Source organism: Hibiscus syriacus, unplaced genomic scaffold (assembly GCF_006381635.1).
Source record: "Hibiscus syriacus cultivar Baekdansim isolate YM2019G1 unplaced genomic scaffold, ASM638163v2 tig00110328_pilon, whole genome shotgun sequence".
In the NCBI taxonomy this organism is placed as follows: Eukaryota; Viridiplantae; Streptophyta; class Magnoliopsida; order Malvales; family Malvaceae; genus Hibiscus; species Hibiscus syriacus.
Genome location: NW_024062685.1, coordinates 3,014,529 through 3,158,707, shown reverse-complemented (window position 1 = coordinate 3,158,707; position 144,179 = coordinate 3,014,529). Strand labels below are relative to the sequence as shown.

At 34.8% G+C, this 144,179-nt stretch overlaps 7 protein-coding genes, 1 non-coding gene and 2 pseudogenes across 9 annotated transcripts in view; 5 read left to right on the top strand and 5 right to left on the bottom strand.

Annotated features, from left to right (window-relative positions):
- The first annotated feature begins 1,795 nt into the window (after positions 1-1,795).
- LOC120118863 lies at positions 1,796-2,757 on the top strand (annotated as a pseudogene).
- A 35,662-nt stretch (positions 2,758-38,419) lies between these two features.
- Positions 38,420-68,867, bottom strand: LOC120118861. The gene is made up of 11 exons (XM_039138805.1): positions 68,739-68,867; positions 63,314-63,376; positions 62,650-62,811; positions 62,491-62,602; positions 61,434-62,307; positions 55,677-55,739; positions 41,188-41,249; positions 40,568-40,736; positions 40,230-40,372; positions 38,739-39,011; positions 38,420-38,520 (listed from the first exon to the last, which is right to left on the bottom strand). Exons 1-11 carry the CDS (start codon positions 68,865-68,867, stop codon positions 38,420-38,422), a joined length of 2,151 nt encoding a protein of 716 aa, XP_038994736.1.
- TRNAS-GCU lies at positions 57,791-57,872 on the top strand. Its single transcript has one exon. It is a non-coding gene; the product is annotated as a tRNA-Ser (tRNA).
- A 5,084-nt stretch (positions 68,868-73,951) lies between the features above and the next one.
- Positions 73,952-75,796, bottom strand: LOC120118752 (endoglucanase 9-like). The gene is made up of 4 exons (XM_039138743.1): positions 75,571-75,796; positions 74,821-75,474; positions 74,621-74,732; positions 73,952-74,542 (listed from the first exon to the last, which is right to left on the bottom strand). Exons 1-4 carry the CDS (start codon positions 75,775-75,777, stop codon positions 74,058-74,060), a joined length of 1,458 nt encoding a protein of 485 aa, XP_038994674.1. The 5' UTR covers positions 75,778-75,796; the 3' UTR covers positions 73,952-74,057.
- Positions 75,797-81,652: 5,856 nt separating this feature from the next.
- Positions 81,653-82,676, top strand: LOC120118279 (glucuronoxylan 4-O-methyltransferase 3-like). The gene has a single exon (XM_039138362.1). It carries the CDS (start codon positions 81,734-81,736, stop codon positions 82,616-82,618), a length of 885 nt encoding a protein of 294 aa, XP_038994293.1. The 5' UTR covers positions 81,653-81,733; the 3' UTR covers positions 82,619-82,676.
- Positions 82,677-92,525: 9,849 nt separating this feature from the next.
- On the bottom strand, positions 92,526-92,882 carry LOC120118860. Its single transcript, XM_039138804.1, has one exon. It carries the CDS (start codon positions 92,880-92,882, stop codon positions 92,526-92,528), a length of 357 nt encoding a protein of 118 aa, XP_038994735.1.
- Positions 92,883-97,284: 4,402 nt separating this feature from the next.
- Positions 97,285-115,896, top strand: LOC120118480 (SH3 domain-containing protein 1-like). 2 transcript variants are annotated; one of them, XM_039138513.1, is made up of 11 exons: positions 97,285-97,406; positions 97,497-97,575; positions 97,935-98,048; positions 98,154-98,223; positions 98,303-98,451; positions 108,625-108,726; positions 109,169-109,369; positions 109,800-109,862; positions 114,998-115,144; positions 115,296-115,370; positions 115,467-115,896. In XM_039138513.1, exons 2-11 carry the CDS (start codon positions 97,516-97,518, stop codon positions 115,629-115,631), a joined length of 1,146 nt encoding a protein of 381 aa, XP_038994444.1. In that variant the 5' UTR covers positions 97,285-97,406; positions 97,497-97,515; the 3' UTR covers positions 115,632-115,896. The 2 variants fall into 2 exon arrangements, with proteins under 2 accessions (XP_038994444.1, XP_038994443.1); XM_039138512.1 differs by having other exon boundaries at positions 97,286-97,406; positions 97,514-97,575.
- Positions 115,897-116,274: 378 nt separating this feature from the next.
- Positions 116,275-119,580, bottom strand: LOC120118481 (peroxisomal nicotinamide adenine dinucleotide carrier-like). Its single transcript, XM_039138514.1, has 11 exons — positions 119,413-119,580; positions 119,237-119,326; positions 119,074-119,148; positions 118,843-118,973; positions 118,688-118,742; positions 118,286-118,438; positions 117,958-118,026; positions 117,769-117,879; positions 117,312-117,380; positions 117,111-117,165; positions 116,275-116,581 (listed from the first exon to the last, which is right to left on the bottom strand). Exons 1-11 carry the CDS (start codon positions 119,497-119,499, stop codon positions 116,394-116,396), a joined length of 1,083 nt encoding a protein of 360 aa, XP_038994445.1. The 5' UTR covers positions 119,500-119,580; the 3' UTR covers positions 116,275-116,393.
- A 10,999-nt stretch (positions 119,581-130,579) lies between these two features.
- On the bottom strand, positions 130,580-134,362 carry LOC120118479 (annotated as a pseudogene).
- A 3,474-nt stretch (positions 134,363-137,836) lies between these two features.
- LOC120118859 overlaps positions 137,837-144,179 on the top strand; it is an 11,950-nt gene continuing 5,607 nt past the window's right edge. The window contains exons 1-2 of the mRNA XM_039138803.1: positions 137,837-138,026; positions 138,111-138,226. Of these exons, the coding sequence (XP_038994734.1) occupies positions 137,837-138,026; positions 138,111-138,226 (306 nt within the window). The remainder of the gene's footprint in view (positions 138,027-138,110; positions 138,227-144,179) is intronic.

Sequence of the window (144,179 nt, the reverse complement as noted above, 5' to 3'; positions counted from 1 at the left end):
TCGAACTATGTAATTCGAAGTTTCGAATATTTAAATTTGTGTGTGTTTTTTTATTTAATAGTTTGAAAAAAAATCCGGGTATCCGGGTACCCGGAACATCCGGGTTGAGACACGGGCCGAGAAATCACTGCCCCGGATGTTCCGAGTACCCGGATTTGCACACCCCTATTGTTGAGCTACCCGTAAGTTTCAGGCTTTGAGATGATGTTTGGTTTTTCTAATAATCCGAGTGATTACAAGTCAGTATATGATAAGATTCTTTCTTAGTTATTAGTAGCAACACAATCATTCGAATTTAAGATCTCTAAGGAGAATAACATAATTTTTTTTTCTTACTGAGATCGTTGAATAAATTTGGTTTGAAACGATGTTATTTTACCATTCTTTGAAATTTTATAATTTGGTTATTTTCTACTAAAACAATGAATCTATTGGCTTCTTTTTTTCCTATCGAAAATAAAAGTTTGACTCATATGCGTATCATTATAATTAGAGAAAGAGGGTCGGTACAAAAGAAGTAAAAGCCTATAGTAGAGAAAATGGAACATCTTACCAAAAATTAGGCCATGCCATCGGTCAAAGCAAGAGTAAACGTAAGTTTGTTGGTAACAAAATACTAAAATAAATTGAAAATTAAATTCTAAGATTAATGTATATAAAAAAGTATTAAATGAGAAAAAAATATTGAAATAAAGAATTAAATGTTGATTATTGCAAAACTAAGTTAAAAGAATTAATCCAATCTAATAGAAGGATTAAACATCATTTGAAAATCACAAAGAGATGGAGACGTGAGGGGGATATTGATAGATATATTTAACATTTTAATTATTCATTCACATTGATTTTGACAAGAATTTTGAATTCCATCCTACAAAAGTTATTAATAAAGAATATATAAAACAAATAGTGAAAAGATTTTAGAGTAAACTATACCAGTGACCACTCAATTATAGCCTCTTCTCAATTCGACCACCATTTTTTAATTCTTATCAATCAGATCACTCAATTATTTAAATGCATCAATCATATCACTAGCCATTAACAGTTAATCAACAAAAGTGATGATGCGACCCGACCCGATAGACAATTTAAAAATCCGACCCGACCCGACCCGATTTAATTTTTTATTTATTAAAAACCGACCCGACCCAACCCAATGTCGTGTTTCTTTTCTCTTACTTTAGCTATCCAACAAAGAATTAACATATAATTTCCTCTTCTTTCTTTTCCTTTAAGAACCTCTCTTTTCCTTTCCTTTCCTTTAACAACTTCAATCCAAAAATAAGATAATGGAAAACAAGGAGTGGGGCAAGTAGTTTATACCTTTGCCCAGTATGAATTATCTTCAAGCCTGCTATCAACGAATACTACCTCCTCAACATTCATTCTTTGAAATGGTTTCTTTGGCTGCAATAATACAAAGCTGAATATTAGAACTCTTATGAACCAAATATTAATAGATTTTACAATTAGGGTAAAGTATAGTAATGGTCACTAAACTTTTCTAAAGCTTTCATTTAGGTCCCCCAACTTTTAAAACTTTTAATACAGTCCATCAACATTTTGTCCATTTGCAATATGGTCCCCCAACAGTTACGTCGGGGACCATATTGCAAATGGACTAAATGTTTAGGGATCATATTGCAAACGGATTAAATGTTATAGGACTGTATTACAAGTTTTAAAAGTTAGGGGACATAAATGAAATATATAGAAAAGTTTAGTGACTATTACTATACTTTACCCTAAATTAATTTAGCTGAAACCCTAATTAAAAACCCAAATCTTTTTGTGGAACGTTCTCCTCATCCTCTGCCTTTTCATCGCTTTCCTCCACCAATCCATCACCTCCTCCGACGCCGACCCCATCGTCAAAGGCCGCTCCCCCGTTTACCGCTTCGTTATCCTCAACTCCGCGGCCGTTTTGTTCCTCTTCTTTCTCGTTTTGATTTCGTTTCTGATCTCCGAGACTACGTCGTTTCTTCCTTTCCCTCCTGATCTCTTCTTCGCCTTTGGGTCGGCTCCTTTCTTCCTCCATTACTCCGTTTCCGAATACGCTTCTTCTGTTCAGACGTCCGATCTAATGCGATTCCATTTCCGCCCGCGTCTCGGCTTTGGCTTCCTTGATGTGTTTGATTCTGGCTTGTCAACCCAAGCTTTTTGTGGCGGAGGTGGGCCTGGGGGCGGCGATTTGCTTGCAGGGGCTTTGGGTTTTGCAAACCGGGCTCTCGCTTTACATCGATGCTTTTATACCCGAAGGTTGTCATAAGTTGCTTGATGTTGTGAGTGGGGTCGAGGGATCCACTAAGTGCGAGCTCGATGAGTGGCGGCTCAGGGCTGTGGCGATTCTGAATCTGGTGTTCGTTGTTCACGTTATGTTTATTGTCATCATTGTGATGGTCACTTACGCTCTTGTTGCCAAGACTGTTGTGACGAGGAAACTGGAATCGTATGAGGCCTTGCCTTCCAGTGCTGCTGATAAAAATCATATTCAGATGAAGGCTTTGACTGGCACCCAGGCTTGATCCGTTTTCTATTTTTCTAACTCTCGGCTCTATCTTTTTTTCTTTCTAATGAATTGTCAGTTTGATTCTTGTTGTCGTGGCATTCGTTTCAAGGATTATTAAGCATGCCAAAGTTTTGAACTATGTAATCTGTGGCCACTTTTTGTGTATACAAGCTATTTCCATCTTTCTATACTTTATGAGCTTGCTGGTAGATATCTTCACTTCATCACTTGATCTCTCTGTCGTTGAATTCTGCGTTCATTGGATGTTAGTCATTGGTGAATGGAAAATTAAAATTAGTCCAATGTTTGATAGAATGAAGAGCGAAAAAGAAGTTGATGACAGTATGAAATCTATAATAAGGGTTTCAAGGTAAAAATTAATTTATGGGTAAAGTATAATAATGATCACTGAATTTTTCTAAAGCTTTCATTTAGGTCTCCAACTTTTAAAATTTGTAATAAAGTCCCCTAACATTTAGTCCGTTTGCAATATGGTTACTCAACATTTAGTATATTTGTAATTTGGTCTTAACTGTCGAAAGACCATATTACAAACGGATTAATTGTTGAGAGATTGTATTGTAAGTTTTAAAAGTTGAGAGACCTAAATGAAAGCTTTAAAAAAGTTCAGTGACAATTACTATACTTTACCCTTACAATTATTATCATTATTACTTAACATAAAACTACTTCCTTAATAAGAGTCATTCAAAGACCCGAAAATTGATTCTCCCTCAATTCTAAACACCATTCATCAGAAAACAACAGTTAAATCGGGGGTTAGAGAACAACTCACATCTACAGATGCTATAAGGTTAAGGAAGAAAATAAATAACATAAACATAAAAACTCTAACGTCCAACCTCAAATTAACCCAAAAAATCCAACACTAAGGTGATGTTTGTTTTTGCAGAGGTAAAATGTCTGCAGTCTACGGACTACATCTACAGGCATCTGCAGCAGAAGAGGTGAACCAAAAGTCTGCAGTATGCAAGAAGAAGACTGTTTGTTTTTTAACGTCTGCAGATTGCTAAAATAAACTGAAATATAAATAAACTGATTTTTTAAACTTAAAAAAGTTTTGCAATACTTAAATTTAAATAATTTTAGTTTTATAATACTGAAATTTAAATAATCTATACAACTACAATAATATATTTTTTAAAATAAATCAATCCATATTTTAAAATAAATAAATCCATATTTTAAAATAAATCAATCTATATTTTAAAATAAAATTTTTTTATATTTTAAAATAAATCAATCTATATTTTAAAATAAATCAATCCATTTTTTAAAATAAATCAATCTATATGTTAAAATAAATCAATCCATATTTTAAAATAAATCAATCCATATTTTAAAATAAATTTTAAAATAGATTTAAACAATTTTAATTTCTTTGAAAAGGTTTGAAAACATAAAACCATGTCTATACCAAGAAGACCTCGCGCAGACGTTAGAAGACATTTTGTCTTCTAAAAAACAAACGGTCTACGAATCCCAATGTCTGCGAGTGGTCTGCGCGACACAGACATAAGAGCTTTGCAGACCTCACACAGTAAAAACAAACACCACCTAAAACTCACGCAGCAAGAAGAAAAAAAGACAACGGGAAACACCGGATTGGAGCATATTCCTTCAAATTTATTGAAGCTTCAGCAAGATAAATTAATATATTCAGCATGTGAAACATATTCTAAAAGAGTCCAGATTTAGTGTGTAAAATTCAAACATGACACAAATAGTCAGATTCAAATTGCCTAGTTAGTAATAAACACAATAAGCAAAGTCTTTCAAGCCAAAAGAAAGCAATGTTTAATCACAGTCTTTCGAATTACCAATTTGACTTCAAGGGCAGGGGTTTAATAAACACGACTAATGGGTTTCATTCGACTAGTATATAGTATCTGTTTTGTTGCTTAGAGAATTTAACAGAGAGAGATACGGAGATATCAGATACCTGAAGGCTGAAGGCTGAAGTAGATAAATCGGAAAGCTAGTCGTTGCGCCTGCGTCGGTGGCTCGATGGCTGAAATAGATAAATCTAACTTCTGTGTTTAAGTGTTTGAAGTTCAAAACGTTGAAGGAGATGCTCAGGTTGGATTAGGGAAAGAAAAAAATAAAAAAAAATAAAAATTATGCATTAACTATTTAGGTCGGGTAGAATTATTTTAGCCCTAAACCCAATTCCGACCCGACTCTGAATATTTTAATATTAAACCCGACCCGACTCGACTCAATTTTTTATTAAAAAAATTCGACCCGATCGGGTCGGGTAAGGTTCGAGTCCATGTCGATCCCTAGGTGAGCACGAGGGACTGTCCCTCCATCATCACTCACGGTAATGCACCTTCCTTCTAATTCACACTATCAAAATTGAAAATATATCCTCACAATATTTGATTCCACTTGTCACTTCCAATATTTATCTAATTCTTTTTTTTCTAATTTGAAATTATTCAATTAGGTTCTTCACATTTTACATTTCACTCAATTAACTCCTTAATCAAATTATTCAATAATAACTTTAAAAGTATGTTTGACTATTTGCTTGTTTATTGATGAATTCCATGTATTACTATATAATGTTTGTATTTTTGTTTTCTTCTTCTTCTCATGGTTACTAATTTTGTGACGGCAAATTTGGATCCTTATATAACTTCTTTACACTATAATAAAATAAACTTTTAGTGGTGCCGTTAAAAATTCTCTCAACGTTTGTAAAAACGCCTCTAAATCAAACTTTGCAATAGCTAACGATATTTATAAATATAAAACGCCGCAAAAGGTTGAGTTATATGGCGGCATTTTGAAAACAAACGTTGCTAATTATCGTGATATATATCGGTGTTTGTTGTCTAACACTACGTATTATATTGTCTTGAGTGACATTTGTTTCCCCAGATGTCGCTATATATTGTGATATGTAGTTGTGTTTTTAACCACTAACACATTATTTACTATGCATATAGTGACGTTCTTGACAAATGCCACAAATGTTTACACTATTAGGGTCGTTTTCATCCCGAAATGCCGCAATAAACGCCACTAAACTTAATTAATTTGGAGATATCATTTTCTGCTTTGTATTACCCAAATTTAATATCTTGTAACATTATCTTATAACAATAAATTTAAAATTTAATTATGACACAAATTAAGTAGAAAAACTTAACAACAAAAATAAATCAAAGTTTATAAATATTAAAATGAAATGTAACTTAGTTCAATATTGTTCACCATAATAAACAAAGCATGAACCTAAAATGGTGGATTATGTGTTTCATTCTGCTTTATCATCTTTATCATAACTTGAAGTTGATTTTGGAAGTCTTCATATTTTGTCTGGTATGCTAGTTTTCCCTGCGATTCCTTTGCTTATGCTTATGCTTTAATTTGAGTAATTTTCATCCATTTGGGCCAATTATTGTTTTAAAAGATTAACTTATGACCGAGATGTTCGGTTCTGTGATGACATACCAGGATTAGCTGGATCCAAAATATTTAGTTAGGGGTAACAAATGATCCTTGAAAGCAAACTTGGCCATGTCTTTTAGGACCAAAAACTTCAATAGTAACTTGATTTTCGATCTCATCCACATTATCAGAACCATGAGTTGAAACTGTACCTTCATACTCCACCCTTTTATCCCTCAATTTCTCTTAATAATCCATTGAGAATTTAGAACAAATTGAAATATTATTTAAAATAAAAATATTATACTATAGATGTAAGTATAACATAATTAAGATTTTATGTCCAGTAAACATACCATAGTTTCTACATAATTCAGATTTTATGTCCAACTCTACTATCAGACGTAACTTTTTATAATGTAGAACAAAAATTAATCCTTACGAAAAAGTAATAAATAATACAAATAATTTTCATTGTTGTGTGCTACCAACTTAAAATTGCTATGTGAATAATCTATAATTAAAAAAGCAATAACTCGTCATCAACTATACGAGCAAAGCTCTTTTACCTAATTGTGTGAGTAAACTTTTGTTGCTATTTGCTAGTAACTCTAGCACTCTCTTGATCCTATAATTTGAAATTTGAATTACTTATAAAGCCAATATTATAATGACATACTATTATTTTTTAAAGTGCATCATATCTCTCTTTTCTTTGAACTACAAAACCTGACTACATCTTCTCATTGATACCTGAGTATTCTACGTGAGACATTTCACAACTTATCTTAAAGGCTGAGATTATTCTTGAAATATTGTATTTTCAAGGAACTCTTGCGCTCTCTCAATTTCTTTCCTGACAGTTGCTTCAAATAATCGTCTGAGAACTCTAAAGAAAAATTTTCCTATAAATCACAAAAGTTTTCAAAGTAAATATAAATTACTATTGAACTGTAATAGATTATATAATACAATGACATTATTACCTTAACATAATCTATAGCCTAATTTTCGCTACTATAGCAAAATTGGTCTATCGCGGTGTTTTTTGTCCTATAGCGAAATTTCAAAACGCATTTAAAAACATTCTCGACGCAAAAAAAGGCCACAAGAAGCACCAGCTAAACAAACGCCACAATATTTTGAATTACCCAAATTTAACCTATAACAATATCTAATAACAACATTGAAATGTAATTATTATTCCACTTAGGTAAAAATATATAAATATATGAATAAATCAAAGTTTACAAACATTCAACTGAAATGTAACATAGTTCAACATTGTTTACTAGAATAAACAAAGCATTAACCTAAGAGATCACCTAAGATGAAGAATTCTTCGCTTGATTCTACTGCATCATTTGCTTCATAGCTTCAAGTTAAGTTTGAAGTTCTTCATATTTTTTCTAATATGATTCTTTTCTCTCTACTTCTCTCGCTTCACTCTCTGTTTCTCGCTTCTCTCTCTGTTTCTCTCTTCAACTTCAGCTTTAATTTGATTAAAATTTTCATCCACCTCAGTCAACTGTTGTTTTAATCGATTAACTTTTGATTGAGAAGATTGGTTGTGTGATGGAATGTACTGAGACGAGCTTGCTCCAAAATATTTGGTCAGGGTAACGAAGGATCACTGACAACGAACTCGACCATATCTTTTAGGGCCAAAAACTTCAGTAATAACTTGATTTTCAATCTCATCCACATTAATAGAAACATGAAATGAAGCCATAACTTCATACTTTACCCTTTTATCATTCAATTTTTCCTAATATTCAATTAAGAATTTAGAACGAATTCAAACATTATTTAAAATAAAAATGTTAATACTATAAATATAAGTATAACATAATTCATATTTTATGTCCAGTAAATATACCATAATTTATACAGCTTCAGGAGCCATCAAAGAGCCATTTATGTGTCATTTTGAAGAGCTTTTTTCGTCCAACTTTATTCCCAAATGTAATTTCCTACAATGTAAATATAAATCAATACTTACAAAAAAATAATCAATAATAGAAAAATATTCGGTACTATGTGCTACCAACTTAAAATCAGTGTGAATAATCAATAATTAAAAAAAGAATACCTCGTCATGAGCTATACGAGCAAAGCTCTTTGATCCAGCTGTGTGAGTAAACATTTTTTGTTGCCTACTGACATTACCAACGCACTCTTGATCCTGCAATTTGAAATTTACATGACTTATAAAGTTATTGTTATAGTAACTTAATATTATTTTTTAAAGTGCATCATACCTCTCCTTTCTTTAAACTTCAAAACCTGACTGCATCTTCCCATTTATACTTGAGCATTCCGGGTGGGACATTTTGCAGCTTTTGTTCTAGACTGAGATTATTCTTAAAATAATTTTAAAAAAAATCTTGTGGACTCTCCATTTCTTTCCTAACGCTTGCTTCAAATAATCATCTGAAACCTCTAGAGAAAATTTATCCTACAAATAACACAAGTGTTAAAAGTAAATAAATTACTATTGAACTGTAATGAATTATCTATTACAATGAAATTATTACCTTAATACAATCCACAACCTGATTTTTCTTACTATTCGTCATCTTACGCCATGACTCAAAATTGATCGGTAGAAGATTAACATTGCGTGCAATCATGCCTAAGTAACCAACCAAAACACGTGCTTCTGTCCCAATAGATTGGCTGACATCGTTACTCAAAACTTTCAGACGATCCCTAATAGGAAGTTTGTATAATTCCTTTATTATCGTGCGACCTCTAGTCATGCGCCTTCAATCATTTTCAGCTACATAAGAAATAATTCAGTGTAAGTTTTCAAAATCATGTCAATAAAAAATCAACCACCATTTAAAAAAAGTATCGAACATTACCTTCAATTTCTACACTTTCTTCAATTATATTCAAAACTTCTGAAGATACACCACCAATCGATTATTCATTATTTGTTTTTTCCTCCTCCTGACACTACATTAAAATAAGTTTTTAGCGGTGTTTTTAAGCGCCGCTAAAAACCCTTGTGGCGCAAAAAACAAGCGTCGCTGAAACAAATGCCGCAAAAGGTTGTGGCGTTTATGAACGACAAATGCTGTTAAAGGTTGTGGGTTTTAGCAGCGTCTTTTTTACAAACGCCGCTAAAGGTTATGATATTTAGCAGTGTTTTTAAAAACACCGCTAATTATCTTTTCTTTGTGGTGTTTGGTCTAAAAAACGCCTCTAAATGTTCTGACATATAGTGGCATTTTTTTGTATAAACGCCGCAAAAGATCTAGAACTTTAGTGGCGCTTTTTTAAAAACGTCGGTATTAAATATGTATTTAGTGGCATTTTTATACAAATACTGCAAATTAAAATTGTTTTTCAAATGATGTTTTCTGCTCTTTTGTTACCTAAATTTAAAATTTTAACATGTAGCGTCATCCAATAAACTTGACATCTATAACAACAAATTTGAAATCCATAACAATAAATCAAAGATGACATAAACGTAAAATATAATGTAGTTTAACATTGTTAACTAGAATAAACATAGCATATATCTAAAATAAATACAATAAACAAAACATATATCTAAAATAACACCTAAGATGGTGGACTATGGGGTTGATTTTGTCTTATCATCTGCATCATAGCTTGAAGTTGATTTTGAAAGTCTTCACATTTTTCTGATATGTTGCTTCTCTCTGTGCTTCCCTCGCTTCAGTTTCAGCTTTCATTTGAGCAATTGTTTTTATCTATTTCAGCCAACTGTTGTTTTAAATGACTAACTTCTAATTGGGAAGACTGACTGTGTGATGACATGTACTGAGATGAAGTGGATCCAAAATATTTGGTTGGGGTAACGAATGATCCTTGACAGCGAACTCGACCATATCTTTCAGGACCCAAAACTTCATTAATAACTTGATTTTCGATCTCATTTGCATTAACAATGCCATGACTTGAAGTCGTAGCTTCATACTCCGCCCTTTTATCCCTCAATTTTCCTAATAATCAATTTAATAATAATTTTAAATAAAAATGACATATTATATATATATAACATAATTCAAATATCGTGTCCAATAAATGTACCATAATTTTTGTAGCTTCATAAGTCATAGGAGTGTGTTGGGATTTTCAGAAGCTCGATTCGACAACCGGAACGGTTTGCAAAGAGGGGTCGGAACGGTTTTTGAGTTTAGGGAGTAAGGAGATTGAAAGATAGAAAATTGCATATTGATTTAGAGTGGTTCGACTTTCTAAACCAAAGTCTACGTCCACTACCTTAGCTCATCACCAAAGATTTTCTAACAAATTCACTAATTTGTTTTTTCTTTTGAGGACAAAGAGATAACCTTACAACTCTCTAGTTTTTCCGGGCTAACCTAGAACCTTTCCTTAGCTTTTACACGGGATAAGCTAGAACCTTTCCCCTTTACAAAAGGATAAAATAAATAAACAAGAAAACCCCTCTAATGTAGGTGTTTACAAGATTGAGCTCACAAGAACAAAATATTTACAAGAGAAAGATGAAATAAGATTGAAAAACTCTTCTCTTGTGTTTGATTGCTTGGATAGTTGTTCTCTTACTTCTTCAAGTGTCCTTAGCTTGTATTTATAGCTTGGAATGTGTTTGATGTCGTATATAACCATTGGGGATGTTTTGGAGCCATTTGGGGATGATTTTTCTACTCAAAAAGGCTGCCCATAACATGGTGCATCGGTGCACTATCAAGGTGCATCGATATCCCTTCATTAAATTCAAATAAACTAGTCGTTACTAGCCGTTGTAGCCTTGGTGCATGGATGCACAACAGGATGCATCGATGCACTAAGTGCATTCAAAATGGAGTGCATGGATGCACTACATGGTGCATCGATGCACTAGTGGCAGGTGCATGGATGCACTGCAGGGGTGCATGGGTGCACTTTGACACCCTTTAGCATTTTGGCTCAAATCCGAATTTAATGGACTTTGAATTATTTTTGAAACCTTTTAAAACTTTGAATAAATTCAATTAAGTCCAAAAACCATTTTGTAAATTCAATTCAAGTCCAAAAACCATTTTGCCTTAAATTGTTATATCAAAACATAGTTCAACAATCTCCCCCTTTTTGATATAACAAAACATTTGAAAAATTGTTTTTGGCAAAACTCCCCCTTAATAAATTGTTTAATGAAAAAGATATCAATTGTTAACAATTGTTGGAAAATATATGAAAATGTTAAGCTCCCCCTTTTTCATTAAGAAATTGAATTTTTCAAACCTAACTTCTCCCCCCTTTTTGTTATATAAAAAATAATTCAATCTTTGAAGTTCAAAATAACTTTGGAGAGTAAGTAGTAAATTTGACATTTAAAAATCATTTGAAAAATCAAAGCTCCCCCTCAATAATAGAATTCCAAACAAAATTTAGCTTTTAAGATCATGACACTTAAACAAAATTGAATTTCAACAAAGAATAACAAACATGTTAGTAGCACATGAAATTCAATACATCCAAGTCTAAAATATTTTATGCAATATCAATTATTGAAATTAAGTTCATATGCATAAAGTTTTCCAAAAATGTTATGCATTTGAAAATTTTGATATCAATTGTTAGAGAGATATCTTTTGCATTTTAAATCACATGCATAAACATTTAAATTTAGGTCAAAATTTAAAATTTATAAAATCAAAGTATTTGAAAAGTTGATATCAATTGTTAGAGAGATATCCTTTGTATTTAAAACTAATTTTGACCAAAATTTTATTATGATGAACTAAAAATTCTGAAAAATCATTTAAAACTTTAAAATGTTCATCATAAAACATCTTTTCAACATACACGAGATTAAAACAGTGCATAATCATTCAAAATCAAAACTCATGCATGCATAAATCCAAATGAGCAACCAAATAACCAAAATCAAAAGCATTAAGTTTAGAGGTTACCCATTCCTATTTCATTTATGGCTAGAGCATCTTGAATATAATCATTTTCATCACCATTGCTGCCACACACCTACAAGAGACATTTAAGTAGATTTTGGTATCCAAATTGCTTTGGATCCTTGAACGTTAATTTCAATGCCCCTTATTCCTTTTGGAACCCATACTTGTCTAATTTTAAAACGTTTTCCTTTCTTAAAAGGACAAGTATGTTCCATATGACCATGATAATGACAATGTGAGCATCTTGCCATATTTAAACATAATAGGTTGTTTTTAGAAATTAATTCTTTTTCTTTTATTAAGCTTTCAAGCTTAACTCCTAACTCAAAATTTTCTTTTTCTATATCATTTATTTTGATTTTTGAAAGCTCTAAATTATTTTTCAAAATTTCATTTTGATTTTCAAAATCAACTTTTGCTTTCAAAATCAAATTATCTTTAATTTTAAGTTTTGAAATTAATTTCGTATATTTGGAATTCATGGTCTCAAATCCCAAATACAACCTATTATAAGCATCTTGTAACTCATCAAAAGAATAAGAATTTAATTCATTTGAGCTAAAAGATACCTCGGGCTCTTCAAGAGTCATTAAAGACACCACCTTTGTTGGTTCTTCTTTCTTGTTTCCATGGATTTCCTCGAGCTCATTCCAAAGCTCCTTTGCATTCGAACAAGAAGAAACTCCTTCATAGATATCTATACCAAATGCACAAAACAACATGTGCATGGCCTTGGCATTTTGTTGAGCTTTCTTCCGTTCTTGGTCAATCCACTTCTTATCCTTCTTCTTTGGAGAAGAGTATCCGCTCTCGATCATCTCCCATGTATCAAGATCATTGGCTTGGATAAATAACTTCATTAATTTCTTCCAATGACTATAGTTTGCTCCATTGAAGTATGGAGGCTTGTCGGTTGGTAGGGAGTCTTCCATGTAGAACGAGCCGGAGGTAGAAATCATCTTCTCGGTTGTGTCAAGAATTAGTAGAGCTTCTTCGAGGATCATCTCAAGGTGGTTAAACCTTCTTAACGAGTTAGGCTCTGATGCCAATTGTTGGGATTTTTGGAGCTCAAATCGATAACCAGAACGGTTTGCAAAGAGGGGTCGGAACGGTTTTTGAGTTTAGGGAGTAAGGGGATTGAAAGATAGAAAATTGCACAGCGATTTAGAGTGGTTCAAATTTCTAAACCAAAGTCTACGTCCACTACCTTAGCTCCTCACCAAGGATTTTCAAACAAATTCACTAATTTGTTCTTTCTTTTGAGAACAAAGAGATAACCTTACAACTCCCTAGTTTTTCCGGGCTAAACTAGAACCTTTCCCTAGCTTTTACACGGGATAAGCTAGAACATTTCCTCTTTGCAAAAGGATAAAATAAGTAAACAATAAAACCTCTCTAAGGTAGGTGTTTACAAGATTGAGCTCACAAGAACAAAATATTTACAAGAGAAATATGAAATAAGATTGAAAAACTCTTCTCTTGTGTTTGATTGCTTGGATAGTTGTTCTCTTACTTCTTCAAGTGTCCTTAGCTTGTATTTATAGCTTGGAATGTGTTTGATGTCGTATATAACCGTTGGGGATGTTTTGGAACCGTTTGGGGATGATTTTTCTACTCAAAAAGGCTGCCCATAACATGGTGCATCGGTGCACTATCAAGGTGCATCGATACCCCTTCATTAAATTCAAATAAACTAGTTGTTACTAGCCGTTGCAGCCTTGGTGCATGGATGCACAGCGGGATGCATCGATGCACTAAGTGCATTCGAAATGGAGTGCATGGATGCACTACATGGTGCATCGATGCACTAATGGCAGGTGCATGGATGCACTGCAGGGGTGCATGGATGCACTGCAGGGGTGCATGGATGCACTTTGACACCCTTTAGCATTTTGGCTCAAATTCGAATTTAATGGACTTTGAATTATTTTTGAAACCTTTTAAAACTTTGAATAAATTCAATTAAGTCCACAAACCATTTTGTAAATTCAATTGAAGTCCAAAAACCATTTTGCCTTAAATTGTTATATCAAAACATAGTTCAACAAAGTGCCATCCTTTTTTGTATGTGTCATGTCGAAGAGCTTTAACCGTCCAACTTTACTACCAGAAGTATTTTCCTAAAATGTAGAATAAAAATTATGTCTTGCAAAAAATTAAATAATAATATAAGTAATTTTCTTTACCGTGTGCTACCAACTGTAAATAACTAGGTGAATAATCAATAATACCTCATCATTAGCTATACAAACAAAGCTCTTCGTTCCAGCTGTGTGAGTAAACTTTTGTTGTTATCTGCTAGTAACACCAATATGCTCTAGGTCCTACAATTTAAAATTTGTCATTGTAAAGTCAATATTATAACGACATTATATTATTTTTGAAAAATATGTCCTACCTGTCCTTTCTTTGAACTCCAAAACCTGACTGCATCTTCCCATTGGTACTTAAGCATTCCAGGTGGGACAATTTGCAACTTTTCTTCAAGGCTGAGATCATTCTTGAAATACATCTTTTTTAAAGAACTCTTGTGGTCTCTTCATTTCTTCCCTAACGCTTGCTTCAAATAATCGTCTAAGACCTCTAAAGAAAATTTCTCCTACAAATAACATACGTGTTCAAAGTAAATATAAATTACTATTGAACTGTAATATGGATTATCTATTATAATGACAATATTACCTTGACAAAATCTACAGTCTGATTTTTGTTACTATTTGGCATCTCACGCCATGACTCATAATTGATCGGTAAAAGATTAGTATTACGTGCAACCATGCCTAAGTAACCGGATAGAAGACGTGCTTTTGAGCTAATAGGTTGACCGACATCATTTCTTGAAACTTTCACACGGTTCCCATGAGGAAGTTCGTATAATTCCTTCAACGTTGTATGTCATCTAGTCTTACGTCTTCCACCATTTTCAACTATATAAGAAATAATTCAATGTAAGTTTTCAAAATCAACCAGCAATTAAAGAAAGTGTCGAACATTACCTTCAATTTGTACAGCTTCTTCAACAGTAATCGGAACTTCTGAAGATCCAACACCACTCGATTCCTTATTATTTGTTTCTTCCTCCTCTTGAGAAGCTCGAACAATCCGCAAATCATTTAATTTTCTCCTAGGCATAATATTTGTAATAAACAAACAAAAATTTGAGTTGAAATATTACTATTAATGAATATATTGAACGACAACATGTTATAAGTTATAATATTATAAATTAATCAATTAAGATATAAAATTTTATCCATTTTGTATTTCTTGAATATCAATTTCTAATGTTACAAGTAGTTAAAGGTTGATTCTACATATACCAAAATAAAAAAAGATGTGAAGCATGAAAGCATAAGTTCCAACCCTAATAACTACTCCATCCTCACCTCCAGATTGTCTAGTAATATATAAATTTGTCAACAAATACTTTAAAATTGGTCGATATATTATATTATATTATATTATATTATATTATATTATATTATATTATATTATATTATATTATATTATATTATATTATATTATATTATATTATATTATATTATATTATATTATATTATATTATTGCAATGGAAATTTGTCTTACTTTCACTCTCTGAAAAGACTAAAGTTGATTTGGTAAATTGAATTTTGGCAATTTTTATTTTATATCAGTAACTAATAATTATTTACCTTTCAACAAATTGGGTAACTTTTTTAAACACTGTACAGCACGTACGCAGCTAATATCTGTGGCACGATAAAAACAAGAATTTTGTTTTGAATAAAATTCATATTTGATATTTTATCAGACCAGATGTGCAGTACAGTAGTTTATTTTCTTTTCGACCGATTTTATTCACAGCAAAATTTACCAGAAACAAATAATGAGAAAACATGATAATGGCTTGAGACCAATGGTTTCATGATCATGAGACAGTCAAAGATTTGAGCCCACATGGTCCAGGGTTTGCTCTAGCTCAAACTTGAGGGGATCGTCTATTTTAAATACACACCATAATTCATCCTCTCACTACTGTTATGTGGCTTGTTACTCTATAGAGCCATAACATTGCATTAATCTGGAAACTAAAAACATCACTGAAACTCCAAACATGCCGGTGCAGGGCAAACCAGATGCAGACCTTCACTCTTTATTCGAGTAAATCAAATCAATAAAAGTTCTCTCAGATACTAAACATCTAGTTTAAATTCTAGAAGATGCTGAAGCATAGAGACACGCACTCTGTTTTTACAATAAATGGGCTCACTATTCATTGTTAAATGGAAGCATGCAGTACCTCTTCCATGCCTATAAGAGAAAGCCCTATGCTAAGTTCCCTGGTTTTGAAGACAAATCTAAACACTATACAAAGTCATAAAATAAGTCCGAGCAATTAATGACCCAGTGTCACGGACTAAACTTTTGGGTCCATGGGCATTGGCGTAAAGGTTCACAGAAGGGGTTCAGTTACGCAGACTTTGGGCTTGTCGGGCATGGTGAGTTGGCCTGGTTCTTGGAGAATGCTTGCGGGTCCGTAAAGGCTCGAGTTCGTGAAGGATCAAGTCCGAGGCGTCTGAGAGAAGCGACGAGGGTGTTCCATGTTCGATGGGGGCAATTTTGTCGAGGCTCGTGGATTCGGACCGAGACATGTGTGAGCAAATTTCTGTAGAAGAATAATACAGAGTGTTGGGCTTGCCCAGAACCATCAGACCTGGCCCGTTCCTTGGAAGATTCCAGAAAGAATATTATTATCCAATAATTAAGGATTTAATTATGGATAATGTTTTATTTGAATTCAAATACCTTAGAGATAGAGTTCTGTTAAGGTAGGATTCAATGTAAGCCGTCGATGTACTTTGATCTAGACCGTTGGATCTTGAGGGCCTCAACTATAAATAGAGAGCTCCTCCCCTCATTTGTAATCATTCACTTCATTCATTATCTTCAGAGTAATAAAACTCAGGCATTTACTCTTACTCTCTGAGTTCTTTCTTCTAGCTCTCTAGCTTGCAGCTTTCTAGCCTTGTCGGCTTGATCTCCTTTGTGCTTAAGCCTTGTGGCTTGTGTTACCGATCGGGAGGGTTGAGATAGCCTCGGGAGTGTTCTTTTCCGAGTTCTTTCAAAGTGCCAAAGTGATTCAAGTCTTGGTGACTTAGAAAGTTCCCACAACGCACGTGCTTCAGAGATCTGCTTCAACCCAAGTGGCTTGGATTAGCCCCGATTAAGTGTTATTTCCGCATTATTGTTTAACCCTTGAGGGTTTGTTCGTCGCTTAGTGAGCCAGAGACTCACAAGGACGTGGATAAGGCTGACTTAGGCGCCATTTCAACCTGGAAATCGTCTAAGTGCCGCACGAATCGTCTAGCAGAAGTCTAGCCCCGTGACAGGTGGTATCAGAGCGTTGCTGTAGCTGTAGCCCCGACACAAGTGGTGTCAGAACGAGTTGTCGGTGTAAGTAGTTTACCCGTCTGACTTAGGGGCAAGCAGTGACAGAGCGAGTCGTTACTGGCAAACAACGATCGTTTTGTACGTGGTTTGGGGAAGCAAGTCAAAGCAAGTCGGAGTGTAGGTGTTGTGGATTCAACAGTGATCCGAGCTTGTCTTGTGACAAGAAGCATTTTAGCGAGGTGATGGAAGCCGTTGTGGATTCAACGAGTGTTCCAGACAGGTTGTGGAAAGGAAACGAGATGGCACAACAAAAAGGAGTTGTTCCCACAGAGGATGGCGCGGAGAGACGTGGTGTTGGGATTGAGCTAGAGAAACAAAGTGTGGGAGTTACCCCAGGATCATTGGAGGTGAGGATCAAGAACCTTGAGAGCTTCACGGAAGAAGCCAAGGAGGTCCAAGGAGTTATGGAGTCCCGTCTTGAACAGTTAGAATCCATGAGGGATGGGTTCAAGGATGTGGCGCAACAGAGTCTCCACGGTTGGACGTTGATAGAGATGAGTAATGCGCTCAGGGTCGAGTTGATGGCCTTGAGGGAAGAGATGGATGGGCTTAAGAGTGAGATACTCATACGCAAAACAGTAATGAGTTATAGTGGTGCGTGCAATACCTTCATCGAAGGATTTAGACCAGGGGTGATGCTTGCCAGTGAGCAAGGTGATACCCAGAGTTATTCGGAAGCCGGAGCTGTAGCCGAGTCAAGGTGCGAGCTTGCAGGAGCCAAGCCAACCAAAGATGAGTCATCCAGACCCATGCCCAAAGATAGTGGTGAAAATGGGGGAGACCATGACAAGGGACAGTGGATAGATGGCAGAGAAAACTCTTCGAGTAGCCAAGAAGTGGCATCGACTGATCGTGGTCGAATAAAGCCATCGGGGAATCATGGCAAGGCCAAGTCCGTGTCAAAGAAGAAGGTGAGTAACAAGCCTCTTAAATGCTACTTCTGCGATGGTCCTCACTTGATAAGAGGATGCCCCGAGAAGAATCGCCTTGCTGCCATTGTCAAAGGAGAAGGCAAGTCAAAAGGGGAAGTAGCCGATGATGGTGCGACTGCGGGAGTCGAAGCAGTCAAACCAGGAGCGAGGCTCGGCGCGAATGCTAGTGGTGCAGGAAAGCCGAGGGTAAACAAGCGAGATCCACTGAAGTGCTTCATATGTCAAGGAGCACATAGGGCCAAGAGTTGCCCAAACAAAGCAAAGCTCGGTGCCAATGCGAGTGGCGAAGCAACTAAGCCGAGGATAAAGAAGCGAGAGCCATTGAAGTGTTTCCGATGTGATGGAGAACACAAGGTGCGAGATTGTACCAATAAAGCAGGGCTCGGTGACAATGCGTGTGGCGAAGCAACTAAGCCGAGGGTAAAGAAGCGAGAGCCGTTGAAGTGTTTCCAATGCGGTGGACAACACAAGGTGCGAGATTGCACCACCGAAGTAAAGCTCGGTGCGAAAGCTAAGGGCCAAGCTGAAGAGCCGAGGGTAAATAAGCGAGAGCAACTGGAGTGTTTCCGGTGCAAAGGTCCACACATAGTGCGGGAATGCCCAAACCGAATCAAGCAGTCCAAGGGAAAGGACAAGGTCGAGAGTAGCGAGCCTGCCAAGCTTGGTTCAATGGTGTTTACTACTGCCAAGGTTAGTCAAAACCAAAAGCAGAACGGGTTGCCCAAACTCAATTTTGCCAAGGAGCTTTCCAAGGATACCGAGGAGGTAGCCGTTGCTGTTGAAGCTGGAGTTGGCAAAGGACCAAAAGAGTCCGAGACCTTTCAAGAGCAATCGAGCTCAGTGCATGCCGAGAGTGAGGCATGGTCTAAGTTGATGAATCTTAGACATGATGGGACGTTGAAGGAGTATGTGAGAGAGTTCGAGGAACTCATGCTCCAAGTCCCAGAGTTGACTGAAGAAGATGCATTCTTCACCTTCACAAATGGATTGAAGCCATGGGCAAAGGCGACGATGGAGAGAAGGGGAATCAAGGAGTTGTCTAAAGCCTTGATAGCCGCCGAGTCCATCATAGAACTTGGATTCAAGAAGACATCCAAGACAAAGTTGAAAGCCGAGGGTAATGGCGAAAATATTCGAGATGAGGGTCAGTCCAACAATGATGAGGAGCAAGGCTCTTCGAGTGAAGCTTGTTCGAGTGAAGTTTGTTCGAATGATGAGCATTTGAGCATTAATCGTTCAAGTGGTGATCACATGTCAAGAAAAGACATGGATGATGTTGGCACAAGTAAAGCGAACAAGTGCCTTACACCGAGGGCAAGAAAGGAGCAGACGAAGGGTCACCGAAGTAAGGGACCACAAGAGTTGCAAGCTTGTCGTGATAAAGCCAAGTGGTCCGAGAGGATGGAAAAGCCCAGGATCGAGTTACCCAAGGACATGGGTAAAGATAAGGTTAGCGAGGCTGCGAGACTTGGCTCAATGAACTTGAGTTCTGCCAAGGCAAGTAGAGGCCGAAAGCAGAATAGGTTGATGTGTGCGAACATCAACGTTGCCGAACCATCGGGAGTTGCCTTAGTAGACACAGGGGCAACTGATCCATTCATGTCAAAGAAGGATGCCGACAATCTTGGTTTAAAAGCCGAACCACCGAAGGGGGCAATCAAGACTGGCAATTCTGAAGAAGTTCCAATGGAGCGGAATGTTGTTTTAAGGACTACCATCGAAGAGACAACTGAGAAGTGGTCGATGGAGTCTAAGCCTTTAAGAGACATGATGGGCGAGAACTTGCCACCCATGTAAGAGGGTGGGAGTCGCACCGGACTTCAAGGGAGGAAGTGCCGATGCGAGTAGAAACACCAGACTTCCGGATAGAAGTGTTGGTAAGTGGAGTGCCAGACTTCATGGAGTAAGAAGGGCTGACACGTAGAGTAAATGTGCTGGGGGAAATCGAGGGACATCTCAAATACATTCCAAGTGTTGAGTTTGATTCACCATCGTTGATGAGCATAGGTCGAGGACCTAACCATCTTTTTACGGAGTTATTAAAGGTTGGAAGGGACATCTGAGACTTTCAGAGTTCTTACGGACAAGCGAGTGTTGCCGATGAATCTGAGTTGTCGTGTTGTATGTTGCCGGAGTATCCAATTCTTTACCGCTGGGAAAAAAAAATATCCTTGTTTGGGTGAATGCAAACGGGTAGGATGGATTTCCTACGTTCGAGATGAATGCCAAGGTGTGCTAGATGGTGATAAGACATGACGGTGTTAACCAAGGCGAGGAAGCCAAGGTGTTTGTTAAAGCGTCCAAGGTGATCAAGACCAAGTGTTCTCACCTAGCGACGAGGGCGTCGCTAGATCAAGTGGGGGAGATTGTCACGGACTAAACTTTTGGGTCCATGGGCATTGGCGTAAAGGTTCACAGAAGGGGTTCAGTTACGCAGACTTTGGGCTTGTCGGGCATGGTGAGTTGGCCTGGTTCTTGGAGAATGCTTGCGGGTCCGTAAAGGCTCGAGTTCGTGAAGGATCAAGTCCGAGGCGTCTGAGAGAAGCGACGAGGGTGTTACATGTTCGATGGGGGCAATTTTGTCGAGGCTCGTGGATTCGGACCGAGACATGTGTGAGCAAATTTCTGTAGAAGAATACAGAGTGTTGGGCTTGCCCAGAACCATCAGACCTGGCCCGTTCCTTGGAAGATTCCAGAAAGAATATTATTATCCAATAATTAAGGATTTAATTATGGATAATGTTTTATTTGAATTCAAATACCTTAGAGATAGAGTTCTGTTAAGGTAGGATTCAATGTAAGCCGTCGATGTACTTTGATCTAGACCGTTGGATCTTGAGGGCCTCAACTATAAATAGAGAGCTCCTCCCCTCATTTGTAATCATTCACTTCATTCATTATCTTCAGAGTAATAAAACTCAGGCATTTACTCTTACTCTCTCTGAGTTCTTTCTTTCTAGCTCTCTAGCTTGCAGCTTTCTAGCCTTGTCGGCTTGATCTCCTTTGTGCTTAAGCCTTGTGGCTTGTGTTACCGATCGGGAGGGTTGAGATAGCCTCGGGAGTGTTCTTTTCCGAGTTCTTTCAAAGTGCCAAAGTGATTCAAGTCTTGGTGACTTAGAAAGTTCCCACAACGCACGTGCTTCAGAGATCTGCTTCAACCCAAGTGGCTTGGATTAGCCCCGATTAAGTGTTATTTCCGCATTATTGTTTAACCCTTGAGGGTTTGTTCGTCGCTTAGTGAGCCAGAGACTCACAAGGACGTGGATAAGGCTGACTTAGGCGCCATTTCAACCTGGAAATCGTCTAAGTGCCGCACGAATCGTCTAGCAGAAGTCTAGCCCCGTGACACCCAGTATCAACCACACACAAGCCAAGAGTTAGACACCACGAGCGTCTCTACTGAAGAAAGGACATGATTTCCACATTTCCGTCAAATCGACACATACTGCATTCAATATATTTATATTAGTCTCTGGGTAGCCTACCTTCTAAAAGTAATGTTCCTTTGCATCCCACCCCCAGAAAAACATCTGCCTAGCTTGTACTTTGATCTATATTGCTTAAGAAATGAGATATATAAACAGAACTGGATGGATGATTTGCAGAACAAGTTTTCGGATAGTAATCATACTACGACATGTGCTAATTCTATGAATATGATTATATTTATCAAGATTATCAAAGTGGGAAAAATCTATATCTACAGCTAGATTTAAACATCACATGCTTCTGACATCATTAAAAGTAGAAAAGAGTCATCAACACCAATATTTCAGACTAACAAAGGGAAAGAATGGGGAAAATAGAATAACGTATGAATTGACAAGTTGAGCAAATGGAGAAAATGGCACCATTCAGCTGAACAAAAGAAACTAAAAACAATAAAGGAATCATTCCAAAGTGTGTAAATAACAAAAACCAAGCAACTCATAAAGAAGAGGCGAAGAAATTATAAAAATAATAGAAGAGAACATGTGAAGAGATTATACCTGTGAAAATGGTGAAATTCACACCTCAAATCAAAGAGTCACGCGTTGATGGCGTAACGTTGGAGGCCTCGATGACTTCGAGCGGCGAAGAGCATCAACAGTTTTGCGTGGGTATTTGGGTATGTTAGACGAAGATGGAAAATAGGAAAAGCGAATCGTGGGAACAGATGGAAAAGGGGTAAGGGTTTCGTACGATTAAAATTATAAAACATTGCGGCGTTTGCAGACACAAACACCACCATTTATCATTTTATAGCGGCGTTTTCTAAAACAATGACGCTAAAGTACATGTTTTTCGCATCGTTTGCTAAAAAATGTCATTGAAGTACTTATCTGTAGCGGCGTTTGAAAAGTAAACGCCACTAAAGTACAAGTTTTAGCATGTTTTTTGAAAAACACCGTTAATATTACCATTTTGTGACGTTTTGGATATAAACACCGCAATATGTATAAATTTAGTGGCGTTTGATTTGAAAATGCCGTTAAAAATATTTGATGTAAGGAACTAGAACTGACTTAGGATTAAAAAGGGCTTGTTCTATGAGGGTTGTGCGAGGAAGAGGGATTTAGCAGCTCAGTTAGGGTTTACAACACTTGAAACATTTGAGAGAGAAAGAGACATCACTGATCGAGATTGGGGTTTTTATAAAATTTTACGACGTTTTTAAAACCAAACGCTACTATAGAAGAATCTATTGCGACAATTTCAAACAAACGCCACTAACGGTTCAACATATTGCGACGCTTTTTTTAAAAACGCCACAAACGTTATGAACTATTGCGGCGTTTGTTTCAAAAATGCCACTTAAGAACGATTCTTTTGTGGCATTTGTTTAGAAACGCCACTAAAGTCTTTTGGTTTTAGCGGTGCTTGTCTAAAAACGTCACATATATGTACCCTAATGCGACGTTTATTTAAAAACGCCACTAAAGTACTTATATGATGCTGCGTTTGTGAAATAAACGCCGTTAAAGTACAAGTTTTAGCGGCGTTTATGGAGAACCGCCGCTAATGTTACCATTTTGTGGCGTTTTGATATAAACGCCGCGGTATGTATAAATTTAGTGGCGTTTTCTTTGAAAATGCCGAGACAAACGCCGCTATATACCTATTTTGTTGTAGTGTGAGAAGCTCGAACATTCCGCATATCACTTAATTTCCTCATAGACATACTAACAATAAATTAAAAACTAAGATCAAATCATTAAATGATTATGGGAACTTCACTGAATGATAAAACCATGGTTATCAAAACTGGACCGGCCGGTTCAACCGGTTGAACCGTGAACCGGTGGCCTGTCCGGTTGCCTCACAAAATTGTTCTGGCAATGAACCGACTGAAAACCGATAGAACCGGCTAAAAACTGGTAAAACCGGGGTGAACCAGCTGAAAACGGACAAAACCGGTTTGAATCGCCGATTCACTTTTTTTCTTTAAAAAAATTAAACCAAACGACGTCGTTTGTTCAACGAGCCAAGTCAAATTCGAATATTGCTGAGCTCGACTTGAACTCAAAAACTTTAAAAGTAAGCTCAACTCGACTCAAAAACGCACGAGTTAAAAATTATCAAGTTTAACTCGAACTCGAAATATAATATTAAAACTTGAACTCGAAAAGGCTCGAACTCAAAAAAATTTAGAAGTTTGATTGAAGCCTAAAATTTGAGCTCGATTGAAACGAAAGAATAGTTCGCTCTGTGCTCACCAAAAGGCTCAATGATTTTGAATGTCAAATTACCTCTATTATTTATAGAAGTAAGTTGGGATGCTCTTCTATGTTTCTTAGTCATGTGGGATTGTTTTGTTCTCATATTTTTACTCTTTAAACTTTTGAGATGCTCTTCTATGTTTCTTAGCCATGTGGGATTGTTTTACAAAAAATTAAACCAAATGTCATCATTTGTTATGATTTTTTTAAGTCCTAATTTTATTTTTTTATTATAGTTATATAATTATATTTATTATTTAATATGTTTTACTTTAAATATTATGTTGTAGTTGATTTGAATCATTTTGTTTCACTTGATTTTATGGTTTTTAATTTATATATGATATGACTTGTGATATTTTTATACCTTTTAATATTATAAACTTAAAAAAATGTTATATATATATATTAATATTGCTTTGAATATTATGTAAAATTAAAAAAAAAATTATATAAAATCCGGTTCAACCTCGATTGAACCAGTAAACTAGTATATTCACCGGTTCAATGTCCGGTCCGATTTAAAAAACATAGGATAAAACACATAAAACTAAATTTAAAACTTCATGTAAAACAGAAACATTTCGATTATATCATAAGAGCGGCAGCAGATGGTTCTGCGACTAATTATGGTTGCTGCCCGTGACCATAGTTGAAATGATTGGAACCGAAGAGTTTACGTTCCAATAACTTGATTAATTATTTTGGCGTTAAATTACGACAACTCATTTGATTACATCAACACCTCTGTTTTAAGAATCAAAGACCACACCTTTCTATTACTTTACAAATAATAAATTACGACCATCATTTTTCAAATTAATGAAAACCCATGTATATCAAAGTCAACTGGTGCAGTAGAGCATTATAAGGTTTTACCATAATTATCGTACATGCAAGATGACAATCAAGAATACCCATTTAGTGATTAACTGATCACAAACTCAAATCTTACTTGATGCGTTTCAAATTAAAAAGACTTTTTTCAACTCTTTAAAAAATAATTCAGTGTAAGTTTTCAAAATCAAATTAGCACTACAGCAAAAACGAGCATTTGCGACGTTTTTCTATCTATAGTAGCGTTTTTAAGCGCCGTTAAAAACGCTTGATGCGATATGAAAAACGCCGCTAGAACCGCCGGGCAAACTAGCACCGCTAAAGTTCGCAGCGTTTGATAACAAAAAATGCCGCAATAGGTGAAGAGATATAGCGGCGTTTGTGGGATAGACGCCGCAAAAGGTCAAGAAATATAACAGTGTTTTTTGGATACAAACGCCGTTAAATGTCTACATCTATAGTGGTTTTTTTATAAACACCGCAAAAGGTTAAGATATTTAGCGGCTTTTTTTTGATACAAACGCCACAAAAATTTTGGTATATAGCGGCGTTTGTATCCAAAAAACGTTGCAGAATATCTAAACTTTTTGTGGTGTTTTTACGTAAAACGTCGGTATTGTTTGTTATCTTTAGCGGCATTTTTTACAAATGCCGATAATGAACACATAATTGACAACAATCTGTTTTTCGATTACCCCAAATCTATTTTTTTCCAACCTATTTCATTATCCAACAAACATGACATTTATAACAACAAACTTTATTTCCATAACAACCAACATCAAATCCATTATAGTAAATAAAAGTTTACATTAACGTAATAGTAATGTAGTTAAACATTGTTTAGTAACATTAACAAAACATATAACATAAATAAGACTAAGATGGTGGATTCTGAGGTAGCGTTTTCTGTATTATCTGCATCATAGCTTCTAGTCGATTTTCAAATTCTTTACATTTTTGTTGATATGCTGCTTCTCTCTCTGCTTCCGCTGCTTTCCTCGCTTCAATTTCGGCTTCCAAGTTAGCCATTTGTTGATCTATTTCAGCCAACTTTTGTTTTAAACGACTAACTTCTAATTGGGAAGACTGAGACTGTGATGACAAGTACTGAGATGAACTAGATCCAAAATATTTGGTCGGAGTAACGAATGATCCTTGACAGGGAACCCGACCATATCTTTCAGGACCCAAAACGTCATTAAGAGCTTGATTTTCAATGTCATACACATTAACAAGACCATGACTCGAAGCCGTAGCTTCATACTCCGCCCTTTTGTCCCTCAATTTTTCCTAATAATAAAGTAAATAATTAATTCAAATAAAAATGTCATACTACAGATATCAATAAAACATAATTCAAATCATCTATCCAATAAATGTACCATAATTTCTGCAGCTTCATCAGTCATATGAGTGTCATCATTTTTTGTATGTGTCATGTCGAAGGGTTTGATTCGGCCAACTTTAGAACCAGATGTACTTTCCTACAATGTGCCATAATATAATTAGTTTGAGTTCGTATGTACATGGAATACAAATAACTATGTGAATAATCTATAATACCTCCTTATTAGCTATACAAGCAATGCTTTTCGATCCAGCCGTGCGAGTAAACTTTTGTTGTTGCCTGCTAGCAACACCAACATGCTCTCGGTCCTACAATTTCAAACAACCACTTGTAAAGTCAATATTATAATTCGTTAAAATTATTTTTGAAAAATATATCATACCTGTCCTTTTTGTGAACTCCAAAATATGGTTGTATCTTCCCATTGGTACCTGAGCATTCCAGGTGGGACAGTTTGTAGCTTCTCTTCAAGGATGGGATCATTCTTGAAGTATTTCTTTTTTAATGAGCTCTTGTGGTCTCTCCATCTCTTCCCTAACGCTTGCTTCAAATAATCGTCAGAGACCTCTAAAGAAAATTTCTCCTATACAGCAAATAAGTGTTCAAATTAAATATAAATTACTATTGAATTGTTATAGAGTATCTATTATAATGACATTATTACCTTAACAAAATCCAAAGCCTGATTTTTGTTACTATTAGGCATTTCTTGCCATGACTCATAATTGATCGGTAAAAGATTAGCATTACGTCCAACTATGCCTAAGTAAACGGATAGAAGACGTGCTTTTGGGCCAATATGTTTATCGACATCGTTTCTTGAAACTTTGACACGGTGCCCAGGAGGAAGTTGGTATAATTCCTTCAACGTTGTATGTCCTATAGTCTTGTGTGTTCCAGCATTTTCAACTATATAAGAAATTATTAAATGTAAGTTTTCAAAATGAACAAACTATTAAATAAAGTGTCAAACATTACCTTGAATTTCTACAGCTTCTTCAACAGTTATGGGAACTTCGGAAGAGTCAACAACATTTGATTCCTCATTATTTGTTTGTTCATGCTCTTCTGAAGCTCGAACAATCGGCAAATCACTTATTTTTCTCCTCGGTATGATATCTGTAATAAACAAACAACATTTTTAGTAATAAAACGGTTTAATTAATGAATATATTGAAGGACAACATGATAAAAGTTATAACATTATAAAATAAATTAAGATATAAAATCTTACGACATTCTTATGTAATATCAGTTGTCATAATTGAAGTGTTGAACGTTACCTTCCATTTCTACAGTTTCTTCAACTGTAACCGGACCTTTCGAAGATCCAACACTAGTCAATTTCTCATTATTTGTTTCTTTCTCCGCTTGAGGAGCTCGAACAATCCGCATCATACCTTTCATGTTATCTTCTCTAACAGATCGATGATGAGAATTACGAAGATAAGCCGGATTACTTGTGAAAGAAGATCTACGAGGTGTAAGCTCTCCATGGAATATCCATTTTTTGTAGCCCCGAAGAAAGCCAAAAATAATTAGATGTTCGTAGACAACTTTACGAATGTGCCAATTAATGTTACCACACTTCTTACAGGGGCAGAGAATCATATTCTCTTGGCTTGCATTTGCAAAAGCAAAATTTAGAAAAGTTTTTACCCCATTTCGATAATCGTCGCTTACCCTTGATAGATCCATCCAACTCTTATCCATTTTATATTTCTGGAATACCTATTATAAAAATGAAAGCATGTCAATACCTCACAAAAAATGGCAAGAAACATTTGCTTATTTAGTGAAATCTGAAAAGCAAAAAATAATAGCATAACACTTACTGTTGCTAACCCAACTGAAAGGTCAGCTATGAAAATATCCTCAGTTTCACCACCACAACAGAAATGAACATACGAGTGTAAAGAGGGGTATATATAACACTAATATCTCAAACAAACAACAGTCTCTTAAAATAAATGACATTTTAATCATTAAAAATGCTGTGACCAAATTATGTACGTTGTTAAAGGGGTTTGAAACTGCTATATCTGATCGTCATTGGTTTTCCATCGGTGCTATAGCTGCTAATTGACTGTACTTTAGGAATGAAATATGTTCACTTTAATGTTAAAAAAACTTGTGAACATTTAAACTTTTTTGTCATTCAAGAGATTTGAAGGGGAAGAAGCATACTGGTAACAGACATTGTGAAAGCTGTGATTTCAACCTTTTTTCACTTATAGACATGATTTTGTTCTGAAGTGAAGTAATTTATTTTGCAATTAAAATAAATTAAAACTAAAGTATCAAATAAAAAAGTTCAATAATAACAATAAATAAAATATGCTTGTGTAACCAGTTTTGTAGACTTTAGTTTCTCTCCCACTTTCTTCTTCTTCTTCTTTTCATTGTAGCTGTTGTTTGTTCAACTCTCGACTCTCAGCAAAGTCATCAGTGATGATAATTACCAAAGCCCAATTTTTTTTTGTCGAGTATTTCGATTATTCTAAGCAAGTTTTATGCTAACATATAGGCAAGCAAAGATATAGAGTAACGATCGTTTTGGAAAATGTTTTGAAAAAAAAGGGAATCTTAAATTACCCAGAATCCCTAAAAGCACTTTTCAGTCACGGTTTATGGATGCAAATACAATCATGAAACACTAAATCCAGTCAATTATGATAATCTAAATCCGAGAAAAGTGGTAATCTGGATTCGTTGGAAGAAATGAAAAAAATGAAATTCAAAACAAGCATCAAGTTTAGAAATCTGATTGTTTACCTGAAAGCAAATGATGGCGGCCACGTCTAGATCCTAGGCGAGGATGCAAAAGAAGACGAGCTAAGGTTTTGCCATGGCTTGTAAGCGGCAGCGCGAAGAGTAAAGATCGAACAAGAGTAGAAGACTTTGTCTTTAGGGCTGGACTGACAACAGTGGAGACGATAGAAATAAGGGATAAAGGACCGAACAGTCGTGGCGTTTGTTTTTACAAACGCCTCTACTCTCGAAAAACGCCGCTAAAAGTGATACTATATTCCAAGCTTGGTGCAGTGATGAGTACTAAAACTATCGTAGATTTCGTAATTAGTTGAGGTTTAGAAAGAGGATGTAAGCTATACCTTTTCAGTTTTTGTGGGTAGGAGCAGGAAGAATCATGTAACTGCATGATCTGCAACTGCTGCAGCTCTTTGGATGAAGAGTCGTGCAGATGCAGCTCGTTTAAGCGTAGCGCATGTGATTGCTGTTCGTGTTCAAGCTGCTGCCGAGCTCCGATTCCTGGATGCTGCTCTTGAAAAAAATTGAGTTCGGGTAAAAGAATTCAAATTCAACTTTATCGGTGATCGAATGAAATTCAAAATTTGAAATCACTCCAACAATTGAAAATTTTCCTACATAATAAATGAGTATGATTGAATGAACTCAAGCAATTCAATTTTATCAGAAATACACTTTCACATTTTAAGTTGATCTGTATACCCAAATCATGAACGAAAATGGGAGTGATAGTTGTCTCTTACATTTACAGCAACTAGGCTGCCCCAGTAAGTGTACTTATCAACTAAATCATGTTAGCATTTTAAACAAAAAACAAAAATATAAATATAATAAAAAAATAAAATGACAGATTGGAAGCGATATCTCTTTTGCCGAGTGGTTAAGGCGTGTGCCTGCTAAGTACATGTTGCCCCCCTGCGAGAGTTCGAATCTCTCAGGCGACATAATAATTTTTTCGCCTTTTTTTTGGGTAAACTATACCAGAGACCACCCAACTATAGCCTCTTTTCATTTTGACCATTATTTTTGAATTCTTGTCAATCAGGCCATCTAATTATTTAAATGCATTCAATCAGGCTACTTGTCGTTAACATTTAACGGAAGTGTTGATGTGACAGTTAATAAAATTAGTATAATTACACATTTGGTCACTGTTACTCATATATAATATCTCAATTTGGTCCTAAATTTAAATAAATTTATTCTTCGAATCATATCCTATCACGTGTCACTAATACCAAATATCATGACACGTGTCGTCACCATATTGGAGGTTTTAATTTGTTTTAATTTAATATATTTAGTTTCCACGTGCACTAGTAGAAAAAACCCCTTTAATGACGCGCATTGCGCGTCATCTATGGGTGCAGATGATACACATTTGCTTGTCGCTGAAGCCACCGACATGAATTTAAGATGACGCGCAACTGTGCGTAATAAATTTATGACTCGCATTTATTACACGCATTTATGACGCGCATTTATGACAGTCATTGCGCATCATTGAAGCCCCCGTCATAAATGAAGACGGCACACATTTGTGTGTCATAAATTTATGACACGCATTTATGACTTACATTGCGTGTCATTGAAGCACACGTCATTAGAAAAGATGACACATATTCGTGTGTCGTGATTGTATGTTGTAAATTATATATATTGTAGATTGACAAATAATCAAACTAAATCACATTTAATGCCTCATAATAATAAATATATATATCATATTATATATAAGCAATCCATTTGCATATAATATATTAACATTAAGTTATCAAAAATATTGTAATCATATGTCGATACAAAATATCACGACATAATAAAGTTTTCCACATAAGATACCCATTCTTTGCGAATATCAAACATGTCGACGTTGCGGGAGATGCAACTCCTCTAGCTTCTTCTGCGATTTTGAAGTTGCTTCTTCAGAGTCGAGAACTCTTGAAACAGGCTGCGAATGAGCATTGGCTTCAACTGAACCAGTAGGAACATCAGATGCACCAGCTGTTCCCGAACCCTTCCCAAAATTAGAGCTGATCACCTTTGGTTTCCACTCCTTATTTGAACCAACTGCTGATGACATATAGGAATTAATACTTTGCATATATTAATCAAGCATCAACTATCTTCAGGTGAGAACATAAAGTAGTCCAAACATTTGTAAAGAGCAAACATTTTCATTTATGGTTATCAAGTCATCACTCATCACTAAGTAATATGAAAAGAATGAAAAATCAAGTAAATTTGTGGTAAAGGTATCTTAAGCTTTAAAAGCTTTACTTTTCTTTTCTCAAGTTACACTGTTATTTAAGGGGATACTTCTATTTACATATGGGTAATTCACCCATCCTTCTTGGTTATAATGATGATTTTCATTCAAACTTGCAACAAACATGCTACTGAATTCTATTTAGCTCAGAGGAAAAGGTGATTGATATCCATTTACCAAAATTAGTTATAGATTCCAATGATTATAAGGAGTAACATAGTGGGTCTGAACTCTGAACATCCTTAATCAATCAAACAAAGGAGGTCATTCAACTAAACTTTCCTGGTCTAAGTGAATTTAGATAAATCCCATCTCTAACAAATAACACACATATCTTGATAACTTAAGCATCCATGAACAGTCCAGCAAAAAGCCAAAAATCAACTTTTTTTTTTAAATATCAACATTCACATAGACTGCAATAACTTTCATTATATCAGTATGGGATGGGAGATTGTCGAGTGCAAGCTAGACATGCATCATAAATCTTCACTGGACAACTAAAGATTCTGGAACCAATTAACTATTTTTTAAAACTGATATCCACTTCATTGATGAGGCCAAGTTGGACTATGTAGCTCCAAACTATCCATTTCAACCCCAATATAAGTCACAAAGAGAAAACGTTGAACAAATATCAAGGAATGAACACCCTTTTAAAAAAATATATATGTTCCAATAAAGAAACAAAGGCAATAGATGCATGCTTGCAGAGAAGTAACACAGCTAAGGAAAAGGAAGAAACTTAAAGGGAGATTAACATATATATTCGGATGGCTCTGGTCTGTATCTAGTTGTTCTGTATTTCTGCAGTGAAGAGATCGGTTAAAGGGTAATCAAATCCAAGCCTTTGTGCACACATTTAATATATATATATATATAAATTAATAACTAATAGAAAAGTCTATGCACCTGCAAATTACTTTTAACATGATAATTGTCAAGCATTCAACTTTCATAAGCTTCAACACACACCCTTTGGAGTAGCTCTTGTAAGTTGAAAATACCAAAAAAATGAAAACATAACATATTTTGGAAAAAGTTTCATGAGAAATGAAATTAACGCACTTTCACTGCCTCCCAATTGGTTGGCAGCTTCAACAAAGGCTTCAACAAAGGCTTCATGAAGTTCTAGTGTCCACCGCATTCGTCATTTCTCATAGTTACACTGTTATTTAAGGGGATACTTCTATTTACATATGGGTAATTCACCCATCCTTCTCAGTTATAATGATGATTTTCATTCAAACTTGCAACAAACATGCTACTGAATTCTATTTCGCTCAGAGGAAAAGGTGATTGATATCTATTTAACAAAATTAGTTATAGATTCCAATGATTATAAGGAGTAACATAATGGGTCTGAACTCTGAACATCCTTAATCAATCAAATAAAGGAGGGCATTCAACTAAACTTTCATGTCTAAGTGAATTTAGATAAATACCATATCTAACAAATAACGCACATATCTTGATATCTAGGTTAGATCGAGACAACTTAAGCATCCATGTACAGTCCAGGAAAAAGCCAAAAATCAACTTTTTTTGGTGTATCAAAAGGGTTATAGCACAAAATCCACAATGTTTCTCTGGATTTACCCAAGTAAGCCATAAAACCAATAAAACACCATATAAGTTTCATCAGCAATTACCAATATATAGAAAAGTTACAAAACATCATTGATCAAGACAATATTCATTCAAAAATACCTTTCTGAGGGCCAATTACTTGTGAGCGACTACCATAATTGGATGAAGACTGACTCAAAAAAGAACCATAGGTTGCAGCAGATGAAGGTTGGGCAGACTCACTCGGCAGATTTTTCATTACTCCAGAAGACTTGCTTGACGTCTTTCCTTGCATGAAAGTGCTACTAAGTTCAGTAGCTGCCATAAGTAATAGAAAGAACTAATCAGATTGACTGGTATAAGGAATATAAATCTCCAAAACTGTTTTTTTAAATCCTGACCAGAAACTAATTTTCTTTTAGTAGGGACAACTGCATATGGTTATGCAGAAGCCCGACCACCTCCCACTTCATGTTTGATTGTGCCCAAAGTGTCACGGGGCTGAGAAATTGGTTTTTGAATATCAACTTATTCTTCTCACTGCATGAGTCATTAAATCAAAACTTGAGTAGGAAGGAACCCAAAAACTTTGGGACAAATCTACCAGGATCTGATAAGTCATCATCTTAGAATCCACCAACTGGGGCAGCAATACATACTACAATATATGCAAACCACGATATCTCAATTATGGAGAAGTTAAGTAACTTATGACTAACCATGCTATAAAAAAAGGCATCTTCAATTATGAATCCAGATCGACTGAAAAATCAACTGCAGGAAATGTTATAGCAATTGCCAACATAGAATGTTTAAATTGACATTAACATACAAGAGACCTTTTGAACATCTAAAAGTTATAACCAATTCAAAGATGAATGAACTGATGGCTAAGAGAGCCAAAAGAAGCCATTTTGGTTATCTATTTAATATCCCTGAGCTAACTAGCAAGTCATGCAAGAAGAAAAGTCCAAGTACAATAGATCTAAATTTAGATGAATAAGACTCTTTTAACACAACAGTGCAGCTAATAGACACCAAGTTCTTTGCATAAAGAAAATATTTTTACTTTTTTCTTGGATTATATCCAAATCTAGAATCCAGTCAAGTCCACAATTTTGGTTTTCTTCTAGTTAAGAAGATAACCCAACATCACAATTGAATTCACTTTCCTTTTTTCTATCACGGTGGAAGTCAGATTTTTCAACTGCCAAGCACTGCTTCAGCATCTTCCTCAAAGATGCCATACAAGAAACCAATATTTATTAGGGTATTCAATCAAGTTTGACCATTAAAATTGGAAAAGTAATTATTTGAACTCGAATAGTTGTTTTTTGAGGAAAATCCGGCTAGCCTTATGTTAATGTTTTGGTCACAACCATAAATTCTTCTTTTAAAGAACTAATGCTTTTTAAGAAGCTAAAATATTGAAGAAAGTTGTACAAACAAATATTAATACAATCAAGGGAAAGATAAATTATAGAATAAAGTAGCGGCAAGATGCTAATGTCTAACAACTAAGGCAGAATAAAAAGAAACGAACAACAAATTTCACAAGTCAACAATGTTACTGTACACACAAACAAAGTGAATCACATACTGAAAAGAGAAGGGTTAGCGGAAGCAGTTCCAACTTGAACTTCAAGAAGCTCCAAACGATGTTCCAGGGTGTCAAGTTTCTCATTCAGTGATGTTAATTTGCTCTTTGTTGTAGCCTCTTCAAACAAACAATTAACATTTAAAAAAGGGAAAAAGAAAATGGAGCATGAAAATGAAAAGTCAAGACAAAGGAAAATAAGTAAAGTTTACCGAATTGGAGGAGAAACTCAAAGAGGCGGCGAACATTGAGAGAAATGTGAGAGATAAATTCGCGATTCTCCCAATCTTGTTCATTGCCGGGAAAAAACTCTGTAAAAAATACGAACGAACCAGTTTCCAAATCTACCAGGATCCGATCAGATTCCCTGGAAAATCAAAAACCGTAAATAGATTGACTTGAAAAACAAAAGGGAAACTTACAACCTTAGATGGCGCTAGGATTGAAACCATCCTGATTGGCTAGTCTAAAACACAATTTCCTTCAAATCTAACATAAACTCAAAAGAATTTATTCAAATCCAAGAAATCCCACAAGTTCCCAGTTCAGAAACATTAGAAAATAGCAAATCAAAGTTCTTCCTCAAGCTTCAAACTGATTATCGAAGGGAGAAGAAGCGGGAATGATGAAAATAATGGGGGAAATTAAAATACGACTCCTAAAGATGACACATAATTAAAACTATACTCTGTGTTTTTGTAAATTTTTCGGATTATGACTATTAAATATGACACATATTATTGTAAGTCATAAATCGTTAAGATTTTAAAAAACATGACATTTTTTAATGACACACATGTTTTGCAAGTCATAAATTAGCGTGTGTCGTCGTTCATGTGTCATTAAAGGTATATTTTCTTGTAGTGCACATGTCACCCTCTAGTGGAAACAAAAATTAAGAGTGATAAAGAGGGCACAAGGGATTCGAACTAGCAAATATTGGGGGAGAAGGGAGAAGCCCAACCACTAGGACAACTTAATTTAAACTAGACTACATATTGTATATATATTGTTTTCTAGTATAATTTTAAATTATTAACTATAAAATATTTTTTATCTTAATTTAAATATTTAAACTTTATTCTTATAATATTTTAAAATATATATTCAATACATTAAGAAAAAATAATAAAATATATATTTTTATAGTTAAGAATTTAAACATATATTTTAAATATATATTCTTAACTCAAATAATAAACTTTTCCTACTTTAAACCAAAAAAAATATATATTCGATAAATTAAGAAAAATAAATAAAATATATATTTTTATAGTTAAGAATTTAAATATTTTAAATATATATTCTTAACTTAAATAATAGACTTGGCCTACTTTAAATCAATATATATATATTAGATAAATTAAGAAAAAAAATATATTTTTATAGTTAAGAATTTAAATATTTTAAATATATATTCTTACCTCAAATAATAAATTTTACCTACTTTAAACCAAAAAATATATTTTCGATAAATTTAAAAAAATAATAAAATATATAATTTTATAGTCAAGAATTTAAGATTATACTAGGAAACAAGATATATACAATATATAGTTAAGAATTTAAGATTATACTAGGAAACAAGATATATACAATATACATCAACACCTCTGTTTTAAGAATCAAAGACCACACCTTTCTATTACTTTACAAATAATAAATTACGACCATCATTTTTCAAAATAATGAAAACCCATGTATATCAAAGTCAACTGGTGCCGTAGAGCATTATAAGGTATTATCATAATTATCGTACATGCAACATGAAAATCAAGAATACCCATTTAGTAATTAACTGATCACAAACTCAAATCTTACTTGATGCGTTTCAAATTAAAAAGACTTTTTTCAACTCTTTAAAAAATAATTCAGTGTAAGTTTTTAAAATTAATTTAACACTACAGTAATAACGAGCATTTGCGGCGTTTTTTAACTTATAGTGGCGTTTTTAAGCGCCGCTAAAAACGCTAGCTGCGATATGAAAAACGCCGCAAGAAACGCCGAGCAAACTAGCGCCGCTAAAGTTCGTAGCGTTTGATAACAAAAAACACCGCAATAGGTGAAGAGATATAGCGGCGTTTTTTGAATAAATGTCGTAATAGGTGATGAGATTTAGCGGTGTTTGTCCCACAAACGCCGCAAAAGGTCGAGATATATAACGGTGTTTTTTGGATACAAACGCCGTTAAATGTCTACATCTATAGTGGCGTTTTTATAAACACTACAAGAGGTTAAGATATTTAGCGGCGTTTTTTGGATACAAATGCCGCAAAAGATCTGGTATATAGCGGCGTTTATATAAAAAACAACGCAGAATATCTAAACTTTTTGTGGTGTTTTTATGTAAAACGTCGATATTATTTGTGTTCTTTAGCGGCGTTTTTTTACAAATGCCGCTAATGAACACATAATTGACAACAATTTTTTTTCCGATTACCCCAAATCTGTTTTTTTTCCAACCTGTTCCATTATCCAACAAACATGACATCTATAACAACAAACTCTATTTCCATAACAACCAACATCAAATCCCTTATAGTAAATAAAAGTTTACATTAACGTAATAGTAATGTAGTTAAACATTGTTTAGTAACATTAACAAAACATATAACATAAATAAGACTAAGATGGTGGATTCTGAGGTAGCGTTTTCTGTATCATCTGCATCATAGCTTCTAGTCGATTTTCAAATTCTTTACATTTCTGTTGATATGATGCTTCTCTGTCTACTTCCGCTGCTTCTCTCTCTGCTTCTGTTGCTTTTCTCTCTGCTTCCGTTGCTTCTCTCTCTGCTTCCCTCGCTTCAATTTCGGCTTTCAAGTTAGCTATTTGTTGATCCATTTCAGCCAACTTTTGTTTTAAACGACTAACTTCTAATTGGGAAGACTGAGACTGTGATGACATGTACTGAGATGAACTAGATCCAAAATATTTTTTCGGAGTAACGAATGATCTTTGACAGGGAACCCGACCATATCTTTCAGGACCCAAAACGTCATTAATAGCTTGATTTTCAATGTCATACACATTAACAAGACCATGACTCGAAGCCGTAGCTTAATACTCCGCCCTTTTGTCCCTCAATTTTTCCCAATAATAAAGTAAATAATTAATTCAAATAAAAATGTCATACTACAGATATCAAAAAAACATAATTCAAATCATCTATCCAATAAATGTACCATAATTTCTGCAGCTTCATCAGTCATATGAGTGTCATCATTTTTTGTATGTGTCATGTCGAAGGGTTTGATTCGGCCAACTTTAGAACCAGATGTACTTTCCTACAATGTGCCATAATATAATTAGTTTGAGTTAGTATGTACATGGAATACAAATAACTATGTGAATAATCTATAATACCTCCTCATTAGCTATACAAGCAATGTTTTTCGATCCAGCCGTGCGAGTAAACTTTTGTTGTTGCCTGCTAGCAACACCAATATGCTCTCGGTCCTACAATTTCAAACAACCACTTGTAAAGTCAATATTATAATTCGTTAAAATTATTTTTGAAAAATACATCATACCTGTCTTTTTTGTGAACTCCAAAATCTGATTGTATCTTCCCATTGGTACCTCAGCATTCCAGGTGGGACAGTTTGTAGCTTCTCTTCAAGGATGGGATCATTCTTGAAGTATTTCTTTTTTAATGAGCTCTTGTGGTCTCTCCATCTCTTTCCTAACGCTTGCTTCAAATAATCGTCAGAGACCTCTAAAGAAAATTTCTCCTATACAGCAAATAAGTGTTCAAAGTAAATATAAATTACTATTGAATTGTTATAGAGTATCTATTATAATGACATTATTACCTTAACAAAATCCAAAGCTTGATTTTTGTTACTATTAGGCATTTTGTGCCATGACTCATAATTGATCGGTAAAAGATTAGCATTACGTTCAACTATGCCTAAGTAACCGGATAGAAGACGTGCTTTTGGGCCAATAGGTTTATCGACATCATTTCTTGAAACTTTGACACGGTGCCCAGGAGGAAGTTGGTATAATTCCTTCAACGTTGTATGTCCTATAGTCTTGTGTGTTCCAGCATTTTCAACTATATAAGAAATTATTAAATGTAAGTTTTCAAAATGAACAAACTATTAAATAAAGTGTCAAACATTACCTTGAATTTCTACAGCTTCTTCAACAGTTATAGGAACTTCGGAAGAGTCAACAACATTTGATTCCTCATTATTTGTTTGTTCATGCTCTTCTGAAGCTCGAACAATCCGTAAATCACTTATTTTTCTCCTCGGTATGATATCTGTAATAAACAAACAACATTTTTAGTAATAAAACGGTTTAATTAATGAATATATTGAAGGACAACATGATAAAAGTTATAACATTATAAATAAATAAATTAAGATATAAAATCTTACGACATTCTTATGTAATATCAGTTGTCATAATTGAAGTGTTGAACGTTACCTTCAATTTCTACAGTTTCTTCAACTGTAACCGGACCTTTCGAAGATCCAACACTAGTCAATTTCTCATTATTTGTTTCTTTCTCCGCTTGAGGAGCTCGAACAATCCGCATCATACCTTTCATGTTATCTTCTCTAACAGATTGATGATGAGAATTACGAAGATAAGCCGGATTACTTGTGAAAGAAGATCTACGAGGTGTAAGCTCTCCATGGAATATCCATTTTTTGTAGCCCCGAAGAAAGCCAAAAATAATTAGATGTTCGTAGACAACTTTACGAATGTGCCAATTAATGTTACCACACTTCTTACAAGGGCAAAGAATCATATTCTCTTGGCTTGCATTTGCAAAAGCAAAATTTAGAAAAGTTTTTACCCCATTTCGATAATCGCCGCTTACCCTTGATAGATCCATCCAACTCTTATCCATTTTATATTTCTGGAATACCTATTATAAAAATGAAAGCATGTCAATACCTCACAAAAAATGGCAAGAAACATTTGCTTATTTAGTGAAATCTGAAAAGCAAAAAATAATAGCATAACACTTACTGTTGCTAACCCAACTGAAAGGTCAGCTATGAAAATATCCTCAGTTTCACCACCACAACAGAAATGAACATACGAGTGTAAAGAGGGGTATATATAACACTAATATCTCAAACAAACAACAGTCTCTTAAAATAAATGACATTTTAATCATTAAAAATGCTGTGACCAAATTATGTACGTTGTTAAAGGGGTTTGAAACTGCTATATCTGATCGTCATTGGTTTTCCATCGGTGCTATAGCTGCTAATTGACTGTACTTTAGGAATGAAATATGTTCACTTTAATGTTAAAAAAACTTGTGAACATTTAAACTTTTTTGTCATTCAAGAGATTTGAAGGGGAAGAAGCATACTGGTAACAGACATTGTGAAAGCTGTGATTTCAACCTTTTTTCACTTATAGACATGATTTTGTTCTGAAGTGAAGTAATTTATTTTGCAATTAAAATAAATTAAAACTAAAGTATCAAATAAAAAAGTTCAATAATAACAATAAATAAAATATGCTTGTTTAACCAGTTTTGTAGACTTTAGTTTCTCTCCCACTTTCTTCTTCTTCTTCTTTTCATTGTAGCTGTTGTTTGTTCAACTCTCGACTCTCAACAAAGTCATCAGTGATGATAATTACCAAAGCCCAATTTTTTTTTGTCGAGTATTTCGATTATTCTAAGCAAGTTTTATGCTAACATATAGGCAAGCAAAGATATAGAGTAACGATCGTTTTGGAAAATGTTTTAAAAAAAAGGGAATCTTAAATTACCCAGAATCCCTAAAAGCACTTTTCAGTCACGGTTTATGGATGCAAATACAATTATGAAACACTAAATCCAGTCAATTATGATAATCTAAATCCGAGAAAAGTGGTAATCTGGATTCGTTGGAAGAAATGAAAAAAATGAAATTCAAAACAAGCATCAAGTTTAGAAATCTGATTGTTTACCTGAAAGCAAATGATGGCGGCCGCGTCTAGATCCTAGGCGAGGATGCAAAAGAAGACGAGCTAAGGTTTTGCCATGGCTTGTAAGCGGCAGCGCGAAGAGTAAAGATCGAACAAGAGTAGAAGACTTTGTCTTTAGGGCTGGACTGACAACAGTGGAGACGATAGAAATAAGGGATAAAGGACCGAACAGTCGTGGCGTTTGTTTTTACAAACGCCTCTACTCTCGAAAAACGCCGCTAAAAGTGATACTATATTCCAAGCTTGGTGCAGTGATGAGTACTAAAACTATCGTAGATTTCGTAATTAGTTGAGGTTTAGAAAGAGGATGTAAGCTATACCTTTTCAGTTTTTGTGGGTAGGAGCAGGAAGAATCATGTAACTGCATGATCTGCAACTGCTGCAGCTCTTTGGATGAAGAGTCGTGCAGATGCAGCTCGTTTAAGCGTAGCGCATGTGATTGCTGTTCGTGTTCAAGCTGCTGCCGAGCTCCGATTCCTGGATGCTGCTCTTGAAAAAAATTGAGTTCGGGTAAAAGAATTCAAATTCAACTTTATCGTTGTAGACATTAATTTTTCACTTTCATTAAAATTAAAATTATTAATTTTATTATTATTATTAATATATATTATTATTATTATATAAATAAATTACAAAACTGGAAGCCCGTTTACAAGTCCAAATCCCAGGCCCAACCAGAACCGGCCCAGACCTAAATGGAAACACTGAATTGATTTGGGGTTTCAGCTTGGGTTTTCAAACCCCAGCCCCCAGCCGCCTCCAAGATTCCAGAAGGCCAGCCGCCGCCTCTACTCAGCCGCCACCTCCATGTTGACGCTTCAGCTGCTGCCACGCCGCCGTCAGTGCCACAAAGCCACCCTCTTCGAAGACTTCAGAAACACCACGCCGGTCGTCCACGTCGCAGCTATGGGGTGAGTCACCACATAGTTTGGTGACTCACCAGAACTCATCTCTGGGACCGGTCCAACGAGAGCCTCGGTGGTGGCTATAAAAGCCACCCCACTTGCAAGACAGAACACACACACAGCAAGCAAAGAACGGAGATAGCAACCAACAGACCAGAGAGAGCAATGAAGAGATACCGAACAGACAACAGAAAACAAAGAAAAAAAATAACAACCCTCAGCAGCAAACAAAACAGAAAGAAAGAAAGGAGAAAGAACTTACTGAGGAAACCACGCGGTGACCGGAGACGCTACGTACTGAGGAAACATTCGAAATACCCGAAGGTATTTCTCTAGATCTGCTCCGATCAAGAGTTTTTTAGGGAAAACCAAGGCCAGTTTCGGCCTTGGGAGGTTCGGGGCTTTATTTTGGGGTCTTTATGTAAAATCCGACCACCGTATATGGTAGCCGGCGGCGGTGGTCGAGACCAAAGCGCGGCCGTCGGCCGGAGCTCAATTCCCTCAGATGAGGGAATTGAAGAGAGAACCGAGAGAGAATGTTAAATTCTCTCTCAGTTAGAGAGAAGAGAAACGAGAGAAATGAGGATGATGGCCCTTCGGGCCAGCCGTTTGGGTAAATATAAATCCCTCCTCAAACGACGCCGTTTTGGGGAGGGACCCCTGTGTAATTTTACATACGGGTAAAACACTTTCCGTAGTCATTCAAGTTTTATAAATTTAAATTATGGTCACTAATATCAATTTATGAGCCTTGTAATTCGATTTTCTAATTCTGTTTTATTATAATTTAATCACTTCTACATATGTATATATATCCTTAGTATATAAAATACCCTATTTAGTCCCTTAAGTTTTAATATTTTTTATTTTGATCATTAATTAAATAATTAAGGCTAAATGAAACTGTTAATTATTATATTTCATAATATTACGAATTAGACCATTTAATTTTAATAAGTTATAATTTAATCCCTAAATTTAATTTATTTAATTTATTATTTTTAAGACCCTAGTTTCAACTTTATTTATTTTAGTCATTGTTTATTTTAATTTTATATGTTTATATATTTCATTACTTTTGTTCTTATTATTATTTATTCATATAAATATATATATATATAAAATAATATTTATTTATTTATTTATTTATTTTATTTGTTTTTTTAATCCTATTTATAAATTTAATTTTATAAATTACTTTTGAGAAAAGTAATAATTTTTTAAATATATATATATTTATTTTTTAATATTAAGAAAGGAATGTCTTAAAGCAACTGGATGTCCATTTTCTGATATTTTTAAATAAATAAATATCTTATTTTATAAATTATATATTAATATATTATTATTATTTTTAGAAAAATGTTTTAATTATTTATTTATTTTTAATATCAAAGAAAAGAGTTGTCTTAAGGCACCTAGAAGTCCTTTTCTGATATTTCTAAATAAATAAATATTTTTTTATATTTTATATATTAATTAATATATTTTGAAATAATAGGATTATAAATTAAATATATTTTGAATTTTTAAATTTCTAATAATAGAGACAATTTATAATTAAAAAGTACCAATTCTGGGCGTTGTAGGGGTTCTAATCATTCCCTAAACGTAACCGACCATGAATCCCTTTTTATTATTAAAAAGAACGAATTTTTGGTTAAAACGCAGATCAGTTTTTCTTTTAATCGATGTTTTGTTAAAAACTCTTTTAAATGATGATTTTTAGGTATTCGACCTACCTGATCCAAAAGGCCGATGGCGACTCCCAAATTATTTTAAAACCCATTTATTCATATCACTTTTCCCACCAAGTAGAAACTTCGTTCCCGGACAAAAACCGGTTATGACAGCTTGGCGACTCTGCTGGGGATGGTCAAACTTTTAAAATCAATTATAAATTGTCTCTATTAATTATAAATTAAAAACTCATATATTTAATTTATAATTCTTTCTTTTCAAATTTTTTATATATACTTATTATTTTTATAGTATTTATATATATTATTTCATTTTATTTACAAGTATTTTCATTATTTATTTTTCTGTCAGAGGTTTGAACATTTCTCCTCACACACAACACTTGCATTGCATAACATAAGCTTTTTAATCAAGCTTGTCACTTTTAAGTGGGAGTGAAAGCGACGTCTTCGTGAGAATTTATTCTCCGTGTCAGACCTAACAAGTAGCTTTCGGGGTTCATATGCTCTATGTCTTCGTGAGAATTTATTCTCCGTGTTAGGCATAAAGAAATGTGTCTCCTCGAATTGAACTCGGTCCACTTTAGTCTATGATGGACTAGGATTGAGGGTTAGCAGCCCAAGGGGGCACTAACAAGGACAATTCGGGTACCTTTATTCTTAGATCTAAAACCCTGCATATAATGAACCCTAGAAATTCTCCTGATCTAAGACAGCACTGAACCTCTGTTCATAGGTGTACACAAAGGAGAAATAAGCTCTAGCTTTTAATTTATTTTATTTCCTTTTCTTTTTCCTAAATAAATGCATGTAAACTAGAAATCATGCGGTTAGGTTAAATTTTCCAAACAAAGCATGGAACTAGAAAGCATGAGGTTAAGATTTATACCTTGATAGATTTTTTTCCATTAATTGGTACTAACTATTCTAATTTTTCTTATTTTTTCATACATGTTAAATTGCTCTAAACTTGTTTATATTTATTTCTTTTGTTTGCATTGCACGATCATGGCATAATCAAAAGGTGTTGACTTGAAAGACTGTTCATCAAATTGGAAAGAAATCGTAAATGGACAAAAAGTTTTATGATCAAACAAAATATGACGCGGCCAAGGAATCGCATCCCGAGGGAACCCCGAGGATAGAAGAGAGCTATGCACCTAGAGATCATGTGTCCATTAAGGAGCAAGAGGAGATACGAGAAATAAGAGAACAGATGTCCAAGATGATGGATAGAATATCTGTTTTGGCCAAAAGAGAAGAGATTCCTGCACAGAAAGAGAGAGCTCAATGAACTTAACCCTGCAATGTCAGATACGCAAGGGACTTCGGATCTTAACCAACTTGAGAAATTACAGACAATCATCATTCGTATTCACAAATCGTCTGTAGATACCAAAGAAATGGTGACCACTGTAAAAGCTCCCAGAGATGAGAAGAAATCATGTAATCAGAAATCATCGAAGTTTGGTCTGCTCCATACGTTTAAAACTCAGGTTCAATCCAAGACAAAAGGTGGTTCTCATCTTGATACTATCCCCATATCATATAAAGAGTTGTATGAGAAGCAACTTGAAGCACGAGAAGTGGATCCATATTATATAAAATCGTTCCAACCTCCGTATCCGAATTGGTATAACATCAACGTTTATTGTAAATATCATGCTGGAGCTCAAGAACATACCATTGAGAATTGTCTTTCCTTCAAACGTCGAGTCCAAAGTCTTTTGGATCAGGGAATCTTACAGTTTATGATAAATGATCAACCTAGTTTGGTAACTGAAGATCCTTCCAGATCAACACCAAATGTATTCAAAGGTAAGAGCATCAGGAGGGATGTCCAAAAGGAAGAAGATTTGCTGAGATTCGAAGCTCAAATACGTCATTTGAAGGATCAAAACAAGGAATTGAGCACCAAAATGAAAAACATGCATGAAGATTTCCAAAAGATCAGTCAAGCCTTTCGAAATGCTGGTATAGGAAACACCCTAGAAGAGTGGATCACAGGGGTCACCAAACTGAAAAAGAACTGTAATATATATGAAGGTCGAGCCAAGAAGTTTTATCATAATTCACGAGTTGCAGAAAAAAGACTCAATACAACTGTCATGGAATCGAGAAAATATCAAGTTGACAATCAAAGGTTGAATAGTGCTATGACCAACATGGAAGCATCATATCAGATTCATCATCTTGAGATAGATACTGAATTAAAAGCCACTATGGCCAAGAACAAAACATTGAAGAAATGTGTAGATGATTATGGAGATCTTGTACAAGAACTTCTTAAACATAAAGATTCTCTCACAAGAAAATATGAACAATAATGTTTACAACTTCGAAATGCTGGTATAGGAAACACCCTATAAGAGTGGATCACAGGGGTCACCAAACTGAAAAAGAACTGTAATATATATGAAGGTCGAGCCAAGAAGTTTTATCATAATTCACGAGTTGCAGAAAAAAGACTCAATACAACTGTCATGGAATCGAGAAAATATCAAGTTGACAATCAAAGGTTGAATAATGATATGACCAACATGGAAGCATCATATCAGATTCATCATCTTGAGATAGATACTGAATTAAAAGCCACTATGGCCAAGAACAAAACATTGAAGAAATGTGTAGATGATTATGGAGATCTTGTACAAGAACTTCTTAAACATAAAGATTCTCTCATAAGAAAATATGAACAATATTGTTTACAACTTCGAGAGTTAATGCGAAAGATGAAGGAAAAAGACAATATCATGAAGGAAGCCGCTGCTCAAGCAAACAATGTGGCTCATAAGCTGGTGGACTTAGCTGGTTTCACGAGAGAGTTAAGGCAGCTTGATAACTCCACACCTGAGTATAAGTGGAAGTTAGTTTCGCTTTTAAGGCAAATAGAGAAGTTAGGAGTGAAAGCTATCCCCTACATGTAAAAGTTTTTGTTTGATGTACCGAAGCTTTTGTGTTCAATGAAATCTGTTCTAAGATGATCACTCTTGAGTAACACCTTTTCATACATGCATTTATATTTTGTATTTGTGCATTTCCATTTTGTATTCTTACTTTTTATATCTTTGTATTATACAGTTTGTATTCTTATTTTTGGCATTTATACATTTTCGCATTTACATTACATTTTTTTATTTAAAGTATTGTTATATACATTAAATATAAAAACATGTAAGTAATTAATAAAAGGTTTTGTAACAGTAAAACCAAGGTCATTCATTCATTTTACTTTACCATCATCATGAAAATAATGGAGCAATCTTATGAGGGATTACAAGATCAGTGGCCAGAACAATTGACAGGGTTACCTCAGGATATAAGGAAAGAAACATCAGATTCAGTACCAGATGGATCAAATCAAATTATTCAGTGTATGGCATCTGATAAAGAAGAGATAATTGATAAAGAGCAACCATGCTATCAGATTGAAGAGTCGAGAAAGATAACATACTCTGGGGCATCCCAATTGAACCCAAAGAATAGCCTTGTTCATTATTCACAATATGAGGAAAGATTCAAGAGGATGGATGAAGCAATCAGAAATATGAAATGTGTTGATACTTCCCACAAAGAACTAGAAGCAAGAGAACTCAGCTTGGTTCCACACTTGGTTATTCCCCATGATTTCAAAATGCCAAATTTTGAAAAATATGATGGCACCAGTTGTCCTCTAATTCACCTAAGAATGTTTTACAGAAAAATGGAAGGATATTTAAGCTCTGATGATCTGTTAATTCACTCTTTCCATGATAGCCTCGTTGGCCCAACAGTAGTATGGTATAATCAGTTGACCCAAGAACAGATCAAGAGATGGGTTGATTTAGCTGATGCATTTTTGGAACAATATCGGTATATTAAAGGCTTAACTCTAACACGTATGGATCTTCGAAGAGTAAAGAAGAAAACCAATGAAAGATTTCAAGAATATGCCTTAAGATGGAGAGGAGTGGCAGCACAAGTTCAACCTCCCATGTTAGAAGAAGAGATATCATGTATGTTTCGTGATTCCCTTTCAGCGCCTTTCTTCGAGTTAATGCAGGCAAACCCGACGAAGGAATTCAAGAATCTTGTGACAAGTGGAGATTTAATTGAGAATGTAATCAGTGAAGAAAACTCAAAAGTCACATCCAAGAACCCGATTGATCAGAGAGCTAAAGTTGGTAATGTGAATGAGTATCGCATCCAGAGTCCCCGCAACTGCAAAAGAAAAAGAGTAAATATTTGTTTGAATCGACCAAAGAAATTCATGCGATCAAGAAATACTTTAGAGGTGTTTCAAACCTCTATTTCAGACTTGTATGTTTATTTGGTTAAAGGTCAATACATCACACCAAGACCAACTAAAGTGGCACCAAACCCTTTTGCTCATAGCTATGATCAAGATAGTGTTTGTAATTTCCACTTGGGGTAAAGGGGCATTCTACAGGCAATTATAGGCCACTGCTAAAAGAAATTGAGATGCTTGTTGACAAAGGGGTTTTGACACAAGAAATGATCAAGAAATGGGGGGCGAATGAGGAAAAGAACCATGGTCCAAATACACACTTAATCTTATAGGAATAATGAGGCATGATAAATAAACAAGTGGAAGTGTTATCTACCACTATAGTACTTTCTATTTTCAGCATCTTGTTTGAACTTGTTTTTTTGTTCCTTTCTCCACCTTTTGTGCAATAAATAAATGTGTGTTGCTTTTATGGTTATGAGCAAGGAATCAAGTTTTAACCTTGAGATTATTGAGTATCAAGTAGATTAAATATTCTTTTAATTTTTCAAGAGTTATAGATCTTTGGCAAGTGGTAAAATTATATCTTCCATATCCCATCCAACGCCAATTACTCGACCCGTACCAAAACTAAATTCCGACACTACAATTATCTGAGATTCTGAAGAAATGTCTCTACCTATTTTTGAGACACCAACTCTAGATGTTTACCTTCTCGGATAGAGTTGGTTGGTTTATGATATTACCCCTTTCACCATATACATGACTTTAAAAGTCACACATTTGTCCTTCCAAACACAAAACCATCATAAACCAAAAGACTTCAAAAGAACCAAACTTTCAGTTATCCGTGAATTTTCCTACAAGAAAAGATGAGATGAGGCATCATGGACCAACTTATCGAAGATAATTTTGAGTGATTGGGACATACTCAAAGAAGAGGTGATTGATTGAAATAAATATATCATGCATTAATTACATTGTTTTCATGTAAATAAAGTTAATCTTGAATATTCATCCCCCTGGAGATACCTCTTTTTACAAAGGTTTCTATGTATGAGATGACGAACGACATTGTTTCATTTATCCTTTCAAATATATGTGTATATATATATCCCTTGTTGTCCTTTTTTGAGCCTATAATATTTTTTCTGATTCAACCCTAACCAAGGATCACCCTCTACATTGGGGGGAAAGGTAAAGGATATTGGTTCACAAGAATAAGGATTGTCAATACAGTTTTATTACGAAGACAAGTTTCCATGAAGTCAAGAAAGTTTTGAACTACAAGGTATGTCAAATACAGAGTGCTTGAAGATCAATCCAATCAAGAATAATGGAAAATCTCCAAAATGCAAAAGGAAAAGGAGATGCTCAAATCAATTGAAGTATTATACTCATCCAGCAAAGAAAGGAAAAAGAAAAATCCAGCAAAGAAAGGAAAAAAAGAAAAAAAAAGGAAAAAAGAAAAAAATGAAAGAAATAAAAAGGAAAAAAAGAAAAAGGAAAAAAAGAAAAAAATTGAATCAAGATGGGTGAATTATTGAGCCTCGAGTTACAAGGTTGATCAAGTACAAACAATAAGAGCAAGAAATGCTGAAGATATGAGAAAAGGGAAATGAATCCAAAATTTGGCAGTCTAGAGGGATCCAGATGATGGAAAAATCCCCAACAAAGCAGATCCAAGTTAAGCAAGGCAAGATTGATGGCATCAGAATGAATTGATCCTTGGTTTGATTACCCTTAAACACTTATTTGGGCCTTTTTATCCCTTTCTTTCGTAACCATAAGCCATGGCCTACGTTACGTACCTGAAAAGTCTATTTTAATCATACATAGATTTCTAAGTAAAAGAGAATATCTTTAGAATTCATTCCACCTCTCAAGATTGATTTTTATTTGTAAAAATTGGTTTTTAAAATCTTTAATGCATGATATGAAAAATGATAAAAGGAGGGTTCAAGATACAAATTTTTAAATAACATCTTAGAACCAAAGGAGGATTCGAGTTGAAAACCTGAAAAGGCGGCTCGAATATTGAATGATGCAACAAACGACATAAGAGATGATCTTAAGCTCTTAAATGAAGCACCGCACATCCCAAATACATTCCTGAGATTCTGGAATCAAGAAGTATCTCTACAAGATGAGCATAACAACCATTTCTTCAAGTTAGTGGAAGCCCGAAGCGACATACTGAACCAACTTGAAAGAACCTACTTTAACAGAACCAACCTATACCTTAAATCAGTCAATATTTTTGACACTTGCTATAGGACTATGATTTTTGAATGATTTAAAAGTGTAGTTAATTTATTTGATATTCATTAAACTCATTATTTATGATTTGATTCTATTGTGAATTTGAGAAGTGCATTACTTTGCAAAATTCTTTCATTCTTCATTAAAGAAATGAGAAAAAACATTTTCAAACAGGACAGTCTCAAATGAGGAAGGTCCTTGAACCAATTGTTGCTTATTCTACCTCTGTTGTAAAAAAAGAATGAACGAGGCCAAAATAATGAAGCACTTCACATTTTTGAAGGTAAGTGGTCCAAGAAGCCAGAAAATCTAGAGAATTAAACTTGTGACACTCTCCTATGACATTATTAGTAGCTCATCAAGAAAGATTATCGTTTATCTCATGCTGAGGTCGATAAGCATCACCAGACAAATTATTTTTCCCAACCATCAATTCATGTTCTCTAGAAGATTACATCATAGAGCCATGAACAAGTCGCTACCTGCACTCTGGTTATACCGTGATGCTGGCTCAAGTCTTGATACATTATTGCTACTTCTTCTATACCGATCATTTTCTTTGTCAATATGATATCCATTATGTCCTTCAGAAGATTTCTGAATTTGAATTTGAGGACTTATGGCACAGAATAAGACATTGGAACAGAATCTACCCTTATAGGCCTTTTATATAGAGTAACATTGGTTACAGGATTCCAAAAGTTGAAGATGACAAGTTTTACTGTCAACTAAACCGTTTCATGATGCGGAAAAAGTGGGATATATTAGAGCAGCAGAAGATACAGTTGTCATAGCAGTCATTGCAAGAAAATGCACCAACAAAAATCTTCTAGTTCATCCTGATGATGTTTATTTCTTCCAGTAAGGTTGTTACGTTGGATGCCACCGACAACAAGGTCGAATTCGACAAATCTACTCATCAATTGCTCCAACTGATTATCATTCAGTTCTTACACATCTATTTTCAAAGATATGCCAAGACAATAGAAGGCAATCTCTGCATCACTGATTCCAGAGAAAAGAGACAGGACATTGATATCACTAGGGAACTTGTCTCTAGCAGCTCCTCATGTATAGTTTTTAGGGAAACCTAGAAGCATTTCCACCTCATCAGGTTCAAGTGGAGTAACTTTATTCCTTCCAACCCATACCAGATTCCATTTTCAGCACTCATCAAGAAAATACTTATGGACACTCGAAGGTGGCTTATCGTCATAAGCTTCAAGAGCCTTACAGATCCTTTCTGTCAATTTGGCACTTCCTGTACATGTTTGTAAACAGTTCAACTTTGTTCTTGGATCCCAGGAAGGCCATCATTTCTTTGTCAATGGAAAAATATCATGTATAGTGCGTGGAGAAAACATGATAAGAGTAAATCTGTTCTCAATTGGCAGATTATGAATATAACCCCTTTTCAGTGTAGCAGTATGAAAATGCTTCGAATCTACAAATTCTGGCTCTACATCGAATAAGTACTGTGATATTTCAGTCCAAACCAACTGGAGCAAGTGCCACGTTCTCATAGTAGAAATAAGGAGACCCAATAGCATCTTCTGGAAGTGTTCTTTGAGTTATCTGATCTGGTTTGGTATGAACCCCAAAACCAATCATTAGATTTGAAAGATGAATTTGCTCATAGTAGAAATAAAGAGACCCAATAGCATCTTCTAGAAGTGTTATTTGAGTTATCTGATCTGGTTCGGTAGGAACCCCAGAACCAATCATTGGAATTGAAAGATGAACTGCATGATCGTATTCATTAAGAAGCTTCTTTTCAAGCTTCCTCTGCTTCTTCCTTTTCAAAAATCATAGCCCAAGTTTCGCCTTTGCTTGTAATTGGGATCATTGCATAATGACTTCCTATCTTCTACCATAAGAAGTGCATCAATAGCCTTAGCCAGTTGATCAGCACATATAAAATCTGTCAATTCTGCAATTGATGAATCTGGACCACATCTCTCTATGGTTATTGAAGTCTCAGCCTCTGAGAATCCCATTTTTGTCAAGTATAACAGTTTATTCTCCTCATCAGAATCAGAATTCAGGATTTCCTCGATATCAGAAGAACTATCAATATCTGTGAAATCATCCTGAAAGATCACTTCATAATCAGATGAGTTGTTATCAGAATCAACATGTTGCATGGGTGTGGATTTTTCAAGAGCCTGTACCACTGTATATGTAGTCTTGCTATTGCATCAGATTACTGTTTGCATAAATTGGTTTCTCTCCCACAGAAAAGTATATTTCAGAGATGGCCTTCACTGAAAGATGATAAGCCACTGTGTCCGCCTGGAACGGATTACCAAGCTATTTTTACTACTCTGTCTGATTAAATCCCTCCAGATACAGAAAATGTTCACCTCATTCAGAAGAGGCACATATCTCAGACGTTTCTGTCAAAATGATTGATTGCTTCTTAAGTCTGTGACAACGTGAAGAGAATTCCTCCAGTTACTTGACAACACTGCTGTTTAGTGACACCATAATGAGAGCATTCAAGATAAACAGATTTGGGGCACGAATAAATCCACATGTACCCATAACAATGCATTGTCAAAATTAGACCTCATAGGGATCATGAGATTCAAGTCAAACAGACATTGAAAATAAACCAGAATTAGAATGTTGGGGGCATTTTGAAGGCCCAAGTCAGACAGATCCATGTGGGACATCTTGAGGGCCAATTTCAACCAGAAATAGAATATTGGGGCATTTTGAAGGCTCACAACAATATGAATATTTGGGCATTCTTGGAGGCTCATCTCAATAAGAAATAATGTTGAGCACACTTTTAACATCTGTATCAGCAAATGTTGGGGCATTTTAAAGGTTCTTTCAGACAGATCCATGTAGGGAATTTTAAAGGTTCAAATTAACAAGAAGCGAATGTTGTGGCATGCTGAAAACCCTTTCAATCAGAATCAGGAATATTGAAGTATTATGAATATTTATATCAGCAAAATGTTGGGGCATGCTGAAAGCCCTTTTCAATCAGAATCAGGAACGTTGGTGCATTTTTGAATATTTGTATTAGCAAATGCCGGGGCATGCTGAAGGCCCACATCATCATGTGTCAAGATCATTGACTTGAACAAATATTTCCAATGAGACAGAAAGATATGAAGAATAAAAATGATAAAACAGTGACAGTCGAGCTGACTATACATAATTGCTTCGTTCATCAGGCAGTTGCATTAGAATCTTGTTGTTGAACAAATATCTACTCAGCAAGTATGGTTTTCAAATACCCAATCTTCTTAACCGTGTTTCATATGACATCTTGTTCTTTGTTAAGCTACATCACGGTTGCATGAATAAAGATGGTCCCCAGGTAGACTACTCGATCCAGGGTTCAGTTCCTCAAGATCTCAGCTTTGAATTTTGCATTCTGTGTGTCGGTGATGATTGAAAATATTTCTTTGAGATTCCTGGCAGTTAGTTTCAACCATAATGTTGAGATTATAAAGCTGTTTTTCACATCAGTTTTTGCTTACTTGATGACATTGAAAAGGGAGACTCGACTCTCACTTATATTATTGTTATTCCCGTTGTTATTGGGATCATCATTGCTAGCCAAGATGAACTGAGTTTCCATCTATTTTGATTTTATCATGTACGTTTAATCCCCAGAAGCAAGAATTCTAAGGATATCTGTCTGTACATGGATCCTATAGCTGAAGTGTTTCTACTTTCTACAATGCTCATTACAGAAGAAAACGTGATCAGTATTATATTTGCCTTTGCCCGATATGAAAACGTGATCAGTTGGTATCTCCTATTCAATTCGACACTAGCACATTTTGTGAATTTGACCAACTTTTTGGTCATACCAACATCTCACTTGTATCCCCACTGAGTTTTGTTCTCAAGTGATCTTGTGACATCATACAAAAACTTTGAACACTAGGCAAAGAGCTTCAATGATTGAGAAATTTAAGCAGAAGCCACAGAAAAGGATGAATGTGTTGTCAAATGCTTTACGAACATTTGAGCAGAAACCACAGAAAAGGATGAATGTGTTATCAAGTGTTTTACATCTGAGCAGAAACCACATGAGATGATGCATGTGTTATCAAATGTTTTACGAACCAGTTATTCTGATGCTGAACCAATGTTGTGATCATATGGTTTCCATTTTTGATCCAAGATGAAGTTTGTCTTCTTCAACTTCAAGATTATAAGTTGAGATATGATGAAGATCTCTTTCCGCAGAAGGAGAGCTGAAATTTTAACAACAAGAAACTAGTAGAGCCAACTAAGGTTGAATGATAGGTTGTTGTTAAGCATCTCGACATGATATGATCCAAGTTGCCTTGTTCAAGAACCATTTAAATATGGGGACATGAAAGGAATTGAGATAAATTCTCCTTATGATGTGTTTCAAGAGTCAAATTAGAACAGACTCTACTCCCCTAATTAATCCCTGCTGAGTCAGGCATATCTACATCTACACTCTTTAAAGATGATAGATTCTCTTTTTAAAGATGATATATTCTCTTTTCAAAGATGAAAGCTTTATGGGATTTATACACAAGTCCAAGTTATCCAAGATAAAATGGGGCATCAGGGTCATAATTTTGACTACAACAAGAGTTCCACAAGTGAAACATTTCTTCTGAGACTTAAATGAAGCAAAGAAGATGTAAAGATACAAGTTGATCAGATGATTCTGTAGAAATACAAGCTTGATAGCATAAGTTTCTACACTGATATCCAGAGGTAACACTGGCAATAAATGATGAAGTGAAGGAAGACCAAGTTCACCACTTTGAAGTCGAAAGAAGATTGCATCAACATTCATGCATTCATAAGAATATCATTTACACAATAGACAATGCATTACATTGATACATTTGAGTGCATTCAAACATGAAGTTTTACAGATCTTCGGAAGAACAAGAAGATTCATGGTAAAAAAATACCTTACAAGAAGAAGGTATTCAAAACCGCAAATACAGGAATCATGCAAACATCTGAAGAAGAGATGGAAGCAATCCACAAAAATTAGCATTATCTTGAGATTGGGGCATGTTACCCAATCAACATGTTATTTCAAAAAAAACAGAATGAGAAAACGATTTTCATAGTTTCTCATTTTATCTTTTCTAAAATGAAATTGTTGAAAAGTAAGAAAACGATTTTCTTATTTTTTTTTACTTAGTAAATTATTTCCAACAGCCTTATCTTGAGATTGGGGCATGTTACCCAATCAACATGTTATTTTGAAAAATAATGAGAAAACGATTTCCATAGTTTCTTTCAATCTTTTCTAAAAATGAAATTGTTGAAAAGTAAGAAAACGATTTCCTTAGTTTTTTTACTTAATAAACTATTTCCCACATCTGTAAGTCCTGCAGTGCATGATGTTTCCAAAAAGCCTTCGGGAGCTTTTTAATGTTTTCAAAGCCTTAGGGTCATCTGTAAGTCCTACAGTGCATGATGTTTCCAAAAAGCCTTCGGGAGCTTTTTGATGTTTTCAAAGCCTTAGGGTCATCTGTAAGTCCTGCAGTGCATGATGTTTCCAAAAAGCCTTCGGGAGCTTTTTGATGTTTTTAAAGCCTTAGGGTCATCTATAAGTCCTGCAGTGCATAATGTTTCCAAAAAGCCTTCGGGAGCTTTTTGATGTTTTCAAAGCCTTAGGGTCATCTGTAAGTCCTGCAGTGCATGATGTTTCCAAAAAGCCTTCGGGAGCTTTTTGAGGTTTTCAAAACCTTTGGGTCATCTGTAAGTCCTGCAGTGCATGATGTTTCCAAAAAGCCTTCGGGAGCTTTTTGAGGTTTTCAAAGCCTTAGGGTCATCTGTAAGTCCTTCAGTGTATGATGTTTTCAACATTTCCATATTACTTAAAATAAGCCGAATGAAAAATTATTGTCTTTTTCGTCTTTGCTCTATTCTTGTTAACACAAGAATGAGCAAAGAGGGGCAGCTGTAGACATTAATTTTTCACTTTCATTAAAATTAAAATTATTAATTTTATTATTATTATTAATATATATTATTATTATTATTATATAAATAAATTACAAAACTGGAAGCCCGTTTACAAGCCCAAATCCCAGGCCCAACCAGAACCGGTCCAGACCCAAATAGAAACCCTGAATTAATTTGGGGTTTCAGCTAGGGTTTTCAAACCCTAGCCCCCAGCCGCCTCCAAGATTCCAGAAGGCCAGCTGCCGCCTCTGCTCAGCCGCCACCTCCACGTTGACGCTTCAACTGCTGCCACGCCGCCGTCAGTGCCACGAAGCCACCCTCTTCGAAGACTCCAGAAACACCACGTCGGCCGTCCACGTCGCAGCTATGGGGTGAGTCACCACATAGTTTGGTGACTCACCAGAACTCATCTCTGGGACCGGTCCAACGAGAGCCTCGGTGGTGGCTATAAAAACCACCCCACCTGCAAGACAGAACACACACACAACAAGCAAAGAACGGAGACAGCAACCAACAGACCAGAGAGAGCAACGAAGAGATACCGAACAGACAATAGAAAACAAAGAAAACAAATAACAACCCTCAGCAGCAAACAAAACAAAAAGAAAGAAAGGAGAAAGAACTTACCGAGGAAACCACGCGGTGACCGGAGACGCTACGTTCCGAGGAAACATTCGAAATACCCGAAGGTATTTCTCTAGATCTGCTCCGATCAAGAGTTTTTTAGGGAAAACCAAGGCCAGATTCGGCCTTGGGAGGTTCGGGGCTTTATTTTGGGGTCTTTATGTAAAATCCGACCACCGTATATGGTAGCCGGCGGCGGTGGTCGAGACCAAAGCGCAGCCGTCGGCCGGAGCTCAATTCCCTCAGATGAGGGAATTGAAGAGAGAACCGAGAGAGAATGTTAAATTCTCTCTCAGTTAGAGAGAAGAGAAACGAGAGAAATGAGGATGCTGGCCCTTCGGTCCAGCCGTTTGGGTAAATATAAATCCCTCCTCAAATGACGCCGTTTTGGGGAGGGACCCCTGTGTAATTTTACATACGGGTAAAACCCTTTCTGTAGTCATTCAAGTTTTATAAATTTACATTATGGTCACTAATATCAATTTATGAGCCTTGTAATTCGGTTTTCTAATTCTGTTTTATTATAATTTAATCACTTCTACATATGTATATATATCCTTAGTATAAAATACCCTATTTAGTCCCTTAAGTTTTAATATTTTTTATTTTGATCATTAATTAAATAATTAAGGCTAAATGACACTGTTAATTATTATATTTCATAATATTATGAATTAGACCATTTAATTTTAATAAGTTATAATTTAATCCCTAAATTTAATTTATTTAATTTATTATTTTTAAGACCCTAGTTTCAACTTTATTTATTTTAGTCATTGTTTATTTATATTTTAATTTTATATGTTTATATATTTAATTACTTTTGTTCTTATTATTATTTATTCATATAAATATATATATATATATAAACTAATATTTATTTATTTATTTTATTTGTTTTTTTAATCCTATTTATAAATTTAATTTTATAAATTACTTTTGAGAAAAGTAATAATTTTTTAAATATATATATTTATTTTTCAATATTAAGAAAGGACAGTCTTAAAGCATCTGGATGTCCATTTTCTGATATTTTTAAATAAATAAATATCTTATTTTATAAATTATATATTATTATATTATTATTATTTTTAGAAAAATGTTTTAATTATTTATTTATTTTTAATATCGAAGAAAAGAGCTTCCTTAAGGCACCTAGAAGTCCTTTTCTAATATTTCTAATTAAATAAATATTTTATTTATATTTTATATATTAATTAATATATTTTGAAATAATAGGATTATAAATTAAATATATTTTGAATTTTTAAATTTCTAATAATAGAGACAATTTATAATTAAAAAGTACAAATTCTGGGCGTTGTAGGGGTGCTAATCCTTCCCTAAACGTAACCGACCACGAATCCCTTTTTATTATTAAAAAGAACGAATTTTTGGTTAAAACGCATATCAGTTTATCTTTTAATCGATGTTTTGTTAAAAACTCTTTTAAAGGAAGATTTTTAGGTATTCGACCTACCTGATCCAAAAGACCGATGGCGACTTCCAAATTATTTTAAAACCCATTTATTCATATCACTTTTCCCACCAAGTAGAAACTTCGTGCCCGGACGAAAACCGGTTACGACAATCGTGATCGAATAAAATTCAAAATTTGAAATCACTCCAACAATTGAAAATTTTCCTACATAATAAATGAGTATGGTTGAATGAACTCAAGCAATTCAATTTTATCAGAAATACACTTTCACATTTTAAGTTGATCTGTATACCCAAATCATGAACGAAAATGGAAGTGATAGTTGTCTCTTACATTTACAGCAACTAGGCTGCCCCAGTAAGTGTACTTATCAACTAAATCATGTTAGCATTTTAAACAAAAAGTAAAAATATAAATATAAGAAAATAAAATGACAGATTGGAAGTGATGTCGCTTTGGCCGAGTGGTTAAGGCTTGTGCCTGCTAAGTACATGTGGTCTCCCCGCGAGAGTTTGAATCTCTCAGGCGACATAATATTTTTTTACCCTTTTTTTGGGTAAACTATACCAGAGACCACCCAACTATAGTCTCTTTTCATTTTGACCATTATTTTTGAATTCTTGTCAATCAGGCCATCTAATTATTTAAATGCATTCAATCAGGCTACTTGTCGTTAACATTTAACGGAAGTGCTGATGTGAAAGTTAATAAAATTGGTATAATTACACATTTGGTCACTGTTACTCATATAATATATCAATTTGGTCCTAAATTTAAATAAATTTATTCTTGGAATCATATCCTGTCACGTGTCACTAATACCAAATATCATGACACGTGTCGTCACCCTATTGGAGGTTTTAATTTATTTTAATTTAATATATTTAGTTTCCACGTGTCACCCTGTGGTGGAAAAAAAATTAAGAGTGATAAAGAGGGAGGGATTCAAACTAGCAACTATTGGGGGAGAAGGGAGAAACCCAACCACTAGGACAACTTCTTTTTTTAGTTTAAAGTAGACTACATATTATATATATCTTGTTTTCTAGTATAATTTTAAATTATTAACTATAAAATATTTTTTATCTTAATTTAAATATTTAAACTTTATTCTTATAATATTTTAAAATATATATTCAATAAATTAAGAAAAATAAAATAAAATATATATTTTTATAGTTAAGAATTTAAACATATATTTTAAATATATATTCTTAACTCAAATAATAAACTTTTCCTACTTTAAACCAAAAAATATATATTAGATAAATTAAGAAAAAATATATATTTTTATAGTTAAGAATTTAAATATTTTAAATATATATTCTTACCTCAAATAATAAATTTTGCCTACTTTAAACCAAAAAATATATTTTCGATAAATTTAGAAAAAAAATAAAATATATAATTTTATAGTTAAGAATTTAAGATTATACTAGGAAACAAGATATATACAATATATAGTCTTCTTTAAACCAAAAAATGAACTTGACATAGTGGTTGGGCTTCTCTATTCTCTCCCAATGGTTGTTGGTTTGAATCCCTTGTGCCCCTTTTATCACTCTTAATTTTCTTTCCACTAGAGGGAATTGGTGGAAACTAAATATATTTTCAAATAAATTAAATCCTTCAATTGGGTGGCAACATGTGGCATGATTTGATTCAAATATTAAATTTATTTTAATTTATTAAATTTAGGACCAAATTGAGATAGTATATAAGTAATAGGGACTAAATGTGTAATTTTACCAATTTTATTAATTGCTACATCATTACTCCCGTTAAATGTTAACGGCAAGTGGCTTGATTGAATGCATTTAAATATTTGGGTGGTCTGATTGATAATAATTTAAAAATGGTGGTCAAAATGAAAATGAGCTATAGTTGGGTTCTCTGGTGTAGTTTACCCTTTTTTTGGTTGACCTTCGTAGGAGAGAGAGCATTGAAACAAGAAGAGATTTCAGAAAGATGTGCAAAACCAAAACAGCAAAGACATTGATTCTATGCGGTCGGAAAGAGTGTGTAAAGAACGTGTTCACTCATCTCAACTTTTAAAGTTTTCAGTTTATCAATAAAGTTTTCAATTTCGTTCGTCATAGTCACTCGACCTTTAAGTATTTTTATAATTCTAAAAATAAATAATTTTTAATTAGAAAAAGTTTTAGATAAAAATTATATTCAATTAAAAATATCTTAAAGTAATATTGTAGATAAAATTATCTTAATAAATTATCTATTTTTTAAACAACAAGTTATGATTGAAAATTTAAAATTAATTAAAATATTGTTATTTAAAAGCTAGATAAATTATATGATTGATCACTTTCATGTAAATTTTATACATTTTTCTTACTAAATTAAAAATAATAATATTTGATCACTTTGATTTTTATTTAATTAAAATGTGGTCATTAAGAATTACGTTAGAATTTTAATGGAATATTGACGCGACACACTAAAGATATAAAATTAAAATAGGAGAATTCATTTTTATTTAATTAAGACGTGGTCACTAAAAATTTGTTATCGTTAGAGTTTTAACGGATTATTGACGCACACTGAACATGTAAAGTTAAAGAAGATCATTCATTTTATTTAATTAAGATACGGTCACTGAAAATTAATTGTCGTTAAACTTTTAACGAATTATTGACGTGGCACATTGAATATATAAAATTAAGAAGAAAAAAAAGATAAATAGGAACCTAATAGGTTGACTTAGAATTAAAATCTTATCCCTTTAGACAACTAGCCAATGAATACGGATTTAAAACTGCAGAGAGTTGTATCAAGGATCTTCTAAAAGTTTGGTTTAAAGATTGTGGAATTTTCATGAGATGACACATTCTCATGTTTGGTTGGTCGAGAATCTCATTCCCGGTAATGTTTATTATCAATAGTAGATTTTTTGGGGTATATTATCGGGAATGTCATTACCTCCATTCCCTTAGGTATTGTAACATTATCGGCGTTTTGAACTAAAATGCCCTTAATTTTTTTTTCTCAAAAATATCATTCTTCTGTCATTGAATAATAAAAATTCTACGAAGGTTAAATTACAAATTTATCCTTAAATTATTTTAGATTTACAAAAAAAAAAAATCTATAATTAAAATTTTATATGAAGTTAAGAGGTTAAATTTTTTTTTACCCTTTCATTAAACTTTTTTTATATTTTTAATTTTATAAAAAAATTATATAAATATTATGAATTTAATTTTTTAAAAAATATATATAAATATTTTACAATTTGTAATATTATACAAATATATAATAAGGACAATTTGGTCAAATATACATTCCAATAATCTTTTATTCCTTTAACCAAACACGGTAATCTTACATTCCTGCTAAACCAACCAAACACAAAATACAACATTCCCAGTAATCCTATTCTCTGGTAATCTTTTATTCTCACTAGTAATCTTACATTCCGTGAACTCAAAGTCCTTAGCGTTTGTTGTTTTATTTAATGATTTTTTTTCTATTTTCCCTTCAATTATTTTAAATAAAAATGATTTTGATTAGTCTCATACTTGATTGGAGCTTTTGTAGCCTTTTAAGGTGTAGAAATAAAAAGGTTAATCGCAGAACCCACCTCTATGGTTCATTCATGGCTTTGATGGATTGTTCATCTCTGATCCAATTTCGACAACTGGAAGGCACAAGTCAAATCACTCGAGCTTGGAGATGAAATAAACTTCAAGCTCAACGCAATCAGTCCCCTAAATAGGAAATTTTCATCCCACCCCCTTCAAAATTATAGTTTCCAATATTAAAACAATAAAGTTAACTTCCCAACCTTAAAAATAATAAATTTAAATTTTATTTTATTAAAAACTTTGAAACAAAAATAATATCTTCGTCTTTTAAAAATGCAAACGTTAACACATAAAGACACGCACCCTGTTACACGGATCTCAAATACAATAAAGCTACATACAAGCCCCGTAACAAACCTATGATTTACGCAACAAATAATGCCATCCAAATGACGACTCGAATAAAATTTACTTCCAAAGCGTCGGGCTTTGAGCTGACAACTACGGATGGAAGCTGTATCAAAAACACATTGAAAAAACAGACGCCCACCTAATCAAATTAAATCCAAAAGAGGGGGTTGTTCCGATATCTGCTGTTGACGGCGGTGGTGCAAGTCTTGTAGCAGTCTGCTCTTTCTTACTAGAACCACATATAGATCCGATATCTGCTGATTTCTGGTTGTTGTATGAAGAACTCATTGGAGCTGAAACCCTCTGGTTCTGTTTCAAGAATCCAATACTTTTCTGGGGACCTCCACCATTCAAAATATCTGCATTCAAGGTTGAACTCCCTTGATTGGGTCTTAGTAAGGCCCCAGAGTTTTGGTTGCCGAGCATCCAACTGTTGCCGTTTTCTGTTTGGTAGTTCGTGGTGCTCGTAATAGAGCTGACTCCATAATTGTTCATGCCCGGTCCCATGCTACCATTACTAAAGGTTCCATAATCATATGAGGTACTAGACCGTGGAGGCCAGTTAGCAAAAGGATCCAATTCTTCAAAATTTGATGGCAATGATGTTCCTATATTTAGTTGCCTCTGGCCATTGCCTCGATCTACATTAACAACTGAAGATGGTCGAGGAGGCCACTCGATGTCAATCGGAGGACACGAAACAGACGTTTGCTGGCTAGGTGCAGTAGGCATCAAGGAAGATTGAGATTGTCTATGTGCTGATTGAATCGACTTATCACCCAGAATCGAGTGAAAGGATAAATCGTTCTCGGAAGGCTGGTGGGCAGTGTCACTGGCATTGCCAGCTGCTCCGGTATTAGGAACCCAGTCTTCATCCCATTCTGGGCTGCTTTTTGCAGAAGCCACAGTTCCATTTGCTTTGCCCAAGGCTTGAGATTGAAGCCCATTGGCAGTAGTAGCATGTTTAACCTCTGGGATTCCACAATCGGTTAAAGTAACACCCCATTTTTCTTCTTTCTGAAAGAAAACAACATTAGGGATCACATCATCTTCATAAGAAAATAGTAAAAGAATAGTAGAACTAATTGTTACGAATCAGAGAGAGAGAAAGAGAGAAGAAAAAATTCATCTTAAATCACGCAGGAGTACAGAGAAATAGGTTCCGAGGAATTCAACAAAAGCATGGCAATAAGAACTGTACCTGAGAATATCCTTGACAAAGAACATATATTTGGCAAACTGCTGAACATTCAACTGTTGGGCCGTAAGCAGAGGTAGGACGTGCTCCGCAGCGAATTCAACTCCATACTAAACAATGGAAAACTTACACAACAAAAAGTCGAGTCTAGTGTTACCTGCTTGAGAATCGAGATTGAAACTCCTAGGGTAGACATAACCGTTGGAGCAGAATGATCAACAGCTGTGCAACGTTGAATGGTTTGCAAGACATCAAGCACAGCCTTTTTATCAAGTGTGTGAATAAACTCTCCTAAGCATAGCAAAGCACTGACTCTGACCTGCTCAAATAAACAAAATGGTTAAGAAGAACATAGTCGAAATTAATAGAAAGAGTGATCTATTTTATTTTTTTGATATCTGGAAATTTTCAAAAGTAACAAGGCCCTCGTTCCACACAATATTTGAGAAACAGAAGTATGTTATGCTTCACTCCATTCCATTGAGCATTTAGAATAATGCTGAATTAGAACAAAAGTTAGAATTTAGATGTCTTCCTAGAAACAACAATGACAGCATTTCACTAAGCTCATTCTGCCTTTTCCATTACACTCAACTTTACGGATGATCTCAATCATTTTAATCTTAAAGGCACGTCTTTTCAGGAAAATAGCAGGGTTTATGCACGACACCCTAAGTTAATCTGTAATTGGTTTATTTATCACATAATGTGTTTTTTTTTTGTAATAGATTGAGTGACATAACAGTCTCATGACATCAAATCTAAAAAGCAAGACCATAATTTTAATTTTAAGCTAAATGCCTAAAAAATCTCATACATACCGCAGAGACAGTTGTTTTAAGACCTAAGCCATGAACTCGAGGCAGAATGACTAGTTTCACAAGCTGAATAGAATAAAGAATGATTGAAACATTAATTTAGTACATTAACATAAGGAATTCCAACGTGAATATAATAATATAAAAAGGAAAGGAAGACAAAATGAAGATGAACATACTCTCATAACCATTTTTTTAAAAAACAATTAAGTTTAAAAAAACAGTTATGATTTTATTTTGAAAAATTAACGATTTTGAATTAATTTGAAAATTTTGAATTGGAGTCGTCATCGGCCTTTGGGTTAGGCGGTGGCGACAGTGGAGGGTAACTAGGGCTTCAGGCCCTATACATCATCGAGACCGTTGGATTTGGACCGTTGAATGGGTCATATCAGAAACCCTAGCCTTAAGTGATCTGGACTGTTGGATAGGTCTAGATCTAAGGGCCATCATTGAGCGGCGCTGGAAAATATCATCAGAAACCCTAATATTTTTAAGGTTTTGGTAAGTTGGGTCGGGTCGGTTCAGGGCTTCGGGTCATGCCTTGGTTGGGTCGGATGGGTCTCGAGTTTTGTTGTTGGGTCGGGTCTTGTATCTGAGTTGGTCTTGTAACTGGATTCTGTTTTAGGTTGTTTGGGCTTTGGTTGGGGCCTACAAACAATGTAAATTAAATTGTTAATTATTATAATAATAATAATACTAATAATAACAATAATAATAATAATACTAATACTAATTAATAATTATAATAAATATAATAATAAATAATAATAATAATAATTAACACCCGAACAAAAATTAGTGTCTATAGCTACCCCTCTCTGCACATTCTTATGTTAACAAGAATAAGGTAAAGATTACAAGACACCAAGTTTTTGTCTGGTTCTCCCTTTGGCTTTGAAACTTGATATGTTTGTTGTAGATGACGTTTTTCCTTCTCGTTGAGGAAATCGGGTTAATAATGAGACAATTTGTTGCTAAGGACAACACTGCTCATACGTGATGAAGAGTTCTGACCGTTTTTAGGTAAATTTGGAGATAGCACGTTTCCTACGTGGTGAAGAAATCTGGTTATCTAAGGGTGACACTGCTCCTACGTGATGAGGAGATCTGGTCGGTGGATGACATTGTTCCTACGTGATGAGGATGTCTTGGCCATCTTTAGGGATAATGGAGATAACACGGTTCCTACGCAATGAGGAAGTCTGGTTATTTAAGATTGGCACTACTCCTACGTGATGAGGAGATATGGTCGGTGGATGACACTGTTCCTACGTGATGAGGACGTCTTGTCCATCTTTATGGATAAGTAGAGATAACACGGTTCCTACGTGATGAGGAAGTCTGGTTATCTAAGGTTGATGCGGCTCCTACGTGATGAGGAGATCTGGTCAGTTGATGATGATTGATTCATTGCCTTAATAATGAGATAGGTCTTGAAGATCATGTTAAAAAATAGTCATATTCCATGATTTCATGTTTGCAATATGCCCTAAAGATGAGCTAAATGCATGTTTAAATGGTTATGCACAGTTCGATCCTGACATTTGGGACTTCTCATGCTCTTTGATCAGAATATGTGAGATTTCTGCGTTTGCCAATGTCTGGGTTTTGATTGCGGTTACTTTCTTAACCTCTTGTTAAATATTCTTTGACTTGGTTTCTCTGATCTACCTCGAGAAAGTTTATCTTGCCTTGTTGATTCTTTGGCCACTGATTGATTTTCTGTTCGAGAAAATTCGATCAGAATGGCCTCTCCTTTTGTGCATCTTTAAATTGAGACTTATTTGCATGGGACTTCTTTGCTTGGGAAATGTAGGGTTATGTTGAAACTTATTTTTTTGATTTAAACCCTCATTTTTTCAATGATTTGCTTAATGATTTAGGGAAGCGTATCTTTGTATGTGTTATCTGATAAACACATGTTTTGAAATCCCCATACTCTGACACTTTTCAAAGTAAGGCATAATAATCGATATTGTTATTGATCAATATTTTGGTGAGTATATACAAGGACAATGAATCAAATTCGAAATTTTCATTGAGAAAAGGCAATAAGAAAGTACAATCTTTTGGAACATGAAACAAGTAAACATTACATGAAGAATAAATGATAAATACAGTGGATATCAAGTGTTGAGTCCTTCTATTTCCTCACCCCAAATATTTTCTGAAAGTTGACATGTGTCTTGAAGATTCAGATCCTACAAAAGATGTGTGAGTCTGAGAATCTTTCCCTTAACTGTTAGGCTTTCGAGGGAATTTGCCATTTCAAATCCTGAATATTCAAGCCGTCCATTACGGATTTCCAACTCGAATCATCATTTGGTTTCAAAACGTCTATTTTGGGTTTTCATCTTGAACCCCCTTATTTATTTTTTCTTTTTCTCCTTTTTCTTTTATTTTTTCTTATATTTCTTTTTCGTTCTTTTTCTTTTCTCTTCTTTTCTCTTCTTGTTTTTTTCTTTTTTTCTTTCTTCTTCAAGTGTAATATCGTTTGACTGAATCAGAATTCACAGGATTAGGCAATTCTTCTCCATCTATTTATGTCAAAACCAAAGCTCCTCCTGAGAAAACTTTTTTTTTACAACATAGAGACCTTTCCAGTTTGGCATTCACTTCCCTTTAAAGTCTTTTTGAATAAGGAGGATATTTTTAGCACTAAATCACCTTTATGAAATTCTCGAGGTCTGACCTTCTTATCATAAGCTCGTATCATCCTTTTTTGGTATATCCGGCTATAGAAAATAGCTCTCAGCCTTTTCCCCTCAATCAAATTCAACTGATCAAACCTACTTTGTACCCAATCAACCTCGTCTAGTTACAATTCCATTAATACACTCAGAGAAGGGATTTCTACCTCAACAGGTAAAACTGTTTCCATCCCATATACCAAAGAGAATGGTGTTGCCTTAATAGATGTACGAACGTACGTGCGATAAGCAAGCAGCGCAAAAAGTAATATCTCATGCCAGCCTCTATATGTTTCGGTTGGTTTTGTGATGATCTTCATGATATTTTTATTTGATGCCTCCACTGCCCCATTCATTTTTGGGTGGTAAGGAGCCAAGTTGTGATGTTTGATCTTCAACTTCGTATAGACTTCCTTCATTATGTCATTGTTCAGATTCAATGCATTATCTGTAATGATCATTTCAGGTGTTTCATATCTAAAAATGATTTCTCTTTTTAGGAATCTGTAAATCGCTCCTTTTGTGACATTAGCGTATCAGACAGCTTCGACCCATTTGGTGAAGTAGTCGATGGCCAGTAAGATAAAACGATGTCCATTTGAAGCCTCTGGTGAATTGCCCCAATGACATCAATGCCCCACATTGAAAATGGCCAAGGTGTGTTCATTACATGGAGTGGTGAAGGAGGAACATGTATTTGGTTATCATGGATATGGTATTTATGACATCTTCGAGCAAATCTGATACAATCTCCTTCCATAGTAGACCACTAGTATCCAAACCTCATGATTTGTCTAGCCATGGTGAATCCATTAGCATGTGTTCCACAAATCCCTTCATGGACTTCTTCAAGTATTTTCTTGGCCTCAATTCTATCCACACATCTCAAAAGCACATGATCTTTGCCTTTTTTATACAAGATATCCCCATTGTTAGTCTTCTTAAAGTTTGTTTTTCATTTGCAGTTGCTTGTATAATTGTTCAATAGTTGATGTACTATGCTATAAATTAATGTTTGAGTGTTGAATTTTAAGTTAGAATGTGAAATTGGATCATTTTGAAAGCTTGGTAAGTTAGGTGACTAATTTGAAAAATTAGAATATTTTAGGGAGTTTAAAGATGATTTTGAAATTTTAAATGGACTGAGTTGATAATTATTTCAATGCTGGAATTTTAGTTTTAAAATCTGATTGGGTAAAATGGTGAAGGGTCATTTTACATAAATTGGAAAAATATAGAATTCATAATTAGTAGTTAAAGTGTAAAGTTAAAAATGTTATGTGAAGTTTTGATGGAATTGGATAAAAAGGAACTTGATGGTCAATTTTAAGTGTTAAGTCAACATTGACGTTATGATATGAAATTAGTATCGATTGAGCATCAAAAGATTTTTAAAGAATTTATTTTCTATTATGTGCCTATGTTAGTAAAATTCTGAAATATGGTTTAAATTTATATATGTTTTTTAATGATGGTTACTTAGATTGCGTGCTTGAAATCAATATAAAACATTATTAAAGCTAAGGAGAAGCTTAAGGATGAAATGTGAATTTCTAAAGAAGGTTTACAAGCTAAGGACACTAGATGAGTGCATATTTAATTTGTATTTATGTTATCGAGCAAACATTGACTTGTGATGAGCTAATAATGGATTTACTATGGTAATAAGTGACTCCTAATGTTGTGTGATTTTGTGATTTATGCATATATGTGCATTTGGTGAGCTAATAGAATTACTGAATAAGATAAAAATGCAAATTGGTGAAATCTGCCTAGATTTGTGTTCTGAATAGTAAGTTTAGAAAATCACCATAAATTCCATATATATTATTAAAGGATGATTTTTATACCATTGGATTCTTATATCAGTATAGTTTCATTTAGAACAAACAGACTATGATTTCGAGAAGTATACAAAAATATATGAATTTTTAACCTTTGATAGGTCAGAAAACAAGGTAGCAGATTCTGTTCAAAACAACTTCTCAGATTTGAAAATTTACTATAAATTATACAAGTTGAACTAGAAAAAATGCTTATATGGTTAGATTTTTATTCGAGTATAGTTTCTATTGCTATAAATATAATAATTTTTAAATGTGTATTAATACAAAATAATATTTCTTTGAAGATAGTGCAAACTGTCAGTATGTGGAATTTATCATAAATTGTGTTTTCATGTTATTTTTTTGTTATATACTATTATAAATGTTCGAAACGAGACAAATTTATTATAATTACCATGATGTTTATGATATTTATTACATGATGAATATGATGTGCATATGTTCAAGAAAGGTATTTGACGATGACCATGATCTATATATGTTATGTGGAAATGAAATGTTTAGGGTATAAACTGTCAATTATGTTATTGATAACTCCGTAAAAATGTCATATTTGAGACCTTTTCACTTAGGTTATTGACTATCTAAGAGCCCATTTAGGATCATATAGATATATTTAGGAGCATATAGTTGCATGTGGTGAAATTCTGTTTGCCGCGACATTTTATTTTGTAATCAATGCTGCTTTATGGGGAAGATGTTTGTTTGGTGATGTGCAGGATTTGGGAGCAAGGAAAAGCAAAAGGGAAATGTTGTGACATAAGGAGACTGCTGAGCATAATGCAAATGTCGAACCAGATGTTATTTCGAGAGCGAACAAAGCGAAAGAAGATATTTTTGGAGCTAGTTGTCCCTATCTTCACGTGATCTCTACACGTGAGGAAACACCTGCCTAAAAGGACCAGCGCTGCTGCAGCTGATCCTGCCGGACCATGCCATGTTGCTGATCCTGTCGGACTGTGCCCTACTGCAGCTTGATATTGTCGAGTACTCAGCCAGCCATCCAGGCTGGACCATTGTTAACTGTCCAGGGGGACCACTGCCAGCTCTGCCCAACTCTCACGTGAATTAAGCATGATTTGGGTTATCCTACGAATTTCAACACAAATTCCTAGGTTAAATCTCTCCCTATAAATAGAGGATGAAGCCACAATGGTAGAGGATTTTTACACACGCCGCCTAAGCCAAAAGATTCAGAGAAAAAGTTCTCCACCAATCCTTTTTACCGTGACATTTCTCCATTGACAAGCTAGAGGGAGTGACGTTCTAGGCGTCCGAGAGGAGCTAGTTAACTGGGATAGTCTGTGGTGGCCGAGAGAAGCTCCGACAGTGCACGTCGAAGGCTTTTCCTCATTCTCTTTGATCTTTTCTTTCATATTTTATCATTTGGGTTGTAAGGAACGAATTAACTTGCTTTGTGCTTGCTTATTTCGAACCCCACCATGAACTAATCCTATTTGGTGGGAGTTCATTTTGGATATTTAAGATTTAGTTTAATGAATGGTTATTTTTGTATGTTATTATCTGTTTTGTTTATGGATCTTAGTGTCTTAAGGTTGTAAGAGCTATGAGAGTAGACATTCCTTAGGAGATTACTTAGTGTTCGAGAGAATGTCTAGGTAGAGCATCCTTAGTGTTCAAGAGAAACTAGGAAGGAACCACATAAACAAGGGGTTCTAGATAGTAACTAGGCCTAATCCACCTTAGAGATAAGGCTAGGATTTCATTCGACTAAAAGGATTTGTGCATGAACGATAGGTTAGATGTTAATGCTGAAGTAAAAAGGTATTATCGAGACATATCATGTTATCTGGACCAATAGGATCACTACAGGGATAACACCAACCGGTTTTGCCAAGGCATCTTCAATCTGTCGAGTCCCTTAACTAGAGATAGCATAGGGCACTCTTAGTAGACTCTTTCAGGTAGAAAAGGCATAGAAGTAAGACCATTTTGAGAAGTAGACTTAGATTTTCCTAAGTGACTCATATCACTCATTCCCATAGTAGCTTATCGTGAGAGAAAGTTAAAGTCCTAGTAATCAAATCCAACATTTACATTTTATTTTGCCTTTACATTTTCATTTGTTTTTACTCAACACAATATAATTTGCCAAGACATTTCCATCCAATTTTCCACAACATATCCATTTGCTATCATATTACCACCATTCCATTTCCACAACATCCATTTCATTTTGCCACAACATTCTCATTTTTACATACCATCACTAACTTTACTTAGGTGACATCATTGTATTACTTGTTCGATTGTGTATACTTGCACATATTTCCGCAACTATATATAGTACTCACACCAGGTCAGACAATTATGATATGAAAAGTTGGATATGTTGATATATTGATATCTTTGACAATTCAACAACATAATAATTAATGGAAAACCCCATTGTATGTTGTATTGAGAGTCATAGGTACACTTGGCATGTCAGGAAGTTGAGTAAAGTTCAAGTTAAGTTAAGTTATGGTACATTCGTGTACATTACCTATGTCACCATTGGTACATATGATATGATTTGCACTTGGAGTGCATCTTATGATGATGATGATTGGCATTGAAGTGCCTAGTGCGCACATTATGTATGACTCACGTATCTTGCATTCTCATAAATATGGATTGGGCTATGAACTTGAGAGTAAGCTATGAATTTAAAAATAAGCTATGAATCCAAAATTAAGCTACGAATTTGAAAGTAAGTTATGAACTGGGAAATAAGTTTTGAATTTGAGAATAAATTTTGAAATGAGAAAGTAATGGTTATGAAATGAAATGTGAAAAAGGAATATGCAAGTGAAAGATGAAAATAACTTACTTCTGAAATGTTTATGAATGAAAAAACGAATATGATATGATTATTATGTATGATATTGTTTATCATGGTTTTGATAAAATCATGAGATAATGATTTTCAGGTTTCCAATGGGAAAAATGGCTTAAATAAATCGGTTTGACTATTTAATGATTTTATTTGAATTTAAGTTAAATGTTTAAATTATTATGACATTTTTAAGTTTTATATAAGCGAATATATTGTTTAAATGTTATTAAGTTGTTTTAATATTTTATATCACTTAGTTTGTTCATTATGCATCACAAAGTTTATACTTAGCGTGTGATTATTTTCACGCGTAGGTAAAGAAGAGCAAGTTTAGTAAGGAAGTTGAGTAGGCATCAATTAACAAAGAAAAGTTACATATATCCGTAATGACATCCTACTTTTTTTAAAAAAAACTCTAGATGACATGTATACGAATAAGAAATATTTATAGTAGGATTATCATGGAAGCAAATACAAATCTCATCCTTACGTTTTAGATAAAAATTATATTTTATTAGAATTAAGAAATATTTTGAAATTGGACAGTTTTTAAACAGTATCTTTTAGTACATCATTACTAAAACTTATGACTAAAATCAAGTTTGGTTTATATGAAACTTTATTATATTTTGTTTTTATGCGATTAAGTGATTTTAATAAGAAAGCTATATACATAAATGTTAAAAAAATAAAATTTTACGGATTTTTAAATATTATATGACATAAAAGTCAGTTTGACACCTTTAACTCATACGTATATGAGTTAAAGGTGTTACACAAAAGGGTTACTTACTGTTTAATTTGGAGACTCACACTTTCTTTGTTATTAGGGATATAAACTTTCATGAGGATGTCTTTCCTTTCCATTTTCCTATCAAAAAGCAGTCTTGTTTCTTTCCTCAACACTCCATTGTTTAAGATTCTGATTTTTTGGTCATTTCTGTTATTCGAACATCTTCTGAGTCATCTTCTGATTCTGTCCCTCCTATTGTTTATGCACCATATAGTCCTTCCTAGTCACTTACTGTTCATGAATCACCTATTGTTTCTGTTCCTGAGTCACCTACTGTTTCTATTCATGAGTCCCCTGTTGTTTCACCTAATTTACCCTAGTCATCTATTGTTTCTATTGTTCTTGAAGTCAATCCTTCTACTTTGACTACTGTTTCTTGTTCGAATGTCTTTTCGAGATAAAAAGCCACCTACTTGGTTACACGACTATATGTCTTACCTATCTTTTTCACTTTCAGGTACTTACCCTATTTCTGATAATATTACTTATGCTCATTTACCTCTTCACACTCAACTTTTTCTTACCAACACTCCTCATTTAACTGAGCCTCAATCTTACCAAGAAGCCCTTAAAAATCCTTTATGGGTTACTGCTATGAAAGAGGAGATTTTAGCTTTGGAGTCAAATAACACATGGTCATTGGTTTCCTTATCACCTGGGAAACAACCTTTGGTTGTAAACGGGTGTATAAGTCAATCACAAGGCTGATAGGAGTGTTAAATTTAAAGCTCACTTGGTGGCTAAAGGTTACACCCAAATAGAATGTGTTGATTATGTGGAGACCTTCTCACCTGTTATTAAGCTCGTTACGGTTCGGACCATTCTTGCCTTTGCATCCATTTACAATTGGCCTCTTATTTAACGCATTTCTTCAATGTGACTTTCTTGAGGAAGTATATATGACTTTGCCAGCTGGTTTTGGCAGCCAAGGGGAGGGTAAGGTATGTTGGCTGCACAGATCCTTGTATGGGCTCAAGCGGATTTAAGGTAGTGGAATTTGAAGTTGACCGAGGCTCTCGCGGTTGCTGGTTACAAGTAGAGTAAACACGATTACTCACTTTTCACTAAGGTTCGTGGGAAAAAAGGTCATCATGCTCATATACGTCTATGACTAGTTAATCACGGGGAGTGACGCTGAATTGATCCGAGAACTTAAGGGAATTTTAAATGAGAATTTCAAGATAAAAGACCTCGGCGAGTTATGAATTTTTTTTTTTTGGTTTTGAAGTTTTAAGATCAGACAAAAGAATTGTTCTGAATCAGAGAAAGTATGCTCTAGAATTGATAGGGGATACTGGGTTAGGGGGAGCTAAGCCTGCTTTAACTCCCTTAGAGCAGAATAAAAGGTTTACTTCTTTGGAGTTTGATGAAAGTTAGAAGTTGCTGGAGTTGAAAAACTTCAAGATAAAACTGATTTTCATAGGCTTGTTGGAAGATTAATTTATCTCACGCATACAAGGTTTGATGTATCTTTCGCAGTGCAAGTGCTGAGTCAATTTATGCAACATCCCAAAGCTTCACATCTAGAAGCATATTTTAGAATAGTAAGATATGTGAAAAAGAACCCAGGTCATGGAGTCTTCTTGAAGTCATATAGTCAATGCCAACTTAGAGCTTTTTGTGACTGGGACTGGGGTACTTGCCTTATGACAAGACGCTCAGTAAGTGGTTTTTGTATTAAATTGGGTGATGCTTTGATTTCATGGAAGTCAAGGAAACAGAATACAATTGCTAGGTCTTCTATCGAGACATAGTACAAGAGCATGGCTACCACTGCTGCGGAAGTTGTTTGGTTGTGAGGGCTTCTAATGGAACTGGGGGTAAAAGGACAACAACCAAGATGATGTGTGACAATAAAGCGACACTGCAGATAGAAGCAAATCCTGTCTATCATGAGAGAACGAAGCACGTCGAAATAGATTGTCACTTTGTGCGAGAAAAAAAATTCAAGGACTAATACAGACTGAACATGTGAGATCTGCGGAGCAACAGGCAGACATTACGACCAAAGCACCGTGTTCAGCGGCGTAGTTATTTAATTTTCAAGTTGCGGTTAATTGATGTCTTCAACCGCCAACTTGAGGGGGAGTGTTGAGAAGGTTAGTTTATTGTTGTAAAGCAGTTTGTTAGTTACAGATTAGTTAGAGTCAGTTTTCTTTCTTGCCACAGCATAAGTAGAGTTGTATTGTATTTTCTGAATTGTGAATAAAGTCGTATGAAATTTTTAAAGTGTATTTTTTAACACTGACGCTCGCTTAACCATCGACCTCAACTCTCATTTCAAATCAAAAGAAAAGAAAACCTACAGCCGTTGTGACCCATTGTTCAACAAGATTCAAATCTAGAAATTTAAATATGCAAACACTACAATAAATTACCACACATCAATATATTCACAAACACATAGTTCGAAAGAGGTTTCGAAAATCTATTGATAAATATGTTTTTTTTAAATCGTAATGTGTTGTATTAGTGAATAACTTAAAATAGAAAACAAACCACTAGTTTAAATATTCGTTTCAACCATTACCCTAGCTTTTAGGGTATTAGATTGATCCATACATGGATTTATAAACTAATGAGCAAAATATGCCAAGGGTCCAACGAATGCAGCATTAATGTATGTAGCAGGCTCAGAATGGGCATAATCAGAGCGATCATCTGGGAATCCATCGTTCTGATTCGGGCCTCCAACCACGGCTCCAACTAAAACGTTAGGATTCGGGTTCGGTGAGTAGAAGAACGGCTGGAAACCAGCATCGCATCCAATGCTCTGAGGGTGCCTTGACAAGGAAGGCAGTGAAGAACCTCTGTGGTGAATTCTCTTTGGGAAATTGGGTCCAAAGCCGACCATGTAGGACATTTTAATTGGATTCTCCCCCAGTATGTAATCCACTTGTCTCCTTGCAAGTCCAATAAGTTTATTTGGAGTGACAAAGAGACTGCCACAGTTAAAGGTCTGTTTTCTGGCTTTCATGTACTTGCCATATGTGGTGAGTAAAAATGTTATGGATGTAACATATTCAAGGTTGCTCTCAGGTAGCTTGTACATTAGTCCTCCTGCATTTCAATTTATAATCACTTCAAAACAAACGAAAGCTAGCATGTACTGATAGAATATAAAATCCTCAAAATTACCTTGTGTGTATTGTGTGGTTGAATAAGGAGAATTGGGTAAAATTCTACACATAAAACTCTCGGCTTGTTGCTTGAATTGCTCAAAGTTTTTATCATTGTCCAGCAATGCACGCTGCAAATAATTGATTGAAAATAAACAAATTGAACTTGAGACACATATATAAAGGGAAAATTGGTTGGAAGGCTATAAAGTTAGTTACCCTGGATAAAAGAACATAAGCACCAGCATATTTGTTGTCCCAGCTGAAGATGTCAGGTTGATCATTAGCTCCCAATGTTTTCAAGAAATTATAGTAATAAGCATCATTGGTTGCCCTCAACAACCATGAGGCACCCCAGAGCAACTCATCCTTATACCCAGAGTATGAGCAGTAAAAAGGGCAGACAGCTGACCCAAGTGAGTCACTGTATGCACCACGATACTGAATGGCAAACGCCATTACTTTTCTTGCTGTTTGAAGCAACAATTTCGAGTATTTGGAATCCACTTTCCGGAAAACCATGGAGGCAGCTGCCAATGCAGCAGCTGTCTCGCCAGCAACATCCGAGCCGGGGTTGCTTGCGGAGACAGAGTACGCAGTTCGGACAGTATTCATGTCCTCAGGACGCTGCCAGCACTTGTGATCCACATTGGGGTCACCAACACCTACGTAGAGCTTCCCAGGCTTGGCTCTGGCACATTTCAGAAGATAATCGGTCGCCCAGCGGATTGCAGCCCTTGCATCCTGTAACTGGGGACCCATTCTCTTTCCATATTCAAGGGTGCTCCATGATAGCATTGTGGTGGTGAACGCCATTGGGAAGTTAAACTTCACATTGTCTCCAGCATCGTGGTAGCCTCCGGTTAAATCTACCTGAACTCGACATAAAATGCAAATTAGTTCATCATATCTATTTGCAGAATATATGTGCATGGTGACCAAAAATAAAACTGAGAATAAGCAACATACAAGGTCAAGGGAACCATCAGAAAGGCCAGAATTTGACCTCCAAGAGACCTGCTGGTTGGCAGGCAGCCTCCCTGACCTCTGTCCCTGGAAAAAGAGAAGCGATTTGAGCAGTGCATCTTTATAATTTGGATTTCCCTCCGCACCAACACTACTTCCTAACAGAATAAGTGCCAGTGAAAACATGGACAAGAAGAGTCTGCTCCCCATTGCTTTTGCATTTGGTACTTTTTATTTGTCCAGGGTTTAGTTGGAAAATTGCATGACCATTTATAGGAGATTTGTGCTCAAATCTAAACGGCGCAAAATCAGGCTTTTATACAAAGAATCAATAATCTTTATTGTTGATTAACATCTCTTCCATTTTAAGAAAAACAGATGTTTATTTAAAATAAAGTTGAAAGCTGAAACATCTTGTTGTGTACATGTCAACACACTGATATCGAAGATATAATGGCTTCTGGGTGATTAATTGCTTTGTTTTATCATCAGTTGACTAATTGGAATCTTTCCCATTAACACTCTTTCTTCCGGTTTTTTCAGACTATTACTTACTTTGACCCTACTCTTCCCATCTCTATCTTCTTCTTTTCCTTCAGCTCCATGTGTTCAAGGAGATTACAAACACAGTTTTCATAGATTAAACATCATGTGAAAAAATCAAATAAAGAAAACAAAATATAAAGAGGTTAAAAGAAAATTTAACCCTCAATGTTTATAATTTTAACAAACTGATCCCTCAGTTTTTTTTATTTTTAAAAATGCTGTTTTTTACGTACTTTGTTGAGAAAACATTGAAGTTCGGTATAAACGGATTCCAAATCAACGCATTAAGACAAGATTGGAAAATGTAGGGCCAATGCGCAGATTAATGGATTAGAAAAAGTGGGGCCTTGGTTTGTTTTCATGCAAAGGCTCATCCTCGGTAAATGGGAAAGCGAAACAAAAGTAGAAAGAATGATGATTTTGTGGTGCTAATTGGCGGAAACTGGGCTTCGTGTTTCGCTAATGAAAAAAGGGGAGGCATGAGCGTGATTGGACGCCGCGTTCTTTGGGCGTCTCAACCAAGGATCGCGCAAGGAATTCGGCGCGCCAAACTTCATCAATAATTCATGAAAATGGTTAATAACGGTTACACTTGATGATTATAATTTTATACATAATGGTTACTGACGGCAAAAGGTGAGATTGAATCAGATTTTTTTTAATCTCAACTTGACTCGAATATATATATTTATATATATTTCATTTGAATTTGATATGATTTAAAGAATATATATTCTCCACCAAACCCGATCCGATCTAAATTTTTAGAATATAAATCTGACTCAACCCAATCCGATATAAAGTAAGGACTGAATTAGCACGAACTCAGTAGCCTCTGTGGTGAATGAATTGTTGTTATTCATAAGGACTCGGGTTCAAGCACCATAGATGCTAGGGGTGTGACTGTTCAATGTTGAAAGATTGAGAGCTATCTTCGAACAGATTGCCTTGTACTTACCCCCGATTATTAAAAAGTTAAGGACTTAATTAAAAAAATAGAAAATAGCTGACCCTTATTCCCATATGTAATGGGGTAAGGAATTAAAAAAATAGAAAGAATAGTATTATAGCAATTATCCATAAATTTATTTGAAGAAATTAAATTATTATCCTCAGATCGAGTTAGATCAAGTCAGAGTTTTTTCACCCTCCACATCAACCAGATCCAACCCATCCTCATTCATTTATAAAATTTGACTCTTCCAGACTAGAATATATTTTTTTTAAAGAAATCTAAGTTTATTAGATCAGATCATATAAAAATACTCAATTTCAAATTAAATTATCATCCTAGCTACATTAGCCATGACTTCATATTTTTTGAAATATAAATCAAAGATATATTATAAATTTTTAAATATAATAAAAATTGTAAGATTTTTTTGGGGTTCAATCTGGCTTTGATTTCATTCCATTCCTTTGATTCCTTATCTTTTTCTACCGTACTTTACGACCAATCTTCCACGTCTTTAATTAATTCATTCCTCCTCTTCTTTGGAATTAAATAACCTTTATAAAGAGCAACAAGGGGATAATCATTCATAGATATGGACAAGTAACATTTGATTCGATTTTGAAAATTTAACTTTTTAATTTGATTTGAATTAATTTTAAGTTGTAATTTTATAAATTCGATTTGATTCAAGAAAATTTCAAATCCAATTCGAGTTATGAAATGTAACTCGAATAACTCAAAATTTTTAGTAATTAATAGATTGATGTTTAAATTCAAGTTTATCGACTCTGTATGATATATGCATATCACATATGAAAAAATATAAAGAAATATATATGTATTGTACATGATTATAAAAAATATTTAAATTGTAATCAAATAGTACCATAATTTTATAAATATTTGCAATTAAATTTAAACAAAAACTCGAACAATTTGACTCGAATTGAATTTTATAAACTAGACTCAATTCCAAGAAAAAAGTTGAATAAAATTTGAGTTGTACAATTAGACTCAAATTTGAGTTGTACAATAAGACTCGTCAACTTAAATAACTCGAAATTTTATGACTCAACTCAATTCGATCAAGCGTTCACCCCTATTCACAAGAACATGCTTTTCCTTTTTTTCTTATTATTTGTTTAATCTTATGGTTAAATAGTAAAAAAATCCGCATAACTACACTAATCTAAAATTAAACTTTAAAAATCTATTGAGTGACTTCAGTGTGATAAAGGATAATGTTGTTCTTTATAGAGATTTTGTATTCGAGCAATTATGTTTGCAGAGTATGTATACATTATCAATATACTAAATAAACACCTAAACAAATATTACTTTATAATCTCTTCAAACTGTTTAAAAAAACTTTAACTTTTTATATTTAATAAATAATTAAATGTTTGTAATTTACTCAAAACTTAAATTACATGTTTTTTAATAGAAATTAATACACATTTTTTTTATCAAATAAGACGTAAATCATAAAGATTAAATTATAAAAATGAAACACTGGAATATGGAATATAGTTCTAGACACTTGACTGAGTACATTGCATATAGTGCATATGGTGCATATGGATATGCTTAGTTTCCCCCCCCCCCCTCAAACTGCTTAGATGCAAGGCAAATCATCTTTGGCGACGGTTATATTATTATATATTGTCATGTTAGCTTGCTTGAATTTGGAATGTTCATTAGCTTGGTCTACGCAGAGTCACATTTACGTGATAAGTTTAAATCAAACTACAAGTGACATTTGATTCTCAAATAGTGACTTGGATTCTCAAGTAGAGGCATATACACATTAACTTAGACCGATCATACTTTAGACTAAAACCAAATTGAATGATGTTGAATCTATTTATAGATCAATTCTCTTGTGACATTCAATTTATGTTTAATTTTAATCATATGTAAGTAATCTCTTCGTATATATAACTTGTATGCTTTGATGTACTATAGGCTAAAATTAATGATACGAATATAGAAAAATAGTAAGTCCATATATTACTTTGCATGGTGTATCATTACTTACATATATAAAAAAACATAATGATCGTTGAGAGTTAATAATATTTTCTTAAATGTATTATATAGTGTATAATAATAGATATCAACAATAATAAAGAGAAAGAAACACCAAACTTTACATGAGAATCTTAAATAAAAAAAAACTATGGATAAATGAGGGGAATTTTGCTATGTCGGAAAAGAGATTATAACAGGATTATCACTATGCATGATTTGAGGGTTAATTATTTCATATCTAACCTCTAATATTTAGTATATATTTATAGGAATAAGTATTTGAATACAATATAACTTGCATAAAATTGAATCTACTTAATCTTGTGATGATATCGTCACAAGCCATCATCACGGTTCTCCACCCTACTTACTTTATCTATTGGAACATTCGACATGAAATCAGATAGTCAAAGAGTCAATCTGATACCACTTGTCACAAGACTAAAGTTACTTCTAAATAAATTGGGCAACTTTAGGCACAAAGATGAGTTGTATGCCTAAGTTAGACTTCAACTTGACTTAATAATGTCTTAAATACACTTTGTCAGCTTAAAAAGATATAACTAATTGAATGAACGATAATAGAATAAGATAAAGCTTAATATTAGAAGATGACAAGAGAGATTTTTTAGTCGAATGTTCGTATTTATCTTATTTTCTCATTAAATCGATCATGCTAATTGAGGTGGGGAGTCTCTATTTATACAAACATAAACTCTATTGACTAGGATGAAAAATATAAATTCACGAGAAAAGATTCTAATACAACTCGAAATCTACTTTTTATTCTTAAATCTTAATCTCACTTTCTGTTTACTTGATGAGTCGGGTCTTCCGAATATGGGTGTTTTGAATAGCAGCAAGCATAATTCGATTTTGGAGGACTTTTTGGTTTTGAAACGTTGCTCGAAACTCCTCGGAGGCCTATGTTTGCAAGGTTGTCAGACCTTAAATCGCGACCCTAACAGATGCACATTGAGCTTTTTGACCGGATTAAACAGAATTCACAAGATGAATGATCATCAACTTATTCAGCTTAAAGAGAGAGTGTTTGGTTGAAAGCATTTTTACGGTTTACAGTTGTTTGTGTTTGGTTCGGTGGTTATGCATTAAACAGTCGAGTTCAAGAATAGTGAAAAAGAAAACGAACAATCAAAAGCTAGATTTCTGGGTTTTCTTTTTCCAAAATTTCTTTTCCCATAACGCATGGTATTAATAAACTTTTAAAATTTTGTGTTAGCTTTCCAACATGTATTGGATTGCATCGTTCGAAGTTCTGTACGGATCAATTTATAGAAGAATGTCTAGAATCTGAGAAAGCAATACAGGTCAAATCGCAGTGGGACTAGTGAATTCTGTGGCGGCTGGTGATATAGTAGTTGAGTCCAGTGGCACAGCAGTGCCATGGAAGTAGTATGCAACCATGTGCAGAGATTATTTTAGCAGCATCCTGAACAAGGATGGGTAAAGATCAATATAGTTGGTTCTCGATTAGCAGGTAAAGGTTGTGCTCTCGTGGGTAAAGATGGAATGATAGAGGCCCCATTGGTTTCATTGGAAATGTGAAGGTTACCGGACAACCAGGAAATTTAAGTCATTGATGCTGATCTGTTGGATATAATATTATTCATAATGCTATAGCTGTGAATAAAGTTATGAAATCCACCCTATTGAATATTAGATAAAATGAAAAAAAAAAACTCTAAATATAAATCAATACATGAGAATAAAAACAGATTATTTAATTTGATTTTGCTTAACATGTGGGAAGAAAAATTGTAACAACCTTTGGGCTCAACCACACAAGTTAGCCAGCACATATGCCTTGTGCAGTGCCATAATTGATGTGTTTGTTATATAAAAAAAAAGGCATCATCAACCAACGCTTCTAACCGCAGCACAACTTTGATATAAAAAATTAACTAATGACCTTCATTATTCCACAAATAATAGAAACCTACCAACAACTCAACTTTATAAAACATTATTTTCTTAACTGCCCGTCTTTGAAAACTAAATTCATTCACAACTCATTTAACATAAAAAAAATATTAATTTAAAATTGAGAAAATATCACATTTGATATATATACTTTAAAAAGATATCTAATCTAGAATATGCACTTCTAAAATGGTTAATATTATACTTTTCTATTGATGAACAATATAATACTTATATTTTGTTAGAATATCTAATATCATCTTCAAATTATCATTTTGTTTATTATTATCGTATTTGTATAGTATTATTATATTTTTTTTAACCTGTGATGATATACATATATCCTATAAATACAATTACTCAAATTTGAATGGATCGAATCTGAATTTTTAAGGGTGAATACTCAAATCGACCGTGATATGTTTTTGTATCTTAATGATACGTTTTATAATTCATGAAGCCAAATTGGAATATTTACAGAGTAGATATTGGTTGACAAGTGACAACGCAGCATGAAGCTCAATAATTAATGACTTGGTGTGTATCGATTGGTTGGTGATTCTATAGGGACAACAAAGTCTAAACTATAAGTTATTGTCTCCGCGCCATCAACGTAACATCCCCCTTCTCCTCGAACAGAAACAAATTGATTGAACCCACCCGGCGTAGGAAATTGAAGTTGAAGCAAGAACAATGAGGTCCAACGCTAAACCCCAGTCTCCATCTCCCTTCAACACCAAGCTCATTCTCATCTGTTCTTTCTTCCTTCTTTTCCTCCTCTTGGTTTTCGGCACCACTTCTTCCACGTTTTCCACACAACAACGGCGACCGCCGTCGGCTTCCATTGCAGAATCCCAGGTTTCCAACTCAACACCCTGCCCGTCCCTTCCTTCATGCACCAAAGCGCCGCCGTCTCTGGCCACCGCACTCATCCACTATGCCACCACCAACACCACCCCACAGCAAACCTTCAAGGAGATCTCGGTGTCGGCCAGAGTGATAGAAACCAAGTCACCCTGCAACTTCTTGGTCTTCGGCTTAGGCCACGACAGTTTGATGTGGGCAGCGCTTAATCACGGCGGGCGCACCGTTTTCCTCGAAGAAGACAAGGCGTGGATCGATCAGATGAAGCAGAAGTTCCCCGGTTTAGAGTCGTACCATGTCGAATACTCCACGAAAGTTCACCAATCCGATGCTCTGCTGGAGACGGGGACGAAAGAGGAATCGTGCAGGGTGGTGAGTGATCCTAGATCCTCCAAGTGCGAGCTTGCTCACAAAGGGTTTCCGAGTGAAATTTACGATGTGGAGTGGGATCTGATCATGGTGGATGCGCCCACGGGGTTCCACGATGAAGCTGCCGGGAGGATGAATGCTATCTACACGGCAGGGTTGATGGCTAGGAACAGGGAAGAAGGGGAGACTGATGTTTTTGTGCATGATGTGAACAGAGCTGTGGAAGATAAGTTCTCAAAGGCTTTTCTTTGTGAAGGATATCTGAGGGAGCAACAAGGATTACTAAGGCATTTCACCATTCCCAGTCACAGGGCTGGCTCTGCTAGACTGCCCTTTTGTCCTTGATTTGTTACTTCCATTCCTGGTTTTGTTCAATGAATCTGCTTCTTACGCATCATCTTAACTACTCTTGTTGATTACAGTCAAGAACCGAATCAAGTTCTATATGACTAGCTCAACCTATTCTTCAATTATTCTGCGTCTCTCATCTCGATTTGTCTGTAGAATGTGACAAATCGGTACAAATTTATTCTCTCGTTTTCTTATCCCAAATCAGGGGTGGCAGGGGCTTTGGCCCTCTAGTTTGATAAAATTACTACTTCAGTCTTCAGTCCCTATATTTATAAAAGTTTAGTAAATAAATGGTAAGATTCCAATTTGGACCTCCTTAGTTTGGAAAAAAAATTATATTCGGGGATGAACATAAATAAAATTTTAAGGTGGGAACAATTAATAAAATAAATAAATAATCGAAAGACATTCAATTTTTAGAATAAACATGTGTTTTGCGTTTTTTTTAATTTACAAATTTAGTATAGCAATTTTTTAACCCTTCTAAGGTTTCTCTATGCTTCTAGCATTCTTATCTCGGCCGCTTGGTAGTATATACTAAGTTTTCTTAGTTTTGGTGTTTTCTGTGTTTTGGGTGTTCATGTTTCGCGTTTCTTCTTTTGTTTAAAGTGGAGTGTGGTCTGATTAGGGGAGACTAATGGTTGTTTTAGAGAATGATTTTAAGGGATTGAATCTAGATGGGGAGGAAGTGGAAGCGATTGCAATAGTTGGAGATGCGGGGTTGGGGGGAACAAATTTTGAAAATTATTTTGTGGGGTGTTTTATGACTACATGAATGAAAAAATTTTAGGCAATACGAACTATTATGGCGAGTGTTTGGCACCTATTGGAATATGAAGTCTAGAATATACGATTGTATTTTAGAATGTGCAACGTGTGCATGTGCTTCTAGTGTGAGCTGTTATAGTTGTTATGAATATTAGATTCTGTTATGGGAATCTGTTATGGAGTTAGTTTTTGAGTTTGTTAGTGAGATAGAGTAAGCTTGAAGGTAATGGCTCTATATAAGCCGATTGTAATACATATTGTAATCATCTATCTCTAATGAAAATTACAGAGCATTTGTCATTGAGTTTTTAAGCTTTTCAACGTGGTATCTTTCGCTAACGATCTTGGGAGCTCTTTCTGTTCTTTTGCTGCTTAGGAGGTAGTTATGATGAATGGTGATGGTTCTCCCTCGCCGGTGGAGGTTGCGTTGAGAAGCTCTAAAGGCTTCTCCAACAAGAAAGTTAGTGTTGTACTCGATGAAACTAATTTTCTTTTATGGAAGCAACAAATATTGTTAACAGTTCGTAGCCACCGGTTGGAGCGGTTACTGTTGGGATCGTTGCATGTATCACCGATGACGGTTCTTGATGAATCCGGTGAGGTGATAATGAATGAACTGTATAAGGATTTCGTAGATAAGAATAGTGATCTTGCATCCTGGCTACTCTCAATGATCAGTCCGCCTCTTCTTCCACAATTTGTAGGTGCTGAAACAACGTCTGATGTGTGGACCAAGGTGCTGCAGTTTTTTGCTAACAGGTCTACTACTATTGTGATCAATCTGCACTATAAGTTACAATCCCTAAAGAAAGGTGAGAATTCAATGCGAATGTATCTTACAAAAGTAAAGGAGGTTTGTGATGCTTTGGCATCTTGTGGGAGTGTTGTCTCTCAAGCTGTGCACGTTGCTAGCATTCTTAAAGGTTTACCTCGTGATTATCAACCATTTGTAGTTGTTCTAACGGCTATGCGTGAATCCGTAACTCCTGATTCGTTGTACACCATACTGATGGATGCTGAAACACAGTTGGCAGGCTTTGATGACTTCATTAAACCTTTTCCTATAAGCGCTCATATGGCTCAAGGGAAAGTCTCAGGAGAATTTGAAGATCAGTCTGATTCAAGGTCATCTTCTCGACAATCATATTCTCGTGGAAGGTTCTCTGGTCGAGGAAGGGTATGACTAAGCTGCAGTGTCAACTGTGTGGAAAAAATGGGCATTTAGTCGATAGATGTTGGCATCGATTTGATGAAAATTTTCCTGGTATCACTGCTAACAACAACTCTTATTCTAAGGATGGCTCCAGCACAGTTTATTATGCTACAAGTGATAACAAGAGTGCTGGATGCGAATGCTATTTTGTTAAAAGAACTGGGTCAAAGTCTGCAGTACAGTCTAAACCCTCAGCCTCTCGTGAACAATGGGTGATGGATTCAGGTGCTACACACCATGTTACCTCTGATGGTGTCAACATTAGCCAATTTGTTGATCTTGACAATCTAGGTAAACTTCTTGTTGGTAATGGGGTTGCTTTAGAGGTTGAATCCATTGGCCACTCATCTTTGCATTCATCATCTCGATTGTTATTGCTAATCGATTTGTTGCATGTTCCACAAATAACTAAGAACTTGCTCACGGTGTCAAAGCTTGCTAGGGATAACGCTGGTTTTCTCGAGTTTCATGCTCATGGATGCTTTGTTCATGATGAGAAGTCGGGTGCAGTCTTGCTTCGAGGCAGAGAAGATGGTAGCTTATATGTTTTTGGTGTGCAGCCTATAGTTGATAGTGGTACTAGGGCAGAAGTAAATTACTCACAGTTGTCAAAGAATGTCTATGATCTGTGGCATCAGCGATTGGGTCATCCCTCGCATGATAGCCTAGTAGGTGTTTCAAGAAATGAATGTAAAGCTTCCTTCAAGAAATAATAACTCATCTTGTGTTGCATGCCATATGGGAAAAAACCATAAGTTACCATTTACTGATTCTACCTCTGTGTATGATACTCCGTTTCAGCTAGTTTTTACAGATTTATGGGGACCCTTGCATATTGTATCGAATGGCTATAAATATTATGTCACATTTGTGGATGCTTGCACAAGACATTCCTGGCTATATCTACTGCATGATAAGGCTCAAGCCATTGGTACTTTTAAAATGTTTAAGCAAATGTTCAAGACTCAATTTGATTTATCGATAAAGGCAGTCCAAAGTGACTGGGGAGGAGAGTACATGAGTTTGTCAAGGTATTTGCTTAGTTGTGGCATCTCTCATCGGCTAACATGTCCACATACTTCTGAAAAAAATTGTGTAGTTGAACGCAAACATTGCCATGTGATTGAACTTGCCCTTATGTTACTTGCATAAGCCTCAATGCCTTTTAAATTCTAGGCCTATGCTGCTATCACAGCTGTGCATTTAATCAACCGACTACCTACAAGGGTTTTAGAAGGAATATCTCCCTTTGAGAAGTTGTTTCAAAAGAAACTGGACTATAGGCAGCTAAAGGTGTTTGGATGCTTGTGTTTTCCTCATTTGAGACCCTATCTAAAACACAAATTAGAGTTTTGGTCTAAACTCTGTACTTTTTTAGGGTATAGTCCACATTATAAAGGCTTTCAATGCCTTGATGCTACTGGTCGAATATATATATCACGACATGTAGTTTTTGATGAACTACAATTTCCTTTTGCAAAGTTACATGACAGAGCTATTGATGACTCTAATAATTCTGGATCATCTAGTTCTTTACAGATTGTGGCAGATATCAACAAACTCCATAATTTTGTTGCTGAGGAATCCGATCATAATTTGATGACTAACAACAATCAAGTGATGCCATCTAGTACCAGCTCCAGTTCTAGTCTGGTAGCAGCAAACAATAGCCAGATTAAAGCACAAGAAGATGCGACTGATACTTCAAGCAATGCACATGAAGCTGGTATTTTGAGTTGTAACACCCATAACCCGTATAATTATACCTATACAAATTATAGATGTCACCCGAATTTCTAAAACCATTATGAGATTAAAAAGCGATTTAAAATTTATTTTCTTAAAATGATAAATGATATTATAAATAAAATTTCATATCATATAAATCATGTTTCATTATAACAAATTTAATTCAAAGGATTTTTTTATGAATAGTGAATAGTACCCGTAAACAGTAACAGTGAAAAGTGGCGATGAACAATAAGGGAATCAGTTTCCTGTTGGGGGGATCGGTACCCCAAAATCATTCTGGAAAATTTTGTTTAAAATAATGGTTACTGTTCATGCTACAGTAACTTTAGAAAATACATATAAATTCATAAAAATTAACCTTTCATCACTATAAAAATTTCCAAAATTTATTCAACAAATAAATTGAACATTTTCAAATTACATGCCACTATCTAAAATCAAATTCCATTGTAGGATGTCTTACTGATATTGTAATATACATCTCGATGCTTGATATCACTTTGAACTCTTTATTCCGCTTTTTACCTACGCGTGAAAATCATCACACGCTAAGTATATACTTAGTGAGGCAATTAAAACATTTAACAGTACAATACAATTAATGCATGATTTTCAATGTCAAAAATCAATTTCCATAAAATCATTTTACTAACATATCCAATATTTTACCATGATCAAAATAATATAAAATCTCTTACCATTTATCCCATAATCTCGTAAGCTTATTTTACCAAAATACTTACCATTTAAATTCCATAAGCTCGTAAGCTTATTTTATCAATATACTTGCCATTATTCATAAGCTCGCAAGCTTACTTGTATACTTACCATTTATTAACCATTAAACCATAACTCATAGCCCATAGTATAACTGTATGAGGAACCCGATATAGGAGTCAAATATTGCACCGAAGTGCTGAGGTCGAGCTTTGCTCACCTAATAATGCACCTTAGTGCTTGTACCGTGTCTTGGCTAGACACTTTGAGGCCTGCACTATGTGTCTTCTCTAGACACTCTATTACTACCTAATATTGCAGCTGCTAGACTCTATGGCATGCCATTAATACCACTGATCTTCAATAACATACTTGGGCATATAGTCAATTTTATTTGATCCATCCATGGCAAAATATATTATCATAATTTAACAATGGGGCAGTTCATACCCAAAAACATACATGGTAAAATATCACATTTTCCATAATCAATGCATTATAATTTCATACGGTGACATCTCAATGTCATGTCAATTTATAAAAATGACCTAATATCATGCTGATATAAACAAGGTCGACTTATCGCAAGTCTTCCTGATGATGTATAAAATATCCATGTATAATTTCATACATGTATTGCAATCAACTTGACACTTTATAATTTTCCAAAGTTGTGCCTCACTATGTTCCACAATAAACCCTTTATACTTGACTTGCTTCAATCACAAATCAATCATAATCTGTATAAATCACAAATTCATAATGATACATATGTTAGTATTGTACTAACATAAAAATATCCAAAATTAACTCCATAATATATTTGGAACTCATTTTCTACCAAATACTCAATACTTAACAACTCCTTTTAACATTGGAATCAACTTTTCCAATTTACACAACAACCCATCAATTTTCCAGAATTCAGACAACTTGCACTACCTTTAAAGAATCAATATTTTGTATTGATATACACACTGGAATTAAATTCCGTTTCTTCCGTTGAAAAATAGACTCGAATACAAATCTTTCCATATAAATAAATCCTTCTAATTGATGATCTGTACAATTTATGTTGAATTTTCAAAGTTGACCAACAGAATCTGTTTTGCAGAATCTGTTGTCCAATTTTTCTGACATTTCCTTGGTTAAAAATCCATATCTTTTTGTATACACCTTGAAATTGATCCCCGTTTGTTTTAAACAAAACTAGATCAATATATGAACATAAATATATAAAAATAACCTCGAAATTATTTTTATATAATTTCTGGTGAATTTTTGAACCTACTGTCATATTCAAAATCCAAACTGTTTTCTTTAATTTCATTCTTAGGTTCTTCATCAATTCTTACAACAAATTCTTTCAAATCACTTAACTCTTAAAACCCATAAAACACAATAAATAAACCATTTAACATCTCTACAATCAAAACACAAATTTCTCCAACTTATGATTTGGCCGAATTTTGAAGAATTAATTCTAGGAAGATTGAATATGTTATAACCATCAATCAAACTTGAAAATAAATCTACAACCTCTAAAACATCAAGATTCATCATCAATTTCATGATCCCTTATATGAACACAAACCCTTAAATTTAGGATATTTGAAATCCAGCAAAATTAGAAAGCAATATTGGTACCAAATGATAGCATTTTTCGCTTAGATCACTTTCATATCTCACAACATAACTCCAATTCCAAAGGAATTAGCTCAAAATTGAAAATGAAATATTTCTTACCTTCAAGCTTTCTCACGTTCTTGTTCTGGAGAAGATGAACACGTTGGCATGATATATTTGATTGATATCATGCTTATATCCTTTAATTAATCATTTAATGAATTTAAATTTAATGAATATTAAATTCATTAAATTGGTTAAATACCAATTTAACCTTAATGAAACTTTATAATTACCAAAGAACCTATATACTTATTCTTATCTCCATCCAAATCAGAGAAATATCAGCCTTATCATCTTATAATAGTCAAAGATGAACAAATTAGTCTTCCACTTTACCGTTTTTCCCTTGCAATTTTCAAAAATTATAATTCAGTCACTTTAATCAAACAATTCAAGTTAAACATGAAATTAAACCATTAAATATTATTTTCCAACATTTTAAAAATGTGAAAATAATATTTTTATTTCTTATTTTCGTGACCCATTTGTAATTTTTCCAAAATTACATTTTGTCCCTAAACTTTCCAAAGTTTATACTTTGATCACCAAACTTTACCAGATTTATAATTTGGTCATTAAATAAATCCATTTATGGAATAACATTCTTTTTGAGAAAATTACCACTTAATTTCTTAAACTTTTCCAAATTTTCTACTTTGACCATTAAACTTTCAAATTTTCCATTTTGGTCATTATCTAAATTTTTGGGGGTATTACATGAGTGTTGTGCATGATGATGATGCACATGAGGCAACTAGTCTACCACAGTTAGTTGATAATAGTATTCCAAATGCATGTGGTGAATCTAGCACAACGATGAATACACACTCCATGATGACTAGGAGTAAATGTGGTGTGTTTAAGCCAAAACTATATGCCAGTTCGTTTGTTGAGGAAGTACCATCTGATGTCTATACTGCACTTAAATCACCACGTTGGAAAGAATATGTTCAAGTTGAATTCAATGCACTTCAATCAAATAACACATGGACCCTTGTCCGATTACCTGAAGATCGTGCTATAGTTGGTTGTAAGTGGTTGTTTCGAATAAAAAAGAACCCTGATGGGTCTGTTCAAAGATATAAGGCCAGGTTAGTTGCAAAGGGCTATTCTCAAGTTCCAGGTTATGATTTCAAGGATACTTACAGTCCAGTAGTAAAATTTGCAACTTTAAATGTTGTGATTTATGTTGTTGTGGCAAGAGAATGGTCTATTAGACATGTTGATGTCAATAACGCTTTCTTAAATGATGAGTTGGCTGAGGATGTTTTTATGGAACAACCACCTGTTGATGGAAGTGCTCTTGTGTGTAAACTTAATAAGGCATTGTATGGTCTTAGACAAGCACCTAGAAAATGTCATGATAAACACAAAGCAAGTCTGATTCAGTTGGGATTTACTGAATCCAGAGCTGATGTCTCGTTGTTTGTCAAGAAAGATGCAAGTTGTCACATATACATTCTTGTATATGTCGATGATATTATAATTACCGGTGATTCTTCCCTTAGTATTGATAGTGTTGTTCAAAATTTGAGTCAGAATTTTTCTTTGAAAGATTTAGGAAGCTTGAACTATTTCTTGGGAATTGAAGTCAAGCGTACAAAGAAGGCTTTGATTTTGTCTCAACGCAAATATATCCTTGAACTTTTGGAAAGAACAAACTTGTTGAATGCAGCTCCTACAGTTACACTGATGATTGGAGCTTCAAAAATGACTCAGGAAGCAGGTGATTTATTAAATGATGCTCGAGAGTATAGAAGCATTATTGGTGCTCTGCTGTATGTATGTCATACAAGACCGGATATAACATTCAGTGTTAATAAAGCAGCACAATTCATGCATGCTCCACGAGAGTTACACCTAGCTGCAGTTAAAAGAATACTCAGATATTTGGCTGGAACACTAAACTATGGTCTAACGTTTTTCTACAATGGTATATCACAGGAAGTGGTGGCATTCGCTGATGTTGACTGGGGTGGCAGCCTTGATGATAGTAGCTCAGTCTCTGGTCATGCATTCTTTCTTGGTCCATGTCCTGTGATTTGGTGCTCTAGGAAACAGAAAATGTTTTCAAGGTCTATAATGGAGACTGAGTATCGAAGTGTAGCTGATGCAGCTGAAGAAGTAACTTGGATAAGTTCATTGCTTTGTGAGCTTGGTGTTAAATGTCGAAACATGCTTGTTGTGATGTGTGACAACACTAGCACTGTTGCCTTAAGCACTAATCCAGTTTATCATGCACAATCCAAATATGTTGATATGGATGTTCATTTTGTACGTGAAAATGTAGCTGCCAAACAGATTCAAGTTAATTATGTACCTGCAATACATCAATTAGCTGATGGTCTTGCAAAACCGCTAACGAAAGGAGCATTTGAATTGTTTCGAGAAAATATGTGTGTTCTACTGTGTTAAAAGAAGAAAGTGATGAAGCGGGGAGAATATTGGAATATGAAGTCTAGAATATACGATTGTATTCTAGAATGTGCAACGTGTGCATGTGCTTCAAGTGTGAGTTGTTATAACTGTTATGAATATTAGATTATGTTATGGGAATCTGTTATGGAGTTAGTTTTTGAGTCTGTTAGTAAGATAGAGTAAGCTTGAAGGTAATGGCTCTATATAAGCCGATTGTAATACATATTGTAATCATCTATCTCTAATGAAAATTATAGAGCATTTGTCATTGAGTTTTTAAACTTTTCAACAGCACCCAATTGGGAGCGTTGTGATTTTAGAACTAGGGGAGGAGCGGTATGGGATGGAGACCTTCTTGTGATGTAGTGTTACGGTCTTTTTGGGACTCGTATATTGATGTTATTTTTAATACGGATGAGCCCAAAACTGTTAACCCGAGATCCGGGACATTACATGGGAAATATCGATACTCGTTCGGGAGTATCGATACTATTCCTTCATCACAACCTACAATTTCGTGTATGGTATCGATACTTGAGTAAGAGTATCGATACCCATAGGTCAATACTAATACGGAGACAATTAGTATTGGTACCATCGCATATTTTGGGACTAGTAAATAAGGAGATTTTAAATCATAGATGAGGGACCCAATAACACCTTAATTACTCCCAATAAAATATCAAGTGAAAATAATATTACTAATGGACATTTACACCTAAAAACCCTATAACTTAGGAAATCATAAAACTAACCTTGTATGACGCTCATGAAACGAATCGGGCACCCGAGTTACTTTAGTAGCAGGATGAACGATTATATGTTAGAATGTCTGAACACTTAGCTAGTGCACCAGGCACTTCAGTTGCTAACTGGGCGTAGATGCCCCAGACTCGACGGAATAAGTTAGCCGGGTGAATGTTTCCGATGTAGAATTTCGGATCTCACCCTAGGTAGGCTAGAGGGTGTGTATCTCGAAGCATGTAGAATAGTTTGGTGCATTTGGAATTTGTTTTCGTGCGCATGTCCATAAGAGGAGCTTTTGAGGAGTCATCGTGATTTTCGCCTTCCAGACCGGCACTAGCTTTTGAGTATGTCTCGAGTATATTTGTAGTGAGCATGTAATGTATATGAACCCTTTTTATAATTGAGTCATAACTGTATTTTGGGTCTGTTGTAAACTTGATTTGAAATTATTTTGGGGCTCCCGTATTATGTACTTAATTTGCTATTAACATTATAGATGGATTTTCAAATGGATGTTTATGTCGTTTTAAAAGAAAGTTTTTGGGCTAACCACTCATGTGGTTTCGTATGACGCCTTAGTTTGTCAATCTTCATGTCCTACTGGATTAGTCTTAGCCTTTCATTTCTACCGAGATGTGCCAAGATATCAGCAACACTATTGACTTTTTCTTCTGATGTAAGAAATTTTAACTTTCCAAGGCTTTTGGAGAAGTTTACGAATCTGTTGGAGCAAAGCTGCCTCGTGCATGCGAGAACATCGTTGAGAGTGTCTACAACTTCTTTATTGTCCATCTCCTGTTCTTCTCGAATCCCTCTATTCAAGACGATTTCTAAGCCATCAAATAATGCCCAACGTTCAGCATGAAACGCGATGCAACACTCGATGTTGCGATGGAATCCAGCTTGCCATTGACTATTACTATCTCGGGTTAATCCTCCACTCGTTGCTTCCATAGTTCGTGGATCAGCAGCTCCGTTAGTATTGAGTTTGAACTTTCCAGTTTTGACGGTATCAACTTTGCCTCGTGTTTCTGTTGGCTCCGCAGGAGTTCTTGGATATTGAAATATTATAGAAAAATAAGGGTAAACTATTCAAATAGTCACTCGCTATAGAAAAAGTTTTAATTAGATCATTCAACTATAAAAAAAGTTAAAAACAAATCTCTAGACTTGATAAAAGTTCCAAACAAATCATTTTCCATTAGAAATGGCACATAATATACGTGTAACATTAGGGGGAAAACTTAAACCTACACCGTTACACTCCTTTTTAAATACACTAAACAAATTTAAAGATTTATAGTATTTTAAAAAATAAAAATATTATTGTGAAAAAATATTTAATGATTTATAATGAATTCTATAATAATTGTTAAAGTCGTCGCCTTCAAGTGTTGATAACTTTAGTATTGTCGTCTACGCATGTGAGTAGAAAAAAAATACTTGAGGCTAGTCGTTGGCAGTAATTAGTGACTTTGATATGGTTCCAATTTCTTTTTCTTTTTTTCCTGCATCTAGAGGCTAAAATGAAAGAAAATTAAAGTTATAGGGATCAAATGAAATTTTTAGAAATTTTATCTAAAACGAAACACATGATATGTACCATAGCCTCATGTTAATAAAATAATAGATATGGGCGTAAGATTTTATGTTAGGTAGTAAACTTCTAAAAATTTATGAAAAACGAACTTATAAAATTCTGGAAGGACAAAAATATATTTTCAATAAAAAATATATAGAAAATCTAAAATATAAAATAATTTTAAAATTTTAATGGGACGAGCGGTGGATGTTAATACAAAAATAACATAAATTGAATTCAGTATTGATTCAACTGTGAAAGTTGATTCAAATAATTTTAACATATTATTATTACTATAATTAGGGTAAAAAAACATTTTAGGTCAACCAATTATGTTTTTTATTTAAACAATCAATCAATTTTGTGTTTAATAACAAATGAGTCATTTTTTCTCTCTTTAAAAGTCACAAACATATCATTTTATTGTTAAAAAATAATTGCATGTCTAATGTAATAAGATATGATAATTTTTGTCTATAAAGCTTATACATTTTATTAATTTTATCATAATTCAAAATAATTCAATAAATTTAACCATTCATATATTTGTAATTTTTAATTAAATGATATATTCGTAATTTTTAAGTGACGTATTTATTACCAGATACATAATTAAGTGACTTCAATATTTTCTATAGTGTTGGGTAGTTTAAAAAGAATAATTATAATATGTTAAAGAGTATCATGCATTATTATTAATGGAATTGAGCACATATATTGTGTGGGATATGAATGATTTCTTCTTATAAATTATTCATTCGGCTAGCAAATGCAAAACATCTCTGAAACAATTTATGGGTAGAAAACATTATACGGAGGTAATAATATGCATAAAAGAATGCAAATAGCACATGGAAACATTATAAGGAAACTTTTATGATATCATATGTTGGTCTTTCGGTATACATGCAATCTGGAATGATGCATATTTTGTGGTACTTTATATTGCTGAGCTATCTTCAATCGGCTCAAGTGTGTGCATTTCCTAGGCCTAATAATCAGCTAAAAGTTTTCCTTTTTGTGCGAAAATTCAGCTGGCCTCCAACGCTACATTCTTCAAAGTTTCAACGGTGAAACTCTGGATGGCTTGAATGTACAAGAAATCCAAGAATTTGATCGAGGTAAATTACTCCAGACATAATTAGGCGTGTTACACTGATGAGTTTCTTCTATCGCTGTTCCTGAAAAGCAATGGGTTTTATCACAGGTCCGTGCCTTGATCGAGGGCCAATTTCTCTCAATGCGTGCTCATGCAGAAAGATTCGGAATGCCTTCTCCTCCGAAACGAATCATTGCTACGGGTGGAGCATCAGCAAATAAAAGCATTCTCAGCTCAATTGCATAAATTTTTTGCTCTGATATACACTGTTCAAAGACCAGGTGTGTCTTGCTAATTAAATAGGGGGTTGGATTGCAATTTTACCATCCAAAATTAAAATCCACTCGCCTTCCTGAAAATCAATGGAAATAGAGAAGGGGGATGCCGTCTACGTTTCTGCATAGCATTTTTGGCGATCGATTGGGCGATTGCCGGATAATTGTTTGGGGATTGTTGCGCGACGATGAACCGATTGACGGTAAACGGCAACTTTGGATTTATAATATAATATTTTCTGACAAATGTTTTGACGAATTAAGATCTCCAACTGTAACTATTGCTCATGACCATTCTTAACTTAAATAATTTACGAAATTTAATTTTAAATAAATTAAATCGCTTAAATCAATTATTATTTTTAATAAAAAATTATAATTCTTTTAAAAGTAGAATTATATTTTCTTTAATAATTAATTTAAATAAATCCTTATACCTTTTAATATTTGCATAATAAAAACAAATTTGATTGTGGTACGTTTCAATGCATCGTTTTAGTGGTACGTGACAAGCGCTGTAGAATTTTCCATTATATAATATATTCGGCTAAATAAAATAAGTGAATAATAATATTATAACATTTAATTAACTAAAATAAGTGAATATAATAAGATTTGGGTAAACTGCACAAATGATCATTCGACTATAGGATATTACTTTATTAAGTTATTCGATCATTAAAAGTTAAAAAATGATCATTTGACTATAGAGTGTTGCTTTGTTGAGTCCATCGACTATTAAAAGTTACAAAATGGTCACCCGACTATTCGTTATATTCCAAACTCGTCATTTTCCGTTAAAAATTGATAGTATTAAGAGTTGAATGTTAACCTGTTAACTATGATATGATAAAATCTGATCTTAGAACCTCAAAGACTAGCATATCTTATTCATCATGTTAATATCCAGATTAGACAATAATCAATGTTTTATGTAAAAGGACGAGTTTAAAACATAATAAATAAACGAGAGATCATTTTATAACTTTTAATAATTGAGAAACTTAGTAAAATAGTATCCTATAATTGGTAACCATATGTGTATTTTACCTATAAAATTATAGTATATTAGCATTAGTAACCAAACACGATTTTAAACGAATGCTTCCGTAGGTTCTTCGCCAACCTCTACAAATAAGACATTTGATTCATAAAAAAGCCAAAACAAGGCATGCTAAAGTTGACTAAACAATGAAATAAATTAAAATTACAACCTCTGTTTTGAAAATCGGATCGGATCGGTCGGTTCAATCAGTTCAATCGGGAATCGTTGTCTAGTCCGGTTCAATTTAAACCGGTTGAACCGCTACTAGTGAATCGGCCAGAACCGCTTAACCGTTCGAACCGGACCGGCTGAAAACCAGAAAAAATCAGAAAAAACCGAAAATTTTGTTTTTTTTAAAAAAATTAAACCAAACGTCGTTTGTTAAACAAGCCAAGTCGAACTCGAGTATTGCTGAGCTCGACTCGAACTTGAAAACTTTAAAAGTAAGCTCAACTCCACTCAAACTCACAAGTTAAAAATTATCAAGTTCAACTCGAACTCGAAATATAATATTGAAACTTAAACTCAAAAATGCTTGAACTAAAAAAATATTTAGAAGCTCAATTGAAGCCTAAAATTCGAGCTTGATTGAAGTGAAAGAATAGTTCACTCAATGCTCACCAAAAGGCTCTATGATTTTGAATGTCAAATTACTTCTATTATTTATAGAAGTTAGTTGTGATGCTCTTCTATGTTTCTTAGCAATGTGAGATTGTTTTGTTCTCATATTTTTACTCTTTAGACTTTTGAGATGCTCTTCTATGTTTCTTAGCCATGTGAGATTGTTTTTAAAAAAAAATTAAACCAAACAATTTCATTTTGTTATGATTTTTTTAGCCCCAAATTTATTTTTTAATTATAGTTATATAATTATATTTATTATTTAATATGTTTTACCTTAAATATTGTGTTGTAGTTAATTTGAATCATTTTGTTTCACTTTATTTTATGGTTTTTAATTTACATATGTTATGACTTGCTTTGAATATGACTTGTGATATAAAAAATTATTTTTTATTAAATATTTTTGGTATTTTTATTTAATTTTTAAATAATTATGACGTCGTCTAATTCTTCTGACCGATCGGACCGATTCAACCGATTGAACCAGTAAACCGATAACATGACCGATTCGCTAACTGATCTGGTTCTAAAAACCATGATTACAACCTATATATATAGAGGGAGAGATTCCTGTTATTTAACAAAAATAAAATACTAATCTCAAGCACAGAAATCTTCTGGCTTTAGTACAGTAGAAAGACACTTTCCTATTCTCCACCTTCCTAAGCCCAAAAACCATGATTACAACCTATATATAGAGAGAGAGATTCCTGTTATTTAACAAAAATAAAATACTAATCTCAAGCACAGAAATCTTCTGCCTTTAGTACAGTAGAAAGACACTTTCCTATTCTCCACCTTCCTAAGCCCAAAGGGTCTTTGATTTCTCTCCTTTTCTCTGTTGCCCCAAAGGGTATGTAAAACCAAACACAAATCATCGTATGCTTATGTTTTTTCTCTTTCATTTATGCTGTTGTTGTCGGTTTTGGGATCTGATTAACAGGAAATTCCCTCTGTTAGATATGGAAGCTATCAAGAAGCAGGCTACCAAGTTCAGACAGCAAGTTGCCAAGCAACAGCAAGTAGGCCTTTTTTCCTTTTCTTTCCTTTCATCTTTCATCGTATCCGATACACTTAAGTTTCCAGGTTTCAAGCGTATGCTTTAGACTGATAAAAAAACCGTATATAATTCTACGCTTTACCAATTTTCAAATATAACCACCATGACAAAGTTGGATTTTTTTGTGTTCAATCCTGAATTTTATTGGGCATCTCTTTAAACAAACTCCAAGTTTAATAATAAGCTAGGATATCAAGGGCTTTTTTTTTCATAGTATACATGTGACAGAAACGTTAAGATTAAAATCTGTACCATTATGTTTCTCATTACTGACTGTCAGTAGTTTCGTCCATAATGGTTCAAATACTCTCAATCACGCAGGCAGTACTCAGTCTCCTTGGGCATTTTAGTAATGAAGACATTGCGGTCGATGAAGCCGAACTTCAATGTCATCAAAAGCTTCAAGACCTGTATGTTTCTACTAAGGCCGCCAAGGTACATTCTTCTGCCCTTCCTCAACCAGTCCTATTGGTTTAACTTTTAACTTGTGAATAAATGCATATCAAGTTATCAACTTACGCTTCTTAACTATGATTGCAGCATTTGCAGCGAAACATTTTCCGAGGCGAAGAAGGATTTATTGCAACAAGCTCAAAGCTAATAGAAATAGGTATGCAGGGCTGTCTCATTTACTGCATGTTGTTCCCTGTACAAAGCCAATTCATGCTGTTTCACTGCGACTATTTTAGCTAGGAAGTTGGCTGATGATTGTTGCAAGTATGGAGCTGGAAATCAAAATACTGGTTCAACTCTTGCAAGAGCTTCCCTTTGCTTTGGTAAGTCACATAAATCAATGGAAGATGAAATGGAGACATTGCTTGGGATCCTTGGTGAGAAGGTAATTTCTTAACTTTATTACCATATACTGATTGCTCATAGGGGTCTCTTGTGGAGAAGAAATTATTGGTATTGTTAATGATAACTGAAATGTATTCAATGTTATGATGATGAAATAATGATAAGAGATGTTGTCAACTAACTTGGAACGTCTATTGTTTGGGTTCTGATTTTGTCTTGTTAGGCATTGTCTTCAATTAATGAAATGTTTAAGGCCTGTTGTTGATTCTAGGCGTTTATAGATTAGAAGCGAAAATTATCGATTTATTGTTTCCCTAGCGTTATTTTTAGTATTTATAAAACAAGTCTCCAACTGCCTTGGCAAATATGAGAGAGAGTGAGAGAGAAGTTGTGAGAGAAAGGGCGAAAAATAATTTATTTTCCGAGGAGATTTGGAAGGTGGTTGTGGATTATCTTAGTCGGAGAGTGTCAAGACGTGCATTAAGGGAAATGTTCTTAGTTCATGGTCCAGTTCAGAGAGTCTATATTCCCAAGAAAACTAGAAATCCAAAATACAGATTTTCCACTTTTGTTTTTGTGCAGTTTGGAAATGAAATGGTTTGAGAAGGGTTGTAGAAAATCTTAATGGTGTGGTCATAGATGGGAGAAGGATCACGGTTGGAGTCGCAAGATACAATGAATCCCGTGCATGGTTAGAGCGTAATAATAAAGATTTAAAGAAGGATGCTGGTCCGATCACTACAGATATATCTAATTCAAAAGAGCCAGATGATGTTCTTAGAAGTTTGAGGGATGGCATATCGTATAAAGATGCTTTGTTGTAGAACAAGAGGCCGAGGAGTGTTCTGGAGATCAAAGATACAGCCGACGATGCTCAAAACAGGGGAAAAGTCAGGAAAAACATCATGGAGATGCACATTTCATCTGAGAGCTCGAGCTGGGTTAAAAGATCATTGACGGGGATTATCAAGCATTCATTTGAGTTAGAGTTAGTTCAAAATGCCTTAGTAAATAAAGGCTATGACGTCCAGGTTGTTAGATGGGGGTATGTCTGGAACTCTTGTGTAATAGTTTTTAAATCAGCTGAAGAAATGTCAGACGCTTGGATGAAGAAGAAAGAAGATCTTTAATTCTGGTTCGATCGTTTAGAGACATTACTGAACGAAGATGGTGTTCCTTTGGCTTTTTGTTTGGTGGAGTTTTTTGGGTTACCTCTTTTATTCTGGAATGAGTCTTTCCTTGAAAGTTTAGCAGGGAGATGGGGAAGGGTGATAAATATTCTTGATGACACTAAACAGAGGGAAGATCTTACAAAGGCAAGATTGCTAATTAGGGTGGCAAGCCCTTTTGATGTTCCAGATCAAATTACTATTGGATCATATGGAAGATCTTTCAAAGTAACCATGAAGATTGGATCGACGAATGATGAGACTATTTTCTTTTCCATAAATCCTCCGGTCGCCAGTTCCGATGAGGGACAGTTTGGAACGTTCATGACTAAGAATGAAGGACAGGGTATGGTCAGAAAATGAGGAAGGTTCTGCTAGATCAGTAGAAGAAAATCGTCAGAGAGTGGACAGTTGGATGGAACAGGGCGCAGCTATTAGGCATGGTGGAGTTGGTGGGGATAATCGGTTTCTAAGAATTTCAAAAATAAGATCAGACGTTAAAATCTTGTAATAGCAACAAAGCCCCGGGGCCGGATGGTTTTAATTTGGGTTTTTTCAAGAGATATTGGCATGTACTTAAAGGAGAAATTATAAAATTCTTCCTTAACTTCTATTCGGGGAAAGATTGGGATCATGTCATCAACCATACCTTTATTACTCTTATTCCTAAGGTCTCTAACAGTGGTGACCTTGATGATTATAGGCCTATTAGCTTAGTTAGTGGATTATATAAGATCCTCTTTAAGTGCCTATCGAGGAGGTTGAGGAGTTGTATTTCAGACTTAATTAGTCCTACACAATTTGCCTTCACCCAAGGGAGACAAATATTGGACTGTTCTTTAATTACGAATGAAGGAGTGGATTATTGGAGAAAAAATGGTCTTAAAGGTTGTGTTTTCAAGGCAGATTTCAAGAAAGCGTATGATTCGGTTGATTGAGATATTTTGTTTCTAGTAATGGAGAAAATGGGATTTGGTTCTAGGTGGAGAGGTTGGATCAGAAAATGTGTAACCATAGCTTCACTTTTTGTTTTAGTGAATGGAGTTCCTACAGAGGAATTTCCAATGGCTAAAGGACTTAGACAGGGGTGCTCACTATCACCTCTGTAGTTTAATCTTATTGGAGAACTTCTTAATCTGCTAATTTTAAAGGCTGTGGAACAGTGTTTGTGTTCTGGACTGTTTATAGGTACGGATGCGAGTGCTTTCAAATTATCTCATCTACAGTTCGCAGATGATCTCATTATATTTTGTGGGGCGTCTAAGACGCAGATTTTAAATGTGAAGAGGGTGCTTAGAGTGTTTTAAGTGATTTCTAGTTTGCAAAATAACATGAAGAAAAGTAAACTGTTTGGTGTGAATTTGAACGAAAAAGATGTTCAGCAGTGGGCTAATTCTATCGGATGTTCAGTGGGTAGTTTTCCCTCTGAATATTTAGGACTGCCTTTGGGAGCTACTAGAAATTCTTCTATAGTACTTTGGAATCCGGTGGTGAATAATTTTACAAATAAATTAGCTGGGTGGAAGGCTTCTTCACTATCATTAGCAGGAAGGTTGGTTTTAATAAAGTCGGTTCTATGTTCGCTCCATACGTATTATTTATCTTTATTTAAGATACCAGCTTAGGTTCTTAAATTTCTCAACTCAATTATGTCGAAATTCTTATGGGGAGGGGGAATAGGTAAAAATAAGATATATTGGGTTAACTGGCCGATTGTGTGCAAGTCAAAATTCGAGGGGGGTTTAGGTTTTAGAAATCTTATTTTCATGAATATAGCTCTTCTAGCAAAATGGTCTTGGAGGTATGCTAATGAAAGGGGGTCTGTTTGGAGGGAATTCATTTGTTCTAAATACAATATGGATACATCTTGGTTAATGTTTGACAGCAAAGTCCCACAAAAAGTATCTTGGATTTGGAGATCGGTGGTTATGAATCACTTTAAAGATGACAATATTGGCTCTAAGTTTAGAAGCTTGTATTCTTTTCGAGTTGGGGATGGCAAATTGATTAGGTTATGGCAGGATAGTTGGGCTTTGGACTATCCTCTTCTAATTATTTTCCCGCGATTGTTTTCCATTTCCACAAACAGAATGGGCAAACTGGTTGAATTTGGGAAATACAGCTCATCGGGATGGAGTTGGGATCTACAGCTTAGAAGAAATTTAAATGACTGGGAAGTAGAGCAGTGGGTTAGTTTGATGAACGCTATTTCCTCTATTTCTCTATCTATGGAGTTATGTGATGGGGTGATTTTGGAAATGTACTGGGGATGGGATGTACTCTGTTAAATCTGACACTAAGATTTGTACAGCCTTTTCTTCGAATTCGGAAGAGGTATATTTTTGGAAGAAGATTATTTGGAGGGGCTAGATTCCACCTAGAGTGGAGTTCTTTATGTGGCAGGTGGTGTTAGGGAAGCTGGCTATTAGAACAGAACTTGTTAAAAGGGGAATTCAAGGAATTGTAGACATTATATACCCTCTTTGCAAGAGGGAGGTGGAGTCTCCCTCGCACTTGTTTTTCACGTGTTCGGTGGTGTGGACGATTTGGAACAAATTTCTGAATTTCTGGACGATTAAGTATGTTTTTCATATTAATGCTAAAAACTTCCTACTTGCTTGGGCTGATTTGAAGTCTACCTCTACAATTTGGTCTCTAATTCTTGGGGCAGTTCTTTGGACTACTTGGAAAGCTAGGAATCTTATTGTGTTTGAAGGGGGAAAGTTGGATTTGGCTTAGTATTTTTTCCTAGCAAGGTTTAGACTAGCTTCTTGGTGCCTTGCTAAGTACAAAAATGTTTCTATTCCTAAGGATTCTCTTATTTCAGACCCTTCAGTAGGGGATTTGTGCTCTCTCAATTCTAATCGGCTTGTAGTTAAATTTCCTTGATCTCTTCCTCCTAAAGGTTTTGTAAAGTTAAATGTTGATGCGGCTACTACAAGAGATTGGAAGAAGAGTGGGATAAGAGGTGTTCTAAAGGACTCCTCGGGTTTGACTTTAAGTTCTTTCAAGGAATCTGCTGGTCCGGGTCCTCCAACTTTTATGGAATTTAAAGCTATGAAGAAGGGTCTAATGTTCTATTTGGATTTACGAGAGAGGAAGGGCCTTCTGATTATCGAAAGCGACATCAAGGTGGTTGTAGACTAGATTAAGGAAGTGGATTTAGTTCCTGATGTTTATGTTTTTTTTATTAAAGATATTGTTCACAGGCTTAATGTTTTAGAAGGTGTTGTCAGATGGGTTAATAAGACAACCAATTTAGAGGCTGATGCCTTAGCTAAAGAAGGAATTAGCTGATTTTATGTTTATAGTTTGGATGTTTTATGGCTGTTTCGAGCTTATTTGGTTATGTTGGGGTGTATAATGGTTGTATCTTATGTAATTTTATGGTTCAATAAAATCCTAAGGCACTCTTTTCCTCCTTCCGCTGATTAAGGAGCTTACCTATAAGTTCCATTAATCAAGAAGGGGGTTTTTAACGAGGCCTGAAATTCTTATAAAAAAAAAGATGTGCAGAATGGGGGAGTATCAAAGTGGGTGAGTTTGCAGGTTTAGGATTGAGAGATTCAAAAATGACGGCAGATGGGTCTGAAGCCTAACGTAATAAGGATTATTCCTGCTGGGTCAAAAATTAAAATTGATAAATTTGGGAAAACGGTTCAAGATCAAGATTTGGCTAAGTTAGGATTTTATAGCAGAGAAGAAGTGGGGAGGAGGTCAGATTCAGAGATAATTGAACAAGATGGTTTTCGAGCCAAGGATTCTGAGTTAATGGTGAGAGAGCCTACCATTGATATCTCAGGAAGCAAAGTTAAGGGTAGACTGTATTATAAGTTTGACAGTTCGTTAAGCACCAAAAGTGTACCGTTAGAGAAAAGGAAAAGCAGAAGTTACAAAAGGGTTTACAAAAGGTGTAAGGGCAGAAAATACTGGCTGGGAAGTATCTTGAATTTTAAGCCTGAGAAAGAAAATGCCTTAATCTTCAGGGACTGGAAGAATATGAATTCCAGAGGAATTCAACTGGATAGCTTGTCAGTGGATGCAGAGTTTCAAGGTTGTGAGGATGTTAATGATGGATTGAATTTGGGGGATAAGAGTGTAGATAGGGTGGTTGAAGGATTGCAGTCAATGGGTGATAATCACTGCTTTGAATCTGGTTTTTTAGCAGAAGAGGTAGAAGACATTTGTTAAGGGAAGCTTTTGAAAGAGTGAGCATTTCAACAACTTCCTCTTCAGGCTTTTCAGATTTATTGGAAGAAGCTTTAGCTACTTGGGAGATAAGTAAGTTGTTGGGGATTTCCTTTAAACAAAGACAACAAGCCTTTTTGGATAAGATTATTAGTTTGGAAAAAGGCTTGAGGATGGACAAGCAGGGGGATTTTGCGGGGGGTCTAGATGGTTGATTTCTTTATGATGATGTTAAAGTTATCTATAATAACATGGAATGTTAGAGGATTGGGTAGAAGAGAGAAAAAAAGGGATGTTCAAAGGTTAGTCTCCAAATACTGTCCTCAATTTCTTTGGTTACAAGAAACGAAATTGGAGAAGATTCAAAGGTCTTTTATGAGAAGGAATGGTTAAATAATCTACAAGGGGTTATTGAGTCTCGATCGGTTGGTTTGTCAGGGGGATTACTGTTTTGGTGGGATGATAATGTATTTGAGTTGCAAAATCAGTGTACAACCAGAAGATTTATTGCTATATTGGGGAGGTTTCGGGCAAATAATTTCAGGTGTAGATTTATTAATGTGTATGGTCCCTCGGTTGAGGAGGAGAAAGAGAGTTTTTTTGAAGAGTTAAGCACGTTCATTGGAGGACATTCTGAGCCTATTTGTGTTGGAGGGGACCATAATGTTTATCTACATGAAGATGAGAAGATTGGTAGAGCCCAAAACAGGAATTCTATAGAGATTTTCAGTCGTTTCTTCTTAATACAGGTTTAATCGATTTTCCTTTGAGTGGAGGTAGATTTACTTGGTGTAATAACCAAGATTCCCCGACCTATGTTAGGCTGGACAGATTTTTGGTTGATAGCCAATTCATGGCCGCTTTTCCAGATTTAACACAATCGTTGCTGCCAAGATGATTGTCAAATCATAATGCAGTAATAATTGAGAATAGAGGTGTAAATTAGGGGAAGAAGCCGTTTAAACTGTTTAACTGCCTGATGGATGAAGCTGGATTCGAGGATTTAATCAGCTCTTCAATTCAAGAATGTAAAGAGATACAGAGGAATGCTGGAATTTTCAAAATTTTGGAAAAAACCAAAACTGCCATTAAAAATTGGGTAGGGAAGAGAGATAAGTTTCTTGGAGCTGAAATTTCAGAATTAGAATTGAAGATTCAAAAATTATAAGTGGAGGTTCAACAGCAGCAAGATGGTACTTATGATGAGAAAGCAGTTGAGTTAAAGGAGTTAAGGTCAGAATTATGGAAGTTGCATAAGATAGAGGAGCAGATTTGGTTCCAGAATTCTAGATCCAAATGGGTAGAAGAAGGGGATAGAAAAAACAGATTCTTCCATACATGTGCTTCAGCTAGGAGGAAAAAATGCATTGAATGCTCTTTTAAGCAGGGGTAATGTTATTCAAGACCCAAATGTTATAAAGGCCACTGTCAAAGAACACTTCTTTAAGGCTTTTAATGACAAATCGACCTTAGAAGTGAAAGAAATTGAGTTGGATTTTTCCAGTATTTCTATTCAGCAGAGTTTAAGTTTGGAGAAAGAATTTACTGAGGAGGAAATATGGGAGACGTTAAAATCTTGTAATAGCAACAAAGCCCCGGGGCCGAATGGTTTTAATTTGGGGTTTTTCAAGAGATATTGGCATGTACTTAAAGGAGAAATTATGAAGTTCTTCCTCAACTTCTATTCGGGGAAAGATTGGGATCATGGCATTAACCGTACCTTTATTTACTCTTATTCCTAAGGTCTCTAACAGTGGTGACCTTGATGATTATAGGCCTATTAGCTTAGTTGGTGGATTATATAAGATTCTCTCTAAGTGCCTATCGAGGAGGTTAAGGAGCTGTATTTCAGACTTAATTAGTCCTACACAATTTGCCTTCACCCAAGGGAGACAAATATTGGACTGTTCTTTAATTGCGAATGAAGGAGTGGATTATTGGAGGAAAAAATGGTCTTAAAGGTTGTGTTTTCAAGGCATATTTCAAGAAAGCGTATGATTCAGTTGATTGGGATATTTTGTTTCTAGTTATGGAGAAAATGGGATTTGGTTCCATGTGGAGAGGTTGGATCAGAAAATGTGTAACCACAGCTTCAGTTTCTGTTTTAGTGAATGGAGTTCCTACTGAGGAATTTCCAATGGCTAAAGGACTTAGACAGGGGTGCTCACTATCACCTCTGTTGTTTAATCTTACTGGAGAACATTGTCTGTTTTCTGGACTGTTTATAGGTAGGGATGCGAGTGCTTTCAAATTATCTCATCTACAGTTCGCGGCTGATCTCATTATATTTTGTGGGGCGTCTAAGACGCAGATTTTAAATGTGAAGAGGGTGCTTAGAGTGTTTCAAGTGATTTCTGGTTTACAGATTAACATGAAGAAAAGTAAACTGTTTGGTGTGAATTTGAACGAAAAAGATGTTCAGCAGTAGGCTAATTCTATCGGATGTTTAGTGGGTAGTTTTCCCTCTGAATATTTAGGATTGCCTTTGGGAGCTTCTAGAAATTTTACAGCACTTTGGAATCCGGTGGTGAATAATTTTACAAATAAATTAGCTGGGTGGAAGGCTTCTTCACTGTCATTAGCAGGAAGGTTGGTTTTAATAAAGTCGGTTCTATGTTCGCTCCCTACGTATTATTTATCTTTATTTAAGATATCAGTTTCGGTTCTTAAATCTCTCAACTCCATTATGTCGAAATTCTTATGGGGAGGGGGAATAGGTAAAAATAAGATACATTGGGTTAACTGGCTGATTGTGTGTAAGTTAAAATTCGAATGGGGTTTAGGTGTTGGAAATCTTATTTTCATGAATAGAGCTCTTCTAGCAAAATGGTCTTGGAGGTATGCTAATGAAAGGGGGTCTGTTTGGAGGGAATTTATTTGTTCTAAATACAATATGGATCCATCTTGGTTAATGTTTGACAGCAAAGTCCCACAAAAAGTATCTTGGATTTGGAGATCGGTGGTTATGAATCACTTTAAAGATGACAGTATTGGTTCTAAGTTTAGAATTTGTATTCTTTCCGAGTTGGGGATGGCAAATTGATTAGGTTATGGCAGGATAATTGGGCTTTGGACTATCCTCTTCTAATTATTTTCCTGCGATTGTTTTCCATTTCCACAAACAGAATTGGCAAACTGGTTGAATTTGGGAAATACAGCTCATCGGGATGGAGTTGGGATGTACAGTTTAGAAGAAATTTAAATGACTGGAAGTAGAGCAGTGGGTTAGTTTGATGAACGCTATTTCCTCTATTTCTCTATCTACGGAGTTATGTGATGGGGTGATTTGGAAAGGTACTGGGGATGGGGTGTACTCTGTTAAATCTGGCACTAAGATTTGTTCAGCCTTTTCTTCGGATTCGGAAGAGGTATATTTTTGGAAGAAGATTATTTGGAGGGGCCAGATTCCACCTAGAGTGGAGTCCTTTATGTGGCAGGTGGTGTTAGGGAAGCTGACTGTTAGGACAAAACTTGTTAAAAGGGGAATTCAAGGAATTGTAGACATTATGTGCCCTCTTTGCAAGAGGGAGGTGGAGTCTCCCTCGCACTTGTTTTTCACGTGTTCGGTGGTGTGGATGATTTGGAACAAATTTCTGAATGTCTGGAAGATTAAGTCTGTTTTTCATGTTAATGCTAAAAACTTCCTACTTGCTTGGGCTGATTTGAAGTCTACCTCTACAATTTGGTCTTTAATTCCTGGGGCAGTTCTTTGGACTACTTGGAAAGTTAGAAATCTTATTGTGTTTGAAGGGGGAAAGTTGGATTTGGCTGAGTATTTTTTCCTAGCAAGGTTTAGACTAGCTTCTTGGTTCCTTGCTAAGTACAAAGAGGTTTCTATTCCTATGGATTCTCTTATTTGGACCCTTCAATAGGGGATTTGTGCTCTCTCAATTCTAATCGGCTTGTAGTTAAATTTCCTTGGTCTCCTCCTCCTAAAGGTTTTGTAAAGTTAAATTTTGATGCGGCTACTATAAGAAATTGGAAGAAGAGTGGGATATGAAGTGTTCTAAAGGACTCCTCGGGTTTGACTTTAAGTTTTTTCAAGGAATCTGCTGGTCCGGGTTCTCCAACTTTTATGGAATTAAAAGCTATACAGAAGGGTCTAATGTTCTATACGGATTTACGAGAGAGGAAGGGCCGTCTGATTATCGAAAGCGACAACAAGGTGGTTGTAGACTGGATTAAGGAAGTGGATTTAGTTCCTGACGTTTATGATTTTTTTATTAAAGATATTGTTCACAGGCTTAATGTTGTAGAAGGTGTTGTCAGATGGGTTAATAGGACAGCCAATTTAGAGGCTGATGCCTTAGCTAAAGAAGGAATTGGCTGATTCTGTGTTTATAGTTTGGATGTTTTATGGCTGTTTCGAGCTTATTTGGTTATGTTGGGGTGTATAATGGTTGTATCTTATGTAATTTTATGGTTCAATAAAATCCTAAGACACTCTTTTCCTCCTTCCGCTGATTAAGGAGCTTACTTATAAGCTCCATTAATCAAGAAGGGGGTTTTTAATAAAAAAAAAAAGTCTCCAACTGCCTTCCTAAACATATTCATTCTTTTGTACCAAAATGTTTGGTTGAATAAGCACTTATCTTATGCGTAGCTTTTCCAAATTAAGTTATAACTTGTTATCATGCGATTGCTGTTGATTGCAAACTACAAATGGTTTTCCAAAAAGAAAAAATGAATGCTTTGATTTTGACCATATGTAACACCCTAAATTACAGGAGCATTCATTTTTTTTTGGAAAATCATTTTTAAAAATGTTTTTCCAAAATGGACATTTGCTGTTGATTGCATTCGATCTATAACTAGTTATCATGTTTCTAATTGTGTTACAGGTTTCAAATATGTAGGTTTCGGAGCCACTACGGGCATTAATTACAGGAGCTCCTTTAGAGGATGCTCGACATTTGACTCACCGTTATGACAAATTCCTTCAAGAAGTTGAATCTCAGGTATTTCTTTGTTTTAAAAAAATTGGAGTAGGCCAATGTCAGCAGTTGGAACCTAGGCCTGTGTGAACTTTGGTTGGTTGGACCAGAAAATGTATCAGAAATTTGGCATGGACTTCACTGACCGCAGTCCACTGTAATTTCTTGATTGTCGTTACGTTGCCCAGCTAATTCATGAAAAGTTTATTTAGTTAATTCTACAAAAGGTTATGTGTTCACTGACGGATATGCAGAGTATTTTTCTCCCAACATATTAATAAACAAGATTGCACTTATACTTCCTACTTATCCCAAATGAAATATGGAATTAATTAAATGCTTCTTTGACTCCATGTGTCTAACCTGTAATAACTGTCTCATATCATGTTTTACATCTTTCACTTTTGTTCTTATTTCTTTTTTCATATGTAGACAGGTTCTCAGCCATTTTGTTTTTCACAAACAGACCGCAGATGTTTTGAGACGTAAATCAAAGACCAAGGAATCTGATATATCTACCGAAAGCTACATGAAGCTTAAACATGCCGAAGAAAGATTGACTGAACTTAAATCCTCAATGGTGGTACTAGGAAGAGAAGCAATTGATGCCATGTTGTCAGCTGAGGATCAACAACAAAATATTACTTTCCAAGTGCTCCGTGCAATGGTATTGCCAATTTAATTTAATTTTTTATGCAATGCCTGTAATAAGTTCTCTCTTTTTTTTTCCTGTGGTTCAGAAAACAAAACTGTTTTTCTGGTACTCAGTAGTTCTGTCTTTACAGCTACTACATAAGATTGATTTCCTACTGAAGGAGGTTTTGCGACTGTTATTTATTCTAAAAGAATGATATTTTCTTGAGGATTCCGTGTGTGTACATTGATAGTCCTAAGTTTAGTTTAACAAATTATATAGTTGCTTTGTTTGACCTGCACTACTGCACAAAGGAGTCCTAGCCAGGGGCCTATGTATATTTATGTGTGTAATGCGGAAGTAGCGAAGGTATTCTTGACTTCAGAGTGAGTTTTGATTTCAATGCTCATTACTGCTACCTGTAGTGCTCAGGTCGTTGGTCCTCACCTGACTTATTTTGCAGGTTGATGCCGAAAAATCTTATCATCAACATGTTCTTGCTATTTTGGAGAAGATATATGCTGAGGTTTGTACTTAATCTCAGCTCTTTTATTGTCCTCATTTTTTTTTGATAGGAATAAAAGGCCTCAATAAAACCCCCTTGGTGATTAACGGAACTTAAAAATAGTTCCTTAATCCACACAAGGAGGAAAGGAGTGCCCTAGGATTCATTAAACTCAAATATAACAAAGTAATACAAACCAATCTCCCTCAAGAGATACAAAACCAGAAAGAAACAGCCCTTAACAGAGCATAATTCAACCAATACCCGCCTTAGCTAGGACATCCGCCTCTATATTGGCCGTCCTACTAACCCAACTAATAAAACCTTCAAAAACACTAAGCTTTTGAATAATGTCTTTAACTATTTGAACATAAACAACAGGACAAGAGACCACATCCTTAATCCAGCCAACTGCCACCTGACTATCACTCTCAATAATCAATCTATCTTTAAACCTATGACGAATAGATTCAAAAAAATCTAAACCCTTTAGGATAGCCTTCAATTCCATTAAAGTTGGGGGCCCCGGACCAGCAGGCTCTTTGAAGGAGCCAAGAATCGAACCAGACATGTCTTTCAAAATACCACCTAAGCCACTCCTCTTCCAATCACTCGAGGTAGTCGCATCCACATTAAGTTTAACAAACCCTTTTGGAGGAGGGGACCAAGGAAACACGGTTGAAACCCGATTAGAATGGGACGAGTAGGAATCCACTATGGACGGGTCAGCAATAATATCATCCTTGGAAATAGTAATATGAGTTTCCTTAGCTAGAAACCATGAAGCAAGCCTGCACCTAGCTAGAAAGAAAATCTCTGCTCGATCAAGCTTCCCTCCTTCAAACACTATAAAATTCCTGGTCTTCCAAATTGTCCATAGAACAGCTCCAGGTATAAATGGCCAGATAAGAGAGTTGGTCTTCAAGTCATTCCAAGCCAATAGGAATCTTTTAGCATCTGCATGAAAAACCGACTGAAAATTCCAATAGCCCAAGAATTTCATCCAAATTGGCCAAACAACCGAACAGGAAAAAAATAAATGCGATGAAGACTCTTCTTCAAGATTACAGAAAGAACACAAAGTATCATTTATGCCTTGAACACCTCTCTTAACCAGAGCTGTCTTGACCGCCAACTTCTTTAAGATAACTTGCCAAAGAAAAGTCTCAACTCTTGGAGGCAACAGACCCCTCCAAACATTAGACTTCCAAAATTTAGCTTCCTCTGAATCGGGAGAACCCGAATAAGATAGATTGACACATGATTTCACAGTGAAAACCCCTTCCCCATTCCCCTTCCAAAACAGTCCATCAGCGGCATCAGCAGAAATAGTAAAATCAGAGATAACAACCATCAAATTTGCCCATTGCTCAAATTCCCAGTCATTCAACTCTCTCCTCAACTGAACGTTCCAAATCCAACCCCCTGAACTGAACTCCCCAAACTGAGATAATCTTCCTTCTTTATTCACTGCAATAGAAAATATTCTAGGGAACAATACCATCAAAGGATGATCCATTGTCCAATTGTCTTGCCAAAACCGAATGTTCCTCCCATTGCCAATTTTAAAGCTATATTTACCTCTGATACTACAGCCCAACGAATCAGCATTATAATGATTTCTCACCATATCTCTCCACATCCAAGACAGTTTAGGAGAGACTTTACTGTCAAACTGCATCAAGGAAGGATCCAATTTATATTTGATGCAGAGCATTTCCCTCCAAACCGCCTCCCTCTCAATAGCAAACCTCCAAGCCCACTTTTCCAAAAGTGCCCTATTCACCACCTTTAAATTAGGAACCCCCAAGCCTCCTTCAATTTTTGGTTTACAAACATCGGACCAGCTTACCCAATGTATCTTCTTTCTCCCATCACCACCACCCCATAAAAAATTTGACATGATAGAATTTAGAGTTATAAACTGAAGCTGGAACCTTGAACATTGACAAAAAGTATATAGGGAGTGAGCATAGAACTGATTTTATTAGAACTAGCCTGCCTGCCAGTGACAGAGAGGAGCCTTTCCAGCCCGCTAACCTCTTATTAAAGCTTTGAACCACTGGATCCCATAGAATGTTGGAGTTCCTATGTGGACCTAGAGGGAGTCCCAAATATTCTAAGGGAAAAGAGCCCACTGAACATCCAATCATAGCTGCCCAATCCTTAATTTCCTCTTCCTTTAAGTTCACCCCAAATAATTTACACTTCTTTAAATTCAGCTGGAGACCAGAAATAATCTCAAACACCCGAAGAACCCTCTTTACATTCAAGATCTGTTTTTCCGACGCCCCACAGAACATAATAAGGTCGTCAGCAAATTGCAAATGAGTTAAATTAAAATTCCTCTCCTCTTTTCTAATGACCAATCCCGAAAAAAGCCCTCCTGAAACAGCCTTCGCTATTAATAGATTCAAGAGTTCCCCAACTATATTGAACAACAATGGAGACAAGGAACAGCCCTGCCGAAGACCCCTCGCCATAGGAATTTCCTCAGTAGGAACTCCGTTCACCAAAACTGAAACAGTTGCTGAAGTGACACATTTCGAAATCCAACCTATCCATCTAGAACCAAAGCCCATTTCCTTCATTATTCTGAACAAAATAGGCCAGTCAAGAGTATCATATGCCTTCTTGAAATCAGCCTTAAAAACACACCCTTTTAAACCATTCTTCCTCCAAAAGTCAATCCCTTCATTTGCTATAAGAGAACAGTCCAGGATTTGCCGACCGGGGATAAAAGCGAATTGACTTGGACTGATCAAATCTGAAATGCAGCTCCTAAGTCTTCTTGACAGACATTTAGAGAGTATCTTATACAATCCACCAACAAGGCTTATAGGTCTAAAATCGTCCAGACCACCAATGTTTGAAATCTTAGGAATAAGAGTGATGAATGTGTGATTTACTCCATGTTCCCATTCCTTCCCCAAGTAAAAATTATGAAAGAATTTCATAATATCTACCTTAAGGACCTGCCAAAACCTCTTGAAAAATCCCAGATTAAAGCCATCAGGACCCGGAGCTTTGTTGCTGCCACAAGAGTTCACCACATCCCACACTTCCTCCTCAGAAAACTCCTGTTCTAAGAACTGCTTCTGCTCCAAAAAAATTCTGGGAAAATCCAGATTCAAATCATCAATTTCTAAAGTAGTTCGTTCATTATAGTTCTTAAAAAAATACTCTTTAACTATGGCCTTAATTGCAGTTGGGTCTTCAACTGTTTCCCCTTTGAAGTTTAAAGCAAGTAGAGCATTCCTTTTATTCCTAATCGTAGCACAAGTGTGGAAGTATTTAGTATTGCGGCCCCCATCAACAATCCAATTAGTTCTCGAGTACTGAAACCAGATCTGCTCCTGAATCTTGTGAAGCTTCCACAATTCTGCTCTAAGATTTTTAAATTCAGTTAATACCTCACTGTCAACAATTCCTTGCTTCTGTTGAATATCATCCTCTATCAACGAAATTTTCTTCTCTAACTCAGAAATCAAAGCACCTGGATACTTATCTCTGTTCCCAGACCACTTCTTAATTGAATGTTTGGTGTTCCTCATCAGACTAAAAACGCCTGCCTCATTCTGACTATCCTTACCACTCTGAAAAGAAGAAACAACCAGATCCTCAAAACCCTCCTCATCCATCAAATAATTGAATAATCTAAACGGTTTTCTACCCCAGTCCACTCCTTTATTCTCCAGAACTATAGCATTATGATCTGACAAAGATCTTGGTAGAAGCGACTGCAAAACGCCCGGAAACAGCTCTAGGAAACGACAATCAACCAAAAAACGGTCCAATCTTACAAAAGTGGGATTATCTTGGTTATTACACCAAGTGAACCTACCCCCATTCAAAGGGAGATCAATCAAGCCCGTATGAAAAATGAACTCATTAAAGATCTCCATTGAACTCCTACTTTGACCCCTTCCCAATTTCTCATCTTCTTGTAAATATACATTGAAATCCCCTCCCACACAAATGGGATAAGTCTGTCCACTAAGAAAACTGCTTAATTCTTCAAAAAAACCAGATTTCTCCTCCTCCACTGCTGGACCGTAGACATTGATGAAACCACACCTGGAATCAATACTCCGAAATTTACCGAAAGTAGCTATGAATCTCCTGCTAACAAACTGACTCTCCAGCTCAAAAACATTGTCATCCCAACAACACAACAGGCCCCCCGCTGATCCAACTAAAGGAGATTCCAAAATTCCTTTTAGCTTATTAATTCCACTTCTCCTAAAAAAAGACTTCCTAAATTTCTCAGTCTTAGTTTCTTGCAGCCAAAGAAAAGTAGGATTAAAGTTGGAGACTAAATTCTGAACAGCCCTCTTTTTTTCGTTTTTCCCCAAACCCCTAACATTCCATGAACATATTACTAACTTTGTCATCTTCAAAAAGGAAATAGGTGCAGACACAACCCTCAATCAACCAAACCTTTATTAACCCCATTTACGCCTTTCTCTAAAGCTATGATTTTATCCAAAAAGGCTTCTTTCCCTTCCTTAAAAGACACACCCAAAAGCTTGCTAACCTCCCAAGTTTCTACCGCTTCTTTCAACAGAATCGAAAAAGCTGAGGAGGATGCTGTATCAATGCTCACCTGGTCGAGGGCTTCACGATACAAGATCCTTTTAGTTCTTCTCTTCCTTCTAATCAACAAACCAGATTTGGACTTTAAGCAATCGCCTTCTGAAAAGTAACCTTCAATCTCCCTTCCTACACTCCCACCCCCAGATCCATTGTCAAGATAAGGAAAAAGACTCCCATCAGCAATGTTCTCTGCTGATAAACAGAGCTGATTATTAGTACTGGAATCAACATCTAGCTCCCTCTGCTTAACTACGGCACCCCCTGTTTCAGACGAGATGTTCAACAAATCCCCATACCAGTATCTTCTTTCCCTCGACCTGTTGTATACCCTTTTACAATTGCTCAGACTTCTAGTTTCCAGCACATTACTCTCTGTTGTAAACTCTCTTCTAGAGCGATGTAACTGCCTCCCCCTTGAGTGATACCCTTTTATTGTCCTCATGATTTCTTTAGGCATCACCATCCAAATACATGGTATTTTATGGGTGCCAAACTGCTTTTATTCTTTCCTTGCTTATTGCATATCCAAAAGGTTTTGATCAAAGTTTACTGCTGGATAGATGACTCTAGAGGAGCAGAAGAATGAGTCATTGAACTCGGTGACATCAGAGAGAGAGCTGAGTATCTCCATTTCACATGATAACATTAGTTCGAATGGATCTGAAGCTCGGGGAAACAAACAAAGTTATGAATATTTCATAGCAAAGGTTTAGCTTTTGAACTCTTTTTGTTTTGGCCCCTCGGTGACTAAATGAAAGATGGGAATGTGTTCTCTGAATGAAACATATATAGAAATTTCAGTTACTTGTATATTCTCCGTCTGTTACTGATGATAGAGGTTTTGTTTGTTTCTAACAGGTTGTACACCCATTTGAGGCTGAAGCAGATGGGGAGTTGAACTTAGCAGTTGGTGATTATGTCGTGGTTCGCCAGGTACGGACTGTTTCGAACTGCGGTGTTTGGTTAAATGTTTAAAGTTGGTGTTTTAGGTGATGATAATCATAAGTTTGGTTGTAATGGACAATTAAGGTGGGTCCCAATGGATGGTCGGAAGGAGAATGCAAGGGGAAGGCTGGATGGTTTCCCTCTGGTTATGTAGAAAGACAAGAGAAAGCACCAGCAAGCAAGTTGATTGAACCAAACTCTGCAGCCTCTGCCCGATCTACTTTTGTAAACCAGTTGGGAGTGAGATGAACAGAACAGAAGAATGGTAAACGAAGAGCATACCCCGTGGCTGTATGATGCCCTTTGGCCTTTGTAATGTAAGTAATTACAGAGTACATTCATTGATATTAATATATGTGAAATTGTATTGTATGCTACATAACGAAAGCTACTACGAAGTTAGATTTGTGAAGAAGATTCAATAAACCTTTTCTTTTTTGTGTTCTGAAAAATAAACAAAGTCACGTTGTTCGTCTCTCATTTCATGTTTAAATGGAGGATTTGATTCAAGTTAGTTTAACATCTTTTTCAAAATTACTTTCGAAACGTGTTTTTGTAAGAATTTAATTCAAGTGTTTAAGATTGTTATTAAAATGATTTTCAGGAAGATAAATGATCGTTTGACATAGGATGTTTTTTAATATTATATTATATTATATGAAGCCTTGGACTGTATTGTATTGTATTCTAAATCGCTGCCAAATATGTCACTTTCATCACTTCAGATCTCCCATGTATTCACCAAATCATTTCAACCTGAAAGCCTATGCCATACTCTGTATGCACGGCTATGATCAATTGATGCATAAACAGAACCTATGATAGACTAAAGTGAATAAAAAATGCCAATTCTACTATTGTGCTTGAAATTTTCACCACCTTTCATCACCTGTAACATAGTATTATTCAAAAATACTTCAGAACTCATTTCTAGTTGATTTGTTTAAAAAGCAAACATTGACTGCAAAGCCTCTTGAAGAGTTGTGAGAGATACCTGCCTTTACATCACATTCAATTCAATGGGACTTTGGCTTTCCCTATCTTATTAAAGAGGAAGATATAAGCTTTGACAATCTCTTCCTTGAACATGAAAAGTACAGAAGCTGCAAAAACACTCTGTACGATCTTCGTGCTCATTCCCTTGTAGAAGCCAGGCAATCCTTCATACCTCATCATTTTAATTATTGCATCAAATGTACCTGTTCCACACCGTTGATATCAATCTTGCTCCTTAGATAAACAAAGCCACTGGCTCGACACCGAAAGTTAATAAGACAGTGTCACATAGCAGATAAGCTTATGGCAAAGTCTGAGAGATTAGACAAAGGTTGCAATGGATGTACATGCCAATTGATATCCACCTCACTTCTCTTCATGAATATGAATTAGACTAAACATGACAAGGAATGTCAGTAACCCTACGATTCCAATGTCAACATCGACTTTAAAAGCCTTGAGACTTGTGAACAGAAATAAGAATTGAAAAACACAAAATGTGATCGAGTGGGTGAGGCTCCTCCTGCAAAATGCTTCCGGATGATCAAATTCAAGGTTGAATCTAGAATAATATAACTTTTAAGACTTTTGAGGAGACAATCTAAATGAAAGGTTTTAGAACAAGGGTAAAACATGCTGCACACTTGGTGGGAAAAACCCTTCGCCGTCGACATGGAAGCTACAAATACGGTTACAAACAGATAAATCAAAAGTTTTGAAAATCAAACCAACCTGAATATCTTAGTGACATATGTCCACCAATCTCTTGCTTTGCTTGAAGTCGAGACTGTACAAGTGTTTAAGAGAACGAAAAAAGTAAGATGTTTCAAAGTGCAACACAAAGGACATAAAAAGGCATCATACACTTGAATTGAAGAATTGGAGAACCTTTTCTGACTACCTTAGGAGCCATTAATTTCTCGCAAAGTTTACCTTGACAACCAGCAGAGGGTATGTTGTCACAGTAGCCCCAAGTTTTGCCAAGGCTCCTAATAAAAACACCTGCCAATAGAAATAAGGCAGAAAGAAGTAGAAATTTAGACAAGGCCACCATGTGCCTATTCAGACATTTTAAGGAGTGGACCAGCTCCACAGTGGAGAGCTTGAAAACTCAGTGATGGTATTCAATTTTCCAACTATAGATGCCAAATCGAACACTCGACTGTAGTCTGTTTCAAATATGTGATTAACCGTTTATTATTCTATTTTTGTTCCAAAAGTAGGAAATTCCATGGGCAAGAAAGTTATCTAACTTACCAATGATTGACGCATAACAAACACAGGTTTCAGTATTTTGACACTAATGAGGGCGAAAAAATGCAATTCCAAGATGATCATTTGGTAATGCACCCCAAACCTAGCTAGTCCTTTGTTTCAAAGATATACGTACCTCCAAAGCTGATACATTCTTTAATCCATGCTTATTATCAGCAGATCGTTTTTCCTTCAGACGCTTTAATGAGGTCTCGTATATCATGAACTGGATTGAGGGATTACACACCTGGCATAAAAAAATCTTCATTACTCAGATGCAACCGAACAGTATCCACTGTTTACATATGTCAAGTTAGAGCCTAACCATAATGAGCGTAGGTATGATGCCTTTCCAAAATCCTTTTATTCCCGCTTCAGCATAAACTTCACGGGCCTAGAAATGAATGAATATAATGATTATCATTTGCATCATAATCTGATAAAACTATGTATAAATCTGAAGATTCAAGACTTTGAATTGAAACTACACGATTAACAAAAAAATGTAATTAAACCAAAACAGAAAAGCAATTAAAGAAAATGGTGAAACCAATTATTTCAATGCTATAACGAGTATAACTGCAACCATTCCGGCCTTCCGGGAACCCCAAATTCTCAAGGCAATAAAAAGATAATGTAAGAAAGATACCAACCGCCTGAATTGTTCCATAAGGACGAGGCTTCGTTGAATCAAGCTCACCCAACTTTTCTTGCAGTGTTGTGTCTGTTATGCTGTTTTCAGAAGCCTCCCTCAATAGAGCTTCCTTTCTGGACTCCATAATTTTTCTTTCTGCTTGAGTTTGAGTCTGAAGTAAAAAACAAAGAATATAGTGTTTATGATCTTCAGGGGATCACAAAGCACTATCTTGCATGGTACGCACTCCATGATCATGAAATTTTGTTTTTTGTAAAGCCTCTTTGTAGTAGAGATTAAATTGAACCCCAGCACAGTTAGTAGAGAACTAGAGATTAACATTGGCATGTTCACATTAACTGAAATTCTACACATCCTTAGTTGTACAAGAAACATTGACAGAGTCATAGAGACAGCAGACCTGCATACGGGTCACAAGAACCCATATTGGGTTTGTCAGCAATACATTCAAGGACCTGCAGGGTCATAGCGTGAGATCATTTTAGACAATTATTATTGTATATTGTTACATTGGAATGCAATGGAAAGGCATAAAGGGGATGAGAGTGGAGTTACCCTGCAAGAGCCGCCACAACAAGCCACGAAAAGACGCCGGCAGTGCCATCTCCACGTCCCTGGCGCTTACGGGCAGCTGCAATAGCCTCAGCCTTATTTTTGAATAGCTGATAAAAGTAGTAGTAAATTCCCTGACAACATCACACGATTGTTACAACTAACAAGCAGGAGAGTAAAAGCTGATGGGTATAAAATAGAGGGGCTTAAGGCCGAAGCGAAAGGCAAAAACACCTGAGAAGCAGCAGTTCCAAATAAAGAAGGCTTGAGGCCAGAGTAGAGTCCTCCCCAACCTTCGTTTCGAAGCACCTACAATGAAGAAGAATGAGAATCTCAAGTGGAGGGTGAGGCAAGGAAAAACATCAGGCAGTTTGAGGATGAAAACTAAGGGACGTACGTGGAGGATCTGAAGAAGCGTACCGGCAGCTGCAGTGGGGGGTTTGGGCTTGGACTTGGCGATTCTCTCCGTCTGTTGACGTGTGTTCACCTTTCGTTTTTGCAAAGGGGTTATGGTTACGTAAGCCATTGACAATCAAAATTGAAGGGGAAGAATGAATAATAGAGAATATTCACCGTCTGAAGTGGATAAGTGAGGATCTGAGCAATGATTCCGGCGCCTGCTCCAGCCACTCCATTCGCTATCGCATTCGAGTTGGACATAATCAGTTATCCTGCTTTGACTCGCTCTTCACTCGCTAACTTATCCTCCGCTCTCTTCCCTCCCTCGCTCTTTTCCTTGTTGATATTTATCGCTTGCTTCTCAGTTCTGACACTTCATTTTCACTTAGCCCACTTGGCCTATCGCTTCCTCTTAACTATTCACACCATGCTACGTTTCTAATTAGTAAACTACATAGCTAGTCACCTAACTTTTGTAAGGTTTACTTTTGATCATCGAAAATAGTTTGCTTCTTAGCAACCCGTTAGATAGTTTGCTTATTTTAGTCACTAACAATAGGAAAAGTTATAAATAGTTACTATGAAGCGAAAAATTATATATAAGATTAATTTTTTATGTTGAATTATGGAACGCAGACTTCTAAGAAGAAAATAGATATGTTCGTATCTATTGAAAAGTCAAAGATTGGTGTGCATAAATGCACCGAAAGTCGCTGCAAATTGATTGAAAAATTTCCACCGAAAATTAAGCAGCTTTTGTTGAAAATGTGAAAGGGTAAAATACCTAATTTAGTCACTTTACTTTTAGGGTATTTACAAGTTTAGTCCTTAAGCTTCAACTATAAATACCCTAGCTCATTTAGCTTCAAAATCATCCCAAAACATTCTAGCTTTCTTCCAATACTAGAGAGATTTTAGAGAGTTTCTTGAGAGTTGTTTTCTCCTTTTTATCTAGAGAGAATTATCATTGTTTTCTCCTTGGTAGATCGAGAGATGTTGTAATTCCTATTTTCTCATAGTGAAATTCTTCTACCGTTTCCCGTGGTTTTTACCCTAATTTTTTAGGGGTTTTTCATATAAATTTTGTGTCTCTTTTATCTTCATTTTTATTTTCTCAAATTATCAGTTGTGATTTTGCTCTATCCGATAGCCGTCTTCCGCAACAATTGGTATCAGAGCCAAATTTGAGTGTGTAATATCTGCTTATTGTCTTTGTGGTTGCCACCAAAAGGTGGATCCTCTAACATAAGAAAATAAGAAGGTATTACCTATTCTTTGAGGTTCTAGAGAACTATTCACGATAGTGAAATAGTGGGAGCTATCCGAAATAGAAGCTATGGCAACGAAATTTGATATTGAAAAGTTCAATGGGAGAAATTTCTCATTGTGAAAATTAAAGATGAAGGCTATCTTGAGGAAAGACGGGTATCTAGCGGCTATCAGTGAAAGGCCGGTGAATTTCGCAGATGATAACAAATGGAACGAGATGGACAGGAATGATATGGAAAACTTTCATCTAGCATTAGCAAATGAAGTATTGTCAAGCATCGAAGAGAAGAAAACAGCTAAGGAGATATGGGATCATCTCATCAAATTGTACGAGGCCACATCGCTGCACAATAAAATTTTCCTTAAGAGGAAATTGTACACTCTCCGTATGCCAGAATCTACTTCAGTGACGGAGCACTTAAATACACTGAACACCTTATTTTCTCAACTTACATCCTTAAGCTGTAAAATATGAGAACAAGAACGTGTTGAACTTCTACTTCAAAGTCTACCGGATTCGTACGATCAACTCATCATCAACTTGACAAACAGTAATGACACCAGTCTAGTCTTCGATGACGTTGCAGCTGCTGTTCTACAAGAAGAAAATCGGCGCAAAAACAAGGAAGACAGACAAGTAAATCTGCAACAAGAAGAAGCGTTGACAACGATGAGAGGGAGATCAACAGAACGTGGCCAAAGCAGCAGTCATAAACATGGTAGATCGAAGTCGAGGAGCAAGAAGAATTTAAAGTGCTACCACTGTGGAAAGAAGGGTCACTTGAAGAAGGATTGTTGGAGTCTAAATAAAAACTCCAATCCACAAGGCAATACCGTAAACACTTCAGATGATGGAGATGCTCTATGCTGTGAAGCGTCAACCACCGTGGAAGGCAGAAAAAGATTTGCAGATATATGACTCATTGATTCGGGAGCGACATATCACATGACCTCAAGAAGAGAATGGTTCCATCATTATGAACCTGTCTCAGGAGGATCTGTTTATAGTTGTAATGATCATGCCTTAGAGATCGTTGGTATGGGAACCATCAAATTGAAGATGTATGATGGAACAATTAAAGTTGTTCGAGATGTGCGACACGTGAAAGGTCTGAAGAAAAATTTATCATCCTACGTATTGTTGGATAATAATGCTAGCAAGATTGAAACACGGAAATGAATCATGAAGGTGTTCCGTGGAGCGCTTGTGGTGCTGAAAGGTGAAAAGATAGCTGCAAACTTGTACATGCTGAAGGGAAAGACATTGTTAGAAGCAGAAGCCTCTGTTTCCTCATGTAGTTCAGATTCTGCAATGCTATGGCATAAGAAACTTGGACACATGTCAGAACAAGGAATGAAAGTCCTTGTGGAGCAAAAGCTACTTCCAGGCTTAACAAAGGTATCACTTACTTTGTGTGAGCATTGCATAACAAGTAAGCAGCACCGGTTGAAATTCAACACATCAAATTCTAGAGGCAAAAGTGTTCTAGAATTGGTTCACTCTGACGTATGGCAAGCACCAGTAACATCCCTAGGTGGAGCAAAATACTTTGTCTCATTTATTGATGACTACTCCAGGAGATGTTGGGTGCACCCTATTAAGAAGAAGTCAGACGTGTTTTCAACTTTCAAAAACTTCAAAGCGTGGGTGGAACTTGATTCTGGAAATAAGATCAAGTGTTTCAGAACAGATAATGGAGGAGAATACACAAGCGAAGAATTTGATGACTTTTGCAAGAAAGAAGGCATCAAAAGACAGTTCACAGTGGCGAACACTCCTCAACAAAATGGAGTGGCAGAGACGATGAACAGAACCTTGTTAGAAAAAACAAGAGCAATGTTGAGGGACGCAGGCCTAGAAAAATCATTCTGGGCAGAAGCAGTCAATACCGCCTGTTATTTGGTGAATCGAGCTCCATCAACTGCAATAGAGCTGAAGACACCAATTGAGATGTGGACTGGTAAACCAGTTGATTATTCAAACCTCTATGTATTTGGAAGTATTGTGTACGTGATGTACAACGCCCAAGAAATTTCAAAGCTGGATCCAAAATCCAGGAAATGCAAATTCTTGGGGTATGCTGATGGAGTAAAGGGGTATCGCTTGTGAGATCCCACTGCCCGCAAAGTGATCATTAGCAGGGATGTTATCTTTGTAGAAGATAAACTACAAAGAAAAGAAGACGATGATAGCGCTAAAAAGTCAGAGACTACTCAGATACATGTGGAAAAAGAGTTTGAAGAAGGAGATTCTTCAGAAGCAGAACCAACACATGATGAACAAGAACCAGAGAGTTCTGAAGCTCCAACAACTCGTCAATCAAATCGTGTGAGAAGACGTCCCAATTGGCACTCAGATTATGTTATAGAATGTAATATTGCATACTGCCTTTTAACAAAGGACGGTGAGCCATCAACATACCAGGAGGCAATAAACAGCTCAGATGCTTCACTGTGGATGATGGCGATGCAAGAAGAAATTGAAGCCCTTCATAAAAATAATACATGGGACCTTGTGCCACTACCACAAGGAAGGAAGCCAATTGGTAGCAAATGGGTTTTCAAAATCAAGAGAAATGGTGACGATCAAGTGGAGAGGTATCGTGCAAGACTGGTGGTCAAAGGATATGCTCAGAAAGAAGGTATTGATTTCAATGAATTTTTTTCTCCTGTGGTTCGACTAACAACAGTTCGAGTAGTCTTGGCAATGTGTGCTACATTGAATTTACATTTGGAACAGCTAGATGTTAAAACAGCTTTTCTTCATGGAAATCTTGAAGAAGAGATTTATATGCTCCAGCCTGAAGGTTTCGAAGAAGACGAAAAGAAGAACTTGGTTTGCAGGTTGAACAAATCTCTGTACGGTCTAAAGCAGGCGCCGAGGTGTTGGTATAAGAGATTTGATTCCTGCATTATGTGTCTTGGATACAAAAGACTTAATGCAGACCCTTGTGCTTATTTCAAGAGGTCTGGTGATAACGATTTTGTTATATTACTGTTGTATGTGGATGACATGTTGGTTGCAGGACCCAACAAAGATCATATTACAGAATTGAAGGCACAACTGGCTAGGGAATTTGAAATGAAGGACTTGGGATCAGCAAACAAGATTTTAGGGATGCAAATTCACCGAGACAGAAGTAATAGGAAGATTTGGCTTTCACAAAAGAATTACTTGAAGAAAATCTTGTCACGATTTAGCATGCAAGATTGTAAGCCAATTTCTACCCCTCTTCATATTAACTTCAAATTATCCTCCAGTATGAGTCCTAGAAGTGAAGAAGAGAGGATGGAGATGTCTCGAGTATCGTATGCATCAGCAGTGGGAAGTTTAATGTTCGCTATGATATGCACAAGACCAGACATTGCACAAGCAGTGGGAGTGGTTAGTCGGTACATGACGAATCCAGGCAAAGAGCATTGGAATATTGTAAAGAGGATCCTAAGATACATCAAAGGGACCTCAAATGTTGCATTATGTTACGGAGGATCAAATTTATTAATCAATGGGTATGTAGATTCTGACTATGCATGGGATTTGGATAAAAGCAAATCTATTACAAGGTATCTGTTCAAAGTTACTGGTGGAGCTGTAAGCTGGGTTTCAAAATTGCAGTCAGTTGTGGCTACATCCACAACAGAGGCAGAATATGTAGCAGCTACACAAGCCAGTAAAGAAGCAATTTGGTTGAAGATGCTATTGGAGGAGCTTGGGCACAATCAAGAGTATGTCTCTCTGTTTTGTGACAGTCAAAGCGCCTTGCATTTAGCAAGGAATCCAACATTTCATTCAAGGACAAAACACATACGAGTTCAGTACCATTTCATTTATGAAAAGGTGGAAGAAGGGACGATAGATATGCAGAAGATCCATACCAAAGACAACATAGCAGATTTCATGACGAAGGCGATCAATACTGTTAAATTTACTTGGTGTCGATCCTCCTGTGGCCTGTCAGAGACGTAAGCAACATGATGGTACAAGGTAGAAAGAATGGTGTGAAGATATGATTGTTCCAATCAAATCTTCAAGTGGGAGATTATTGAAAAGTCAAAGATTGGTGTGCATAAATGCACCGAAAATTGCTGCAAATTGATTGAAAAATTTCCACTGAAAATTAAGCAGCTTTTGTTGAAAATGTGAAAGGGTAAAATACCTAATTTAGTCACTTTACTTTTAGGGTATTTACAAGTTTAGTCCTTAAGCTTCAACTATAAATACCCTAGCTCATTTAGCTTCAAAATCATCCCAAAGCATTCTAGCTTTCTTCCAATACTAGAGAGATTTTAGAGAGTTTCTTGAGAGTTGTTTTCTCCTTTTTATCTAGAGAGAATTATCATTGTTTTCTCCTTGGTAGATCGAGAGAGGTTGTAATTCCTATTTTCTCATAGTGAAATTCTTCTACCGTTGCCCGTGGTTTTTACCCTAATTTTTTAGGGGTTTTTCACGTAAATTTTGTGTCTCTTTTATCTTCATTTTTATTTTCTCAAATTATCAATTATGATTTTGCTCTATCCGATAGCCGTCTTCCGCAACAGTATCACTTGGCATCAATTAAGTGATCATGTTTTTTTTTATTTGTATACAAGCAATGTCATATTGTTTCATGTGATTCTCAATTGGCAGTATATTCATTACAAAGAATGAACAGATCATCAAGTTTAATCAATTTTATCATCCTGATACCCATGAAACCAACTCATAATTATTTTATCTCCAATGAAAATTTTGTAATGAGAAAGAATAGATAAAGTCTCACGTTTCAATTTTAAATTGCCATAATATCAAAATTATCCCTCCAACGTTTACTAAAATGGTCATTTTGCCCCATATTCTATTTTTAGAGCATTTTGCTACCCCCAACATTTTATTTTCAGGTAAAAAGATCCTTAACATCTGACAGAATAATCACTTTGTTATTCTTTTTTATTTTGGGGCGTTTTAGCCGTCAACGTTTCATTTTAGGTTATAAAAGGTTCCTATTTTGGAGCATTAATCGTGTGTTAACTTATGGTTTTCATCTATAGAAGGAATTTTTTGCCCCAAAATGAAACTTTGAGGGCCAAAGTGTTCCAAGAAAAAAAATAAGGGCTAAAATAATTGTTTTGATAAACGTTGGGACTATTTTTGCATTATGCCTTTTAAATTTAATCGCCCACCTTTTTCTTAAAGAAGTTTTTTTTTTGAAAAATTTGAGCTTCATCAAAAACCCCTATAAATCCTAAAAGGGAAAAAAGTACCTTAAACGTTGTATTACATTGGGAAAACGTCGTTGGATACATCAGATGCAATTTTCTCAGGATAAACCAAGTCAAAAAAACATATATTGCCTATAACGAAGGGCCCAAGATGCTAAATTGTGCACGATTGTATTACAAGTTCTATAAATAAATTTAACATCAAAACTCACATTACAGTGTAATATATGACGAGCTTTTCCTAGGTGAAAACCTAGAGTGGAAATGTCTTCATCCATTTGCTGTATTTTATTGACAACCACCATAGAACCTTATTCAAAAACCACATTTTGCCACTGATTGTCCTTTGCAAAACGCAACCCTGCAATCAAAGCATGAATCTCCACCAATCCAGCTCCACACAATCAGGGGAGGATAACGTCATACCTCCTAGTACAGGACCAGCTGAGTCGCGAGCAATGACTCCTACTGCAGTTAATCGCATATGGGGGTCGAACACCTTCTCAACGTTAAATTTAATGCATTCCAGATCAGGATGGTGTCATCTGTCAGTGTCATTATAGGTTCGCAGAGTATAGGCAACCTGATTCTGACGTGTTAGCCCAGCTGCTTGGTTCCTGGTCAGTAAAAACTCTCGATGCAACATTTTTGCATTGGAAGTCAACACCTAATCCGGTTGGATTTTGTTATTATGCACCTTAGCATTGTTTCCATTCCAAATGTTCCAAAGCACAAGAAGGAAACCTGCAAGCCCTTCTAGATCAAGCATACTAATCATGACCCAAACTAGTTCAAAGGAGAGAGTAATTGACTATATAGAAAGGCTCCATTCAAACCTTCATGGGCAAATATTTTCTGGGCATACAAATAATCCTGAAGGGATGGAAAATCGTCTCTTCCTCTACTAAGCACATTGGGCAGCTCTCATCTCATATACCAGCTGTACGGAGACGATGACCGACATTTAATCCTCCATGCGCCACCCTCCATGCAAATATCCTCACTTTAAGGAGTATCTGTAACTTTACAAGGATCTTCTACACCGTAGACATAGCTGTCGTAGAGTGTGTGGGTCTTTAAAACCATCAATAACCATATCTGACCGAGTAGAGACCTGAGTCATGGTAACTCCAAATCAGTATATCCTTATGACATGGCGTAATAGAAGTAGATAAGATCTTCTCGACATCACCGGCGTTGAACACCTCCCTAACCTTACTCTCATCCTAACTAGCGCTACCAACATGCATGTACTCCGACGCACACAAACTTTGCATGGGAATATTCAAATAGTCGCCTGAGAGTGTTACCAACTTAGTCCCACCCCATTTATCGTGAACCATATTAAAATTGCTTTCCAGGCCAATCCTCCAAAAGAGAGCTCCAGACAATGCTTGGATTGCTTTATATATGCCTTTCCAAGCATAAGAATTGTTATTCCCTACTAGTGCATTAAGCAAGTCTCCATTGGGAAAGTATTTTGCCTTGAGCACTCGGGAAAGTAAGCAATTAGGTTGTTTAACAAGGCGCCACAGTTGCTTTCCAATCATTGTCACATTGAACGAGTGAAGATCCCATAAACCGAGTCATACTTGGCATTTTGGTTTGCAAATGGTCGTCCAAGCTATTAGTGGTCAACCACACTCGGAAATCTTGTCAGTTCACCAGTACCTATGTATTACAGAGGTCATTTCATTAAGTAAGTTCTCGGGTAACAGATAACATGACATTGCACACCGGGGCAAGGCTTGTACAACAAATTTCAGGATTACCCCAATTCCTCCATACAACAACAAACGCTTAGTCCAACCGGTGACCTTAGCTGTAACTTTATCCCACAAATAACAAAATATACGAGTTTTGTTCTTGCCTATGTGGAGAGGGATACCAAGATAATGCCCTAATGAATCGACCTCTTGGATACCAAAGCTTGTCTACATTTGTTGTCGATGAGTAACAATGATGTTTAAAATATATAACAAATTTGTCCAAATCCACTCGTTGATCGGAAGAAACAATATATACAGAAATAATCTTTTTAATGTGAACTGCCTCAGTCATAAAGATTTTCAAAAAGATCAAGCTATCATCGGTAAATAGTAAATGAGAAACTCTGGATTTGGATTGAGAGGCACAAATACCTTTAATTGCACCACTTTGTTGTGCCTTGTGGAACAAAGCTGAGAGACCTTGAGGAACAAAAAGAAAGAGGAAAGGTGACAAAGGGTTCCCTTGCCTGAGTCCTCGGTTAAGAAGGAACTCTATCTGAAGGAGCCATTAACTCGAGCTGAGAATATAGCAGAATTTACACATTACATGATTGGTAAGGCCCATTGCTAACATTATAGTTCGAAGAAAATTTCATTCAACGCAATCGTAAGTCTTCTCAATGTCCAATTTAAGAATTACACCCTTATTAATTCCATTTTTAGAGGAATTCATGTAATGCAGCAACTCGTGAGCAACAAGACTATTATCAAAAATCTGTCGTTCAGGTAGAAAAGCAACTTGATTATCACTGATGCATATGGAAATGATGAATTTTAGACGATTAACCAGAACCTTGGACACCACCTTGTAAATCACATTACATAAACTGATTGGACGGATCTGTTTCATATATTTCGATTCCTCAACCTTTGGAATTAAAACAAGTATATTCTTGTTAACAAATGTCGTGTTCAACTGACCACGAAGCAACTGTAAACATAGGTTGATGACATCCTCCCCTCTGAGATTTCAATGTAATCTAAAGAAGCTAGCAGGTAGTCCATCAGAGTCTGGAGCCTTTTTGAGGATTAATATCCTTGAAAACTGTGATCACCTCATTTGAAGTAAACGATTTGCACAGCTCATCGTTCATATCCGAAGTGATTATCATATCAATTACCGCTCCGATATGCTCATGCAGCACAAGATTGGACGTGATAAATAACTCTAAAATAGTAAAGAAGGTTGTTAAATATGTACAAACTTTCCTACTTTTAAATAATTCCTGATAATTATCTAATATTTATTATTACAATAATACTAATAGTATATAATTAAAAATAGCTAAAAAAATCTAGATATCTATAATATTTAATATTATATCTAGAATTATTCATAAGAAGAATCTAGATATTGGTAAGATTAATATAACTAAAATATTGACACGTTTTAACAATCAAATGGCCATTAAAATTTATAAATAAGGATGTAGTTATCATTGTTCTAACTATGTAAAAATTACAAAAGTATGTAAGTATTGGTCTAGTATTAAGGATAGGTCTTATTTTTTCTATGTTGAGTGGGTTGAACTCGTCAAAATTTCAAAAAAAAAATCAACTATTATTTCTATAAAAGATGTTTCAAAGGGTATTTAGAGTTTATTAAGTTAAGATATTCTAATTATTTTAATTTTAATACAAGATAATATATAGATATTTATGTCAAAAATATTTCAAGTGTTATTTTAAAACTAAATCATAACATACCAACTTTTAAAAATATTTCAATTGTTATTAAAAGTGATTTTTTAACTTATATAGTATATAAAGTTTAAGTACTATTATTTTGAATTTGACAACTAATGTATTAGTCAATCATATTCTTAAGAAAAGTTTTTTTTATCAATAATGCAAATTTTGAATGATAACAATGTTTAATTCAAATAAACATCAACAAAAAAATGTATCGGAAAATTGAAAAGTAAAAAAATATTAAAAAGGTATAAGAAAAGCGAATTTAAAGAAAAAAAATATGAACATGAAAACATTAAAAGTGATAGAATATTTATATTCGTTGGAAATTTAAACACTTTATTCAAAATCTAGCAAATTTATAATTTTTTTAAAAATTTAGACGAATTAAATCTAATAATATTCAAATCAATGTAAATTTCATTTATTAAAGTTGATAGACTCAATCACGAGATAATAAAGGTCAAATAGCTTGATCTTGGTTCAAATCTAATTCGTTAGAAAAGAGATAATTTGAATAAAGCTTTTGTCGCCCGATTGAATTCATCGTCCCTCTTCCATGTTTGAGTAATCTGCTTCGTAAGCCTAAAGGGAGATAAGAATGGGAGCTTTGAATAAACCTTTCAATGATGAAAAAAATATGACATTGAATGCTTGAGTCGCTGATAGAGGTGCTCTTGTATCTTTTAACTTAAAAACATTTACACTTTCTCTTTTGCGAGGTATTCCTTATTTATGTCCGCGGATTATCTTTCTTTATCATCATCTGCCCCTACTTGTCTTTACCCTGCTATTTCGTTTATTAATGTTAGACAACCAAAGGTTAAAATATCTAAATAAAGAAAACACAATTACTAAGATCAAAGTTGATAACCAAAAGTTAAATATCAAAGCAAAGAAAAACAAAATTACTAAGATCAAAGTTAACCAAAAATTAAATATCAAAACAAAGAAAAACACAATTACTAAGATCACTTATTTCTTTTTAAGGCTTCAGGAGTGACAATACTTTTGCTTGTTGATTACAGTAATTATACACAATTATTTTATTATATAAATGTTATTTTATTAAGAAAGATAAACAATTATTTATAATCATATAATATGTATTCGTTGTGATAGTTATATTTATCGTTCTATAGGGAAATTGAATTATTTAAATTTAATTGAATTATTTAAATTTCAGATTGCTGCTTCATTACGATAAAGTAACGCTTCAATTAATTGGATAAATAACTGTCCGAAACACTCTGCCATTGGGGATGAAAATGAATTCCATTTCTAGCACATATCAATCCAGTAATCCGAGGGTAGCATATAACGACTACATAAAACAACAATTTACACACTCCTCGCACTGGACCAATACTTTTAAGACTTAATAACAGAAACAAGAGCCCAATGAATTGATATGATCGGACAAAAATGATAATGGTACAATTTCATGAGACTTGCAATTCCATTCACAACCAACTCAACCTTCCACCATCAGTTGCTAATGAAACCATCAGTTCGACCACACATGAACTAAACCATACATATTCCCTGTGTAAATCTCATTGCGCTCTTCGTCGTAAAAGAGAGCGGTGTTATCTTCCAATGCTTCTGCCACTGTTCTTCTAATCCTGGATGAACTGCCGTTCATTTCGACCTGCAACCACCACTAGCATTGCAGCAGCTACATTGCTTTTCCACTGGGAAACTGTTCCTTGCTCTTATTTTAGCAAGACACTTCCCAGTCAATATATTACTGATGTTAATGGACCCTGCCAAGCCAGAAACGAGAAGTAAGACCTGGTGAGAGACAGTTATCTTAAAGAGGAATGAAGTTTCAACATTACGGAAATAAAATAAGATACAGGAAAAAAAGAAATATAACTTATTACTCTACTTCATGGCCGAACTAAGCATTTAAACCTGGTCATACTGTTGTATTTAACGGAAAATACAAAGTTCAACGAATGAAAAACAAACCATTTCCTTCAGGCAATGGATCGTCAGAATCAGCTTTGCAGTAAGAGATGATAAGATCCTGATCACTTGTGATATATATATTATTAGTATTGCAGTCGGGATGCCACAGAAGGTGATCCTCAAATGAAGTTACAAGTTCTCTACGGAAGTTCCAGACAGCCACTGTCCGGTTTCTAAATGTTAGGAATAATTGATTCTCATACAGAAATATAAATGTTGATGGAGTCATAAATTCATTTTTGCCAACTTCAGTTAGCTCAGAATTGCGAATCTGAACGATAACTTGTTAGATTTTTTTTATAGCTTTAATAATTGAATAAGATTGCAATATATTGACAAAGATACTTACATCAATAATTTGGAGGTTCTCATTTTCCTGCTTCACAAGAAGCTTTTCATTGAACTGTTCAATGAAATCCACCTTCTTATTCCGGAGAAGAAGATGGTTAAAAGATTTGAGAACAGTACCATCCTCAATTGAGAGAATCTTGAGAGGAACATGGCCACCAAATTTAGTGAAAATCAATAACATAATCCCCGGACTGTCAAGAAAGATATGATGAAACAAACTCAATTGTTAAACAGTGACTCCAAGTAAACAAGCTACCATTTGATTGTTAATTAGTACATTTGCTTCCATGAGAAAGATGAAAACTTGTCTGGACTAAACGATACTTGTATATTATCACAATACAATACTGTAATTCTTCTGGATGATAAAACAGAAAGTTTTACAATCAGTGTTTTGTTTTAATCTCATTTGGTATCAATTTTTGCTATCTATCATTTGATTTCACTTTTTAGGAAGTAGAAAGCAAGTTGTACAAGGAACAACTAAAAGGAATCCAAACTATCAAATATTGATAGAAATAGAACAACAAAAAAAATCAGCATTGAATGAATTTTTATTTTTGCAGCAAGAATTACCATCTTGAAAAGGAGTATTACCTTATCTTAATCTCTTGAACATTTTTATCCGATATGGTGTATAACATCGTATAATTTTTTAGGTCAAATACCTTGTATATACTGAGTAAAAGAAAAAAGAACATCGCCAGACTCATGGATAGCACGAAGGTACATTCCTATGGCTGAGTACACTTACCTATACTGTTCAGAATATGTGAGTACCCTCCCATTTACATCATCGAACTCTACAAAACCAGGCCACTTCAGTGACTCAGATTCAAAAAGTGCAAAACCAGCATCAGGTTGACCTCTCCTTATGTATCTGCCCATAAAACTGAATTGTTTCAGAAAGAAAAGAAAGAAAATTGCAAATTAAAATGTAAGGATGCGGTATTTCATCCTCTTTATTTGATTTTTTTTCACTATTTTCTCTTTTAGGCTCTAGTTTGGATAAGCTAGGGTTCTAAAGAGGTTGTAAAAACTTAACATACTCGATCCTTGTGCTTCTGCAGTGCTTCTGCATTTCAAGGAGCTGAAATTGTCAGAAGCGTAAACTGAGACTGTGACAAGTGAGTCATTATTTTTATTATAAAACAAGCTTCGTTTAACTTCATCGGCAGTGTCATTTAGAAAGCATATTCTTTGATTAGTCTCTGCACCCAATAAACAATATAATATCAAGATTCCTATTCTAAATTTTGATACAAACAGAAATAGAAATGCCCATCCAAATAATCTTATAAGTGTGAAAACAAGGTTCCTACCTCGACTAAATGTTGCACATACACCAGACTGGGCAAGAGCAAAAATAATATCTTGTGCAGCAACGATCTCTATAATCTTTGATCTCTTCCTCAGACACGGTAATACCATCAAGCAATGTCCTTTTGGATCATGAGTATCATATTCCTCCTGCATATTACACAACATATCACCAAATATAATAAGCAAGCTCAATAAGAACAGTAATACGTAGAGGCTAAACAGGTAACATATCACCCATTGACGTTCAAAACTAAGGTTTTAGCTGATAGACTTCCAAGTAAATGAGAAGAAAGAGATGTCCTTCTGTATCTCCTACTCGATTAATATATTACTATTCATCAAAAGGCAAACTGATTTAAATAGCAGCAATATAACATGTTTACCGGAATACCAGCAAATGCAAATAAAGCATCTAAATTTCAAAATCAGCCAAGGTATTCTCCTACATTTCTTACTCATTTCTCAAATAAAGCTTTATTAGCTATCATTCACGGAACTTTTCATTTAACGTCAGGAAGACACAAAAGTCCCACCGTTTCAAATGTTTTTCTTTTATAGTTAACAACATTAAAGATTTCAACCCAAAAAAAAAGGGGGGAAAAAAAGCAAAGTTTGAACAACAACGGTAGTACATGAGGCTTGCACCAGTACCTCGTAAAGATGAAATTGAAAATTGTAGGCGCTCCAGCCATTTCAGTTGTTTATTATAAACCAAAGCAAAACTTGGAGTAGAAACTATTAAACGGATAATATGTATCAAATCAATTTTAACATTAAAGATGCAGAGCTAAGAGTTCCGATGTTCTACAAATTCGCAACTAGGGCTAAAATGTTCAAATTTCTATCGCAATTTCGAAAAAGAAAAGGAAAAGGACGAGGCGTTAAACTAAGGTTTGGGCGAGTAAGATACCTCAACTAAATCTGTATATCATAATAAAGAAGAATTCTCGATCAATTTGAACAACAAACAATCAGAGGAAATGGAGAAAAAAAGAATAAAAACTTAAAAATGCAGAAGGAAATTAGCGCAATGATAAAAAAGAATTAAAAGTTAGGGCAAGTAAGTGAAAAACAGAACCTGCAATCGGATGTTACGGAAGCGCTCCTGGGTGTCGCTGATGGAGAAAGCACGGTGTGGCTTAGAGCAGATTTCTCTTCGTTGAAGTTTCTTGACACTGTTAACGAAGGCATCGGCTCTCCCTCTTTTCTTGGATGCGAGTATTCTCCGTCCACTGCAAGGCCTTGGGCTGACCGCAATCCGCCGCCCACCATCCATATCTTTAGCTCCTAAAACAAAGCCCTAGTCCGCTGGATTTCGGCTCCCACCCAATTCTAGGGCTGCGACTATCTAACTAAAACAGTCCCTCATCCAGCAGTAACAGAAGATTTGATTTTCTTTAAAGAAAGGAAAAGGGACATTACTGGTAACAAGTAATAAGAAGCCTTCTACGCTTTTCTTGGCTTAGACTTGAGACTTTGTATTGTCGGTGACTCAGATTCCAGTGAGCATGCTTCGCCGACCGATCTACTTCCCAATTTTTGAAATTTAAACAAATACTAATATTTTATATCCCTCAGTCTCAGTGTATCTGTTTCTAAATTTCTTCTTCTTTTTCATCGACTTATAAAAAGTAAAAAAAATTAACTTGAGTGAATCGAAATGATTGTTTAAATTATTTAAGTATATAAGATAAAGTATTTGGTATTTTAAAAATTAGAAATAAATTGAGTTTTACAACTTAATATTCATATAATTTAAAAAAAATTGCACGACATTGAATTGAAAGGGAAAATTTTTAATTTAATAGAAAAATATTATCGAATAAATCATCAAACATTGATAAAAACAAGGGTAAATTTCGTATTCAGTATACAAACTATCAATTTAATTCGTTTTAGTATTTAAATTTTTATTTTTTTAAATTATATCTAAAGTTTAATTTTTGTTTAATTTTAATACACCGTTGTTAAAAACTTTAGTTTTTGTTTCATTTTAGTATTCATTCAAAATTTAACGTTAAGTTTTAAAAAAATAAAAAAAATTATGTACTAAAACGAATCAAAACTTACAGGTACCAAACACATTAAATAAAAATTTAGCAGCAACCATCCAATCCAACTGTCGACGACCCTATTCATCGTCGAAAAATCACGTTTTTCAATATATATTATCGCCGGAGAGCTATATCAAGAGCAAATTGGTCTTTCTCTTCACTAAACATTGTTCAATTCGTCGTTGTCACGCAGCTGACCGTCGATTATCATTACCATTATCGTTTGTATCGTACCCCCGATCGTTTTCCTCATCTTTAATACGCGTAGACCGTCGCCCATAACAGCCAAATCGACCACAATTGCCGGTGCTCGTTTGTCCCCAATCTCGTGTGAAAGTCTGTCGCTATTTAACTCTCCGACAGGACTTACAAACGGGTTTTACAAACCTCTATGAAAATGCTAGAATCTTTGTGTGGCTCAAGTCGACTGAACTTTACCCCAATCAATGATGCTTCAGGTATCCGACTATCACCAGTTTTCTGAGTTAATAATGGCCTTCAAAACTATAGTATGGCCCTTTGATCAGATATATTCTACGGTATGTCATGTGAGAATGTGTAAATGTCGCTACAGGTAAAGAGTTTATTTCAACTTTATGTTGGATTATCATTCTAAGTTTGCACTTCTTCCATTTGATATCGTTAATTAAATTGCAAATTTTAGGACTGCTCCAAACCATTTTTAGTTTTTTTTTTTTTCTCCCTGGAGTTCTTCGTTGTAAATATTATGTTGACATTGTCAGGAAAAAAAATCCTTGGTTTTATTTATCTTTAATGCAGGGGTACTTGAGGGTACCATAAGATGCAGTTGAATAATTTGATGGTTGTTATTAGGATGAATATATAAATTTATATATTAAGTGTTTTAATTCTAAACAAATAAAAGTTTCGAAAATAATTATAACTTTTAATAAAAAAAAATATAAGTTAATTATATTTCTATTAAAATTTAAACTAAATAATAAAAAAGATTAATCGTGGATAGGTTATTATTTTTTATATTTATTTAATATTCACAATTTAATTAATAGTGTATCACATTAATGGTATGTTTCGGTATGCGATGTGCGCTTTAGAATTCTTCCTAAAATATAAATATCTTCAAGATTTTAAGATCATTTAATATAATTTACTCTCAATTTTATTACACTTAAAATTAGATATTAATATTTATGTGTCACTTACAAAATATTATACTTGAGTATCCTGTTATATATATTATATACAATAATATTTTATATTTATTTAATATATTTTTATAAAATAAATATAAACTAATCTAAAATGCAAATAGTTTAACGCTAAGAAAACCTAACATTGTAGTTAGTGCGGTGGTGAAGTTTTGGAACTTTGTAGAGACGTACGTATAAATCGAGCGACTTCATTGGTAAATTAATTGTTATTTTTTCTTGAGGTCTCGAGTTTGAGCACTAGAAATACTAGGGATATGGACATTAAATATCAAATGTTTGTAGGAATTGATGGATGTCTTTTAAAAAATTTAAAATTATTATAAATTGTAGATATTCTTTTATTGAAAATATGTTTTTATCTATCTAAAATTTAATCTAAAATCTTGTGTTTGTCCCTAATATTAGATTGATCAATTCATTTTTTTCTATTTTCACCGTATTGACATAAGGGTAATTTAATTCATGGAATATAAGATTATCTTTAGGAATAAAATTACCGAAATGTTACATTACTTAACCTATTACTAAGAATGTTATATTACTTCGATTGGTTTATTTGACAGAAATGTAAGAATATATTGTTTGGTTGAGAGAATATAAGATTACTAGAATGTATAGTTTACTAGATTATTCCGATGATATATTTTTAATAAATGTAATATTTAATATTAAAATAAAAATATTTATATAAACAATTATTTGAACTATATTTTGATATAACAATTTATGACAAAATATTTTTGGACTTGAATTGAATTTATTCTTCAAAGTTCTCAAAGTTTTTAAAAATAATTCAAGGTCCATTTAACTTGGAATTGAGCACAAAATATTTTTCTAGACAAGCAGTACAAATATTGTTCTTACAGTATCGATACCTCATGAACAATACCGATATCGTTCATATAGTACTGATGCCAAAGGTAAGGGAAGTATCGATACTCACTAGGTAGTATCAATACTACCAACTTTGCTCAAATTCCATAATGCAAAAATGGTACCGATACCCAAAGGGGTACCGATACTACTTTACATAGGCTTAGTATCGATACCGTCAGGCCCAACGACTAGTTTCATTTAAAAATATAAAGGAAGTACCGATTCTCCCTATAGGAGTACTGATACCTACTGTTCTGGGTAGTTTTGTTTTGTAGAGAAAAATATCCCCAATGGCTCTAAACTACTCCCAACGGCTAAAGACGACCACAACTTCATTCTAACTTATAAATACAAGTTCAAGACACTTGAAGAAGGGTTAGAACACATATCCAAACAATAAAAAACAAGAGAATAGTTTTTCATTCCTTTTTTAGTTTCTCTTGTAAATATTTTGTTCTTGTGAACTTTAATTCTTTGTAAACACCTACCTTAGAGAGGTTTTCTTGTTTACATTTCTTTTTCTTTGTGCAAAGGGGATTGGTTATAGTTTAGCCAATTAAAAAACTAGGGAGTGTAAAAGTTATCTCTTGATCATGTAAAAAGAAAGAATAAATTAGTGAATTTGTTGAAAAATCATTGGTGATGAGCTAAGGTAGTGGAGGTAGACTTAGTTGAGAAGTCAAACCACTATAAATCGTTGTGTATATTTCTCTATCTTTTATTTTCCTTACTCCCTAAACAAGTTTTTGCCAATTCACCCCCTTGTGCATTTTTCGGTTGATCAAATTGAGCTTCGAAAATCCCAACAATTTGTATCAGAGCTTAACTCTTTAGAAGGTTTAACCACCTTGAGATGTTCCTTGAAGAAGCTCTACCGATTCCCAAATCAATCGAGAAGATGACTTCTACCTCCGGCTCGTTCTATATGGAAGGCTCCCAACCGATCAACAAGCCTCCACAGTTCAATAGAGCAAACTACTGTCATTGGAAGAAAGTAATGAAGTTATTTATTCAATCCAATGATCTTGATGCATGGGAGATGCTCGAGAATGGATACTCTTCTCCAACGAAGAAGACGAAGAAGTGGAGTGACCAAGAACGGAAGAAAGCTCAACAAAATATCAAGGCCATGCACATGATATTTTGTGCATTTGGTCCTGATATCTATGAAGAACTTTCTTCTTGTTCGAATGCCAATGAGCTTTGGAATAAGCTCGAGGAAATCTATAAAGACAAGAAAGAAGATCTAACAAAGGTGGTGTCTTTAATGGCTCATAAAGAGCCCAAGGTATCTACTAACTCACGTGAATCAGATTCTTATTCTTTTAATGAGTTACAAGATGCATACGATGAATTATTTTTGGAGTTTGAGACCATGAACTCTAAATACAAGAAATTGATTTCTAAATTTAAGGTTGAAATAATTTTCTTTTGAAAGCTAAAATGAATTTTGAAAACCAAAATGAAATTTTGAAAAAGAATTTAGAGCTTTCAAAAATGAAAATTGAAAGTTTTGAAAAAGAAAATTTTGATTTAAAAGTTAAGCTTGAATGCTTAACAAAAGAAAAAGAAATCATTTTAAATAATTCATCTAGTTTAATAATGACGAAATGCTCATATTATCATTACCATGGTCACAAGGAACATACTTGTCCTTTAAAGAAAGGAAAATGTTTTATAATTAGACAAATATGGATTCCTAATGGAACAAGGGCATTGAAATTAATGTTTAAAGATCTTAAGCAATTTGGATACCAAAATCTACTTAAATGTCTCTTGCAGGTGTGTGGGAGAAATGGTGATGAAAGTGAAGATATTCAAATGCTCTAGCCACACTTGAAAAGGAATGGGTAACCTCTAAGCTTAAAGTTTTTGTTTTTGATTAATTGGTTGCTCATTTAGGTTTATACATGCATGAGTTTTGAACTTAAATGATTTTGTGTTGATTTTCTAGCTCATGTATGTTAAAAGGAAGTTATGATGAACACTTTAAAGATTTAATGATTTTTCATAATTTTTGTTCATCATAATGAATTTTGGTCAAAATTGGTTTTAAATGCAAATGATATCTCTCTAACAATTGATATCAATTTTCAAAATGTTTTGATTTTAATTTTGTTTTAATTTTTAACCTAAATTTAAATGTTTATGCATATGATTAAAATGTAAATGATATATCTCTAATAATTGATATCAAAATTTTCAAATGCATAACATTTTTTTGAAAGCTTTATGCATATGCACTTAATTTCAACAATTGGTATCGCATAAAGTATTTTAGACTTGGATATATTGAATTTCATGTTCTACTAACATGATTGTTATTCTTTGTTGAAATTCAATTTTGTTTAAGTGTCAAGTTTTTAAAGTCAAATTTTGTTTGGAATGCTATTTTTGAGGAGGAGCTTTTGATTTTTCAAATGATTTTATGATAAAATTTAACACTTACTCTCCAAAGTTATTTTAGAACTCTAAAGTTGAATTATTTTTGATATAACAAAAAGGAGGAGAAGTATGGATTTGAAAAATTCAATTTCTCAATGAAAAAGGGGGAGCTGAACATTTTCCAACAATTGACATCTTTTTCATTAAATATTTTATTAAGGAGGAGTTTTGCCAAAAACAATTTTTCAAATGTTTTGTTATATCAAAAAGGGGGAGATTGTTGAACTATATTTTGATATAATAATTTATGGCAAAATGTTTTTGGACTTGAATTGAATTTATTCTTCAAAGTTCTCAAAGTTTTCAAAAATAATTCAAAGTCCATTTAACTTGGACTTGAGCACAAAATGTTTTTTTGGACAAGCAGTACCGATACTGTTCTTACAGTACCGATATTGTTCATTTGGTACTAATACCAAAGGTAAGGGAAGTATCGATACTCACTAGGTAATATCGATACTACCAACTTTGCTCAAATTCTATAATGCAGAAATGGTACAGATACCCAAAGGGGTACCGATTCTACTTTACATAGTAGTATAAATACCATATGCTTAGTATCGATATCGTCAGACTCAACAGCTAGTTTCATTTAAAAAATAAAGGAAGTACTGATACTCCCCATAGGAGTACCGATACCTTCTGTTCTGGGCAATTTTTTTTGCAGAGAAAAACATCCTCAACGGCTCTAAACTACTCCCAACGACTAGAAACGGCCACAACTTCATTCCAACATATAAATACAAGTTCAAGACACTTGAAGAAGGGTTAGAACACTTATCCAAGCAATCAAACACGATAGAAGAGTTTTTCATTCCTATTTTACTTTCTCTTGTATATATTTTGTTCTTGTGAGCTTTAATTCTTTGTAAACACCTACCTTATAGAGGTTTTCTTGTTTACATTTCTTTTCCTTTGTGTAAAGGGGATTGGTTCTAGTTTAGCCAAGTTAAAAACTAGGGAGTGTAAAGGTTATCTCTTGATCCTGTAAAAAGAAAGAACAAATTAGTGAATTTGTTGGAAAATCCTTGGTGAGGAGCTAAGGTAGTGTAGGTAGACTTAGTTGAGAAGTCGAACCATTATAAATCGTTGTCTCTATTTCTCTTCCTTTTATTCTCCTTACTCCCTAAACAAGTTTTTGCCAATTCACCTTATTGTGCATTTTTCGGTTGATCAAATTAAGCTTAAAAAATCCCAACACAATTATAGAAAATTATTATTTCATTATTTCTAATTTATATATTTTTTTATAAAATTATATGAAATAGAATTTATATATTTTTATAAAATTTAAAAATAAATGAGTTAGAATAAAAGATAGGGTAAAGTACACAAATGATCCCTCGACTATAGGATGTTGTTTTATTAAGTTCTTTGACTATTAAAAGTTACAAAATGGTCATCCAACTATAGAGTGTTGCTTTATTGAGTCCATCAACTATCAAAAGTTACAAAATGGTGATCCGACTATTTATTATGTTCCAAACCCATCATTTTTCGTTAAAATTTGATATTGTTATGAGCTAGACGTTAACTTGATTACTGTGACATGATAAAATCTGATCTTGGAATCTCACTACTATCATATTTCACTCATCATGTTAACATCCAACTTAGAAAACCGCCAATTTTTAATGGAAAATGATAAGTTTAGAACATAATGAATAACCGGGAGACCATTTTGTAACTTTTGATAGTCGAGGGACTTAACAAAACAACACTCTATAGTCGGAGGACCATTTTATAACTTTTAATAATCAAGGGAATTAATAAAGTAGTACCTTATAATTGGGGGACCATTTGTGTACTTTACCCTAAAAGATATATATCATATATATTCATTTTTAATACATAATAAAAAGGGAAATGAGTTTCTTCTCAATAATAATGCTTCCAAATGGTGATCAAGTGTAAATATGAGACTGTTGAGACCATGCTATATTTTTCATCAATACAATATAACTTACTTATGAAGTCATAAAGATTAATTACGAGAGAATAGAAAGAAAATAAATAATTTATTACAAAGTTTAAAAAAATAAAAGAAATGATAGTTTTGAAATTATCCATTTATTTTAGAAGTAATCTTGTCTAAAACCATAGGAATTATTAAATACTTAAGATGGAGGAAAGAATAGGATTCCCAAGAATCCAAACAAAAAAAATACCAAGAAAAAAAGTTAGATCAGTAATGCTCAATGATCTCTTTAAAAAGAATTCTTTTGAATCAAATATGGATATGTGATTCCAAAAAAAGTTATTATAATTAGTAATAAGTTTTTTCCTTGATCCAAACACCCCTAAGGGCTCCTAAAGGGATGTTTGGATCAAACGGGTGTTTGGATCAAGGAAAAGATTATTACGAAGGGGAATAATCTCATTTGAATAATCTTTTTCGGAATCATATACCCAAGTTTGGTTGAGATGCATTCCAACCAAGGGGTAAAAAAGTATTGCCAACATTGTTTCCCCCACCCCCTTACATTCCTAGGATCTCATTCCCTGCAAATCTTAGGTATTTAACAATTCTCATCGAATTGGATAGAAATATCTTTAAAATAAAAGAAATATTTCAAAACTGCCATCTCTTTTATGATAAATCCCTATTTTTACGTTTCACTTTCTCCTCTTTCATCCATTGCTTAGAAAAAAATTAAATTTCTTCTCTGGTGTTCTTATTCTGGTAAGTTTTCTCCTCATATCTTTCTCTTTCTTTTTCAATTAATAAAACTAGCATTACTGTGTTTATTTTATGCAAGTCATTTGGGCCCTTGTTTAGTAAATCTTGAGTTGGCATCTTCTGAGTTCATATTTAAGAATTACCACAATATTTTTGCTCAATATTAATATATTAATGTTATTAGGTATTGACTGCTTTCTTTAATAATTTCTGCTTATGAGTGATATTTTAATCTTTTTTTTGAGAAGTAACTCTTCTTTATTACAAGGAAGTTATAGCTAAAGTTGCTACTGGGATGTTAAAGGTAGTGGTTTTAGTCTTAGTTAAATTCTTGTTTCTTGAGAAGCTAACTGATTAATATTATGTTTCATCGCTGACAAACTAAGCAGGTTACTTTTATTTAGGTTACTAACTGTTCAAACAAACTTTTACTTGTTATTAGGTAAGTGTAAACATAAATTAGTTTATTATTCATCATTTTTTTATTGTTAATTGTTACATATGTTGTTAGATATATATTTGTTGCTTGACTAAACCAAATGTATGATACATAATTGTTCTTGTTTATTATTATTATTTTCTAATATTAAAATGTTTTGTTTATAAAAACAGTTATGGCTAGTTTACCAATACAAAAGAAGATGTGTATCGTCACAATTCTCATTTTATAATGGTAGATGATGGAAATTATGTTTCAAATACTAATGCTTGTTGTTATTTTGCTTATCCTTAGAAAATATAAAAAACCTAAAATAAGATATGCACAAGAAAAACTTCATAGACATAATATTAGGGCACTCAAGTTACATAAAATTGTATTTTAAAATAATAGACAAAACATTGATAATATCCGAATGGATAGGAGGACTTTTTTGAAATTGTGTCACTTATTACAAAGTCAATGTGAGTTAAAAGATAGTCGACATATGTCTATAGAAGAAATGATTGTTACTTCTCTTCATATTATATCCCATCATATGAAGAATAAAGTTATAAAATGTCAAACAGTCAAAACTGGTGAAACAATTAGTAGAGTTTTTCATGCAATGTTAGCCTCAGTTTTAAGACTACATTAAACTCTTTTTAGAAAATCATAACGAATACAAGAGAATTCAACATATGATAAATAGAAATGGTTTAAGGTATTATTTTCTTAATACATTTAATTTAATCAATAAAATTTAATGCATAAATAGATATTAATAATGTAATTTAAATCTATTTTATGAATCTAAGGATGTTTAGGTGCTTTAGATGGAAAATATATTAAGGTCAATGTTGTTTCAATCGAAAAACCTATATACAGAAAAAATGAAATTGCAACAAATGTACTTGGTGTTTGCACACCAGACATGCAATTTATTTATGTCTTACCTGGGTGGGAAGGTTCTGCAGCTAATGGTTGAGTCCTGAGAGATGCCATTAGTAAAAAAATGGTTTAAATGTTTCACAAGGTGATGATTAAGTAATCAATATATAAAAAGGTAATTTTTTTTTATCAATTTTGTATATTAATATATTCTAAAATTAAAATACATATATAGGGTGTTACTACCTATGTGATGTTGGATACACAAATGGAGAATGATTTTTTGCACTGTATAGAGGTCAAAGATACCACTTGAATGATTAGAGACAAGGACACCAACCTACTACCCCTCAAAAATATTTCAACATGAAACACTCTCAAGCAGGAAACTGCATTGAGAGATGTTTCGACATATTGAAAGCAAGATGGACGATTTTAAGGGGAAAACGATTTTATCCAATAAAAATACAATGTTGAATAATTTATGCTTATTGTCTTTTTCATAATTTTATTAGATCTGATATGCCAATTAACCCCGTTGAATCTGACTATGTTGAAGATATTAGTCAAATTGAAGAGGTTAATGAGATATAAATGATAAGGCATTGTGAGCCAAGCACTGCTTGGATTGAGTGGAGAGACAAATTAACACAAGATATGTTTGCTAGTTGGTTAGCCTCACGGAATTTAGGATAATTTTTGTTTTACATTATGTATGAAGAGTCAGCTTCTATTTTATCCAATATTAATAGTTAATTTCATGTATTTTATGTGTTTATATATTATGTTATTAACTTCATTAAACTT

Excerpts from the sequence above, each read along its gene's own strand:
- LOC120118861 (XM_039138805.1), bottom strand. The coding sequence starts at position 68,867 with ATGGTCCAGCCTGGATGGCTGGCTGAGTACTCGACAATATCAAGCTGC. Across the intron at positions 40,737-41,187 it reads GGTCCCAGAGATGAGTTCTG|AGCAGCATCCAGGAATCGGA; the intron begins GTGAGTCACCAA and ends ATTTTTTTCAAG. Across the intron at positions 38,521-38,738 it reads AGAAACTGTAGAAATTGAAG|AAGAGCATGAACAAACAAAT; the intron begins GTAACGTTCAAC and ends TTCGAGCTTCAG.
- LOC120118752 (XM_039138743.1), bottom strand. The coding sequence starts at position 75,777 with ATGGGGAGCAGACTCTTCTTGTCCATGTTTTCACTGGCACTTATTCTG. Across the intron at positions 74,733-74,820 it reads CTTATGTTCTTTTATCCAGG|CGTGCATTGCTGGACAATGA; the intron begins GTAACTAACTTT and ends AATTATTTGCAG. Across the intron at positions 74,543-74,620 it reads AACCACACAATACACACAAG|GAGGACTAATGTACAAGCTA; the intron begins GTAATTTTGAGG and ends ATTGAAATGCAG.
- LOC120118279 (XM_039138362.1), top strand. The coding sequence starts at position 81,734 with ATGAGGTCCAACGCTAAACCCCAGTCTCCATCTCCCTTCAACACCAAG.
- LOC120118860 (XM_039138804.1), bottom strand. The coding sequence starts at position 92,882 with ATGGAAGCAACGAGTGGAGGATTAACCCGAGATAGTAATAGTCAATGG.
- LOC120118480 (XM_039138513.1), top strand. The coding sequence starts at position 97,516 with ATGGAAGCTATCAAGAAGCAGGCTACCAAGTTCAGACAGCAAGTTGCC. Across the intron at positions 98,224-98,302 it reads CTCAAAGCTAATAGAAATAG|CTAGGAAGTTGGCTGATGAT; the intron begins GTATGCAGGGCT and ends CGACTATTTTAG. Across the intron at positions 115,145-115,295 it reads ATGAATATTTCATAGCAAAG|GTTGTACACCCATTTGAGGC; the intron begins GTTTAGCTTTTG and ends TGTTTCTAACAG.
- LOC120118481 (XM_039138514.1), bottom strand. The coding sequence starts at position 119,499 with ATGTCCAACTCGAATGCGATAGCGAATGGAGTGGCTGGAGCAGGCGCC. Across the intron at positions 119,149-119,236 it reads CGCTTCTTCAGATCCTCCAC|GTGCTTCGAAACGAAGGTTG; the intron begins GTACGTCCCTTA and ends TCTTCATTGTAG. Across the intron at positions 117,166-117,311 it reads ACCCTCTGCTGGTTGTCAAG|TCTCGACTTCAAGCAAAGCA; the intron begins GTAAACTTTGCG and ends ACACTTGTACAG.